The sequence below is a fragment of the Quercus robur genome, chromosome 6 (assembly GCF_932294415.1).
Source record: "Quercus robur chromosome 6, dhQueRobu3.1, whole genome shotgun sequence".
Taxonomy (NCBI): domain Eukaryota; kingdom Viridiplantae; phylum Streptophyta; class Magnoliopsida; order Fagales; family Fagaceae; genus Quercus; species Quercus robur.
The window spans coordinates 47,821,783-47,965,961 of NC_065539.1; the positions used below are offsets into that span (position 1 = coordinate 47,821,783).

General features: G+C 36.0%; 8 protein-coding genes, 3 long non-coding RNA genes, 3 other non-coding genes and 1 pseudogene across 21 annotated transcripts in view; 9 read left to right on the top strand and 6 right to left on the bottom strand.

Annotated features, from left to right (window-relative positions):
* Positions 1-443, top strand: part of LOC126689156 (CASP-like protein 1D1) — a 3,413-nt gene extending 2,970 nt beyond the window's left edge. The window contains exon 3 of the mRNA XM_050384209.1: positions 1-443. This exon is cut by the window's left edge and continues 36 nt beyond it. Coding sequence (XP_050240166.1) covers positions 1-189 — 189 coding nt within the window. The 3' untranslated portion in view covers positions 190-443.
* Positions 444-3,597: 3,154 nt separating this feature from the next.
* Positions 3,598-6,077, bottom strand: LOC126689155 (divinyl chlorophyllide a 8-vinyl-reductase, chloroplastic). The gene has a single exon (XM_050384207.1). It carries the CDS (start codon positions 5,979-5,981, stop codon positions 4,719-4,721), a length of 1,263 nt encoding a protein of 420 aa, XP_050240164.1. The 5' UTR covers positions 5,982-6,077; the 3' UTR covers positions 3,598-4,718.
* LOC126690667 (U2 spliceosomal RNA) lies at positions 3,603-3,827 on the bottom strand (annotated as a pseudogene).
* A 24,259-nt stretch (positions 6,078-30,336) lies between the features above and the next one.
* On the bottom strand, positions 30,337-32,306 carry LOC126689158 (uncharacterized). Of its 2 annotated transcripts, XR_007644435.1 has the most exons (3): positions 31,334-32,306; positions 31,121-31,241; positions 30,337-30,649 (listed from the first exon to the last, which is right to left on the bottom strand). It is a non-coding gene; the product is annotated as an uncharacterized LOC126689158 (long non-coding RNA). The 2 variants fall into 2 exon arrangements; XR_007644434.1 differs by having other exon boundaries at positions 31,121-32,306.
* Positions 32,307-37,506: 5,200 nt separating this feature from the next.
* On the top strand, positions 37,507-41,135 carry LOC126689159 (uncharacterized). 2 transcript variants are annotated; one of them, XM_050384212.1, is made up of 4 exons: positions 37,507-37,695; positions 37,805-37,959; positions 39,122-39,370; positions 40,636-41,135. In XM_050384212.1, the coding sequence occupies exons 1-4, from the start codon at positions 37,632-37,634 to the stop codon at positions 40,912-40,914; spliced, it is 747 nt and encodes a 248-aa protein (XP_050240169.1). In that variant the 5' UTR covers positions 37,507-37,631; the 3' UTR covers positions 40,915-41,135. The 2 variants fall into 2 exon arrangements, with proteins under 2 accessions (XP_050240169.1, XP_050240168.1); XM_050384211.1 differs by having other exon boundaries at positions 37,509-37,695; positions 37,798-37,959.
* Positions 41,136-42,548: 1,413 nt separating this feature from the next.
* LOC126690637 (U2 spliceosomal RNA) lies at positions 42,549-42,744 on the top strand. The gene has a single exon (XR_007644684.1). It is a non-coding gene; the product is annotated as a U2 spliceosomal RNA (small nuclear RNA).
* A 12,355-nt stretch (positions 42,745-55,099) lies between these two features.
* Positions 55,100-55,295, top strand: LOC126690653 (U2 spliceosomal RNA). The gene has a single exon (XR_007644698.1). It is a non-coding gene; the product is annotated as a U2 spliceosomal RNA (small nuclear RNA).
* A 1,995-nt stretch (positions 55,296-57,290) lies between these two features.
* Positions 57,291-58,902, bottom strand: LOC126689160 (uncharacterized). Its single transcript, XR_007644436.1, has 2 exons — positions 58,563-58,902; positions 57,291-57,676 (listed from the first exon to the last, which is right to left on the bottom strand). It is a non-coding gene; the product is annotated as an uncharacterized LOC126689160 (long non-coding RNA).
* A 347-nt stretch (positions 58,903-59,249) lies between these two features.
* LOC126690668 (U2 spliceosomal RNA) lies at positions 59,250-59,444 on the top strand. The gene has a single exon (XR_007644710.1). It is a non-coding gene; the product is annotated as a U2 spliceosomal RNA (small nuclear RNA).
* Positions 59,445-62,255: 2,811 nt separating this feature from the next.
* Positions 62,256-96,180, top strand: LOC126689161 (DNA-directed RNA polymerase III subunit 1). 5 transcript variants are annotated; one of them, XM_050384213.1, is made up of 27 exons: positions 62,267-63,286; positions 63,401-63,530; positions 64,001-64,147; positions 65,193-65,370; positions 65,641-65,831; positions 65,994-66,103; positions 66,245-66,344; positions 68,815-69,027; positions 69,117-69,265; positions 69,346-69,487; positions 69,576-69,716; positions 70,790-70,978; positions 72,015-72,231; positions 72,889-72,982; positions 77,951-78,185; positions 78,429-78,620; positions 81,233-81,331; positions 83,628-83,831; positions 83,910-84,185; positions 85,117-85,264; positions 85,383-85,534; positions 86,533-86,685; positions 86,772-86,888; positions 87,016-87,101; positions 91,807-92,011; positions 92,116-92,318; positions 93,209-93,464. In XM_050384213.1, exons 1-27 carry the CDS (start codon positions 63,204-63,206, stop codon positions 93,297-93,299), a joined length of 4,245 nt encoding a protein of 1,414 aa, XP_050240170.1. In that variant the 5' UTR covers positions 62,267-63,203; the 3' UTR covers positions 93,300-93,464. The 5 variants fall into 5 exon arrangements, 3 of the variants coding, with proteins under 3 accessions (XP_050240173.1, XP_050240170.1, XP_050240171.1); XM_050384214.1 differs by lacking the exon at positions 93,209-93,464 and adding an exon at positions 95,401-96,180 and having other exon boundaries at positions 62,272-63,286; XR_007644438.1 differs by lacking the exons at positions 92,116-92,318; positions 93,209-93,464 and having other exon boundaries at positions 62,258-63,286; positions 86,782-86,888; positions 91,807-91,883.
* Positions 87,110-91,228, top strand: LOC126689162 (uncharacterized). The gene is made up of 2 exons (XR_007644439.1): positions 87,110-90,783; positions 90,882-91,228. It is a non-coding gene; the product is annotated as an uncharacterized LOC126689162 (long non-coding RNA).
* A 14,295-nt stretch (positions 96,181-110,475) lies between the features above and the next one.
* On the bottom strand, positions 110,476-115,337 carry LOC126689163 (uncharacterized). Of its 2 annotated transcripts, none has more exons than XM_050384217.1 (9): positions 115,064-115,337; positions 114,806-114,924; positions 113,951-114,123; positions 113,200-113,296; positions 112,798-112,909; positions 112,610-112,698; positions 111,190-111,275; positions 110,924-110,988; positions 110,476-110,790 (listed from the first exon to the last, which is right to left on the bottom strand). In XM_050384217.1, exons 1-9 carry the CDS (start codon positions 115,278-115,280, stop codon positions 110,681-110,683), a joined length of 1,068 nt encoding a protein of 355 aa, XP_050240174.1. In that variant the 5' UTR covers positions 115,281-115,337; the 3' UTR covers positions 110,476-110,680. The 2 variants fall into 2 exon arrangements, with proteins under 2 accessions (XP_050240174.1, XP_050240175.1); XM_050384218.1 differs by having other exon boundaries at positions 113,200-113,293; positions 115,064-115,335.
* A 7,885-nt stretch (positions 115,338-123,222) lies between these two features.
* Positions 123,223-130,389, top strand: LOC126689164 (probable serine/threonine-protein kinase At1g54610). The gene is made up of 7 exons (XM_050384219.1): positions 123,223-124,021; positions 124,351-124,635; positions 124,753-125,070; positions 125,239-125,466; positions 127,303-127,403; positions 127,968-128,085; positions 129,732-130,389. The coding sequence occupies exons 1-7, from the start codon at positions 123,677-123,679 to the stop codon at positions 130,026-130,028; spliced, it is 1,692 nt and encodes a 563-aa protein (XP_050240176.1). The 5' UTR covers positions 123,223-123,676; the 3' UTR covers positions 130,029-130,389.
* A 1,961-nt stretch (positions 130,390-132,350) lies between these two features.
* LOC126689165 (uncharacterized) lies at positions 132,351-133,858 on the top strand. Its single transcript, XM_050384220.1, has 2 exons — positions 132,351-132,725; positions 133,384-133,858. The coding sequence occupies exons 1-2, from the start codon at positions 132,550-132,552 to the stop codon at positions 133,646-133,648; spliced, it is 441 nt and encodes a 146-aa protein (XP_050240177.1). The 5' UTR covers positions 132,351-132,549; the 3' UTR covers positions 133,649-133,858.
* Positions 133,859-143,612: 9,754 nt separating this feature from the next.
* The window catches only part of LOC126690297 (uncharacterized), a 1,203-nt gene continuing 636 nt past the window's right edge, over positions 143,613-144,179 (bottom strand). The window contains exon 1 of the mRNA XM_050385410.1: positions 143,613-144,179. This exon is cut by the window's right edge and continues 636 nt beyond it. Coding sequence (XP_050241367.1) covers positions 143,613-144,179 — 567 coding nt within the window.

Genomic DNA, 144,179 nt, shown 5'->3' on the forward strand with positions numbered 1-144,179 from the left:
GCAGGCGGTGTTGCATATGTTGGATTAAAGGGCAACAAGCATGTTGGGTGGGTTAAGATATGCAACAATTATGATAAGTTTTGTCATCATCTAGCAGGATCTCTTGCAGTCTCTTTGTTCGCTTCCTTTGTGCTTGTTCTTCTAGTTTGGCTCTCAGTTTACAGCCTTCATCGTCGGATCCCCAAGTAAGAGCTAGCCTCCACAAGTCCAAAAATTCCATAAATATATATTATGCGAATTATGGCCACAACCATTAAGCAAATTGTGTGTTTGTACAAAATTTGAAATTTCTACGTATGCATTTGTGTAAATTTAGGGGGGGGAGCTTTTGTGTAGTTTCTTCTATATCTTATATTTGATTTGTCATGTTTGTAGTTTTTTTTCATGTTATCAATTATGTTACATGTAATTGAATTTGAATTATAAGAATATTGTCTGCTTCACTTGTGATTGTTAAAAAATAAGCCTTAAGAGTGCTAAGAATATTCGCATCAACTTGTATAAAAATTCTGTCTATTTTAATATAAAGACATATTTTTTATATTTTACATACTCACATTTCAAAACATCTTATATTAAATCTTACATTAAATTAAGTTACGTCTAAGTCCATATCGAAAACAAATTTATTTATCTAATGTCAGTTTGATTTGAAAAGGATTACAAACATCTATATTTTTAGATTACGAACGCTCAAAGATTATCAAGACCTAATTTTATTTTATTTATTTATTACATTTTTAAATAATAATAAAACAAAAGAGAATAAAGTCGTGGGGTACTAAATTATGAACACCTAGCCAGATTGGCCGAGGATACGAACTTATGATGCTTGGCTGAGGCCCATATGAAACGAAACAATGGCTTGAAAACAAGCGTCCAACCAAGCTTAAGACTAGATTTGGTTGGGGTTCGCCCAGCCCGTGCAGTAGTGCAAGGCACGGCCGACGCTCAAAGGTCCCAGTAGCAAGCTACACTAGCGGACCTTCCCCCATAAAAAAAAAAAAATTTTGTTAATATCATGTGGGACATTAAGACACTGATAGAACATAGCTGAGATCTTTTGGTTCCTCTGCTCGTCAAACTCAGGCGTCCTCATTGGCTTGAAATACAATATATGGAAACAACTACAGATATCTACTATGATACTTTGACATAGCTATGGTGATAGCAGATTAAAATTTCTACAATATCTTAAAAGTGAGGCTTCACTACTCATTTGCTTGGTCCCCATATATAGACAGTATGTAAACAAACAAAGAAAACAGGTGCGGAATTTTATTCATATGTAACTCACTTTTAACATGTTCTAGGTGTAAACCCAATCTATGTACCAGTAGACAAGCAAATAAACTCAGTTACAAAACCAAAAAAGATCAGTGAGTGATCAAAATATAGGCAAATATCAACAAGGACAATGCTATATTACAAAGCAGTTCACAGCGGATAATAATAACAAACTTGAACCAACGAATCAAAAATAGACAACAAATGGTCACAAGGCTTTCCAAGCAGGAAACATTGGAGCTGACTTAGCACACGAAGAAACAACATCATTTTGAATAGATAAAGCTGTCTACTATGACCACTCAATCATGGTAATAACAGATTTCTACAAAGTATACTCTGATCACTTGACATAATCATATGGCGCAGAATTTGATGTAAATTAGAAAGAACATTTACCATTCTGATTCAGTACAACCAGTCTGCTTTGACATCTTATATGAACTTAATTACAAACTTACGCAATCCAACATGAAATATATATACACACACTCAAATCAAGCCTCATACTCACAAGTTTGTTCAAGAATATATGTTTTAAGTATCATCACCACATGTAAGGTTACTATGAAATCCAAGTGAAAAATATATATAGCAAAAACTTCTTTAGAAATAACATGAGAGATGCGGGTTATTCTACACTTTAAGTTTGCGCTTGGAATTAGAGTTTAAAGTAAACTTATTTTACTAGTTAGTTTATTTTCACTATTATTCAACTTATTTTTGCAACTATTCATGGATCCCATTGCACTTTTTTGATATTATTCATGAATCCTACTGTACTATTTTAACTAACTTTTACATTTATCTACAATACTTTCAACAAAAAGTTTTCAATTTCAACTAAATAAGTTGTTCCCAAATAAATTCTAAATTCCAATGCCAACATGGCATAGGAGAGATGTGGCGTAGTAGCATTGTAGGGCCACGTGACTTTTTGGTACCAAGTGGGCTTAAAAAAAAACTGTCTTGAAATTTGGTCCAATTGACAAAAATAGCAGATTTTTCCACTAGACTTGGATAGGGTACGCCAGGCCCATGCTGTAGTGTATCACATTGGCAACACGCAGAGGCCCCAGTAGCAAAGCTACTGTGCTGGGCCTTCACACTTTATTATCTTGTGGCCCAATGGGTGACATATGAGATATTAAATTGAGAGCAGTAGTGGGCCTTCCAGAGTCGTAAACATATTATTTAAAATGTTACATGACTCGTTAGATAAGTTTTGTGACTAAAATTATATATGAATGATTTTATTAATTTCTATGTAAATTTTTCTTTAAACTGATTAGGAGGTAAAACTTTGTCATACTAAGAGAATGAAAAATTACTCGGTTCAATTAGTGTATTTCACCTTTCTCTCACGTAATTGTGATACCATTTGCAAACGCAGTTATGAACTTTTATATGAGATGTAATAATTTCACCAAAAGCAAAAGGACCTCTGTGATCTTGCATTCAGATTTGTGACAGTTACACTTGCTTGATGCTGGTGCAGTTTAGGCCATTCAATTGGCTATATTTTACTAATTGTTATACAATCTGGCACTCTTCATGTCCAAATCAAACTTCATTTTCAATGTGGATAAATCCATGGATTTGAAGTAACTATAGAAAAGAACACGGCCAGAAATCTTCTTTCCGCTTGGACGCTAACAAGGCATCTCCAAGTTGCAAAAAAATATAGATATATAAAGTAACCAATTTGCCAATACCTAATTCATTTGATGGTCTAGTCACTAGTCAATAGCTGACCAAGCAGCGCAGGACCCATCTTGGTGGCAATAACAGTTAGTGATTTAAGAGCACTCATAAGTGATTGTATAAAAGAAAATAGAACAAATTTTTAGCCTATCATGCGTAAAATTCACTTGCACCAGGTCATGCAAAGTTTTGTAAAAATACATAGTTGTTACACTTTTTATGAAAATTTACACTAATACTATTCATTTTACATTCACTAGAACGAAGAGAGTGGATGGTAATTGTTGTATGAAGAAAAAGAAACAATTAAAAAAATCAATAAATTTTGATATCTTAATAAAATGTAGTATAAATAGATACTCATCCACTTAAAAATAATAATAATTAACCTCACCCAAAACCCATTTTATTTTCTTAACCAAAATAAATAAATACCAGTAATGCTTTTTAGTGAAGAATTATGAGCCAATGTCTAATAATGCAAAGCATCTTAAAGGACCAGCATGATAACCGTACCAAAAATAAAACCCAAATACAACTTAACAGTTCCTTCAAAGAAGAGAACTATAATAGGCCGACTTTCTAGAAAACGATATTTAAAATAGATTTGGGTGGGGTGCGCCAGGCCCGTGCAGTAGTGCAAAGCATGGGCGACGCTCAAAGGCCCCAGTAGCAAGCTACCATTACGGGCCTTCCCCCATAAAAAATTTATTTAATATCATGTGACCCAATGGGTTGGGTCACATGATACATGACCCATTGGGCCATGCATCAGATATTAAACTGAGAAGAACAGATACTACACTTGATCTTAGCCAAAAGGCCGAGAAAGGTATGCTTTTTACTGTAGCTTGCTTCTGTTTTTATAGCTCATCTGTGCTTTTGCTCTTCTCTCACTTATTCCATGTGGGACATAGACACGCCAAAATAGAACATGTGCCCAGGCCGAGATCTTTTGGATACTCTGGTCATCAGACTCGTTGTATCAGGTGCCTCATTGGCTTGCTGCCTTTCATAGCCTTAGACCTGGGACATGATGCTTCTAAGACTTGGTATAATCTTCAGGCACAAACCAGGGCATTTTTTGTGTTGAATGCTATACATTAAAACTTAAACAAATGAATCAAAATCGACAATAAATGCCTACAATCTACAAGGTTTTCCGCCCAGGAAGCGCATCTGGAGGTGCGTTGGCACACAGAAGCACATCATTATGAACGTCTCCTGTTTTCTAGTTTCTAGAATGATGATTTGACATAGCCATGGTGATAGAAGATTTCTAAAAAGATCTCAAAGTGAGGTTTCACTACTCAAATGTACTCATTGGCTTGGTCCCTTTATATAGACAGTATGTAAACAAACAAAGAAGAGAAGTGCAACATTTTACTCATCTCTATGTATCTAACTCGCTTTAACATGTTCTAGGTGTTATCCCAATCAAACTATGTACCAGTAGAGAAGCAAATAAACTCAGTTACAGTTACAAGACAAAAATATCAGTGAGTGATCACAATACAGGTATATATTAGCAATGACAATGCTATATTCAAAAGCAGTTCACAGCAGATAATAATAATGCAAATATTTAACATTTGGGAAAGAGATTGTTGTAAACTCATAAAAATACAGTCAATAAGAAACCAAATACCTTGAAGTGGACTGTATTACAAAACTGGTTGATCCAATTTAGCTATTGAAATTACTAACTCTAAATGACTTCGTGAACTTCAAAAAATTGTTTGCTCCCCTAATTCCTGACCTGCCATTCCCTCCCTCAGTACCGTCTTAAAGAATTCTTCCAATGTGTCTCTACCATAGCTAGGCGTTTTCTCAGCACTGTACTCTCCAGTTTCAGGATCCAAAACCAACATACTCTCAGCTGCATAATACCTTCCGATTTTCCCAAACTCTGCAGCATCTTCCATAGAAGGAAAAATTTTAACCAGGAAATCAAGAACCCCAATAGCAAAATCCATTATCCCTATTGGCACTTTCAAGAACTTGGGTTCCTTCCCCAAGAGCCTAAACAGCAACTCCCCTTGCTCTAGTGGTGTCAATGCCTTCCCCGGTCCACCAATTGGCAGTACCTGGTTAATCTTATCTTCACTCAACACGCAATCTGCAATAAACGACGCCAAATCCGACTCGCTTATCGGTTTACAAGCACACAACTTCCCATCTCCAAACATGACATAAGGCTTCCCATCTTTCACCAACTCAACCTGACCCCCCAAACTTTTAAAGAATGCAGTTGGCCTCACTATGCTATAACCGAACCCCTTATCCTCTTCAGCTTCTTTCATCAATTCAGCCTCAAACTTCAGCTTGGCACGCTGAAATTCGAGAAGAGGCTTCTGCACACATATTGCAGAAAGCAACACAAAATGGGAAGCCCCACGGTTCCTACCAGCAACAAGACTATTCTTTGTTGCCTCATAATCAATCTTCCATGAATCCTTAACACCACCACTACGGCTAGCAAGGCATGAGACTACAACATCAACAGAAACCCCTAAGTTTTCCAAAGATTTCTCCAAAGAATCCAAATTGGTCACATCTGAAAAGCACACATTGGCTCTTTTCAACTGATTCAAAGTCTCTTCCTTGCTATTTTTACCTTTAATCCCACTCCTCTCTCTAGCAATGGCTATAACATTGAACCCTCTACTAATTAACTCATTAACCACAAACTTTCCAATATACCCAGTTGAACCCACCACCAAGATGTTAATATCTTTTGGGTTTTTGTTTCTGAAGGAAGATAAGGTGGTTTCAACAGACCCAGCTGTTGACGCTGTAACGGGTTTGAGTCTTTGAATGCTACACTTAAAGGGTTGGGATAAATTTAAAGATGAATACTTTAGAGCATAAGGGAAAGAGCTTACCTGAATTTGGTTGATGAATTGAGAAGAGAACCTTGCTGAGAAGCTTTGATTCTTTGGTGGAGAATGAAGATTGAATAGTGAACTGGAGGAGAAACAAAGGGACATTTTTTGAGTTCAACAGAATTGTGAGACAGGAATTTTGCGAAGTGGTGTCCATGGTTTTTTGTGTGCCTACTCTTTACTCTATCAGAGTAGAATCCAAATGATAGGTGGATGTGAATGAGATTACGAGAGTGATGAGATGACGTGTAATTGATAAAGTTACTCTTCTTTTCTTTCTTTTTTTCTCTTTTCTTTTTTCTTTTTTATCTTGAATACTTTTTTATCGCATAAAAGTATTAAAAAAAAAGAATTATCTATTTTTGTTTTTAATCTACCACTTTACAATACACTTAATATCAAATCATATTATATCATATTATATCATATCATATTATATATAATAAAAGTTTGGCTTAAACGCCGTAGTTGCGCCACGTGGTTTCACCAAATTGTAGAAATTTTATTAAATTTTTAGATTTTTAAAAAACTAAAAATGAATAGTATACTACCAAAACTCTAATTCATTCTTATCATTAAATAAAATTAGATTAACATTATTTTTTTATTTGTTAGGATATATTTCTTAAATTAAGGGATAATATTTAACATAAAAAAATTTAATTTAGATAATCTTTATCATCTAATAAACATTATTATTTTTATTTGTTAGGACATATTTCTTAAATTAGGGGATAATATTTAACATACAAATAAAATTAGATTAACATTATTTTTTTATTTGTTAGGATATATTTCTTAAATTAAGGGATAATATTTGTGGGGGTAAAATTCATCAGTCAACAGTGGGTCTTGGTACCCATGCGGAGCCCAGCCATAACAGGAAGTGAAGACATGCCCAGAGGACTTCCAGCCCAACCCTGTTGGGCCGAACCGGGCTTGTTTAAGAGGCGTCCGAGGAGGAGTGTCTCCTCGGACGCACCAAATGGGAGTCTAACGCACACCCTTCACATGGTGGGAAATCGTCCCAAATCGAGAGGAAATGCTAGACGCTCAGGGGGCAACCACAACTGCCGCATTAAATGCAAGGAAGCTACTTTTCCAGCCGCATTAATGTAGAAAATACAGGAGAATAGTATTATCTTGGCCAGTGCAACTCACAGAAAAGGGGGGTGTCCTATGAGACAGGCACTCAAGTAGAGGCCCAGATGGTTAACAAGTGTAGGGCCATTACCAATTTAAGGACGATATATAAGAGAAGAAAGTCCCCATGACTAAAAAAAAGAGGGAGAAAAAGAGAGAGAAAGAGAGAGAAGTTTTGTAAACAAAGCATAAGATATTGTCCCATGAACTGTTATCCCAGGAAACTTAATAAAGCGTCCCCACGTTCAAATGATTGCATGACTTACTAACAATTACGTTTACTCTGTCTAGACCTAGTTCTACGACCCACTCTCTACAAATTCATTGTTAAGGGTCTTTTGGGCCAGAATCGCTTGCTTGCTGGGCCTGGGCCCCAAATTCCGCCCTTACAATGGGCGCCGTCTGTGGGAAGAATTTGTGTCTCGACAAGTGAAACAGTAAGAAATGGAAGGATCAGGCCCGCGCTAAACTGGACGTGCAGATTCTCAACAGCAGGACAATTTTTTAAATATCGAACGAGGGAAAGACCAAGATAATCAGCGAGAGGGCAGCGTGAACACCTCTCACACGAGTAAAAGCCACTCAAAAGGGAAGGATCATGCATCCCATAAGCAAAACGATCGAAAGGCTTTACAACAAGAGATTGATGATTTGAAGAAAAAGCTGCGCCGAGCATAGCAGAAACGTACTTCACCCGGCTTGGGCACTAGCAGTGACGAGGATAACGAATACCGGCGAAGATCAAGAACCCCTCCGAGCGAGACCTTTTCCTACGAGGAAGAGAGGCCTCGTAAACGCAGCCACAAAAGCCCATCTTACCAAGGCCTGGCCAACGATGCCATGAGTAAGGCCTTGGATCACATTTCCCAGTCGTCGTTTACACGTAGAATAGAGAGTGCAGTGCTTCCTCGGCGGTTCCATCAACCAACGTTTGCTATATACAATGGTCGGACTGACCCAGTGGAGCATGTAAGCCAATTCAATCAGAGGATGGTCGTCCATACCAGGGATGAGGCGTTAATGTGTAAGATATTCCCATCTAGCTTAGGACCCATGGCGATGAGATGGTTCGATGCCCTCCAGCCGAATTCCATAGATTCCTTTAAAGAGCTGACGCAGGCTTTTGGTTCCCGTTTCATCACCAGCACTAGAGTCCCTCGGCCCCTCGATTCCCTCTTATCCTTGTCCATGCGGGAAGGAGAGACGCTAAAGGCCTACTCGGATAGATACTGGGAAATGTATAACGAGATAGAGGGGAATTATGATGACGTCGCCATCAGTACGTTCAAAAGGGGCTTGCCGACAGAACATGGCTTAAGAAAGTCGCTCACTGGAAAGCCAGTCACCAGCGTGCGCCAACTCATGGACAAAATTGACAAGTACAAAAGGGTCGAGGAGGACCAGCAGATGGGGAAAGGTAAAGCGAAGGTCGTCCCTCAGGAGAGGAGGGACTTCAGGTCGGAACGATTTAACAACAGTAACAGGCCGAGAAGGGACTATGTAGAGCAGTCCGGATCTACTGGGGCTTAGGCAATCCATGCTGTGTTCCGAGAACCTCTTCACAAAATCCTAGAGAAGGTGAAGTATGAGCCTTTCTTTCAGTGGCCGAACAAGATGGCTGGCGACCCTTTGAAGCGTAATCGAAACCTATATTGCGCGTACCATCAGGAGCCAGGTCACACTACTGATGATTGCAGGAACCTGAAGAACTATTTAGACCGGCTCGTCCGAGAAGGAAAGCTGAGACATCTGCTGCATCGCCCTGAAGCATGGCAAGAACCATCAAACAATGAAACCAGACAAAGTACATTGAGGCCACCCATTGGCACAATTAATGTCATTCTCGCCGCACCTGGAAGGATAGGCTCTGTCCCCTTCAGGGTAATGTCAGTGAGCAGTTTCCCGACTGAGCTAGACGACAGGGAATCCAAAAAAGCTAGAATGAGCGCCACGCCATTAATCGGGTTCACGGAGGAAGACAAACAAGGAACTATCCAACCCCACGACGATGCCTTAGTCGTTACGCTCAGAATATGAGGTTATGACGTGAAAAGGGTGTTAGTTGATCAGGGCAGCGCCGTGGAGGTAATGTACCCTAATTTGTATAAGGGACTGAACTTGAAGCAGGAAGACCTGTCGCCATACGATTCCCCCCTGATTAGCTTTGAAGGAAAGGTCGTCATCCCAAGAGGCATGATTAGGTTGCCTGTGCAAACAGACTCAGAAGTGGTAGAAGTGAACTTCATTGTCGTAGATGCATACTCCCCTTACACAGCTATCGTGGCCCGGCCATGGCTTCATGCACTAGGGGCTGTGTCGTCAACCTTGCACCAAAAGGTGAAATATCCGTCAGGAGGTCAGATCAAAGAGATAATAGGGAACCAGGGAGTGGCTAGGCAATGCATGGTGTCGGCAATCTCGTGACGGCCGGATTGCATAACTTCTACCTCGACAGAGAACGGCTTATAGCAATTAATGACTACGGTCCCAACTGCGGGCAGTGGAGGACCAGCCATGGAGGTGAACTGTGAGGAGTTAGAGAAAGTACTTGTCGGATTTGACCCTGAGAGGTTTTTTCAAATTGGTTCGGAATTGCCGCCCCAAGAGAAGTCAGCACTGACTGCTTTCCTCCGACAGAATATAGACGTGTTTGCTTGGGACCCCTATGAGGCCCCCGGGGTCGACCCAGATTTCATCTGCCACCACCTTTTAATGTGAATCCGGATATAACACCTAAGAGGCAGGCTCATCGACGACCGTCGAAAGAACATACCGACGCCATGAGAGAAGAGGTCGCAAGATTGAAGAAAGTAGGGGCTATCAAAGAGGTCTTCTATCCCGAGTGGTTAGCCAACACGGTAGTGGTAAGGAAGAAGAGCGGGAAATGGCGGGTCTGCGTAGACTTCACAGACCTAAACAAGGCGTGCCCAAAGGATCCCTTCCCTATGCCCCGGATAGACCGGTTGGTAGATTTAACTGTCGGACATCCTAGAATGAGTTTTCTAGACACTTTTCAGGGCTACCACCAGATACCCTTGGCTGCCGAAGACCAGGAGAAGACTGCTTTTGTCACCCCAGTTGGGAATTATCATTATAAAGTGATGCCCTTTGGCCTAAAGAATGCCGGGTCAACCTATCAAAGGATGATGATCAGGATGTTTGAACAGCAGATGGGTAAAAGCGTTGAAGTGTACATAGACGACATGGTGGTTAAAAGTAAGTTGGCTCCCAACCATATTGAAGACCTCGGCAACGTTTTTCAAATACTAAGAAAGTATAAACTACGATGAACGCAACCAAATGTTCATTTGGAGTGGGATCTGGAAAATTCTTGGGCTATATGGTGACTCACAGTGGCATTGAGGCTAACCCTGACCAAATAAGAGCCATCCATATCTTGCAGCCTCCTCGGAACCCTAAAGAAGTCCAAAAGCTTACTGGTATGATAGCTGCTTTAAATCGTTTCATCTCGCGCTTAGCAGATAAATGCAGGCCATTTTTTCTCCTGTTACATAAGTGGAAAAGATTTGAGTGGGATGAGGAGTGCACTATAGCTTTCCAACAGCTAAAGGAATACCTCGCCCAACCGCCGATTATGTCCAGTCCCGAGGCCGACGAGGTTTTGTTTGCCTACATAGCAGTGGCCCCGCATGCAGTAAGCCTAGTGCTAATCCGAGAAGACAACGACACACAGCGACCAGTCTATTACGTTAGCAAATCCCTGCAGGAGGCAGAAACCCGTTACCTTCCCCTCGAAAAGGCTATCTTGGCCATCGTACAGGCCATAAGAAAGCTGCCCCACTACTTTCAAGCACACACTGTCGTGATGTTAACTCAACTCCCCTTAAAGTCCATCCTGGGCAGCACCGATTACACAAGTAGAATTGCAAAATGGGGAACGATTTTGGGTGCCTTTAACATTAGATACATGCCTCGCACCGCTGTAAAAGGCCAGGTCCTCGCCGACCTAGTGGCAGAATTTGCGGAGCCTGCAACAGAAGGAAAAGAAGTGTCGGTCTTACTAGGGGCTGGTGAACAGGTGAGCAGCATAGTTTCCCCGGTGGACTCACTTGGTGGAAAGCATACATTGATGGCGCATCGAACCAAATGGGCTCAGGGTTAGGACTTGTCCTGCTCTCACCTGAAGGGATAACAATAGAGAAGTCATTGAGACTCGGTTTTTCAGCCACGAATAACGAAGCCGAATATGAGGCGCTATTGGAGGGAATGGGAATGATCCGGAAAATGGGGGGGAAATCCGTAGACATGTTCTCGGATTCAAGACTTATTGTGGGGCAGGTAAATGGAGACATGGAGGCGAAGGACGAAAGAATGCAAGAGTATCTAGTTCGGGTTAAGCACCTGCAGACCCATTTTCATCACTTCCGCTTGACGCACGTACCCATAAGTGGGAACACTCATGCTGATTCTCTCGCGACGTTGGCTACTTCCTCGGCTCAACCCCTACCTCGAGTCATTTTGGTAGAAGAGATCCTCCGTCCACTAACAGAGAAGGCCAATGGGATTGGAATACATAACATCAGGGCAGGACCGAGCTGGATGGACCCTATCGTTCTGTACTTAAAGCACGACACCTTGCCAGATGATAAGGTTGAGGCTGGCAAAATCAGGAGAAAAGCTACTCGATTCTGGTTGTCGGAGGACTCCAAGCTTTATAGACGCTCGTTCTCGGGGCCGTATTTGCTGTGTGTGCACCTAGAGGCTGCTGAACTCATCCTGGAAGAGTTACACGAAGGAATTTGCGGAAGTCACACGGGGGGTAGGTCTTTGTCTCACAGAGCCTTAACGCTGGGTTATTAGTGGCCGAGCATGCATAAAGAAGCCCTGGATTATGTGAAGAAGTGCGACCAATGCCAGAGATTCACTCCGAGCATACACTAGCCTGGTGGAGAGCTAAACCCATTGTCTAGTCCTTGGCTATTTGCGCAGTGGGGCCTAGATATACTTGGTCCATTCCCCAAGGCGACAGGGAACAAAAAATTTCTTCTCTTCGGCACCGACTACTTCACCAAATGGGTGGAGGCTGAGGTGCTGGCAAACATTAGGGACGTCGATGTCAAGAAGTTTCTCTGGAAAAATATAGTCACCAGGTTCGGCACCCCGCACACCCTGGTGTCGGACAACGGGCTCCAGTTTGACAGCAAAGCCTTCAGAAGGTACTGCAGTGAGCTAGGAATTGTTAACCGGTACTCCACACCAGCTTACCCCTAGAGTAATGGACAAGCGGAAGCCGTCAATAAAACCATAATGAACGGACTGAAAAAGAGACTAGATGACGCGAAAGGAAGATGGGTAGAGGAGTTAGCCCATGTCTTGTGGACATACCGTACCACGCCTCGTAGGTCCACAGGGGAAACCCCTTTTTCAATGACCTATGGGGCCGAGGCTGTCATTCCACTGGAGGTGAACTTCCCAACCCAAAGGACCACCACCTTCTGCCCCGCTACCAATAACAAACTTCTAGAAAAGAGCTTGGACCTCATCGACGAAAGAAGGGAAGGCGCGATGGTCCACCTAGCTAACTATCAGCAGAAGCTCAAGCAAGATTACGATGCCAAGGTGAAGTCCAGACCATTAGCGCCTGGGGATCTAGTATTGAGGAAGGTCTTAGGCACTGCGAGGAACCCCGCATGGGGAAAGCTCGGACCAAATTGGGAGGGACCGTACCGCATCACTTCTGTAGCCAGTATAGGAGCCTACTTTTTGGAAGACTTGGACGAACGTGTAGTGCCACGCCCTTGGAATGTAAACAACCTGAAAATGTACTATTATTAATGAAAGATATAATCTTTGATGCCGTATTGCTGTGCAGTTACTTATGTAAGTGTTAAACAGAACCTAAGTCCTGCATGGCTCCTCGGCCACAGACTTGGGGGAAATTAACCGCGAAACGATTCTCTCTAAGTGTTAAACAGAACCCAAGTCCTGCATGGCTTCTCGGCCACAGACTTGGGGGAAATTAACCGCGAAGCGATTCTCTCTAAGTGTTAAACAGAACCCAAGTCCTGCATGGCTTCTCGGCCACAGACTTGGGGAAAATTAACCACGAAGCGATTCTCTCTAAGTGTTAAACAGAACCCAAGTCCTGCATGGCTTCTCGGCCACAGACTTGGGGGAAATTAACCGCGAAACGATTCTCTCTAAGTGTTAAACAGAACCCAAGTCCTGCATGGCTTCTCGGCCACAAACTTGGAGGAAATTAACCGCAAAACGATTCTCTCTAAGTGTTAAACAGAACCCAAGTCCTGCATGGCTTCCCGGCCACAGACTTGGGAGAAATTAACCGCGAAACGATTCTCTCTAAGTGTTAAACAGAACCCAAGTCCTGCATGGCTTCCCGGCCACAGACTTGGGGGAAATTAACCGCGAAGCGATTCTCTCTAAGTGTTAAGCAGAACCCAAGTCCTGCATGGCTTCTCAGCTACAGACTTGGGGGAAATTAACCGCGAAACGATTCTCTCTAAGTGTTAAACAGAACCCAAGTCCTGCATGGCTTCTCAGCCACAGACTTGGGGGAAATTAACCGCGAAGCGATTCTCACCAAGTGTTAAACAGAACCCAAGTCCTGCATGGCTTCTCGGCCACAGACTTTGGGGAAATTAACCGCGAAACGATTCTCACTAAGTGTTAAACAGAACCCAAGTCCTGCATGGCTTCTCGGCCACAGACTTGGGGGAAATTAACCGCGATACTATTCTCACTAAGTGTTCAATAGAACCCAAGTCTTGCATGGCTCCTCGGCCACAGACTTGGGAAAAATTAACTTCACAGCCATTTTTGTCTAATTATGAACTATCATTATTTTCACGAATTCATTCAGTTATACTTAACTTTCAACAGTAAATGACAGAACAGACATCCATTCATGATGAAAACAGAAGAGAATAAAACAACGATATCTGAAAGGAAATAACCTTTATCATTCAAACCCAAAAGCGGTTCTGTTCACAAACATTAACAACGCAAAACAGAACAAAACACGAAAAGTAAAAAAAATAAAATCCTACACTACTTTCCTAAGAGCCCTGAGTCGGAGCGGGCTGATCATCTGTTGCTTGGGTCTCCGGGGCAATCTCTTTGGCCTGTGCAAGAATCTCGCTAATGCGAAGGCTGTCCTTGGGTGACTTGCCTTGCGCGGCCTGCTCCGTGCCCCCAGCCTCGGGAATAGAGGAGTCTGTTGGAAGAGGCTCTTTGGAGGCAACCTCGTCAGGAATCTCGCGTATGTCCTCCGGGAAAAAAATGTTCTCAGCCTTCCTGAGATCAGAATCTGCTGGGACAGCTGCCCGATCCAGGGCTACACCCCAGGACGTGGTGATGTATTCCCTGCAGACGATGGCAACTTCCTCGGCCAGTTTAACCTCAGTATCATGGACTCCACGTTCATATGAGACCGTCACAGCCTTCTTGGCAGCTTCCCTGGTCAAGCGGGCCTCCTCCTTGGTCCTTGCAAGCTCAGCCTTGAGCGTTGAAACCGCTTGCTGCTCCGTCGTAAGTTTCTCCTCAGATTGGCGGAGCTATATGCGCAGATTGTCAACTTGCTTTTCGGTATTCTTAAGGCCGGCTTCCGCACTCGCATGAGCCTTCTTCACCTCCTTTATTTCATTATTCTGGCGATCAAAATCCTGTTTGAGATCGCCAGCGGCCTTCTCGGCGGCAGAGCGGGACTGAGCCTCCCTATGCAAGTCCTCACGAGCCTTCTTGGCCCATTCCTCAGCAACAAAAATTTGTTGAGTGACCTGCGCTCGGAAGGAAATAAAAACCCTATTAAAACATGACGATAAGAGGGTACACAATATAGAGACGAGATAGAAGATTCCACTTACCATGGCCATGTCCCTCTTCAATGACATGAAAAGGTCTAGCTGGCGAGTCTTTCTAAGACCCTCCATATCACGAGGCAAGAGAAGAGGCTGCTGCAGGGCCTCGACCAAGAATGATGCCTGCCCTCGTTGGGATTCCCATAGGGTCGCATCCCAAAGGATCGGGGCGCCGTCTAATTCGATCCGCGGCAACCATGTTCGTTGTTCCCTATGAATGGCCGCCTCGTCTCGGCTGTCAGTGGACCTAGTCCTCTTCTCTCGGGGCTCTTTCGTCTCCTTGCCCTTCTTCTGAGGCCTGGCCTTTTCACGGCCAATCTCTTCCTCCTCCGTTTCTTCTACAGACCTTTTTTGCCTTAAGTTAGGCATAGGCTGCAGCCCCGCGTCCGACGTGGGAGGGAGAGGAGGAGCAGGAGCCTTAGGAGCAGTTTGTTCCTTCGAGACGTTCTTAGAGGACTGCCCCTTGCTCCTGTTAGATAGAAGGCCCCTGAGGCCAGTCCTTGGCTTCAAATCCATTCCTTTTTCTTCAATCTCTTCGCCGGTATCAACTTGTGCGATGACTAAACCAGTGTCAAGAGGCGCTGAAGCAGAGTCTAAATCGTCGTCGGAGTCCGAGAGCTCTACTACCCTGGCCGACACCTTTCCCTCCTTGGTAAATTGGAACTGGTCTATTTGTTCCTCTAAGGATGAATGCGAAGAACCAGCCTCCTCCTCCGGGATAACCACTGCGGGAAAGGTGGGTTGGGTAAGCAGCTGAACAGGAGGTAAGTCTGTTGAAGCAAGGAACCCTGGTATGGATACGTCAATACGTGCCAATCTTGGACTGCCAGCCCTTATAGCTTGGCCGGCGTCTACCAAGGATCGAGTGAGGGGAACGTAGTCCAAAATCAAAGGAGCCGACCGCAATTGTCCGTCCTCGCTTACGAAAATCTCAGATCTCAAGAGGTAATTTAGAGCCGGGACGTTGACCAAGCTCAGCCGAGGGGATGTCCGCTCCTTGTCTGCAAATGCCGTTAAAGGGTTTACGTTAGTCCGAGGAGGCATGCAACCAAACCAACAACTTTAAAATAAAAAAATAAAAAAATAAAAAAATAAAAAAATAAAAAAGAGAAAAAGAAAGAAAGAAAAGGGGGGGGGGGGAAGAGCTCAAAACTAGGGTCCTCCCCATGGAATCTAGTTCTATGACACCCCACCTGGCGTTCCCGCCCTAGTCGGACAGTGAATGCCGTCATGCCATGGTTTGGAGACGATCAGATGGTCGTCCTTCAAGCCTTTGCTGGACTTGGGAAGGCAAGATATCAACCTCACTTCGTCAGTCCTGGAATTTAAGTAGTATGAGTCGCCGAGTTTATGGCATTCATAGAGATGAACCACGTCGTGCCATGAAAGGCCGAGGTTCTTCTGGTCGTTTAAGGCGTCGGCGCACCCCAGGATAGGGAACAGGTTCGCGGTGCACTGATGGGGGGCCAATCTATGACCACGTAGGTAGTCCCTAGTTATTCTCTCCATTGGAATCGTCATTCCTCCTTCCACGAAGGCTATCATTGGAATTGCGACCTCCCCTGTTCTCCTCTTGAACAAAATTTCCTCTTGGTGGCAATACTCTAGGCCTACCTCCGGAGGAATACGATACTTCACCCTGAAGCCCGCCATACCGGACGGAGAGTCTACCATTTTTTCAAGCCTACCCATTCCCCCTAATCCTAGACAACACGAAGGGAGTTTGCCTAAAGAAGAGTAACAAAGAAGGAGAAGGTAAATTGTGCGCACTTACGGGTAAGAAACTCAACGGAATCTTCAAGGGAATGACAGCGAAGGTAAGAGTGTGCTGAAGGAGAAGGCGCTGAGACATTCTGAATACTGGAGCATTCGTCAAAAGTAAGGAACGGACGCCTTTAAAACCTTATATACTCAGAGGGAGTTGGACAGACATGCTCCCGCCTAGAGCAAATGAAATAGTGTCCACCGTTGATCTGATCTCCAGCCGTTGGATTGAAAGAGCGTAAGGCTCCAAAAGCTGCAATTAATCCCCCCTCGGGTCATTAAATGCCTGCTGCATTAATGAGGCACGTGAGGGCACACCCCCGCACGGGTGAAGCGGGGATCCACAGTGAACTATCCAGTAGGTATCAAAATCCCGCCTTTCCTCCTCGGATCAAGAAGAAAGAGTCGAAATTTTGAGGGACTATTGTGGGGGTAAAATTCATCAGTTAACAGTGGGTCTTGGTACCCATGCGGAGCCCAGCCATAACAGGAAGTGAAGACATGGCCAGAGGACTTCCAGCCCAACCCTGTTGGGCCAGACCGGGCTTGTTTAAGAGGCGTTCGAGGAGGAGTGTCTCCTCGGACGCACCAAATGGGAGTCTAACGCACACCCTTCACATGGTGGGAAATCGTCCCAAATCGAAGGGAAATGCTAGACGCTCAGGGGGCAACCACAACTGCCGCATTAAATGCAAGGAAGCTACTTTTCCAACCGCATTAATGTAGAAAAGACAGGAGAATAGTATTATCTTAGCCAGTGCAACTCACAGAAAAGGGGGGGTGTCCTATGAGACAGGCACTCAAGTAGAGGCCCAGATGGTTAACAAGTGTAGGGTCATTACCAATTTAAGGACGATATATAAGAGAAGAAAGTCCCCATGACCAAAAAAAAGATGGAGAAAAAGAGAGAGAAAGAGAGAGAAGTTCTGTAAACAAAGCATAAGATATTGTCCCATGAACTGTTATCCCAGGAAACTTAATAAAACATCCCCACGTTCAAATGGTTGTATGGCTTACTAACAATTACGTTTACTCTGTCTAGACCTAGTTCTACGACCCACTCTCTACAAATTCATTGTTGAGGGTCTTTTGGGCCAGAATCGTCTGCTTGCTGGGCCTGGGCCCCAAATTCCGCCCTTACAATATTTAACATAAAAAAATTTAATTTAGATAATCTTTATCATCTAATGAACATTATTATTTTTATTTGTTATGACATATTTCTTAAATCAGGAGATAATATTTAACATACAAAAATTTAATTTAGATAATATTTATCATCTAAATTTTCAAAATTTTAATATTATTCTATCAAAATATCAAGCTACAAAACTTGATTATTAAGGGATAAGCACAATCCAAATACTTCAAGATCGATGTGGTTAATATAAATCTATTCCAAAAAACAATATATCTCTCAAATAATTCGATAATCTCTATCTATTCCAAAAAATAGTATATATTTACATTAATTTAATAATTTCTACGTGTATATATATCGAAATCCCTTATAGCTATCAACCACGTTCTCTTTCTCTCTCTTTTTTTAATTTTTAATTTTTTATATGTTACGTTATGTTGAATCAACTCTTTTTTTTTTTTCATATGACCTTTTTTTAATTCCAATTTTTATGGGATAAAAACAAATACATTGATTAGATATCTTTAATTTCAATAAGATTTAAATGAATTATATTTCAAATGGAACTCTACCAATATATATAACCCTATATATCCTTTTTAGAGTGAAGTTTATTTCAATACGTGAATGCCTAAATTCCATAACAACGCAGGTATACATTCTTTCTTCTTTTATTATTATTATTTTCATTTTGTTTATTTTCTTTAGTGTTATTATTGGTTTTTTGTCTTCATGTGATTTTAGTTTATGAATTCAAAACATTCAAAAACATTGTCAAGTTTCTAAAGGCTTCTTCTTTGTTTTTGTATTTTGTTTTTATTAAATTGATTAGGTTTTGTGTATTGGTTGCCTTTTGTTTAAACTAATTTTCTTAGCTTTTATCTAATTTACATGCTTAGGGTTAGGGTCTTAGAATTAATGATTAAATATGATTAGAATTAATTGATTAATTTTAACAATTTTCATATTTGATTTTTATGTTACATCAAATTATCAAGATGTTCTACGCATGTATTCTTGAATTATCAACTTTAATTTTAATTTATAAAATTATCAAGATTATATTAATTTTAGATTTATCAATTGTTTAGTACGTTTTTTTAAAATAATTATCAATTTAATATTCAATTTGGAATTATCAATTTAATTTAGTTTTAGGAAGAAATCTTACCCCTTATTTTAGTGAGATAATTATTTACACTTGATAATTTTTTCTTTTATCTTTATTGAATCTATTAAAATATATAATTATTTATACATTTATTTTATAAGCTTTTTTATAAAACCGTGCAACGCACGAGCCTATAATTAGTATTCTAATATTTTTACAACTATATTTTTTCTTTATTCTTGCAGGAGCAACCAACACCGGTAAATCTCTCTCTTCAACCCATTGTCAGTCACTTTCATCCCATCGCCAACCACCATCACTTGTAAAAAAGAAATAAATAAATAAAAGGTGTAAATTTACTTTTAGTCCTTATATTTTAGCTTTTTTCCATTTTGGTCCCTACATTTTAATTTGACCACTTTTAGTCCCTAAACCAATTAACGCGTGTTATTTTCGTCATTTCCGTCAGTCAACCGACGGAAATAGTTAAGTTGGCTGTCGGAGGAATTAAAATATTATAAAAAATGCCACATCAGCATCTAATTAAAAAATAATAATCAATTTTAACTAAATAAAAAAAGAAAAAACAGAATTAAAAACAATAAGAACACAAAAACAAACCCAGAACCAAACACAAACTCAAATTTAAAAACACAAAGAATGCAAAAACAAACAAAAAAGAAGGAATTCAAACCCAGCTCAAACACAAATCCTATCCTCCAATAAGAACCTACTCCACCTCCCTATATAAACTCTCCCAAACCCACCAACCTCTTCGTCACTTTTTTTTCATTGCAAGCTTTTTCACATTTCAAATCTCTCTCTAGAATTTTCACTCTCTCTCAAAAATCAATGGCACCCACAAAGGCAGAGAAGAAGCCAACGGAGAAGAAGCCAGTGGCGACAGAGAAAGCTCCGGCAAAGGCTGAGAAGAAGATCTCGAAGGAAGGTGGTAGCGATTTGAAGAAGAAGAAGAAAGTTGTAAGGGTACTTTTTTTAACACCTAATTTTATTTAAGTACCACCTATTTACTTTCAAATACACACATCATATTCTATTTAAAGCCCATGATTCAAGTCCATGGCAAAACAATTTTATCAATAGAATTCAAATCCATAATCAAAGCTCATGATTTAAACCCATGGCAATTTATCTATCCAAAAGCCCAATTCTCATTGACGCTATTTTGTCAAAAAAGAGCCCAAGATTATCAATACTTGGCAAATAAAAAATATCATGGTAAAATATTACCATGGCAATCGTCTTATAAAAAAAACTCATTGGGAGTTATCTTGAAAATTATTTTCTCATATTATAAACCCATGAAATACATGGATATCATTTGCATCGCGACATCCATAATATATGTCTTTGACACTCATGGTAAACATTCAAACCCACAAGATCATCATTTAAGTTATAATGCGATTATTAGAAACCATGAACATTATTGCAACATGGAATTCATCAAAGTAAATATTATTTACAAAAGTATTTTGAAACTTGTCCTATTGTTTCAAACATTACAACTAATTGCCCAAAGGCCCATTGCATGTATTTATGAAAAACCCAAAAATATTTACTAATAAAAGTCCATGAGGAATGAAAACCCATGGCAACATGTGCACACAACCCAACCCATGTGAGCAAGTCCAAGCAAAAAGCACCAGCAGGAGGCAAAGGAGAGTGGGCAAATAGCCCTTGTTCGTTCCTAACAAAAAAAAAAAAAAAAAAACTAGGGACTCGTACAAGGGAACCAAGCCTTTTAAAGAATGGACTAAGAGTTGTTCCATCAGTTTTCTGCCACCCTCTACCTGACGTGAACAGTGCCCAAGGGCTGTCATATTAGCTGAAGTCAAAAGAATGAAGGGACTCCATCATCTTCCTCAAGACTGCACCTCCAGCAAAAGGAGAGCTGAAACCAAATTATACAAACTTCAACAAATTAATGTTATAAATGTTAAAAAAACGTTCAAGACGTGATTCATGTGCCAAGCCCATGAATCCTAAAGGGGAAAAAATTGGGAACATGTGGTTTGTAAGGCATAAAAGGATCTCCAGCGGAACCCTCTAAAATGAGCTTAAACTTTGACATCTGGCTTGGGGTGTTGAATCCTACTTTCTAGGGATCCAAATCTCAATTGCAACATTAGAATTCGCTCTTGATACACGCCTCAATCACATTCATTAAGCTCAGCCAAAAAAAACATGGCATTTAATGCAAAGAACTCTAAAATCCCATCATTACCCAAAGAAGCAAGGCAGCCCCAAAAGCAAATCTCCCATTTTTAGGCCAAATCCAGGTTATTAATTCAGCTGTCTAGCTCCCCTGAATCAGAGCTACATTTTTTGGATTCTTGTTAATTAATGTTTCTCTAAAAACTCCATTATAAAAGCATAAGCATCTCAGCCCACAAACCAGCAGCTACTCCCTCTGAAACCCCTGGTCTATTTGCCATTTTGCTAATAGTTTAGCTCTCTTTAAACTCACTACTCATCCCCTTCAGCCCACATTCATCTAACCTCAGACATTCTTTCCCCCCCTTTACACAATCATAGCTCAAAAATGTCCTCCAACTACTCATAAACAGCCTATTACTCACAAAAAGCTTCAATCTCAATATTAATCCTATCCCACTCACTCAAAACAGCCCACATTCACCTCATTCATGCCTTATGCATACATACTCACCAAAATCTTGGTTTAATACTTGCTGCATTGAGCTAGGGATCTTTCTCTCCCTTCATTCCATCATATTTTTCCTCTTTTATTTGTAACTATAGAGCCTTTAATCCTTGTTTATTATTATGATGAAGGCCATAATGTTTTGAAAACTATGGAAGTTCTCCCTCATGTTGACTTAATAATAATAAGGAAAAAAATATATAATTTTTACCATGTAAACACACTTATTAATTTGAAATTACCCTACTATTGGAGATAATACCATACCACTAGAGGATTGATTTGAACTATCGGACTAGGACCATTAATGTACTAATTAAGTATTGTAACGTGTTTTTCATTGGGCTTTTGTTGCTGTTTTGTCATGTGCAGCCTTTGTTTCTTGCTTGGATAGGCGTTATCATCACACCGAAAGCCTTTAGATACCATTTTAAGAGTCCATAGTCGAGATTCGACTTGGCTTCCCAACATCTTAGATAGAAGCATCAATTTCCCCCTCGACAAAAGTCAAGAAAAGCATCGAGACTTACAAGATCTACCTCTTCAAGGTTCTCAAACAGGTTCACCCCGATATTGGGATTTCGAGCAAGGCTATGGGGATCATGAACAGCTTCATCAACGATATCTTTAAGAAGCTCGCCCAGGAGTCACTGTGATTGGCTCGATACATCTCCATTATCACGAGGAAGAGATGGGGTTTCTGAAGTCTCTGATTTACAAGCTAAGAGCATCTTGAACGGCGCTTGATCCATAAAAATGAGATGTGGAGGTTAAAGGGTAAAACAAAGGGATGGAGCTGGGTTTGTGTTGGCATGGTTGAGCTGGGTTTGTGGTTGAGCAATTGATTATAATATTACAATATTCTGGGTTTGTGTTTGGTTCTGGATTGGTTCTGGGTTTGTGGTTGGTTATGGGTTTATGTTTGAGCTGGGTTTGTGTTGAGTAATCAAGTTTTATTACAATATTCTTTTATGATTTTTATGTGTTTGATTTATGGGCTTGTATGATTTTTTTGGGTTTGTGCTCTTGTGTGTTCTACCATTTTGGGATTTTGAATTCCTTCTTTTTTGTTTGTTTTTGTGTTTTTAAATTTGAGTTTGTGTTGGGTTCTGGGTTTGTTTTTGTGTTCTTATTGTTTTTAATTATGTTTTTTTTTTATTTAGTTAAAATTGATAATTTTATTTTTTTAAATTAGATGCTAATGTGGCATTTTTTATAATATTTTAATTCCTCTAGCAGCTACCTTAGCTATTTCCGTCAATTGACTGATGGAAATGACGAAAATAACACTCGTTAATTGGTTGAAGGACTAAAAGTGGTAAAATTAAAATGTAGGGACCAAATGGAAAAAAGTCAAAATGTAGGGATTAAAAGTGCATTTACGCCAAAATAAAATAAGAAGATAATAATGTGCCACCGTCCACAACTCAACCCCACCACCCCTACAACTTGTATCAACACTGTTGTTGACACCCTATTTTGCTACCCGTATTTAACCTCATATGGTGGGTAAAGGGGTAATTTCACCTTGGAAATATGCATCTTGATTCTGGTCATTAGATCCTTAATCTCATTTCACCAAAATGATTTTGATATTGTAACGATCTTGATATTGTAACGATCAAATCGACTGGTCATGAGCCCTAATCGAACCATCAGATTGAAAGTTATCATCAAATCAAGTTTTAATGGTTAAGATGCACTATCACAAATTGAGTCCAACTATATGTGATTATGAACAATTGATTTCAATTGGTTATAACTATAATCAATTTGAGATTGATGATGTGTCATAATTTGATTGGTTAGGACAATATTTTATAGTAAGGTTGCATACACCTAATTAACTAAATAGTTAAATATTAATTATTCAATGAGTAATTTGTACAATTATCTTTTAATTAGAGTAAATTTGAAACCAATTAAATCTTAAATGGGAGTGATTGGAGCCATTTAATGTTAATTGGGAGCTAATTTTGGATCTATTAATGTTAATTAGGCTGAAACCATTTTCTAACAAATGACCTTTGCTCACCATTTCATCGATATCTCTCATGATATTTGGAATCTGTAAATGAGGTTAATTTTCCCATAAATTAGACATTCGGGGCTTCAATTTGGGCATAAAAATGAGACAATTTCGATTAGAATTGAGTCAGATATGATTTTTCGAAATTGGCTCTACAGGCTGTTATAGCAGCTATGAGAAAACCGAACTTTTCTTGCTCCTCACTCTCATCAATCTCCACATTTAAAGCATCAGATTTCCTCAAAGGCTAAAATGAGGTCTAGGTTCATGATTCTTTGTCAACTCTCATTAAATGGTCTTCCATTCATATTTCTTCTATCGCTACTATATAAACTCCACCTCTCTTTCATTCCAAGACACACAAAAACCCCATCTTTTCTCTTTTCTTGAGTTCTAGTGAAGTTGAGTAGTTTTGTCATATCTTGGTCTTCCTGAGACTTAAGGTATTGAGTGAGACTCACTCTCCCTCTCCTAACTCTTATTTTCCTCCACCCTTAAGACCTCCATCAAGAGTCTCTTCCTCCACCATATGGATCTTGCATGAAGATATAATCTTTTTTCCTAATTGGTTTTTTATGTTGCCATGATGGAATTTAGGATTAAAGCATGATAGTAATTATTTAAATTCCCTTGAATATGTTTGAATGTTCTTAATTGTTCCTATTTGTCCTTCACATGTTCTTAGTTGTTTATCACATGTTCATGCATATCACTAGATTTAATCTTAAATTCACACCAAAAATATGAAAAACATGTTTGTTTAATAATTCTTTCAAATCCTTGAATCTAAATTATCACCTTCCACACATATTCACTAGAATTTATTTTTTAATCCAAATGTAATACTTGATAAATTGAATTAGGGTTTATCACATGCACACACATTAAATTCAACATGTAAATTGATTGACATATTGGATGATATGATATGAATGTTGACCACCATAGTCTAGAAGATCGTTTTCACCGGGTAAGGTGGGTGCCTAACACCTTCCCACCTTGTAACATAGCCTCTAAACTTAAATCAAGGGTTAGTAAATCAAATGCTAATCCATGTAATTTTCAATTTCTAGATTGTAACTATTAAACAAAGTCATGTACTTTATCTTAGATTGTATCTAGAACCAAAACCATGTAATTTTCCTAGAATCAATGTAAATTCAATTTCAAATTAATAAAATGAGGAATTTTTCAATTATGATTTTCTTATTTTTCCAATAATTAAATAAGTGGCGACTCCATTGTAAAACCCTTAATTTAAAGGGGAAAATATAACTAGTTGAACCTCCATTTTGAGAGACAACAACACGACTCCACCCATTCACGTGGGTTTGGCCCGGCATTATATATAACACGGGCCAAGGGAGCGATCTCTCACAATTGCAAGTCTGCAACCCACAACCCACCGCCACAATCGCAACCCAAATTCAACTCAAAATCAAATTTCAACTCACAACCCGATCTTAAACTAAACCCACTAACCAATAAATCCACCCCAACGATCCACCACCACCAACAGCAAAAAATGACCCATCAGCAACAAAACGACCCATAAAAGCCACGAAACCCAACAACCTTAAATGCCAACACCGTTGCCGATCTTAACCTCCACAACATGTCCACATCATCGCCAATCTTAGCCATCCTAATCTCAATGCATTTTGCTGAGAGTGTTTGAGTCAAAGGAGGTAGGCAAGAGAGGAGAAGAAGAGAAAAATAAGAAAAAAGAGAGAGAAACGGAGGCTGAAGAGCGAAAGAAGAAAGAGAAAATAGTATTTTAAGGAGAAGAAGAGAGAGAAATGGATTAAAATATTGTTTTTTTTATCACTTTGGAGCTATAGTAAGAGTATTCACATCAAGAATGCGAAAAATGTTAAAAAACCAAATTTAACAACCAACACACAAAAATACTCCTACATCAGAGCTCTTAAATGCTAAAAAATTTGACACCTAGCTATAGTGAACTGCCATCTCAAGCAGCTCACTGTAGCCAAATTTATACTATATGTAACAGGATTCTCTTATTTCAACTGGATTTTTATATGGTTTAAAAATACCATCATTAATGAAGGGTAACTTCATTTAGAAATAAAGTCATAAATGTCAAATAACAAATTTCATTTTGAATTCAAAAAGAAAATTCATAAAATTTATGATTTTTTTCCTTGAAACATTCAAAAAAAAAAATTACAGTTACTTCTTATCTCTAAAGTTTATCATTTTTATTTGTTTGAAAAATAAAAAATATATATTTCTAAATTATAATAGATGCAAATTATTAACCATTACCCAAAAAAATAGAAGAGCCTCTGAGCACGCACATAAGCACCTATTCAGAGGATAGGTTATAATAAAATAATGACAATTTATTAAAGCCCACACGTACCTTTTTCTTTTCACTCAGCCTTAGGTTTGCTTCTCTCTCTCTGTTGTTCTCATCTTCTCCCTTTCTCCCTCTCATCTTCTCTCTCTCTTCTTTGTATCGTTCCTTCCCTTTCATCTTCTTTTTTTTATTTTTTTTATTTTTTTTATTGTTCTTTTACTATGGAAAGGTTTGAAAGGTTGGATTTTGGATTTTGAGTTGGGGTTTGAAAGGTTGGATTTTGTGGTGGTTATTGGTTGATTTTGGTTATAGGCTATGGTGGTTCGGCGAGTATGGCTGGTTTGCGGTGGTTCCGGCTGTGATTATGGGTCTTAGTGGTTTCAATTGTGGCTAATGGGTCTTCGGTTGTAATGTGGGTTTGATTTGGGTTTAGGTTTGAAAGGTGGGTTTTGATTTATGCCGTGTGGTGATTGTGGCTAGTTGTGGTGGGTGGTGACTATGTAATGGGTGGGTTTGGTTTTTTCTTGGATGTGCTGTGGGCGATGGTTGTGTAGTAAATGGTGGGTGGTGGGTGGTGGCTGTGCAGTTGATAGGTGGTTATGGCTTATGGGTGGCACAATGTAGTTAAAGGGGCTCCAGGTGCTTGCCTAGGCACTCAGGCGAGGTGAGGCACCAGAAAAGTGCCTTAAAGGCACTAAGGCGAGGTGCCTTTAGTGAGGTGCTCGCCTTTGGAGCCTAGGCGCTCACCCATGCATAATTTCTTAGGCAAGAGGCGAGTGCCTCAGTAAACTTGGGCATTTCAAAGCCACTAATGGCATGTTTTTTTAAATTTAAAGAGGTGCAAGGTTGGTTTTAAACTTGTTATCCTTAGTGGGGAAGAGCTGTCACCCACTAGTTCAAATAAATTAATAAAAAAATAAGCATAAAACAAAAGATCCAAAAAGAAATATCGGGAAACACTCTTCTTCAACAACTTTCAGAGCAAAGCATTGGTCATTCTTCTTCTTCTTCTTCTTCTTCTTCTTCTTCTAGGGTTTGGAAGAGAGGGTCCATTGAGAGTGGGCCAGTGGCTGCCAACAGATAACCAACATCAGGTAATTTTTTTTCTATTCTTTTAGTATTTTTTTTTTTACACTCTCTCACTACCTCAATGCCTCTAGCAACTCTTTCCTCTCTATTTCTTCTCTGTTTTTTTTTTTTCCTTTACTCTTCTCTCTTGGACTCTCTGTCTCCAACAACTCTCTCCTCTCTGTTTTTTCTCTACTTTTTTTTCCCCTTTACCCTTCTCTTTTAGACTTTAATTGTCTCTAGCAATTATTTTCTCTTTGTTTTTTCTCTACTTTTTTTCCCTTACCCTTCTCTCTTAAACTCTGACCATCTCCAGCAACTCTTCCTTCTCTGTTTTTTCTCTACTTTTTTTTTTCCTTTACCCTTCTCTCTCAGACTCTGACTGTCTCACAGCAACTCTCCCTTATCTTTTTCTCTATTTTCTTTTCTTGTATTTTTCCCTTTTCTCGAACTCATTACTTCACTCAATTTTTAGAGCTTAAACCATAGTAAATGATACATAGCTAGCTTAATATAGAATCATATTAAATGTATTGTATTTGGTTTTATTTTTATATATGTAGAATGACTTTAGATAATGGGAAGAGAAAAGATCCGGGATGGAAATATAATTATTTAGCTCATGTTGAAGACAAAAATTCAGTGACTTGCCTCTTTTGTAATATAGTAAAAAAGGGAGGGATACATAGAGTAAAGAAACATCGAGTGGGGAATTTTAAAAACACTAAAAAGTGTTTAAAATGTCATGATCATGTTAGAGAAGAGCTTGCACATTATATGAGTGAGAAGGAGAATTATGACAAGATGCCTGATTTTGATGATATAGATAATATGATTAAAATTGAGGATGTAGACGATGATGAGGTAGAGGAAGAAGAAGTTATCCAAAAAGGGAAAAAATCATGCTCTAGTAGGAAAGGGGTTGGCCGTAGCACCCAAGTGAAAACTGTGAAATTAATGTCAAATTCTAAAAAATTGAAAGGTCTCATGGATTCTTTTGTGACATTAAAGCCAGAAAAAGTGGTTGAGCTTAGGAAACATAGTAAGACGAAGCAAACTAACATCAAGGATAAATTTGACAAAGAGAAAAGAGCACAAGCTTGTCAGTATATTGGCCGGCTATTTTATCTAGCCGGTATACTATTCAATGTTGCTTGCTTAGATAAATTTAAATGGGCAGTTGAAGCTATTAGGCAGTATGGTCCAAATATAAACCCTCTTAGTTACCATGAGTTAAGAGTTCCAATTCTCAAAAAGAAGGTGGCTTACACATATGAGTTATTGAGTGATCACAAGGAATCTTAGAGGAAACATGGTTGTTCTATTATGTCTAATGGGTAGACTAGTAGAACCAATAGGACCTTGATGAACTTTTTGGTGAATTGCCCATCTGGAACCATGTTTGTGAAGTCAATTAATGCATCATCTTTTATGAAAATTGGGGAAAAAACTTTCAAATTACTTGATGCATTTTAGATCAAATTGGGGAGGCTAATGTAGTCTAAGTAGTATCAGATAATGGATCTAATTATGTGTTGGCTAGGAAGTTGTTGGAAGAAAAAAGGCCAAATTTGTATTGGACTCTATATGTTGCACATTGCATTGACCTTATATTGGAGGACATTGGAAAAATTCCTAGAATTACAAAAACTTTGAAAAGAGCCATTCAATTAACTAGATATATCTACAACCATAGGAGTGTGTTAAATATGATGAGAGAATACATAAACCAAAGAGAGCTGGTTAGGGTTGGGAAAACTAGGTTTTGCGCTTCATATCTTACAATATAATCCATTTATAAGCAAAAGCGTAACCTAAGGCCATGTTTACTTCTAAGGAGTGGGTTCGTAGTAGATGGGCAAAGGAAGCAAATGTTAAACGAGCAATAGAAACGATTATGATGCATTATTTTTGGAATATTATAGTTTACACTCTTAAAGTTATGGGCCCTCTTGTTCGAGTTCTTCGCCTTGTTGATAATGAGAAAAAACCAGCTATAGGTTACACATATGAGGCAATGGATAGGGCCAGAAAAGCTATTATAAAAGCTTTTAATGAGAATGAAGAAAGGTATTCAATATTTTTAAAATCATTAATGAGAGATAGGAATGTCAACTACATCAGCCTTTGTATGCAGTGGGTCATTTCTTGAATCCAAAGTATTTTTATTTAGATTCTAAGATAAAGAAAAATGAAGAAATTACAACAGAATTATATGCTTGTATAGAAAGACTAGTTCCTAGAATCGAAATTCAGGACAAGATCATGCTTGAGCTATCCATGTATAAGAAAGCTGAAGGACTCTTTGGCATTCCATTGGCGAAAATATCATAAAAGACAAGGGTTCCAGGTAAGAAAGCATTTATGTCTATCTTAAAATTACTAGAACAATGACACTTTTTACAAATAAAAAATTTGACTTCTATGATATATCATATATTATTACTCATACTTATTTTTTTAACATAGCTGAATGGTGGAGTTTGTATGGGAGCTTAACTCCGAATTTGCAACAGTTAGCTATAATAATCTTGAGCTTGACTTGTAGTGCATGTGGTTGTGAGTGTAATTGGCGTGTGTTTGAGCAGGTGAGTTTTTAAGTATAACTAGTCGCTAACCCGTGCGATGCACGGGAAAGCTATTAATAACTTAATATGAAAAAAATATATATAAATATATATATATATATATTTATATCATGGTATAAATTATATACCAAACCAATAAAATCTATCATTTACAAAGTAATAAAATCTATCACATACAATGAGATATCATGAGATCATATTTAGAAAATATATAACTGATATAAGTACACTCCAATACAATTAATTACACGAATATAGTTAATTCCATACTCATTCAATCAAATATCTTTCATAAATTACATTAATCGTTCTTGATGTCCAAGATGTATCTAAATTCTAACATTGCCAGTAAACAAAGATGCTAGACCTCAATGGGATTAAAAAGGCAACATAATGCCAATTTACACAATTTCTGAAATCATTTTTTCCACTATTGAGAGAGAGAGAGAGAAAGGTGATTGTTGTGTTGCATCTCTTAAGAAGAATCTACCCTGTACATTTTTTTTTTTATATGTAATCGACAAATAACAAAATAGATGTACCACATTTAGAGTATGCACATTTCTGAGATTAAAAGTAAAGGAAAATAAGAAAATGAACCCACCTAAAGTTTTTTGCTCTCCCTCTTGATATTGACTTTTCCAACATCTTCCAAAATCAAATTTATGTACTCCTCCCTGTAAGGCATAAAAATTAAAATTTGACCAAATTTACATGTATTTTAAAAACAGGTACATGGAAGCAAAACACAATTAGTGAAAACAGAAAATGCTCTAAACCACAAACTATATTTTTGAAACCGGTTTGAATTTCAAATAAGTAATTACAAAAGCATCAGTATGTAGCTTTTCAATTTTACCTTCATGACTCTTTTACAATTTTTTGCTATATATATAACCAAACTTAGTCATTTATAACATATCATTGATATACGGTTTACTAAATACTCTTCTTAATAGGAATTGTTAGTCATGTCATCTAGCTAAAACTTCCATTTAAATTATCATCTCCAATCACCCTTTGAAATCTCATGGTTGCCTTTGCTTCTTGCCTAGTAGGACAGCACAAATTTATTATCCCACCTGCATCCATATTAAAACACACAGTAAACAAAAGCAAACATACAAAACACATAATCTTTCATGTAGTTGTTTAATTTCTCTAAACAAATGCCAAGTTAATGTTAATGTCTCAAATTCAATTAGTAAACACTATGATACACACCTATTCCAAACTTAAACACGCAACCAATTCTACCAATACATGTAACCTTGCATAACTTAAGTTTGTGTCCATAACTCTCAACTTTCTTGGCCCTAAAACCCATCCCAACAATTTGCATTAAACAATCACCGCCCAGAAAAATTATCTATTATTATTAGCAAAATTTTCCCATAATTTCTATCTAAAAAATGCTTCCACCATTACCATGTATTTCCAAATAAGTTCTCACGCAACTTGTAGGCTTATTAATCAGTAATTAGCTATCTGCATATATCATAGAATACTTTCAACCTAGCAACAATGATAACACAAATCGTAAGAAATCCTACCTAATTATGCTGCTATTTGAGGGAGTACAAATAAACATAGATCTTGTGTGACTTCCATGGGGAACTTCTCTGCTAGAGTGCTAGCATTCTTCAAAATGGGCTTCCAAATTCTTAGATGTGTCTGTAACATGAACATTACTCTAAATAGGTGAGTAAACAAAGCATCATAAACAATAAACTATACGCAAAGTACATACGATATAGAAAACTAACCATGGCATCGAGATTGACCTCAATCCTAAATTCGAATCTGCCACAAACATCACTACCAGTTATTTTTCACAACAAAAGTTTCAAATTGAAAGCTTTAAAGGTCCAATGGAAGAACAAATTTTTTCAATTTTTTTATTTATTATAAAAAAGAAGAATGCAGTGCCAATTTAACAGGATATATCACTACTTGTAATTTGGAAAGCAAAAAATAACAAATTATAGTCTAACTCATTTATCCTAAAATTTTCAAACACATGCTAACAAATAGATATTGATATAAAATATTCACCTTGTAACAAAACTTAATAAGTCTCAAACACACATCTTTAATAGCTTTAAATGAATTTGTCATAATTGTATGTAAGCTATGGCTCAAGCAATAAGAGGTAGCAAATATGATTCCATAAAAAACTATTCTCTTCTTGTCTAATAATGTTTAGGAGGGTTGTCGCCTTGAATTCAACTAAATTCTCTCAAATCATATTTAACAACCAAGAACGAAACCCTAAATCATATTTAACAACCAAAAACGAAACCCTAAATCATATTTAACATCCCAAATTATAGAACAAAATAAAAACTTACCGGTAATGTTTGCAGAGAGAATCTGGTCAGATGGTAAAGTCTCAAAATCAAAAACTTTCTATCACTAAAGGAGTGGGTGGCTGGCGCCTGTGGACTATAGTTTAGGGGTTTGAAGGTAGAGAAGGGACAAAGATTGGAGGAAGGGGAACGTGTATGTAGAGAGAGGCATGGAGGAAATTGTGCGTTTGAAGATGGAGATGGGACTGTGTGAAGAAGAAGAGAGGGAGTTTGATGAGTTTGCGTTACTGTGTTTGCGTTTAAGGGGGAGAGAGTTTTTTTTTTTTTTTCATCGGGTTTTGGTTTTGGGGAGAACGAAATTTTTGGTTTTAGCCTCTTTTTACGCTTTGAGCTTTGTTTTTTAAGGGCTGAAATTTTTGGGTTTTTTTTTTCCTTTTTGATAATGCCGGTTTTTTTTTTTTTTCTCTTAAATTTTTTTTTTTTTTTTTTTTTTTAAATATTGTGCTGACGAAATTTTTGGTTTTAGCCTTTTTTTAGGCTTTGAGCTTTGTTTTTTAAGGGCTGAAATTTTTGGGTGTTTTTTTTTTTCCTTTTTGATAATGCCGGTTTGAAATTTTTGGGTGTTTTTTTTTTTCCCTTTTTGATAATGCCAGTTTTTTTTTTAGTCTTAAAAAGTTTTTTTTTTTTTTTAATACTGTGCTGACGTGGAAAATTGTGGGAACTTCAAAAGCTTCGGTTTTATATATATATATAGATAAGTAGATTTTATCCCTTGATAAGCTACTTTATTTCATAGAAAATTCCAATGGTTTAATTATTCACTAATAGTCTAATACTTAGTTTTTATAAATGCTTGTAGATTCACACGAAAAGAAGGAATAGACTTGCGCAAAAATAACTAAATGATCCGGTCTTTGTGAAGTATATCAAAAGATGAATGCACGATATGAAAAGCATATTGTGCATAATGTGTAATTATCCAAACCTAAGGTTTGGGATGGAGTGTCATTTCCCCAAACCTCAAAGTAGGGGGATGTAATTATCCCTTTGAAAAATATTTATGTTCAATATACAAAATTTTGTACATTTTTAAATAATGTGTACATTGAATATATAGAATTATGTACATTGTTTGAAAAATTGTATACATTGTTGAATGTGAAAAATTGTGTTCATTTGAAAAGTGTATATTAAATGTACAGAATTGTGTACATTCTTTTAAATATTGTATGCATTGTAGATAATTGTGTACACTGTGCATTATTGTTTACATTTTTTGAAAAATATGTACATTTAATATATATAATTATTTACATATTTTCAAAATTTTGTGTACGTTGAATATATAGATTTGTGTACATTCTTGAAAAATTACACGTGTTGAATGTATACAAGTATGCAGTTTCTTTGAAAAATGTGTACATTGAACATACAGAATTATATGTATATATTATTTGATAATAAGATAGAAAATTAATACAATAATGATGATATAAAGGGCAAAATAAGGAGAGGATTTTCTTCTAAGAGTGTTGAGGACTCTTTTTTTGCCCCCACATGGCATTACTTCATTGGCAGCCCATGCCACATCAACATATTATTGATTTTTTGGGTAAAACTCTTTAAAGCCCAAAATAAGCTTATAACTCATGGATTGAGCCCACATGGCCCACAAGATCCTTACTTCAAGAGGTGGATTCATGGTCCACATTTTCTCTTCATTAATTGGGATCATAACTTCACGACATCATCAACATCAACATATGGATTGGGCTCAAGTAATGAATCAAAACTCACGGCCCATATTACCTCTCTTACACTCATGCAAGCGGCTTCTTCAACAAAAGCCCATATTCACACAAAACCTAAGGTACATCATCTCATCTTCGGCTTATGATCCAAGCTTATGAGTCTCTTTGGGGAAACTTTGGAAGTTGTGGTTTGGAGGGTTAAGAGGTATGTTTAGTAAAACTCTAGCGGTTTAAAGTTGATAAAGAAAGGTTTAAAGTTGATAAAGAAACATGTTGCTTGGTGTGTTTTCTCCAACTCCCTGAACTCTGATGAGTCTGTGTGTAATGGGTAACATATGGTAAGCATCTCCTATCACATAGCACTTAAGATGATAAAACTCTCCATTGCTCTTTTTCTAAAACTTAATATTCATCATATGACAAACACTCAATATCTTCAACCATCTAAATGCTAAACAAATAACTATTTATTCAACCTCCAGCTATTCCTATACAAATTTAGAAATTTCATTATATTATTTTACATAAATCTTATTACTATTTTCAACTAAAATCCACCTCAAGCATATGGTCTAATTTGATTGGCTATCTTTAATCTCCAAATATATAGATTATTTATGATATCTCTAAATGCCTAACTGCTGTTTGCCACAATCAAACCATATATTTCTCTACCAGCTGCCATAGCAGAGCATTAAATGCTCTTGTTGCTCACCAAGATTAAGTCACAACACAATAAGACCTTGACTAGATCTCCAACGCTTCTTTAGCTATCAATCAATCCTTCTATTACTTACTAAAAATGTGTTGTAATAGAACCTTAGACCAGAAACACAAACACCTAAAAAAGGAAATATTTCCAGCAGAACTCCAGCAGTGTGTTCAACACTTGACACCTGACTGGAAGTGATATCATCAGTCTTTTAATGCTCAAATCTCATCAGCCTGACATCTAACCTCATCTGCTTCTGGCCCAAACAATAGCTGCCTTATGACAGTTGTGATAGCTGTCTCATAATAGTTGTCACAGCGTTTCCTGACAGCTAGGACAACTTTTTCAAAACAGATGTAACAGCTAACCCAGTAGCCTTGAAATTACAAATTCTTCCTCATTTGGCTAAAAATCAAAACCAACTAAAGAAACTATCTTTTTCTTGTTAAAATACTTTTATTTTCTACTGCTCTTTCCCCAGCAGTTATTACCCAAAATAGCAAGAATACCTTAAAGCTAGACATACAATTTTTTTGTCAAATCTTAAGATGGATTTTCTAAAGATTAATTGCTAGTTGGGACAAATTTTGGCTGAAATTATTTGCTAAAAACCCCCCTTAAACTTAGCTATAAACTGAACCTTTCATCAACACCTCAAGGGGACACACCAATGGAGAAGAACTCTCTCATAAACTTTCCTGTTCTTTCTCCCTTTAATTATCTTCTTAAGCTCTTAATGAAGTTCTGAGCTTCTGAGGTTTTAGTTTCTAAATTAGAAATTAAACTCTTCAACCCTTAGCTCATAAATGCCTTCATAAGCCCTCATCCATCCTCTAGCAGAAAATTCTAACAACATTATTAAACACACTACAACACCATTACTCTTCTCATACTCATTCTCTCACTTTCCATGTTTAGAAAATACATCTATCTTACTGCTCCTATCTCCAAATATCTAAACACATCTCCATACTTTTCTCTTACAAAATCTTTCCTCTTGGAAAGCAACCTCTACAACTTTTCCAACAGTTATAATCTCATATTTTACTATCTTTAACCTCCATACCTCTCATACTTTCATATATCATACATATTACAAATACTACATCCCACAAAACATCTATATCTTTTACTATCTCCATACTGCTCAAGAGATATCAAACACTCAGGCATAAACTTCTTACTAAAACCCTTCTCCTAGAAAGCACCAAGATCTCATATCAAAGCCTTTCTCATGGAAGGCATAGATCTATCTTACATAAAGCCCTGCTCTTAGAAGTCACAAATCCATCTTACATAAAACCCTTCTCTTAGAAGGCACAAATACTCCATACAAAAGCTCTTCTCATGGAAGACAACACTATTCATAACCTCACAACAACTAAAAGAGCATTATCAAAGGGAAAACTCATTTAAGTGCATGATAAGAGGGGCAAACTTAACCAACCCCTACACATAGCTGGACATACTCTCTCTCCCTTTAGTTGCACCCATTTTTCCCCTTCAATCTTGTAGTAATCATGGCAAATTGCCTTTCTATCGTTGGAGTCATTCTACTAGAATACTATCAGCCCACTAATGCTACATAGTTGGAGCTACAAACCATACAAAGATAAATTATTTTACTTCCATATCTTTAAATTTACATCATTGAGTACATGATTACTTCACATTTATATACATATTACTTTATTTCAATCATTATTACAACTATTAATCAAAGCTATTATATCAAACATATATTATATATTTATTCAACCGTTATTGTGATTTTTAGACTTTGGGTTTTATGGTTTTGTAGGCTTAAAAGTACGTTGGTAGCCATTGGACCACATGGCCCAATGTTGAGTTCTGGACGCTACTCCCCAAACACAACTTGGGCCTAGCAAGGTCACCTTTCTAGCGGACAACACGTGGCCGAGTAACCGAAAAAGGCCCCCAAACAAAGACTATTCACATTAGCCTCTCTAATTTAATATTTCAACAAAATTTTTTCTAAACTAAACCAAAACAAGCATGCATCCAGTTTTACTAAATTAACTAAAGTTTTAACGAGTATAGTTTCATTGTTACGTGTAGTAAGGCTCTATCATTGCTACATTAAAAGATATATATATATATATATATATTTTATTCAATTTCAGACTTTCTTTCCTCGTATCTCTCTTCTCTCTTCCTCTCTCTCTCTCTCTGCCTGACTCTTTCTCATCTCCCTCTCTTTCCTCGACAGATCGTCTCTCCTTTCTCTTCGACTGACTGAGGCAGTACACCAATGGTGGTGCGGTGGTGTTTTTGGTGGGTGTAGAGGAAAATTGGTGGGTGTTATCGATAAAGTATTAAGGTTGATGTATGTGTATAAAAATAATAGATAACTAAACTAGAAAAAGTAAGGGTATGTTTGGTAACTATTTTTCCCCTTATTTTCTGTTTCCAAAAACAAATATTCTATTTTTGAGACTAAAAAGCTTGTTTGGTAACCCAAAATGAACGAAAAACAAAAACTGTTCTCAAAACTCAATTTATGGAAGAAACTGAAAATATGTAAAATACTGTTTTCAGTTTCTTATTTTCAAAAGTCAATGAAAACACGCATTTAATTTAATGAATTTATCTCATTTAATGAGTTAGTATTAAAGATTAAATCCTAGTAACAATATATTATAGTATTTTCTATTTTTTTCTTCAAATAACTTTTTTTTAAAAAAAATTTCAACTAACCAAACATGTTTTTACTTTAAAAAAATATAAGAAAATTGTTTTTTCTTTATATTTCCAAAAACAAGTTTTTGAAAATAGAAAATAAAAATAGTTACCAAATATAACCTAAAGTATTTTTAGTTTAGTTTAATTAAAAATTTGAGTAGATTTTTTTTTTTTTTTGAGTAGATTGATGTGAATGCTCTAAACAAGTTATTTTGCCTAGTCGGTGTATAAATCCATAAGATCATACATATATATATATATATATATATTAAAGCACATTATTCATTAATATAAATTTTTTTTGTTGAGAAATAATATTTTGATAAGAATTAAATAATTTAGTTATTATTATTTTTTCCCTTTATTGGTAAACACTGTCAGTGTCACGCTAACAGAAACTAGGATGTCGCGTGTACGATCCTTAACTATATAGTCGGCTCCTTTGCCCACTTCTTAACGCAAGCCTTCCGTTCCGAACATCCCGTTTGCCCTTCTGGCTCCCTTCACGTGTCACAATTCCATTGGATGATTCTCATTCCATTTATTCTCAATTTTCCAATTTCCCACCGCAGAAGAAAGCCATGAAGCAATGGGAGCGTGTCCAAACCTCGATCCCAGACGATATTGCCTTCAAAATTGCTTCACTACTTCAGGTTCATTTTTCAAGTCTCAAATTATTTTTCTTTTCAATTTTTTGAAAATATAATCATTTCATTTTTTAAATATTTTATTTTTATTTTATAAATTAATTGAAGGTATCAGATGTTTGTGCCTTGGGTAGTTGCTGTCGGTTATGGAGGGAGTTGTGGGGGTCTGATTCCATATGGGAGTCTCTAGCAAAGGAAAGATGGCCTTCTCTCACACTATTTCAGGCCTCTTCTTCTTCTTCCACTGTCATCAATGCCCCTATCTCCAAGGTTTCTCTACCTCAATTGTCCATGTTCCAATTTTATTTCTGGGTTTTTATTATTAGTATTATTCGATAATGAAAACATTCCTGTCCCAGTTTAATAATTTCATCATAATTGAGTTTTTTTTTTTTTTTTTTTTTCCTCTTATTGATTTTCCTCTTAGGAAATGATCTAATTTAATCATTTAACCATAATTTTAACACATGGGACAAGTTTGGTTCGTTAAGTGTGGAGTTTTTAAAATCATAACCATTTTATGATAAACTAGCCTCTTCGCAATAACTTAGAGGCTCTTCTAATTTTTTTTTTCCTTTCTAAGGAACAAAACTTTTCATTCATAATTTAATCATAACCATAATTCTAACACATGGGACAACTTTGGTTTATTAAGTGTGGAGTTGTTAAAATCATAACCATGTTATGATAAATAAGTCTGGACTCTAGACAGAACTTTTTTCACAAAATTGTTTAGGCAAGCTGTGGGTTAATTGACAATTTGCTAAGAATTTGTCACTTGGAATTCAAGTGATAGCCTGGTTGTAATGGCATCATTTGGGATGCGCATGTCTTCCTCTCCCACTATCTACCTAAAAATAAAAAATAAAAAAGAACTTGCCACGTTAGTTGTGAAAAAGATTATATATGTAGAACTACTCCATATTTAAACAAGCATTAATTGGTATTATTTTTGTTTCCAGATGTTGATGACATGACAAATTCTGAACCATTTAGACTTTTAAGAACTTAATGGTGGGCTTAACCTAGGATCTTTAGAAAATCCTAATTTGTTTATTAACTTGTGGTTTAAAATGTCATACTTTACCAAAGGTATATTTACTTTTTAGTGTTTGTGATTTCATTCTAAATGATACCTCATCCTTGGTTTGTTTGTTTGTTTTTTTTTTTTTTTGGGGGGGGGGGGGGGGGGGGGGTTGAAACAAAATCATATGATTTAATCATTAATGCCTTCTGATCATGATCAAGCTTTCTCATGCTTTTATGTTGGTTCTTGGGTAGTTTGAATAATGTCATATTAAATTGCAATCTCTTTGTTTTTTTTCTTTTGATTCTTGCTGCATCTCTTTCATACTTCCTATACATGGGTTGCACCCCTTTGGGCTCTTAATAAATATGTTTACTTATCCAAAAAGATGTAAAATTCCTGAAGGGATGGAAGGATTTTTACATAAAGAGGCACAAAGAGGTGGCAGGGAATGCTAATGCTGTTGCCAAGTTTGTGGAACTATGCTCACAGACTGAATCACTTGAGGTTGGAGACCATCTGAAAGCAATTGAAGACTTGTCGACCACACAGCTTGGTTTTAAGGATGTCCAAATGTTCCTGTTCAAACCTAAGTGCAATGTGCTGCTTAATTTGGTTGGCTTGCATTACTGCATACATTGGCTTGGAGTGCCGGTATTTACTCCTTGGCCTTTCCATTGTTCTGGATTGTTTAATTTCTATGTAATACTAATATGTTTATTTTCACATATGCGAACACCTGGTAATGTAAAGAGAACTGAGGGTATTTAACTTTATAAAGATATTTGGGTTCAAAATTGAATCCAAGTAGCCACCACTGTTGACCAATGCTATGTCTGGTAGGAACTAGAGTGAGAAAATACGGACTTGTCTTAACAACTTATGAGAACTTAAATATTTTCATGCTAGGTGGTTGGGTGTTTCAATGAAATACTGGGATAATATGTTGGGTATTACAAGTTGTGTGTTAGGATTATTTCACATTTCATGAGAAACCCTCCTCATATGGTTTTGATTGCATTGGCAACATAAAATGTATACCAGATAATCAGGTAATTTGGCTAAAAGAAAAAGGCATTCAAGGTTTTTTACCTCTAGTTTCAATATAAGTTTCAAAATTTTTAACTGATTTTGATTACTAGGCTTGTAATGTGCTTAAGATAAACTTGATGCGGGAGATGCAAGAAAATTATTATTTAATATTATTTATGTTTGCAAGTCAATTGTATTTTTATGTTTTAGGTCCTATTAGTTTATTGGTCTTTTAGTATTTTAATTTAGAAGTAAGGTTATTTTTGTAATAAGGCAATTAGGGTTTCTTAGCCAATTAGAACTATGGTTTAACAATCCTTTATAAGCAATCTATTGTACTTCTTGAGAGATAGTTGATATTTTGATAAATGAAAAAAAATGGCCATTTGGTCTTTCTTTGGTCTGGTGCTGATTCCAAGTCTACCCTAGGTGCTTACTCCTAGTGGTTTTTCCGCTTGGTGTTGACTCCAAGTAAGGCCTAGGTGCTGACTCCTAGGTCATATTTCTTTATTTTATTATTATTTCAGTTTTGTTCTGGTTGTCCTGCGTCAAAACTGCAAAAACCAAATCTTGAAGATTTAATGTTGAATACAGACCAAGCTTAACTCCATCTGGAGATTTGGATGTGGCAGAAAATCCATTTTAGTTATGGGCTCAAGCCCCTTTTAGTATATATAATGCTAAGAATTAATGAACCAAAAGATGCCAAGTTGGTCAGTTGCTTATCAAACTTAATGTACATGCTTGTGGTACATGCATTTCTATTTATATTCTTGCTTCAATCCTTGAGTACTATTCTGGTTATGTGATTCACACTTGCTAGCTTTAACTTTGGTTGGCCCAGATCCTGATTTTGATTTTGGTATGTTAAAACTCATAATTGATAGGGTGAGTATGTCAGTGAAGCACTTCAAAGTTGCAAGATTTCAGAGCGCCAGGTGTGTGTCAAATGGTGGAAGCTTGGCCGATGGTTTTATGGCTTTCGTATGCGGGATGAGTCTTATTCTCGTTGGGTCTCTCTGGCAGATCTTGCAATGGCCAAAGAACCAGAGGTTCTTGTAGTGCTTCAGCGAGGAGCTATTCATGAGGTTTTAAGGGTTCAGATATCTGTTGCTAATCCCACATGCACTCCCTGGTCTTGCCAAAGTACACAAACACAGAATTAGACAATGCAGCAATAAGCAGTTTCTTGTAAAGATTATTTCAAAGCAATCCTTGTGGTAATGGCATTAATGTATTTTGACTTCAAAAAAAAATGTTGTACCTGTGTATAAAGCACCCACTTCTGGGTAGGGGGGTAGGGATTTATGGAATTTGCTGTTTATGTATATCATCGTACTCGTAAGTGTATATATGATGTTCCCAATGTATGATTTGTTTGGACTAATGTGATTCTTAGTCTTTGTATATCAGTGGGGCTAGCTTTGATTCTAATGTTGGATAATCTCCTGTCATTGGTGAAGGTTTTTTTTTCTTGTTTCACCGACAAACCATAGCTTGAAGGTAGCAACAAGACTTAAGCTGATTTTTGGGGATTGGACGCTCATCTTATAAAATCTATGGAAAATAAAGTAGGAAAAAAAATTAGTTAAAATTTGCCATCTTTCTTGAGATCTTTGGGTTTGGATCTTTGGGTGAGCCTTGAGCCCAAGACGGCCTATGACTCAGATATTTGTTTCAGTCACACCATTCTAATCTGCAGATTGCTCTCTTAGCTTAACAACAATTAGTTATTTTGTAAGCCACAAGAAGAATTTTAGCAGAGTCCAATGCATCGAACAAATTTGTAAACCACAAGGGTCAGACTCACAAGCAATAATGAATTCAGTGCGTCGGTAAAGAAAGTAGACTAATGCTCTTAAAGGCAAGCCCATGTGTCAATGCAGAGAAGCTAAACCACTTAAATGATTATAAAAAACTGAAAAATGCTACCAGCAGGACTGTGTTATGTTACATGAAACACCTTATGACACTGTCCATTGTCGTTCACATATGATGCAGAGCTTGATGTAAATAAGAAAGAACCTTTCACATTTCCGGTTCAAAACAACTGTGGTAAAATAAGGTTATTACCGAACAAGGTTCAAGGCTGTGAAAGGCAGCAAGCAAAGAGGGCAACTGATGTAACGAGTTTGATGAAGAGCCCAAAGGAACCAAATGATTTCTGGCTATGTTACCATTCTTTGTTACAGCCACGGATATCAGTGTACAGTGTACCCGCACTGATTCGGCCTTGCTTTAGACATGAACGTTGCCAGCTACTTTTCAACAAATCAATAAATCCTAAAAGCCGATTGAATAAATGACTCATATTTTTGCTAGTGTAAAGTTGCGTTTGGATTGGGCTGATCCGTCTGTGTCTGCGTTTAGTTTGCTTCTTTTATTTATTTATTTTTTTCTTTTTTTCAGATTGTGGCTACTGTTCATGCACTGTTTAATGAACAGTAACCGCAAACTTTGACTTTTCAAACTTTTTTGGACCAATCAGTGCACATCGGTACTGTTTATGGACCCACAAATTTCATTTTTCAGCAACTTTTTTATTACAAATGGGTCCCACGGTACTATTTACACATTTAAAAATTATTTCGCTACAGTGTTTTTCAGTTTTCAGTTTCAATTTTCAGTTTTCAGCTGTATCCAAACGGACCCTAACTGTGTTCGGAACCTGCGACTCTGGGAGAGGAGATTCATATGTTTTCAACTATTCTTTTGAGTCATTATATCCCACATGGAATAAGTGAGAGAAGAGCAAAGCATAGAAATGTTATAAAATGAGAAGCAAGTAAACGTACAAAGCATACCTTTCTCGGCCTTTTGGCTAAGATCAAGTGTAGTATCTGTTCTTATCAGTTTAATATCTGATATGTGGCCCATCGGGTCACACGATATTAAATTTATTTCTTGAGGGGGAGAGCCCACCACAGTAGCTTGCTACTGGGGCTCTTAAGCGTCGCCCAAGCGTTGCACTAAAGCTCGGGCCTGGCGCACCCCACCAATTCTAGTCGAAGAATTTCATTGCGTGGAATTATTAGTTGGGCACTTCCGGAGTCCGTTGCGTTGGGCCTTAGTCCTTTGCTCTTTTGTTTATAAATGGGCCTTAATTTAAGTTAAAAAGCGCAATATAACTATCCCGTAAAAATGCAAGACAGATTCCATTCTGTTTGGGCCTTAATGCTTGGTTGGAGGTATGGATGAAAAAAATAGTAGAGAAAATGGTTGGGTGTTTGCCCCACCAAAACACAATCTTCCCAAATCGGAGAGAGAAAATTGCGCAAACAGTCTTCCCATATTGGAGAGAGAAAATTGTGCAAATAGTTTTGGACATCTTGTCCGTGTACTTGTGTTCATGGGACTGTTAAGTATTTTTTTAGCAAATTTTTTTTATTAAAATTGGGAGTCATGGTAATATTTATATATTTAAAAATTATTTTGTTACAGTATTTTTAATTTTCAATAATAAGTAATATCCAAATAAATCTATTTAAATTTTTTTTTTCTAACAGTGCTACTACCCTTTGTTTTCTACTCTTTTTATTTTTATTTTTTTTTAATTTTCTAACTGGATGTGACTGAGCCTTTGTTTCTAATTGCTTTTTTTTAATCTCCAATTTGTTTTTTCTTCAAAGAAAAATTGAATGGAAAATCAAACGAAAAATCAACTGAAAACCGAACCCAAAATCAACAAGAAATCAAACTAACTGCTAAAAAGTAAATTGAAAATAAAGTAAAAAATAAACAAAAAATCGAACCCAAAATCAACAAAAAAATCAAACTAAAAATCAATGAAAATCAAGCTAAACTTATAAACAGAAAAACCGAAATAAACCTTAATGAAAAACCATAAACCCAAACCCAACTCGTCAAGAGTCTCACGTACGCCATCATCGACGAATATAGAGTAGCCTTGTCACCATTGCTGTGTATAAAGGTCGGTGACAAAGTGAGAGCAAGCTCAGAGGAAATCTCTGTGTGTGGGTTTTGGATGAGAGGAGAGAGAGATAAGAGATCTGAAAGGCTGATGAGAGAGAGATGAGGGATCTGAGATGCGAGAGAGATGCAAAGAGTTGAGTTTGTGGGTTAGGGATGAGGGAGAGGTGGAGAGTTTGAGGGAGGAGAGGAGACGTGTTAGATGAGAGATATTTTAATAAAATAATAATAAAAAGAAGAATAAAAAATACTATTTATATAAAATAGAGTGTATAATAGATAATCTGATGTGGATATTTTTAAAAAGTAACCATGTAAAAAAAAAATATTATGTTAAAATAGATGGAAAATTTTAAATAAGTTGATGCAAATGCTCTAACCTCTAAAAATGCATAACTAATATAAATAAAAAATAAATTACACCATTCCCTAAAAATGCACAAAATCAGTGATATCCGGTGTGATGAAATGTTAAAAATATTTACTGCTTATGCAAATATGCACTATTAAAAATATTTTATTTTTTGGTGAGATAAAATACTTTTTTTCCCCTTTGTAAGAGGATGGGAATGCATGCATTATAAATTACTAACTGTTATTGGTTTATTGCCACCAAGATGGATCATGTATTGATAAATTACTAACTTTTATTGCCACCAAGATGGGTCCTGATCTGCTTGCTCAGCTTTTAGAAGAGCAATTCGAATTGCATCATGACACTAGACCATCAAATGAGTTACCTATTTCGGAAATAGGTAACTCGGAGATGCCTTAAAATCTGTCTAGACTGTTTTGCAACTTGGAGAATAGGTTACTTTAAATCTGTCTAAACTGTTTTGCAACTTGGAGATGCCTTAAAAGCAAAACAGTTTTGATGCCCAAAGGGAAAAATGATTTCAGGCCATGGTCTATTCTATAGCCACTTCAAATCCATGGATTTTAACCACATTGAAAAAGGCATTTGATTTGGATGTAACAAGTGTCAGATTGTGGTTGTGTTTGGCATTAGCTTATAAGCTAGCTTTTAGCTTTTAGTTTTTATGTACAGCTTTTTAAAATCTCACAGTTTTTCGCTTTTTCTCAAACTTTCAAAAAATTTCAAAGTACAAGTATACTTTAGCATACTTTCAGCAAAAAGTTTTAGTAAAAAAGTTGAATAAGCTATTTTCAAACAAACTCTGTATAACAATTAGTAAAATACTAAAATGTAACCAATTAGAATGGCCTAAAATTCCATTAGCATCAAGCAAGTGTAACGGTCACACATCTAAATGGTGATGCAAAACCATCAAAGTTTCTTCTGCTTTTGCTTAAAGTAGTCAGTACCTTAGGTATATTACATCTCATATAAAAGTTAAGAGTATTAGCATCTAGGCTTTTAAAACATTTTTCAATTTACACTTTAAAATTTTACTTTATCTATACCATACTATTTCACAACTTACCCAACATTCCATTTTTTATTTTAACATATAACTCACTAAAATAAAATAAAGAAATCTTTTTTCTTTCCTCTCACATCTCTGTCTTCCCTCTCTTCCTCTCTATCTTTCTCTCTAACAAACCCACCACCACCAGCAATCATCTACCACAAAACTCAACTCAACCACCAAACTCAGAACATCACCACTACCATTAAAACACTAAAAACCGAACCAACCAACACTAATCACTGAACCGCAACCAACCACCACCATCGAAACTAAAAACCCAAAACCAACCACAAACCACCACCAAGGAAAACTAGATTAAGGCAATTTCCATTGAAACTCAATTACCACCATGGAAATCACAACCCACACACCCAAATGCCAATCCATAGCCTAACCGCTGATCTATAACACCCAAAATTGAGCGAGAGAAAGAGAGAGATAGAGAAGAGAGAGTCAGATAGTGAGAGAGCTGAGAGAGTCGGAGAGTGAGAGGGACTGAGGGAGAGAGGTGAGAGAGAGGATAGAGTCAAAGAAGAGAGAAGAGAGACAGTAAATAAATATATTAATTTTTAAGTTTAACACCTAACTATAGTAAGTTGTAAAAGTAAGAACTTAGTGTAGCAAGGTTTTAATTTCTTTTAGCTATAAGAACCCGATGTAGTGGTAATTTGGTGTTTTGGGGTTTAAAACTAACTTTTTGGAGTTTTAACACTCCCAGTGCTCTAATAATGTGAGTCTGCATATATGATCTACTTTTATGTGAAAGAAAGGTACATCGAGTGAATTGAGTAATTTCCTATGCTCTTAGTATGAAAAATCTTGACCTCCAAATTAGTTTGGTGGAAAATTCTTCCAACTACTTGGTGATTGATAAAATCATCCACATGTATTTTAGTTTCAACTTATTTAGGGGGTCATGTGATTTGTTTAAATAATACATGTAAATTGTTTTATGAATGAAATTTTTGAATAGTTGTATGCATAGTTGTTAGTATCTATATTGCATAACTATGGTGATAAAGTTGAATAGGCAGGATGTTGAATATAATGAAAAATAATTATTATATTATTGTACTCATAAGCATTCACAATGGAAAATGTTATCTTATTCTATTTTACTATCCCAAAAAGCTACTTTATCAATTATACCATACCATTTTATAATATACCCAACATTCCAAAACTCTATTATTTTACCATTTTATTAAAATATTATTTTTTTCCAACAGACATTTTTTTACAGCACCATCAGTCATTCACAACAATCATTTCCAACGGTCATTCTTAATTAAAATATTATTATTTTGTTTTGGCATAGTGCTAAGTACCATCATACATTTATAATGATACTGTACTACTATGCCAAAAAAATTTACATTTTTTCATGTTTAGCCTTCCGGTTGTTGAGACAAATTGGGCTTGAATACTAAATTTTGGTTACATTTGACATATCCCTAACCCATTGCGAATGCTCTTAAGTGTATATATGATTTTCCTAATGTATTGATTTGTTTGGATTAGTTATTCTTAGTATTTGTACATCAGTGGGGCTAGCTTTTGTTCTAATGTTAATTAATCTCCCCTCTGTTTGGTGATGGCTTTTTCTTGTTTCACCGACAGACCGTAGCTTGAAGGCAGCAACAAGACTTTCTGAATTTTAGTGATTGGACACATTCATCTTATAAAATCTATGGAAAATAAAGTCGAAAAAAAAATTGTAGTTGAAAGGTCTCTGGGTGAACCTTGCTACTCAAATGAGGAGCTGGTGCTCATATACCCAGTCATGGTTCAACCCATTCTATTGTTTCCTGTCCCACACTGCTTAGATTATAGATTCTACATAAGTTTATAGTAGGCATCATGGGTGATTCTGCTTGCTGAGTTGAGTAGCGTCAAGTTGTGACCTGAGTAGGGGCATTAGATTGGTGGGATAATGACTTGGCTTTCCTGGCAGGGCCCTGTTTGTGCAATTACCTGGCCCGCCCGTTCCATGTTGTGAGATGGGCCTTGTAATTTGAGCGAAGGCTTGGGTTACTTGGTTCCTAAAGTGGAGGGTACTGCGTGAGGCTGGTTTCACAGAGCAGCGAAGACCTCACACTCTCAACAGTGGAAGGATAACGGGCCGGTGCACTACTGGTTCACATTGCTTGGGTGAGTTGGGCGCCTTACACCACCCCTTCTTTTTTTTTTTTTCCTTTTTTTTCCTTACACTTTTCCATCTTTATCTTTATTTTTTCACATTAGAAACTAAAGAAATTCTTGCATTTGAAATAATATCTAAAATTGATAATGGATTTGTAATCAAAGCATTACAAACCTATTGATTAAAATCTAAATCCAAATACTAAAAACTATTATTTAAACTCTCCTACTAAATGGGCTTTCATTGGTCTGATTCCTATAGGGAAAGAAGGTTGATTTTATCAAGCAAGTATAAACCTTTTAGAAAGCATAACTGTTAAATAAAACAATAGAAAAATTAAAGCTTTTGCTAACCACTAAATACAACTTATGGTAACCCACTATTAATCTTTTGTTTTGGTGAACCCCCTCAAATTTTCACCATCTATTGGAGAAAACTAAGCGCCATATGATAAAGACCACAAAAACTATTTCACTACATCACATAGGATAGATGTGGAAAATGGTGTGTAATGTAATCCAAGAATTGCTTTGGTTTCTAATGTGAAAAAATAAAGATAAAGATGGTAAAGTGTGGGCTTAGATAAAAAATATCAAGGGAAAAATGAAAAAAAGAAGGGGTGGTCTAATGAGCCCAACTCACTCAGGCAATGTGAACTAGTAATGTACTGGCCCGTAAAACTAAGTGCCATATGATAAAGACCACAAAAACTATTTCACTACACCACATAGGATGGATGTGGAAAATGGTGTGTAATGTAATCCCATAATTGCTTTAGTTTCTAATGTGAAAAAATAAAGATAAAGATGGAAAAGTGTGGGCTTAGATAAAAAAATATCTAGGAAAAAAAAAAAAAGGGCGGTGTAAGGAGTCAGGGGCGGCTTAATGTATTTGGGTGCCTAAGGTAAAAATTGAAATTGAGGCCTTTTATATATTTGTTTTAACTATCTTATTTCAGATGCAAAATTACTACTATTTAACATGAACCACGTAGATTTTTTTTTGAAAGTCTATAGACAATAAATTTGATAAAACTTTTCACACCTATTAATGTGACAGATTGATAATTCGATAGTGATAAGTAAAAAAGTAATGTTAGTGGTGGACTTAAATAAAAACTAGTAAAAATTTGTCAACTCAATTTGTGAAAAATGTTGTATTTTTTTTTTTTTTTTTGTATTGCTTTTTTTTTAGAAGTGTATATTCATAATATTTTCATAACAAATCTTAGGTGTTAATTTGTTCTTGATTCTAATTTGAACTCATCACTGAAATTAATTTTTTATCATTAATAATACCCTGTAACAACCTGTCTCTTAGGATTTATTTTGAAAGTGTTGTGAAAAATGACGTCGACGTAACATTTTTTTTCTTTTTTTTCATTTGATAAAAAAATATTATTTTATTCATTGGTTAATACTTGGACTTAATTAATACTATTATAATATTTTTTTTAAACCCTATTAATTAAAATTTTGGGGCCTTTTTTCTACTTGGGGCCTTAGGTGACTGCATTAGTTGCTTTATATATAGAGCCGGCACTGTAAGGAGCCCAACTCACCCAGGCAATGTGAACTAGTAATCCAAACAAGGTGTTTGGATTTATTCACATGTCCAAATCCAGATATCCAAATGCACCCTTGTATGTTATTCAGTTATTATTATATTAACAAGCGATACATTCAACTTTAGGCTCATTTTCTGCCTTTCCAAAGATAAATTATAGTGTCCTTTCCCCTTGAGATTATTCTCTTCTTTTATATTTTCAATTAAGCAAAAAAAAAAAAAAAAAAAAATCTTGCCAGAGGGAAATTCACTTCAAAGTTCAAATCCTTTAAAGCCTAGTTCTTTGCAGTTCCAACTTGCCAATAGTATCCAAGTTCACTTCATCTGGACCATTTGCAATTCGTAATGTTCTTGCTGTGGCCCAAAGATGTGCCAGAACGGTATTAGAAGATAAACCAGCTCCACCATGCACTTGTTATTGGAGTATGTGTGTTTCAAATACTTAACCTTTGCTTTATGTCCCACATTGGTTAGGAATAAACCTTATTATAAGTTTATAAGCCTTTGCATATCTTCGGAGTCTCCGCCTCTCTCAACTGCTTTAGGACTTTGAGTTTTCTGATACGATGTAGTGCGGTGCATATCGGGTATAATATTTGGGCGCTTGGCTTTCAGTTCAGCCTTTCTCTTCATTTTATTTGTCCAATGGGCCTGCCTCCTGCCTGGACGTTTCACTTTGTTTGGGCCTTCAATTTTTTTTTTTAATAAAGCCTGCGTTTTTTTTTTTTTGGGGGGGGGGGTGTATAGATAATAGATACAATTTGTTTTGGTGTTTATTTTTTTGTGGGTTTTGTCAATAAGTCTCGTGTTATGGCTGTGCTTAAATTTTTGTTATGCTTGTGCTTAACTTTTTTTTTTTTTAATTTTAATCTTGTGTTTATATATATATATTAATTAGTGGTAATATATTGAATAATTCTTTATTTATGCAAGTTGAGATTGCTAAAAGCTTGTTATTGTTCGGTGAAACTACAACAATACTTTTTATATAAATCAGGTTCTATTTCTCATTTGCTCTACACTTAAAAGTTATTTTTTATTTTAGTCTTTATAAATATATTGTTTTATTAGAAATGTCTACTAAAAAATATGCATATGGATATGAAAAACTAAAAAAAAAAAAAAAATTAATTGAGTCTCAAAAAGGATCAATGGATAAATTTGTTTTAAGTAATAAAAAAAATATAACACAAAATTTAGATGAAAATATCACAAATGAGCAAGAAATTCACCAAAAAGAGTTAGAAAATAATAAAATGATACAATTGCAAGATAACAATGATACAATTGCAAGATAATGAAATGATATGATTGAAAAAGAGATGTTAGAAGAACTTGAATACAAAAATTTAATTAGTCAATTTGCATTTCAAAATGCAAGAAAAATAGATTTTAAATGAAATATATTATAATATAAAAATATTAAATAAAAATTAATTTAATTAATATATAAGTATAAAAAAAAAGCCACATTTTTAGTTTTCGCCTAAGACCCCAAAATGTCTAGGGTCGGCTCTGGTTAGATGATTGCTTGGACTTGGGCTTGGGTTTGTTATATCTTTCTCACTGCTTCCTAGCCTCTTACTTCCGCCACTCTCCCTCTATTTAGCTCTAAATTTTCTGCTCATCTCCACAAAATTTTAGCTTTTAATATTTAGTTTTAAGGAAAGGCTATTAAAGTTGTTCTTAGTTCTTCTTGCTTGAGTGTGTGATCAACTTGAAGAAACCATTATAGTCTAATCCTAGGGGGTTGTCCGGCCAAGAGAGCCATTCGCACCAAATTCTACTCCAGGTAGCACGAATCAACCTTTAAGGACAATGCATTTTGCGTGATTCTATAGTTTGTGAGATCTTTTTAACTCTATCTATTTATTTTTGCCATTGCTAATTTTTTAGGGTTTGTATTGTTGAATCAAAACTTGTTTATTTTCCAACACTTGCATCACCATCTCAAGCACCTTCAATGCCATGTTTGGGGCTGCTACCTGCTCCACATACAACCAGACCATTTTAAAAGAGAATTCAGCAACAAAATAACCGTAAGCCAAGATTGGATTCCGGCCCTTCATATTACAAACAACAATAATTATCAAAAAAAAAAAAAATTACAACCAACAATTTACCTTGGCCATTGCAATAATCCCACGGGCCTTTTTGTTTCCAAGCTTATCAAGTTGGTCAGCTGCTTGCAAAACCAGCAATCTGGCTTTCTCTAGCTCTATCCGACATTGAATCAAAGAGCAAATATAAGAAGACTGCTATAATACTGCAGCTATGAGGTGAATCTAAAATATAAGGATTCAAGGTGGACCACTAGTTCAGCAAAAGTACTTCTAGTTCTTGTATTATTGATTTAGCTTACATTATTATTTCAGATTTTGTGATGCGTAGCAACATAAAAATTTTCAATTTTCTGTAATAGATTTTACCTTTGCAATATCTGAAATAAATGAACCTTGTTCTGCAATCAACTTTCCAAACACTCTTTTACTAGGAGCCCTCTGAGCCATCATCTGCATGCCACGCTCAGCAGCACCAATCAGTCTCATGCAGTGGTGCAGCCTTCCCGGTCCTAGCCTACCCTGCAAGTAACTCAGTACCAAATATAAGATATCCATGTTGGTACACCAAGAAGCAGGTCAATAAATGTCACGTAAACTCCTCAAAAAACACAACCATCAATCAAATTATCACATCTGCGCCAGGGGATGAGTTGGGTTCCTACCTGGTTTTAATCCTACATATGACCAGTAACAATCATTTCTACTTTCAGCATATGAATGTCAGAAACAAAACTTTTTTCTTCTTCTTGGTTTAAGACCAAGAAGCTTGCTGCACTTACACTGATATGCAGTATAAAAACAGAGAAAACTGTTGATGTTTATGGAAATTTTTAGAAGTTTCAACATTCCCTGGGAAATGCAATTTGTTGTGAAATATATGGAAGACAAATAAATTTGAAAAACCACTGTTTCATGTTGCCAAGACCTTAAATGTGGAGGCCTTGGGTTTGACCATGAGAGGGGAAACCCCCCCTCAACCAAAAAACACACACAAATTCATAATGCACTAGGGAAGGCGTTGAACAACTTTACTTGGGCAATCTCAAATCCACGTCCTTCTCCATAATAGAATGTTCTTTGCTGGCACATGTACATTGACAAATGATACTTCTGCATGCCCATGAGGTGCATCATCAAAGCCAAATACCATTAGGGGTCTCTTTATGTGTACACCAGGAGTATGGGTATCCACTATGATCATAGACTGCTGTTTATGCTTAGCGGCAGTGAAGTCAGTTTTTCCCTGTATATTGTTCAGATAACATTCCTTTACTACATGAATGGAAGGACTTTTCATGCTATGCCAAACAAGAACTAACCATGAGTCCATGACTATGAGAATTTTGCACCTTGGATCCATGGCCCCACTTGTCCACCACTTCGTCCCATTAATGACATATGTATCTCCTTCTCTGCACATGGATTTAACAAGCAGTCATACATAAATTGCAAGCAGAAGCTCTGACAAAAATTGGCGTGTGCCACATATAGTTCTATCCCATATGTCCACAGAAGAAGTTTGGATGACTATTGGGAGACGCAGTCCCTGTACTTCACTTGAAAAAAATGATTTTGATAAACAGAATACTCCCTTTACAAAGGTGCTGCACACTACCTTTTAATAGAACACTCAATATTGGTAGCATCAGAAGATGCAACTTGTGGTTCTGTCACTGCAAATCCAGACCGGATCTTACTGTTGAGTAAAGGTATAAGCCATTTATGTAGCTGTTCTTTATTTCCATAACGCAACAATACCTAAAATGAAAAGGAATTTTTAAAAAAAAAGTTAAATACTCTTATTCAAAAGAAAAAATAGATCGAATACACACTATATGCATTGGCCTATTCCTAAAGACAGACACTCCCAAACTCAGAAAGTCTAGGAAGTCGAAAGGAAAAAGAATTGTTGCAACCAGATCAAGCAAAACATGCATTGTAGGTAGCATTCATATTTTGCAAGAAAATTTAAAACCATATCAATAATTTTTTTTTCTTGATAAGTAAGAAAAATTTATTGAAAAAAAGACTACTTTATGCAGAAGGTCACAAAGCAGCCAAATAATACAAAAAGGTAACAAAAACTATGTACAAGAAAGAAGAGAGTCTATAGACATTAAGAGGGAATCACTAGTTGTAAGTCTCCAAGTCCAAGACCAGTCAGTTGAAGAGCCGACAAAAGAGGCAAGAAGTTGATTTGCCGAGCTCTCCACATCTTCAAACATGCAGTTATTGTGTTCCCTCCAAATGCACCATATCAAACATAACGGTGTCAAATTCCAATATGAAATGAGAGTTTCCCCAACCAATTCTACCATCCAAAAAGAAGATCTAGCATACTTCTTGGTAAAACCCAAGTAAGCCAATCCTCTAATAATGCGTGTCTGCATATGGATCTACATTTATGTGAAAGAAAGGTACACCGAGTAAATTGAATAATTACCCATGCTCTTGGTATGAAAAATCTTTACCTCCAAATTAGTTCAGTGGAAAATTCTTCCAACTACTTGGGAATTGATAAAACTATCCACGTATATTTTAGTTATGACTTATTTAATAAGTCATGTGATTTGTTTAAATAATACATGTAAATTGTTTTATGAATGAAATTTCTGAATACTTGAATACATAGTTGTTAGTATCTATGTTGCATAGCTATGGTGATAAAGTTGAATAGGCAAGATAATGAATATAATGAAAAAGAAATTATTATATTATCGTACTCATAAGTGTATAAATGATTTTCCTAATGTATTGATTTGTTTGGACTAGTGATTCTTAGTATTTGTACATCAGTGGGGCTACCTTTTGTTCTAATGTTAATTAATCTCCTCTGTTTGGTGATGGTTTTTTCTTGTTTCACCGACAGACCGTTGCCTGAAGGCAGCACCAAGACTTTCTGAATTTTGGTGATTGGACACACTCATCTTATAAAATCGATGGAAAATAAAGTAGAAAAAAAATAATTGTAGTTGGAATTTGCAATTATTCTTGAGATCTCTGGGTGAACCTTTAGCCCAAGACGGGCTATGACTCCAATTTTGGTTTCAGCCACACCATTCTATTCTGCTGACTGCTCTCTTAGCTTACAACAATTAGTCATTTAGTAAAGCCACAAGAAGAATTATAACACTGTCCAATGCATCAAACATATTTGTAGACCACAACCGGTCACGGACTCACACAAGGCAAGTTAGGCAACATGGGTAATGCATTCAGCGCGTTAGTAAAGAAAGTAGACCAATGTTCTTGAAGGCAAGCTCATGTGTGAATGCAGAGAAACTAAACCACTTCAATGATTATAAGACTAAAAATGCCACAACTTCAATGATTATAAGACTGAAAAATGCCACACGCAGGACAATGTGTTCTGTTACATGAAACACCTTATGACATGGTCCATTGTCATTCACATATGATGCAGAGCTTGATGTAAATAAGAAAAAACCTTTCACCATTCCAGTTCAAAGCAGCTGTGGTAAAATTGGAAGAGGAGATTCCTGTGTTTTTTACTCTTCTTGCAAAAATTAGAATAAATTTTTTTAAACAAGATAAAAAAAAGAAAAAAAAAGGAAAGAAAAAGAAAGTAGAAGTATGCCCTGGCCCCTTGTCTCTGAAAATTCAACCTGAACTCCAATTTTGTTTCCATGGGATACTGATAGTATTAGAAAAATTATGGCCGTTTGGTAATACTATTTTAATAATGTTGTTTGTATTTTTTGAAAATATGTGTGGGTGAAAAAGTGTGTAGAAATACATGTAATGTTATTTAAAAACTGAAAAATGTTGTTTAAATACATATATCAAACACTTTTTATTTTATTTTTATTTATAGCATTTTTGTACTTCATATTACTTTCAGCTAAAAAAAAAAAGTCTTTTATTAGGCTCAGTTAAAACAGTTTCTGGGCAAGCAAAGAGTGTAGACGACTGTGATGAGATCTAAATCTAAGAACTAAATTAGAAGATAAGTAATGAAAGAAATTGAAAGACAAGCAAGAAGACGTGGCATCAAGATTCAAGCAGCGAATAACGTAAATGTGGAAAGCGGAATGCGAGATCAAAATACAACGGCGTTGGGAGTGTGTGTGTGAGATTAGAAGAGGGTCGTATGTTCTTTAGTTTTCTTTTGAGTCTATATGTCCCACATCGTTAAGTGAGAAAAGAGAGAGGCATAGACGAGTTATAAAAGCAGAAGGACGGCAAAATACAACTCATACCTTTCTCGGCCTTTTGGCTAAGATCAAGTGTAGTATCTGTTCTTATCAGTTTAATATCTGATATGTGGGTCATCGGCCCACACGATATTAAATTTATTTCTTGAGGGGGAGAGTCCGCCACAGTAGCTTGCTACTGGGGCTCTCAAACGTCGCCCAAGCGTTGCACTAAAGCTCGGGCCTGGCGCACCCCACCAATTCTAGTAAAAGATTTATTTTGAAAAATTAAATGGGTTCCTGTTCGGTTATACCTTGGGCTTTGGTCTATTGGATGTTCTTATTTTGGGCGAGGATGGTCGGTGAATACTGTTTCTCATATTATTGGGGATTTCAGCCGTTAGCGTGCGTGCACGGACTACGGAAGTAAAAAACAAATGAAATAATTCTCTGTTGTCTTTAACTTAATGCGTAAAAAATAGAGTACTTATTCACGAACTTATAAAATAAATTATAGAGCGATAAATTATAGATCACTTTGAATTTTGATATATAGGAAAAAAATAGATTGTGCTTGTTCACTAACTTAGTGGTTTTTTCTTTCTCAAAAAAAAAAAAAAAAAAACTTAGTGGTTAAATTGCATCATACATCTAAATGGTGATGCAAGACCACAAAAGTTCCTACTGCTTTTGCTGAAATTATTCAGTACCTCAGCTATATTAATCTCACAATAATGTGAGTTTGCACATTAATGTGAGTTTGCACATGGGATTACATTTATGTGAAAGAAAGGTATATCAATGAATTCAATAATTTCTCATGCTCTTGGTATGAAAAATCTTATCTTCAAATTAATTTGGAAGAAAATTCTTTTGATTGGAAATTGATAAAACCATTCTCATGTATTTTTTTAGTTACATGTTATATTGATTTTAGCTCCATTACTATGTTCATAATTGTACTTCTATATGAAAGATAACAAGCTTGAAGCTTTAACAATGGCGGATTGAGAGAAAAAAAATGATGAATCAAGAAAAGATTTCTATTCAAGCTTGTTAAATGAACACTACATACACATCATCTATTTATATCTTACAAAGAATGGTAACCGCCCTGGAAGCTTCTTGAATGTTCTAATCTAACCACTTGTAACAGACTCCTACTAAAACTGACTGAAGATTACAGCTGTACATCTTAGATAAATATCTACAAATATCTACTCTATTCATAATTGAACCCAGGAGAGGAGAAACAGAGCATGTCTTGAATATGTGAAGAGGGAAAGGCCTTTGATCAAAACGGCACCGTCTGGTTTAAAGGTTTAATGTGACACGCGTGTATAAATGTAAAACGACATCGTGTCTCATTAAAGTAAAACACTGTTTTAACTCTTCACAAGTAGCCGTTGCAAAACTAACCGTTATGCTTTTGAGTCTTCAACCTCTGTTTCTTCAGCTTCTGTAATACTACTTTCATCCTACTTGTTTTACTATTTGTTCTGGTGGTACCGTCTATTCTAAATATTGCCCAACGACTATGTTTAGATTAAGATAGTCATTCGCTATATATTCATAATTGTACTTCTATATTCCAAATTCTTCCTAACTTTCATCCTACTTGTTTTACTGTTTGTTCTATCGTTTTAATATATATTGTCATACATCACTCATTGGGCCACATTTTTTTCAATTGGACCAAATTTCAAGGCTGTTTGTTCTTTGCTTAAAAAAAAAAAAAAAAAAAAAGCTATTTGTTCTTTAAGCTCCATTTGGTACCAAAAGGTCATTTTGGTTAAGGCTAAATTGAATGACAAAAAAAACAAAAATACAGAATTTCATTCCATTAGGTACTACTGGCCACTGGGATGTCTCGCACAAGAAGAATATTATCACATTTCCAATACATCCAACAATTTGTAAACCACACCTGGTCTAGTAGCTAACTTGGGTAATGCATTCAGTGCGTTATAACTTATAACAGAAAGTAGACCAAGGTTCTTAAAAAGGCAAGCCCATATGTCTTCAGAGGACCAAAAGCACTTTTATAAGAACAGAATAATGCTACAGCAAAACAATGGACGGTCATGAGTCTTTCGGGTACAACTATAAATTAACTGAGTAGTTTATAAACATCTCGTTTTTGGTTTGAGAAAATGTTTATTTATATTCATTTTATTTAATAAACAAATTAAGCTTAATCACAGATATAGGATCAACTATTAAATGAGCTGCAAAAACATATATTCTTGAACAAACTTGAGAATATGAGACTTGATTTGAGTATATATATAATAGTAATATCATAAACGTTTATCAAATAAAGTCATCATTTTTGGTGCTGAAATTGTGTTTAATTTGCTCAGCTTTGTAATACGAAGTTATGTTTTTGCCTTATTGAGTTGGACTGTGTACTAAGCAGGCTGGCTGCATTGAACCGTGATGGCGAAGGTTCTTTCTCAAGTGATCAGATTATATCATGTGAAAACCTGTTATTACCATGACTAAGTGAGCGATCATAGTAGATAGTAGTAGCTATTCAAAACGATGTTCTTCAATGAGTTGGGACCATTTATTGTGTATTTTTGATTCGTTGGTGAAGTTTTGATGTTCAGCTTTCATCACATTGCCTTTGTTTGTGCCTGCAAATCATAGCAGTCTTAGAAGCATCATGTTCCAGGTTTAAGGCTGTGAAAGGAAACAAAGCCAAGGGGGCAACACATTCGTATGTTTTTTTAGTTTTCTTGAGTCATTATGTCCCACATGGACAGGGACGAACGCAGGATTTTAAGCTAGGGGGGCCGGAAAAAAAAAATTTTCAAATACGCATCTATATAGTATTAATAAACTATCAACCAAGACAAAAACCCAAAAATCATTGTTTCTTAATATATTAAGATACAATCTACTAACAAAAACAAAAGACACGAAACACTATTGTTTCTTTATACAATCATCTATGAAAAGGGAATTCGACACTCTTTCAAATTTTCAAAATCATCTACTATTGAATCCAAACTAAATGTCGAAACTTTATCCTTTTCAATGTATAACATCAAAGAGTCTGTCAAAAAATCATTTGAATCCCACTTTCTAATTCTGACCCACTAACCCAAATACCCAATGAATCCCACTACAGACACAGACACTACTAACAAAAACTTTTTTTAACTTTACCTTCTTATTTTTTCTGTCACTTGTCCGTTGCCCAACTCCACTTTTCCCTATTATTATGCCCAACTACCAGTCAACAAAGAAAAAACTATCTGACTATCTCTACAAACTCTACTCTCTCTATCTATCTCTTTTATCTATATAATGCAAGAGTCACAAAGCCAAAAAACCCAAAAAAAAAACACCACAAGCAGCAGCCGCAGCACAAATTCAATTCACAATCACCAAATCAGTTCAATTCATCACTTATCAGTAAAAACACAAACATGAAACACCACAAGTCCACAAGGCACAAACACAGTTTCTTTGATTCTCAGATCACAAGGTTTTGAAGGAAAAGATAAGAGTAAATACCTGTGAACTGTGAAGGCTCGAAGCTGGGCTAGCTAGGTAGATCGAGCAACGGCAACCGGCGGCGGCAAGTGGGTCTTGTCTCGCATGGCGGCGTGGGTCTCGCTCTCGTTGGCGTGGGTACTGCCGTACTAGACTGGGTTTTGCACTCTCTTGCTCTCTGTCTCTCTCCATCACAGCGACACAACTTTTTGTCTCTCTCCGTCACAGCGACACGGGCCTCTAAATTTGATCAAGATGGCTTAGATGGGTCTCTGTACTCTCTATCTCTATCTCTATCTCTGTCTTGTAGCTCTCGCCTCTCACTTTCCTTTCTTTCTTTTTTTTCTTTTTTTTTCTTTTTTTTTTTCCTTTGTTTTTTGCTTTCTCCATTTGGTTTTGGATTGCTGAGAGCTGAGTTTTTTAATTATTTTTAGATTGACATGGGTCGTGGGCTCTACTCTAAGCTGGCTGGATGATGGGCTAGGGGAAGGGGTTCATGATTTTTGGGAGGGGGGCTGGAGCTAAAATCTCAAGGGGGCCCAAGCCCCCTTTTTTTTTTTTGGGAAAATTTTACTTGCTAAAAAATTTTTTTTTTGGGCCTAGGCCCCCTTAGCCCTCTACCTAGGTCCGTCCTTACACATGGAGTAAGTGAGAGAAGAGCAAAGCATAGACGATTGATAAAAAAAGAAACAAGTAGCGTTACAATTCATACCTTTCTCGGCCTTTTGGCTAAGATCAAGTGTAGTACCTGTTTTTATCAGGTTAATATCTGATATGTGGCCCATCGGGTCACACGATATTAAATTTATTTCTTGAGGGGGAGAGTCCACCACAGTACTTGCTACTGGGGCTCTTGAGCGTCGCCTAAGTGTTGCACTATTGCTTGGGCCTGGCGCACCCCACCAATTCTAGTCAAAAAATTAATTTTCATAAGATGTTGTCTGAAGTTATTTTCTCTAGGGGCCAGCGTATGGATCGATATCTTTGGTCTATTTACTGCACTAATTACTCATTTTTGTGTAACATATTTTATGCAATATATTTTTTTTTTTTATTCTTTCAAATTTAATTGATATGGGTGATCGTTGGGGTAAATATATACTAACTTAGTGCTGAGACTCTAATCTACAGTTGACAATGTTTGAATTGATAATAAACTAAATTTGGTTATTTATTTATTTATAAAGAAAGTTTTAACTTATGGTGTCCGTTCTTGATGATAGTTTTTTATCATCAAACCAATCAGTTTTTGGTGTAGACATCAATTAGTTTTTGGTGTAAATGAAAATTGAATCTCAAATCTCTTATACAGCTATCAGAAACTTTATCAGTACTAAATTTGGTATTAACTGAACTGTGGATTGATCTAAGCACTATTTACTTTACCATAGATAATATTCATTGATGATGCAATAATAACACTTAAACCATATATAACATTCATGGATATTGCATGTAACTTATAAAAGCAAGATAGAAATTAGATAATACTATTCACTAAAAAAAAATGCACCAAAAAAAAATGCACAAAAAACAATGATATCTGGCACTACGTATGCAAATATGCACCGTAGAAAGTAGCAACATTTAGGCCATGTTTAGTTTGTTATGTTTTCATTACTCATCACCCGAAAATTGTGGGGCCACTAGTGCAATTTTCGTTTAGTTTGAGAACAAGTTTTTTGTGTTTTCAGATTTTAAAGTTATGAGTTAAGACATTTTAGTAAATACACAAGTTATGAGACCCATCATAAGGCCTTGTCACACTCACATGACAAACCAACTCTCTTTTTCTTGTCTTTTTTATTTTCTTTCTTCTTCAATTCACTCCTCTCTCTCTTTTTTTTTCTACACTTCGCATTTGCCTTTCTTCTTTTCTCTTTTTTCTTTCTTCTCATTACTCTCATATTTTAATGGTATTGGTCTCTTTTTTGTTTATTGAATTAACCCAAATATTACATATTAGAGAAAATTGGAAACACAAACACATGTACTGATCAAACCTAGAAATACAAACCCATAACCATGTTCAATCACACATAAATCCACAAACTTCTTCCCCAAAAAATAAGAAACCCACCAAACTCTTAAACGAGAGAGGCTGTGAGAGAGAAGGGGAAGAGAGAACCCACTTGAGGAAATCCACACTATAGGGAGAGAGAAGGTTGCCGGCCTGGTATAGAGAAAGGATGCCGATCTTTAGGTTTTGGGGCGTAATACTCGACGAGCTTTTATGGGTTTCAACGGCTTCCTTTTCTTTAGTTCATATGGATTGTTGTGGGTTTGTTTGCTATTCGTGGTTTGTGGGTTTGGTTGTTGTGGTGAGAAGAAATACTAATTGAGCTTCTTCCCTTATTTCTTCTTAGGAGTGTGGGAGAGAGAAGAGTTTGCAGCTTCTTAAGGTAAGAGTATTGTAGTCGTTCTGAACCAATTAGACTAGTGGGATCCCATCATTTTGAATTAAAGACGTTGAAAACTAAAGCCACATTTTGAGCCAAACACAATGAGAGTGAGTTAAAAGAAAATTTGGAAATTAAGATATGAGTTATAAATTAGAGTTTGAGATATAAAAATTGAGACATGAGAATTGAGATACGACTAAGTAGTGAACCAAACATGCCCTTATTTTTTTTATTCTCTATTCACTATTAGTGTAGGTGATAATTGAACCTCAAATATCTTATTCAACCATTAGAGTGTTCGTTTGGATAACACTTAAAGTGCTGCGTCTGCATTTTCTCTCTTTTTTTTTTTTTTTTTTTTTCTTTTCAGCCACAACTGTTGACCCGGTCTTCTGTGAACAGTGCACTTGCGTACTATTCACAGGTCTCACAAACTCCACTTTTTATCAACTTTTTCATTAAAAATGGGTTCCACAGTACTATTCACACATTTAAAAATTATTTTGCTACAGTGTTTTCAGTTTTCAGTTTCAGCAAAATAAGTTCTATCCAAACAGACTTAGAGATTTTAACAATTGAACTGACTGAATTCCACATTCTTTAAAAATACATAGGATGATATCAAGTCCCACCGCCCACATTTGTTCTCAATTTAATATTATCTCATTTCACCCATTAGGCCACATGATAATAATTTCACCCATTAGGCTACAGTGTTTTCAGTTTTCAGTTTCAGCAAAATAAGTTCTATCCAAACAGACTTAGAGATTTTAACAATTGAACTGACTGAATTCCACATTCTTTAAAAATACATAGGATGATATCAAGTCCCACCGCCCACATTTGTTCTCAATTTAATATTATCTCATTTCACCCATTAGGCCACATGATAATAATTTATTTATTTATTATTATTATTTTTTTATAAAATAAAAATTTTACTCTAGTCTAATTTAAGTGTAAATATATGTAAAACTTTTTCTTGAAAATTTGAATTTTGACCCTTACCCTCACACCCCCATAAATATACTGGGGACTTTGCGTATCCCCCATACGATGCACTACAGAATGGGCCTGGCGCACCCTATCTAATTCTAGCACAAAATCTGCTATTTTTGTCATTTTGATCAAATTTAAAGGGTGTTTGTTTTTAAGCCCATTTCGTAACAAAAAGTTACATGGCCCGAGCAAGACTGAGGTTTCAACTTTCAACCCCACAGGTCCACAGGCTCGTAAGCAAATTATTTTGGTATTAGAATTTGAAAAAGAAAGGGGAAATTTCACCAACTACCCCTAAGGTTTGGGGTAATGCCAAGCAGGTCCACAACTTCTCAAAACTAACCAATTTGGTCCCAAGTACAGACGTTATTTTTTAACTCTCAATTCTGGCGTTCTCTCTCTTCTCCTCTCTGACCCAAACTTCTCTTCTCTCTTCTCACTTTATCTCAGACGTTTCTTCTCTGTTCTCCTCTCTGACTCAAAGCTCTCTTCTCTCTCAAATCACCACCATAACCACCGAGACATAATTGGCGAGACCTACAGCAGAAGGTTGCGGAATGGGCTTTTTCTTCTAGGTATTTTCTGGTGGGTTGGATTTTTTTTTTTGAATTGGTGGTGGTGGTTTTTTGTTTGTGGGTCTCATTCATAGGTTTGGGTTTGAGAAGTGGTGGGTTTTGTTGAATTTTCTAGTGTTTCTGGGGTGGGGTTTGTGAACCTTGAGTTTGGGTTTGTGGGTATTTTCTGTGTATGTGAACCGGGGTGCGTGGGTTTAGTGGTTTGGGTGGCTGAAATTGGTTTGGTTTGGCCGTGGGTTTTTGAATTGGTTTGATTTGGGTGGCTGTGACTATAAATCTGTGGTGGTTGGGCTCCTATTTATGGTTTTGGTTTGTGGTGGTTTTTTTTTTTTTTTTTTTTCTTTTGGATGTGATTTGAGTTCGGACTTGTCGTGAATCGGCGGCGCATGTGGGTTGTGGACCTGTGGTGTCGTGAGAATGCCAGAATGGAGAGTTAAAAAATTAAGTTGTATTTGGGACCAAATTGGTTAATTCTGAGAAGTTGTGGACCTGGTTGGCATTACCCCCAAACCTCAGGGGTAGTAAGTGAAATTTACCCAAAAAGAAAAAAAGAAAAGAAGAAAAAACAATTGAACTATCTCGCAATCAAGAAAGAGAGCACTCTGATGGTTTCGCACTTTCGCGCCTAAAACCTAAAACCCCAAACCCCACACGCCGTTTCCCTTCTCAACGGTTTTGAATCAAACATGAATGTGCAAGCGCAAGCGCAAGCACAAGACATGGTCTTCACTAAGCAGCCCTACATCGAAGATGTTGGCCCCCGCAAGATGTGAGAATCTCTCACTGTTGCTTCAATTTCATTCCTTTTCATCAATTTTTTTTTTTTTTTTTTTTGGTTTTAACTTTTAATTTATTGATATGTATGTTGCTGTGAATTTTGTAGACAAAGCATGAACTTCAGCACGTTATCCGAATCGGAGATCAGTAGAATCGCTGAGGTTCAAGTATATAAAGGCCAGTATTATGATGCAGCAAGAATTCCTATCGAAGGCGGCTTATTGGATCCACGAATGGTACTCTCTCTAATCTCTACGATTCATTTTTCTAACTCCCTCCTTCATTTCTAATCTCTCCAGTATTTTGTCTTCTCCTATACTATGATCCAACTTCGATCTTGTTCTTCCTTTGATTTATTTTGATGAAATTTACATTATAGGGTGACGTAGTTGATATGATACTAATTAAAGAGTAATTAGGGTAAAGTGTGATATTAGGGGTTCTAGAAATCTTACTATGTAAACCTTACAAAGACATTAATCAATAAAATTGTGTATTATGTTGTTGATGTGACTTTTATCACATAAGTTGCTGTCTCAGTAAGTATATATATTTTTGTTTGTGGGGATAGTAAAATTGATAGTCAACACATAGATATTATGATAATCATTTTCAATGTGTTTTGATGGTAGCTTTACTTATATTCTTTTCCCTATATTTTTCTTATATCAAGAGGTTTAAAAAGTTTTCCTTTTATGTATTTCAGGGCCCAAATAAGGAAGGCATATGTGCAACATGCCATGGGAAATTTGATAGTTGTCCGGGGCACTTTGGATACATAAAACTTGCCCTCCCAGTTTACAATGTTGCATATAGGGATAACATTATGAACATTTTAAAGTGCATTTGTAAGGTCAGAAAGAGTTCTCTACCTTTTTCTCCACTTGTTTAATCTATTGTACTTTTGCCTGTCATAGATATGGTTGCAGAAAAATTCCATTTCTTAGTTATGTTGAGGTTGTAACTAGTTTCTTAAAATGTGACTGGTGGGGCATGATTTCTAGATAGTTAGTCATAGGAATCAAGTTTAACATAAATTCTTTGAGTGGTCATAAATTTGGAGTTTTTCGCAATGTATCTCCATTTTTGATTTCCTACAATCTGTTAGGTTTTCTTCTTGATATATCTATAATTTTCTCAAGTACAGAGTGTTCATCATCGTGAACACGATGTATTTTTTTATTCAATAAAATCTCTATTACCTATCCAAAAAAAAAAAAGGGAGAAAAAGAAGAGTTAGTGACTCAAATAAAAAACTGTCTTAGCCCTAGACTTGTTATTTTTTTTTTGATAGGTAAGAAAGTAATATTATTACTAGAAGAGAAAAAAAGATACAAAGAGTTCACGGTAGTGAACAAAAACCACAATGACAAAAAGAAATAAAGGAATCAACATCCCATTCTAAGAGACAAAAGAAAACCAGTAATAGTAGAACAATCCGAAAGACCCCAACACCGAGACCAATCGAAGAGAGTCCGTTGGCACAAATCTAACAATTGAGCCATTAATTTCTCAATATCCTCAAAAGAACACCGGTTATGTTCAATCCAAATAGCCCTAGACTTGTGATGCAACCTTATTGAACATGTAAGCTGCAAATGGTCTCAGACCATAAATGTCAAATTTCAAAGTCTCACATAGAACAGAAGTTACCTTTCCATGGCTGATTGACAAACATTTTACTTTTGCTTAGAACAATGGGTAGAAGGTTTCCATACAGTGCCTTCTTTCTTTCAGCTCTCTGTCTCAAGCCCTGTTGTTCAAGAGAGTTTTTTTGTGAGGGAAAGAGGGGGGAGGGGGGGTAATTATTGAATTTGTTTTAAAAGAAATATTCTTTTGATTTATATTGCTTATTATGTTGGTCTAGTCAGTTCTTAATCCCAAAGGTTTATCTACAGTCATGTGCTCGCATACTTTTGGTGGAGGACATACGTAAAGAGTTTTTGAAGAAGATGAGGAATCCTAGATTAGAGGCTCTGAAGAAGGCCGAATTACTGAAAGAGATTGTAAAAAAGTGCAATAGCTTGACAGGTTCCAAGAAAGCATTTAAGTGCTCAAGATGCGGATATATAAATGGTTTGGATTTTACCTTTCTGATGTTTTTATAATCATCAAGATGAAAAAGAAGTGTGTCGTTTGCTATGCTAATTGTTATCTATCGTTTTTTTCCCCATTAATTCTGACTTTGTTATTTGAATGCTTGCTTTGCCACTTTTTGTCAAATGCCTTATAAAGCTGTAGAACTAAGGATTGATGCTGTGGTTTCTGTTTTGATTTCTGTAACTGTTTTAAATCTTTTAATAATGCTGTCTTGTGGTTATTTCCATGTTATGTATTATATAAAAGCTTTGGTGAAGAAAGCTGGTCCTCCTATCCTGGGCTTTAATCATGAGCGTCCAAACTCTAATGATGGAACTATGGAGGAATTTAGATCAGCAATCTCTCACACAAAAGATTCTAAGACGGTCTTCAGTGCACCTACTTTTAATCTTAACACTGTCGATGTTCTTGCACTTTTTAAAAAGATGGTGGATGAGGTATGCTTCTATTCCCATTTGCATTTTATTAATTTCTGCACGATTTTCTTATTTTTATTACAGGAATGTGTGGTGCTTAGAATTATAAAGTGAAATTTGTTACACTTTCTTTGCATCATTTTTCTTTTTATCATAAAATTTCACAATTTCCTTTTATTGCAGGATTGTGAGTTGCTTTATCTTTCTGATAGACCAGAGAAACTCATCATGGAAAACATCGCAGTACCTCCTGTACCTATTCGTCCTTCTGTTATCATGAGTGGATCTCAAAGGTCAGAAAGAATAGATTGAAGTGTACTTATTTCTAACCAGTTTTCAGTTCTCAATTTTTTGACTAGATTGTCCTTTGTGACTGTTCTGTTGATGTTATAGTTTGTAAATTATGCTATGGGTTTCTTTTTTGCCTGTTGCAGCAATGAAAACGACATTACGGAGAGGTTAAAGCGAATTATTCAGGCAAATGCTAGCCTTCGTCAGGAGTTATTAGAAGCAAGCACTGCATCCAATCGTCTGGTAGGATAAAGGAATTTGAGCCCTTTCACGCACACCTTTGTCTGCCATTGAATACTCTAATGTTACTGTAGGGTTGCTTGTTATAAGTGATGTAGATCATGTTTTATTTAATTTTTATTTTCTTACATAGTGTTTGTTTCTCCATTGCTGTTGTGTTTGTCAATTAACTTCCATACGTACTGACTTATAAAAAACAAAACTTCTATACATATTGGCTCCTCAGGAATGAGTGTGATGTTATAGCTATTGTTGTAGTTGTTATTATTTTCTTGGAATATCACAATTATTATTATTATGGTCGATTGTTGGAGTCTGAATCCATGGGTTCTTACGTGTAAGGTGGCAATTAATATCTATGACTTTAAAATAGATTGATATATATGATTTAGGGTATGCCTTGATCGCTAGGAAGAATCTATGATTCATGGATGGAGATCAAGGCATTGACTAGCCTTTGCCTACAGAGAGACAACGACTCACACATGAGGGGGAGATTGTTGGGTATACATGTGTGAGTGAAGTCCCACATTAAATAATAATCAAAAGAGTGAGTGGTTAATATAACACAGTTTGCCCCAAACCCATCTGCTTGAGCTTTTGGGTTGAGTGGTGTCCCCCATATGTTATTACGAACCCCTCAATTGGAGTCTCCCCAACAGTTTTCCTCTCTTACTTACTTCTCTGTAGTCTTGGCAATAGAGTTTCAATTGCTTACCTAATGTCTTAGCCATAGACAGATGTATGATGAGGCTTTGAGCTGGATAGGTCATTCTCAATTTCGGTAGTTAGAACCCGAACAAAATTGCATATAAGAAATGGTTCATAGGAGCCTTTGTCATGGAGATGGTGTTTTATGTGTGAAGTTTATGTCAAGTTTTCAAGATTACAGCCCCTATTGGTGCTTAAACCTGCAAAAAAATTGAATAAATGTGATCCAAATGGAGGATCATAGTAGCCGGTATTTGGTTGGTCTTCATGAGCATGACAGTTAATATGTAATTTGTAGATGTGTGGTGTTTTTTGGATGAGCAAGTAAGAATTTTTATTAAATGGAATCAGGTAATACAACTAAGAAACAGAATACTAAACACTCTGCAGAGCATCAAGGTGCTTGGAACCTCAAAGAACACTTCCTAACTAACAGTAAAACCCTTTGCCACTGCAAAACTACTTGGGTTTCCTGTCAAGTATGGAGAGAGGAATCCCCAAGAGCAACAAAAAGTGCCTTATACAAATCAGAATTTCAAAACTTCCCTCTTCAAGAAATCCAAGTTCTGACTTCCCATTTTTTGATCTGCATAATACTCTCCTCAGCTTTAGTCTGCCCTCCATTGATACTCAGGTTTCTTTGAGACATTAAGTGGTATACTGTAGCCTCCAAGAAATTTTGCAAAGAGCAGCCCCCAAATTCTTTCCTTCCAGTCTTTTTTAACCTCATTCAACAAGCTTCCCAACTTGTTTCTGGTTTGCAGAGCAAACAGAGCTGCATGACCTCTTCCAATAGACAACCTGTGAAGGAACACTTAAAAATAGATGATTATGACTTTACAGACATCTCCTACAGAAGAGACAAGCTGTATCTTCGAGTCTCCTCATTGAATCAGCTATCTCTTGTAGTTAACCTATTCTTGAGTGCTAACAACATTATGAATGTGTGTCTAGGGATTTCCATTGAAAACCATATGAGTCTAAACCATTCAACTTCAGGAAGCTTAAACCTGAGAACATTCTATGGCTCTGCTCTAGAATATTTACTAGATTTTGAGGGAAGCCAAATAGGCTTGTCATGGTCACCAAGTTCAATCAATAGCAGCTTACTTTAGATAGCCACCAGTGCTTCAAATCTTGCCAGCCTCCAGCACCAATTTTTTCCTCTTAACACTAGAAACCTTTGCTTCCAAGTTGCTAGCTGCGTCATACACTACCCAGAAGCCGTACCTTGTATGGAGAACTCCATCTGGATGCCAGCAGTAGTCCAACCACAATGAAATAAAGCTTCCATCCCCAATCTCAAATTTTAGAAAAGCCCTGACCTCATTTCTGAGTCTGATCATTTCACTCAATCCCCATGAGGACTCCTGATCAGCTTTAACCAACTGGAAGCTTCTTCCTTTTATGTCTGAACTGTTGTTTGTTTCATTTCTTGGATTTCTTCTTTTCCATGTGTTGTAAGGATGTTGCTCTCCCTGTCCTTTGTTTTGATTTCAGTCTGTATTAAAACCCATTGCCATTATTATTGTTTATTTTTTTGATGTTTCTGTAAACTTTCAATGAAACCTTGTTATGTATGAATCTTGATTCTAAAGTGTGAGTAAAGGAGAAGGCTGGTTTTGCATATTTTTAATAGTTAGGATTCCTGCATTAATTTTTTTCCATTATGGCATCCTCAGAAATTTTAATGGATAATAAATATTACTTAAAGATCCTGTAATGTCTTTATTCTATGCTTATTCTTAGAATTTTGGCTCAGGCTGGTTGGGATGTTCTTCAACTTGAGGTTGCACAGTATATAAATAGTGACGTTCATGTTCCATTATCAATGCAAGCTTCCAGGCCATTAGGTGGCTTTTTTCAGCGCCTAAAGGGGAAGCAGGGGCGATTTCGTGGGAATTTGTCAGGGAAGCGTGTCGAATATACTGGCAGGACTGTTATATCACCTGACCCGAATCTGAAAATTACTGAGGTAAGGCATTGTACCGGAACTTGAACAACTTTTCTGCAGTTTTTGTGCCTGCTGTTGGTTTGTTTCTTTAATGTGTGTGTTGGGTTTAGGTTGCAATCCCCATCCAAATGGCTCGAATCTTATCTTATCCTGAACGTGTTTCTCACCACAATATAGAGAAGTTGAGGCAACGTGTCAGTAATGGCCGCGATAAATACCCTGGCGCACAAGTGGTCATAAATGCTGATGGGAGTAAGAGGCAAGGCTTATAATTGTTCTTGTTTTCTTATAAGTAAATACTTGAGGTAATGATGTGGGATTTACTATTTGGTGCTGCAGGATCCCAGTTTATGGTGCTAAAAAGCAAATTGCTGATGCACTGAGATATGGTGATATAGTTCACCGTCATTTAGAGGATGGGGACATTGTCCTTTTCAACAGACAGCCAAGCTTGCATCGGATGTCCATCATGTGTCATAGGGTGATTAAATTAAATATAGGGTTTGTGACATTGAACAACAAATACTTTTATATTACTATCTGATTACATTTTATCATTTTGCATGCAGGCAAGAGTTATGCCTTGGAGAACATTGAGATTCAATGAATCTGTGTGCAATCCATATAATGCTGATTTTGATGGTGATGAGATGAATATGCATGTCCCACAAACAGAGGAGGCTCGAACAGAAGCTGTTATGTTGATGGGGGTAAAATTCTTATCATTTAGATTTGTGGCACTGTGTACCCATCATGTTTTGGATCCAAATTCTGTGATGTGTTTGATGCCATCCAATGATTTTAGAATTGATCTCTCATATATTGGATAGTAAAGTGAAAGATTATGCATGCCAAATCAGAATTCATCTTAAAATGATCCATTGTCACTGCTGAAAGGGACAATGATAGATAAATATGACATGTCTTGAAGCCATGAGTTTTACCGAAGTAATGAAGAAGATGATGGTGGTAGTTTTATTTACATGCGTAATACAACACTGAGTGACTGAACAGTTCAATTTGAATTAGGGATTTTGTATAGTATATGTGGTCTTTAACTACTTCTGTATCTGATCATGTATTACCATTACATATATACACGACAACAATCAAGCTTTAGTCTCAAAACTCTGAAGTTGACTATGGATCCTCAATGGACTAATCATGGTCAGCCACGTATTCTTATTCACCATTCTATCCTATCCAATGTCATATTCACTGTCACCTCCTTAATTGACATGTCTTTTTATTTTTGCTACTTATGGTATTTTTATTTTAGGTCTTCCTCCTTTTTTTGTTCCTTCAACTTGAGTCAACTTACTTGCTCACTCACTCTATTGGTAATTACATTGGCTCTTTGTGAGTCTTTAATGCAAGACCTCACCCATCATCTTGCGCCTACAAGTTACAAGGATAGGAGATGCTATTTGAGTTGGAGCTCATTGGCATTATATATTAATTTAGGGTTTAGAAACTCAAAGCCACTATCTACTGTTCTTTTTTAACAAGTGCGTACTTCATTAAGGGCAAAGGGGTGTAACCCATGTACACAAGATGTATACAAATGGTACACCGATGTTAAGCTCTAAAAGTCAATTGCCAGGTATCTTAATAAAATTGGCAAAAGAGAATAGACCCGAAGCATTATACAATTAGATAAAGATTTGAGGAATAAACATTTTAGGTTGGGAATTAGCATTTATGAAAGGGGCTGTTTTCTCATGTTGAAATTGTTTTTCTAGTTTGTGCATCTTGTTCTTTTGTAATAGTTTGTGTTTGTCAGGTGCAAAACAATTTATGTACACCAAAAAATGGAGAGATTTTGGTTGCTTCCACTCAAGATTTTCTAACGTCTTCTTTTCTCATAACAAGGAAGGACACGTTTTATGACCGTGCAGCTTTTTCTCTTATGTGTTCTTATATGGTGGATGGCATGGATCCTGTTGATTTGCCAACTCCTGCAATACTTAAGGTTTGTGCGTATTATATTTCTGCTGTATTGAAGTGATACATATACAAATATATACACATGTTACAATCCCAAAGTCTCTTCCCCCCCCCCCCCCCCCCCCCCCCCCCCCCGCGTCCCGGCCCAATCTACTTTACTCTGTGTTTCAATCTCATATCCAGTCTAAAAGGCAGGTTTTGTTATTTAAATTTTTGTGTTTTTATTTTTATTATTGTATATTCTTATATGCTTTGTTCTTCTTCTTTCTACTTGTATCCTTAATTGATTGAAATTATAACTATATGTAGGAACAATATTCCATAGGAAACATTTTTGATGTATACACATTGCACTTACTCGTGTGGAAATTATATTCCATAGCAGTTTGCAAAATATTATAAATCTTCACGCCCCTCTGCAGCTATTGAAGAGATACTATTCTTATTCTATTGCAGATTGCTGGTCCTGCACCTATTTGATATTACCTTTCAGACAATATTTAGTATTTTTCTTGTTGAAAACCTTCCTGAACTGAAAGCAATGTCTTCATTGTGTTCTATGATGGTGTTGTTCTGTTTGATCTCTGAGATTCTTTAGTTTGATGTTGAGGGAGCATGTCTATAGTGGCATGGTTAGTCTTCTTCTGGTGGTGGAATAACAGTCATGTATAATGTTGGGACTTTGGAAAAGAAGTTGTAAGAATAATGGTTAAATGATTAATTTCATCATTTCCTAACAACTTATGCTTTTGGGATAAGTGGTAGTTTATCATGGTATAAGAGTAGTTGGTTTTGAGTGCAAACATAGTCCCCACTCTACCTCCCATTTAAAACTTAAAAATTCCACATGTTGGGCCCCTCTTATTGGGGAGAGTTAGGGCCCACATGTGAGTGGGAGCCTAGAATAATGATTAAGTGAATAAATTCTTCAATTCCAAAAAATTTAAGCTTTTATGACTGGTGATAGTTTATCAAAGGTTATTTGAGAAAGGAAATGGATATCTTATAGGAATAGCAGGTTTCTTTTTTCCATCATTGATTCAAGTGTAATTGTTCTGCAGCCAATAGAGCTTTGGACTGGCAAGCAATTATTTAGTGTTTTAGTGAGGCCACATGCAAATGTGAGAGTCTATGTAAATCTTACTGTAAAGGAGAAAAGCTACACCAAGCCTAATAAAGAAGGAGAAAGAGAAAAAGAAGCCATGTGCCCTAATGATGGGTTTGTCTACTTCCGTAATAGTGAGCTATTATCTGGACAGCTTGGGAAAGCCACTTTAGGTCAGTTATTATCATGACTTGTGGATTCCGGATTTTATTCTTCCTCTCAACTTGTATCACTATTTTTTTTGTTGAAATTCATTTTCCAATTTTTTTCAGTCTTCGAACAGTATCTTTGGTTTTTGTCAAAACCTGATTTCTTGTTTAAGTGGAATATTTAAGGTTTTTAAAATGTATTCAGAAATCAGTTGATATTTACGTTGTCTTAACTAGTGCGCTGAAACTGGCTGCAGTTGCAAAATGGAAATTGTTTTTTAATAATCAGGAAATTTGCTTTTTGTGGAGTACACTAGGCAAGGGTATTCTGATTTTTTTCCATTTTCTAAACAAAAAAGCATCTGTTGAAACTGGCTGCAGTTACAACTTTTTTCCAAGTTGTATCGTCGTACGTTTGTTTTTTCTGCAAATGTAAGTTGAGTTGGATACTATTTTCTTTGTCCATTAGTGCTTTTTATAAACTTATTTTGAGATTGTTGGTTTTTTTTGTGGGGCCAAGTTTCTTGAGCTTTGCCCTCTTTTTTGGGTATCTGAATGAGACTTTTTGGCCTCTGTGGTTTATGAGCAATATCATAAAGGTTAATTTTTGAATTTCTTTTAGCTTGGATTTGTTTTTGTTTAGTCAATGTGTATGCTCTTATATACATAACTTCATTCCAGGAAACGGAAATAAGGATGGACTTTTCTCTGTTCTTCTTAGAGACTACAAAGCACATGCTGCTGCTACTTGCATGAATCGTCTAGCTAAATTGAGGTACTTATCTAGCACGAGTTTTTTATTTTTATTTTTTATAATTAAGTTCCTGTTAGTCCTTCTTGGTTGGTGTTTAATATAATTTGATCCATATTTATTAAATATGCTATGGTTTAAGCTTTTTAAGTGCAAATCTGGATCCTTACTTTTCCATGTTCTTTGGAACATAATACATGCACATTTGTGAATATTGTGTGCACTAAAGAAAAATTGCAATCCGTCCATCTTGGCTGGTGTTTAATATAATTTGATCCATATTTATTAAATATGCTATGGTTTAAGCTTTTTAAGTGCGTATCTATATGCTTACTTTTCTATGTTTGTTGTAATGTAATAAACACACCTTTGAGAATATTGTGTGCACTCAAGAGGAATTGCAATCCATGCTTGTTCGTTCTTTGTTTGATTGGCCCAGAGAGTGTGGGGTTTTACACATTGTAATTCTTAGCTAGAGTTCCATAACTCTATCCTTTCTGCATGATTTTTGAAATTTTTTACACACTGTCTTTATCATCATGAGCATGAGGTGAATTTTCACATTAACAAAACTTCATTACTTAACAATAAATAAAGTTAATGATATTTTACATTATTGTTTGGTGACATGGATTCTGTTTGACTTAATTTGAATTTTTTACTAGTGATTTATTCCGACAGGGATTTTACTTGTATGCTAAATTATATGTATCTTTATTTAAGCCTCTTATCATCTACAATTTTTTTTTTTTTTTTTGGATTAGTAATAGAATTTATTAATATAAAAAAAATGAATTGCCCAAAGTATACAGGATGTATATGAATGGGGACAATACAATCAACTCCTCAAGTTACAAATATCAATCAAATCATAAATTGAAGATGAAGAAATACAACCCATAGTAGACATCCAAATCCAATGCTACTGAGTTCTTAAAAAGAACAATATCCGGCATGCTTCTTTTGATGTCCTCAAAGCTTCGAGCATTCCTCTCTCTCCAAATACATGACATCACACAATGAGGAGAGGCTTTCCGAATAATACCATCTCTACGATTTCCAAATCACCCTTGCCTTGGGTGTGGGGAGTCAGTGGATCATCTTCTACTTCATTGTTCTGGCTGATACCATATTGTTCTGGAAAGACCAATTTCAATCTTTCATGCTGATGCATTATGTTTCTCTGTCTCTGTCTGTTCACCTCTCTCTAATTTTCCATTCTTTTTAGGTGCTATCTTTATTTAGTTCGAAGAATGGCTTGTCTCCTAATGTTCTCTGCTTGTTTTATGATAATTTTCTGCTTGCGGCTTCTACATGGCAAACCTAGCATTTGATTTTGTTGGCGAATAATGCTAATACCACAATAAAACCCACAACTTTGCCACAACTTGCCCACGTGGCGAGCTGTGAGTGGTGGAGTAAAAGTGATGTGCCGATAACTCCATCCCTCACAGCTTGCCATGCGGGCAAGTTGTGGGTTTTGTTATGATACTATTCTTTGTTGGCTAGTTGTGTTTGAGATCATTTGAAATCTTGTATCTCATTATAGCATGGAAGTAAAGTTTGCCATCTCTCTCTCTCTCTCGATACATTTTTTGATGTGCTTTATGGAATAATTTAGTTTGCTAATAAGGTCAATGCTGATTATATCTAGTAAACAGACATATTGTTTGTTTATTTTTATTTTTTGATAAATAATGTAAGAATATTATTAATAATAAAAAAGATTGCCAAACCGAGTACATTGGGGATGTACTATGGGGGCACAAATCAGGAAACAAAAGAACAACGGTCAAGAAACAAAGAAAAGGAAGAACAAGAAAAATGAGAAAAAACCACACTCCATTCAAAGAGAGTGTGTAAGAAGAAAGACTTAATCTCCAGCAAAAAGCGTTCACAACCCTCAAAACTTCTAGCATTCCTTTCACACCAAATGCACCAAATCAAGCAATGAGGCACTAGTCTCCAAACATCAATATGACGATGTCGCACAAACTTTCCTTGCCAAGCCTCAAACAACTCAAGAATAGTATGAGGTATAACCCATTGAATACCAAACAAGTAGAAGACCATGGACCACAACTCCCAAGCTATGGAGCAATGAAGCAGAAGATGATCCATTGACTCCCCACACCTCTTACACATATAGCACCAGTCAAGCACCATCACTCGTCTTTTACGAAGGTTGTCTGTTGTTAAGATCTTACCTAAGGAAGCAGACGAAGAAAAGAAAGCTACCCTTGGAGGAACCTTCGATTGCCATATCATTCTCCATGGAAAGGAAACAAAAGTAGGAGGGTGGAAGGAGCTATAATAACCTCTAACCTCAAAACCTCTATTCCTTGTAGGTTTCCAACAAACCTTATTAGGACCAAACCCCTGCACTGTCGAAGAATAGACCAATTCCATAAACCGGTCAAAGGCTTCTTCTTCCCAATCTTGTGGTGGACGATGAAATTGTACATTCCAGTGAAACCTCCCAGCAGACCAATCCATAACTTCAGCCACCGAGGAATCCTTTGACCTACTAAGACGATAAAGCTCTGGAAAGGCCTCTTGTAGAGTATAATCCCCACACCACACATGCTTCCAAAATTTCACTCTAGTACCATCCCCCACATCATAAACAAGGAATTTAGAGAAGTTCAACCAGCCACTTCTAATGTATCTCCACAGGCTGACCCCATAAGGACTTGTCACCTTTTCCGTACACCAACCACCCCAAATATTCCCATATTTTGCCTCTATAACCCTCCTCCATAAAGCATCAGTCTCCATGCCATACTTCCACAACCATTTACCTAGCAAGGCAGAATTAAAGTTCCCCAACCGTCTTATATCCAACCCCCCCACCTGCAAAGGCCTACAAACCTTGGCCCAATTAACTAAATGTATTTTAGGTTTACCATCAATCCCATTCCACAGAAAGTCTCTCTGTAATTTCTCCATATGCTTTGCCACCTTCCCTGGTAAAGGAAGAAGGGAAAGAAAGTATGTAGTGTATAAGAAAGGCTTCTCAAATGGTGTATAGATAGATGGTAAAGGAAGAAGGGAAAGAAAGTATGTAGTGGATAAGAAAGGCTTCTCAAATGGTGTATAGTGACTATCTATGAATAATGTTCATATAGTGCTGTAAAAATTTGTTTTTTTTTGGGGGGGGGGGGGGGGGGCACCAACATCATTCCAAAAGCTTTAGGTTGAACATATTGGATCAACAAGTGACGCTTAGTTAAATTTTCTCCTCTGTCAATGATCCAAGCAATGGAGTTGTGAATTTTTTATATAACTAGTCTTACTCTTGTGCTTCCATCCTGCAATTGCATATGTTCCAATGAAGTTAGTGGGAAAGTCCACCTATGTGGGACAATCTTGAGACCTTTGAGCTTATGAGATGTCTTGCAAAAGAAAGTGGGTGGAAACTGATTATGAGATTTTATGGAAGAGAAGTTGATAGTTGTGGGGAATTTTCTGGCTGACTGAAATTGATGTGTCACATTGCAATTTTGGTTTTCAGTTTGTTAGAGTAAGACAGTTTTCATGTTAAGGCTACGTTTGGATAGGGTGTTTGCGTCTGCGTTTTCCCTTTTTTTTTTTTTCATGCGTTTTTGAGCTTTTTGAGTGCTGCAGTTACTGTTCATTGAACAGTACATGAACAGTAACCACAAATTTTGACTTTTCCAATTTGTTTCAGCCAATCACAGCACATCGTGTACTGTTCACGGACCTACAAATTTCACTTTTCAGCAACTTTTTCATTAAAAATGGGTCCCACGATACTATTCACACATTTAAAAATTATTTTGCTACAGTGTTTTTCAGTTTTTAGTTGTATCCAAACGGACCCTAAGTAAAGGGAAATCTTGGAAGCTGTGAACAGTGATGTGAATGGTAATAAGTTGAAATTTTTGGTTCTTATGATTGAATTGTGTGATTGAGGAAAGGGTTGGGCTTGTTACTTATCAAAAAAAAGGAAAGGGTTGGGCTTGGTAAAGTATGATTTTTATAATTTTAAAAGGTATCTAGGTATGGTAATGGTTTCAATTTGTTCTCTTCTTTTTAATTAAAAAATTTGTTCCAGAAAATTCAAAAATGTTAAATAAGGAAAAGAAACACTCTTATTAAATGAGCTAAAGTGAATCTTCAAACCATAACTATCAAATCTGTGGGATTTACTCAATAAGGGGGGCTACAACCCATTATGAACTAGAGGAGTCTAATAAAAGCTTTTTTTGTAATTCATAAAGATGAGGAGATTGAGGAGAATGTTTCCCGTTAAATTAGACTATTGGAGTAGTGTGGATGAAGTTTGATTTTAAAATTCCCATAAGGTTGAAGGTTGATTTTAATAAAACTGCTAAGGCAAACTACATAAAATGAGAATGCCAAGATGGAAAGGATGGCATTATATGTTTAAAGTGGGGTTGGCACTCATTAATGAAAAAGTTGGGGAAGAATTTCCTAAAATGATTTTGCCTTTTGCACTGGGAGTCAGATGATGAAAAGTTATAATTTAAGTTATTTATTACTTTTTTTGGGGGCAAGGGGGGGTGGGGTGGGGATATTTGTTATATATAATATAAGCTGAAAGAGTGAAAGGCATGGAGGGAACTCTAGAATAGTGAGGGTTGAACTAGTGAAGGATATGATAAACAAGGATGTGTTGTAGTTATGACCTCTAAAATGCACTTTGAAGAGAATAAAACAAAATGCGACTACAGGATGTGAACAACCACCTTGGGCACTCAATCCATTCCAAAAAGTTTGCTGATATTTTTATCCCCGAATCCTATTTCCTGGGGAACTTTGTATAATAACTGCAGTTGAATATGTGTAACTTACTGTTTGTATTTGTAGAATGTCTGTAATTGCAATTCACTTAAAATGGTCTATGGGGATATGTGATGCTCATTTTCAATGATATAACATCTGGATCTGATGAAATGTAGATTCAACAGTTTCATGTGAATAATTGTGTAAGTACCTTGGGTGCAGTGCGCGGTGGATAGGTAACCATGGGTTCTCAATTGGGATTGATGATGTCCAACCAAGTAAATATTTGAATGAAAGGAGACTGGAAACAATCTCTAGAGGTTATCAAGGTTGCCATGAGAAAATAAAGTTTTACAATGAAGGAAAGCTACCGCCTGAAACCGGATGTGATGCTGCTCAAACACTAGAGGCTGAGATAACTAGAATTTTAAATAATATTCGAGACGAAACTGGCAAGGTAAAGTTCTAAAATTATTTATTTTTTTTTATTTTGATGAATTTCCTACTTGTATTTTGTTTAAGGATTCCTCTAAGGAATGCTAATTATAAATATTCAAGTATTGCAATTGTATGTTTCTGATAACAAGTGTTGGAGAAGTTTGTTGTTTGAAAGGCTTCCCTTGCCATCAGCATTTGAAGTTCATTAAAATAATTTACAGGAGCAACTATATATATATTGTTTTTTTTTTTTTTTTGTTAGGTCTGCATGAAAGAATTACATTGGAGAAATAGTCCTTTGATTATGTCCCAGTGCGGTTCCAAAGGATCTCCTATCAACATCAGCCAAATGATTGCTTGTGTTGGCCAGCAATCAGTTGGGGGTCGTCGTGCTCCTAATGGGTTCATAGATCGGAGCCTTCCTCATTTCCCTAGAAAAGCAAAAACACCTGCAGTAAGTTTTGCAGCTCTTTATCATGAATGTCTTAATTATGCAAGAGCTTGCTATGTTCTTATCCTAGTTTTTCTTTGGGATCTTATACCCCAATCAGTAAGTTTTGCAGCTCGTTATCACGAACGGTTTTTGAAGGTTTTCTCTATGATTATGGATGGGCAGTGAATGATTAGTAACAAAGGCAGTTTATGACAAAAAATAAAAATAAATTAATAGGATTTGCAGATCTATAATACACTGGCAATGACATAGTATTTTGCATTGAATTTTTTTTTATCATCACCTATACTGTGTAGGTGGCTGTATTTTTTATGTTATAAGGTCGTTTATTCTAAAATGACATGTCTATAGAATGGCTTATTTATGTTTAGATTTGTGAGGGGCTGGCTGGCGTTTATTCATTGGTTTCAATGGGAATGAGAAAAAAAATTAAGAATGAAAAAAAAAAAAAAGGACTGATAACTTTTAAGAGAACAAAAATATCACCACTATTATACCCCACATTTAGCAAATTGTTTTTTTTTTCCGTGATATCCTTGACTCCTAGCATTAAGGAAAGCTCAAAGATATTAAATTCCTTGTATTAAGGAAGGTACGTCTGAAAGAAGATATGCTCCGCCACTTTAAATGTCTACCCTTGCCATCATGGCTGCCAAATCATTGCTATTTATGCCATAGATGCTCTTAGAGAAATAGAAAGATGTTATTATGAGTTGTTCTTTTGTGTTGTATGGGTTTTACTCTTTTGGAAGGGTTGGGAAATTTTTAAGAAGTTTCTAGTGATGATGTGTCCCTGACCAGCTGTCCCATACAAGAATATTTGTTGTCCTATTGTAACCACCCTTTCCTATCTAAGAAATGAATGGTAAAAGGGCTTATCATCAATAGTTTCCAGCTCCTCCTTACTGTAAATATCATTTTTATTGTTTTCTTACCTTTTTCAAAAAGTTATCAGGGCAAAATATTTGAATTCCTAACATTCTTGTCTTTGGTTCTTGTCCATTTCAGTTTTTTTCTTTGAGCCTCCATGATTACTTTGATTAGCTTTAGTGGTTTTGGGTTAAAGATTTAATATCTTGACGATGTTGGAAGGTGATTGAACATGTTGGAACACTATCTTCTTCATTACCGTTATCAAAGTTGATGTTTTTCACTGTTTGACTGGAGTGTCTGGATGTTGGCTTGGTGGTTTGTTTGGCATTGTTTGGTGGATTTCCAACGCTATTAGGTGTTTTCGGCTATTGCCTTGACAATTCTGACATTGTCATGATGGTTTACTGGTGGTTCTTGAAGGAAACTATTGCAAGTTTGAGTGGCTCTAACTTGGTGATAAGTTATGCCGATCTAGGGGTTTTCAGAAGATTCTGAGTACCACCAGTGAAGTTGTCAGCTGGAGAAGACAGGGAAGACCTGTGTTTGGTTCACAGTGCGGGTTGTTCCTTATTTTGGATAAGGATAGCTTAATCCTGGTGGGGTACCTAGTGTTTGGCAGAGTTGGCCATTTGGTATTTTTGGATCTCAACAATTGGGTGTCACTTATCCTGGCAAGGAAAGTTTGGGCGGCCTTGGAATAGTGCCATTTGGATGGTTGTCCCTCATTGTTTGATGTGGTGCATTTGGTGGGAGAGGAATAACCGGCATGTTGAGGATTCAGAAAAAACAGTTTCAGACCTTAAACTCTTCTTTTTTAAGATTCTTTTGGACTTGGTTGCAGTGTTTGTTCAAAGTTTCAGTTTACTTCCATGTACAAGAATAGTGCTTTAATGAATTTTCATTATTTATATATTTAAAAAAAATCTTATTCACCTTTGATCTTTTTCATGACACAAATTACACTTTTTCCCTTCATATAATGAGATGGAGAGTGAGGTCACGAGTTCAAGACTCACTAGGTGTGTAACCTTACCTATAAAACAAAATTAGAAGAAAAAGACTCATTTGATGCACCTCTATTTTCAATTTTCTTTTGGTTAGTGCACCTCTATCTTTCATGGGTTTTTTTAATTAAAACATGGGCTGACCCCTTTGTTTGATGTGGTGTATTTGGAGGGAAGGAAATAACAGGAGCTTTGAAGACACAGAGTGAACTATGCCTGATCTCAAGTTATATTCTTCTTTAGAACTTTATTGGATTGGTTGTCAGTTTTGTGGTGTCATTCTTTATATTCAGTTGTTGATTTGATAGATTTATGTAATTTATGTGATTGACTGTATGGTCCCCATATACTCCCTCTATATTGGGGTGACTTTTATTTATTTATTTATTTATTTTTATATCAATAAAGCTTTATTACTTTAAAAAAAAAAAAGGATTTAATTTTTGTTGTTGTTATGGCTCCAAGGAGCATTAGCATATAGTTGTACAAATCTTGTAGTTAATTGGGTAATGCATTTTGAGAAGACGTATGATGATTTGTTTACTGATTGAAACCTACTCCAAAAATTATCTAAATCCCCATTTTTTGTCGAGTTAGTTAATTAAAGTATATATTTAAATTATTGAATATTAGGATAACACGGATATAGATTCATTATATTGTTTTACTTGTTCATCTAATTTGCAAATCATGTGTATTGAAGCATTTAGAAACCTTCTGTTATTTTTGATGCAGGCCAAAGGCTTTGTTGCTAATTCTTTCTATAGTGGTTTGACAGCCACTGAATTTTTTTTCCATACAATGGGAGGTCGAGAAGGCCTTGTGGATACCGCGGTATAACTATTCTACCTAGCTTTCCAATTATGATTAATTGTGGAAATTTAAATATATATGTTGTGTTTTTACCAATTTTCCTAACTGCATGATATGGCTTTATCAGAAACTTTGTGGAACTTTTTACTCTGAAGATAATCAAAACAATAAGCTTTTGTTATTCTTTTGCTATTAAGAAGTACCATGAGTTGCATCACTCTCATAAGTGTGAAAGGAGTTCTCAACTTGTGGCTAGGTTGTTCTCTCACGATATTACCTTGAGAAAGCATATAAGCATCATGTGTGAAAAATTACTGATTATTAGTATTATGCATGTGCGATGCATGGTTTAATCTAAAATCATATGTAAATGAAAAAATATATTTTAAATATTTTATATTTTATATATTATATATATATTTTTCCTTTTACAAAATCATATGTAAAAGGGAAAACTTATTTTATGTTAATTTATCCTGTTTTTATCCTCAAAATACAGATTAAAACTATCCAAAATTTATCCTTAAAAGCTGATAACGATAATTCAATTAAAAAAATGATAAGAAGAAAAGAGACGTGTTAAAAAACTGTAAAAAAACAGTTAGTAGTAAAAGTTTTTAAGTTAATATTGTAAAAAAAAAAAAGTTATTAAGTTAATAGCAAAAGTTGCAGTACACATGGAAATTAGTTATGATATTCATTTGGCACAACCACAACTTTTAAGCCCAAACTTCTATTATATTAGTATGTTATATCATATGATTAAGGACAAAAAGTTGGTGATTTTCCCAAAAAAAAAAAGAAAAGAAGGTGATCCCTTAATATTTTCTATTAGAATTCTACTTATATAAAAGTTATGTAATTCATAATAGACTTGGATAGTCATTAATTGAATATATTGCAAAATATTTATAAAAAAAAAAAAACAATAATAACAAAAAACAAATTTATGATGGTAAATTTTACCAATGAAAGGAAGATAAATGTGATTAGAACAAAGAGATAACGTACCTTAAGGATATGTGTTATAGGTAATTAAGTTGTATCCATTATCCATTGACCTTTTTTTTAATTGAGAATTATTTCCTTTTTAAAAGTCTTTTAGTTGTAGGACTACAATAATGGTAAAAAATTGTAGTTCACATGGAAATTAGTTAGGATATCCATTTGACGAATTAAAACTAATATTAAATTTTATTTTAATTTTTTGTTGTTGAAATTTTTGGTAATAGAATTTAAAATTTTTTGAAACTTAGATAATGGACTTTACCTATATTAAACTATCCTTGAAAAAAAATTCAAGGAAATATATCCTAACAATTAATTTAAAAAAACTATTGTAATAATTAATGAGAGTGTACACTTGTCACGGTGAGGAAATAGCCACGTGGTGCAACCATTGCTTCTAGGACCCAAATTTTATTATATAGTATATGATATGATTTTGTATATGATATGATTTTCCAATGGCTGATCAGCCACAAGCAGATGAACTCGTATACCTCTTAAAGACATAATTAACCTCTTCCAGAAAAGAGAGGGAGAAAACCCAAAGTGGAAAAAGCTATCCTCTACCTACCCTATCCCCATTAATAATTTATTCGATTACTACCCTTTTTTTTTCCTGTCTTTTATCTTTTAAAATTTTCTGCTAATTGCTTTGGAATTTTTTACTACAAACAATGAGAACAAGACAGATCTATGCATTCCTTGCAAGACTCTTGCTCCTTACTGCGACCCATTAGAAAAGTCCATAGACATGCAGAGTTGCCATCCATGTACAATCAATTCTTTGTGCATAAAAATTACCACTAAGGAAAAAATTGGAGTCTCCAAAGGCAAAAATTTGAGCCGAACTGGACCAAATCAACAAATTACCACTGCCATGTTTTTGATGGGAAACTTCTTTCTTGGTGTGGGGGTAGGGATGGTGAGGGGGTAGGTTAAAATATGGAGAGGGCTATCTTCCATAGTTAGCCATAGCAATGAGTGGCCTCTAGGGTTGAGGAGAGGAGGAAAAAAGGGGGGTGGGGGGAGTTCCCTAAGGTTGACACCTAGGAAGCCCGGACACTAATACGGGTACAGGTACGACACGGTGACATGAACAATTTTTGTAATTATAACATGACACGGCGGATACAATACCGGTATTACACCGGTACAACATGGGTACGGCACCCCAAATGAAGTGTTCGTGCTTCCTAGGTTAACACTATTGCTGCTACCTTATGCTTTGGGGTGGGTTTCTGGGTCGAATCAACCAGAAGACAAGTCAGCTTTGGGCTTTAAAACCATTATATTGCTTTGATTATTGCAGGTAAAAACGGCTGACACTGGATACATGTCACGAAGATTGATAAAAGCGCTTGAGGACCTATCTATCCATTATGATGATACAGTACGGAGTGCAAGTGGATGTGTAGTTCAATTTCGTTATGGAGATGATGGCATGGATCCTGCATATATGGAAGGAAAAAATGGAGCTCCTTTGAATTTTGACCGATTGTTTTTGAAAGCCAAGGTTTGACACCCTGCCTTTGTCATGATTTTGAAATTTGTGTGATCTTCTTGGAGATGAGTTGATAGCGTCCATTTACAGGCTACATGTCCTGCTGGAGGGAATGCATGTCTTTCTCCTTCTAAAGTGTCTGAAAGAGTGGAAAGCAGGCTTTCAGAGGATGATATGACTCCTGAGGGTGGTTGTTCTGTGGCATTTAAAAATTCTTTCAAGTGTTTCTTGGATGAATATGTAAAATCCCTAACAAAAACAAGGGAGACATTGGAATCAGTTGAAAGTCTTGCTGGAGAGGAAAATTCAGAAATTCGGGAAAGAGTTATCAAAAATATATCTGGAGTTACCCCTAAACAGCTAGAGGTACTAAATGTTGTTTTCTCAATAGTTTGCTTGCAGATGTCCTTTTTTTAAGCCTTTTTAAGGGAAAAAATTGAAAATCTTATTTAATGCCAATGCTTCACTCATTAAATTTGAAGATCAAATGTGATAGGCCTGCTTCTGATCATGCTTGTCATTTTCACATATTGATGTATGTAACACTGTTTGGTTGTAGCTAGGTGAAAAGAAGAGAAAGGAAAGAGTAAGGAATTGGAAAGAAAATAATTTTCTTTAGGTGTTTTTGGATGTAGGGAGGAAAGGAGAGAAGAAAAGAGTAGTATATATATTTCCTTCGTTTGCTTCCAAAGGGAAGGGAAAGGGACCGTAAATGTTTTTATCTTTATGCCCTTATATTTAATTTTGACATATTTCTCCACTTTTATTGTGTAGTTTGCATGAATTATAAAAATAAAAATTATGTGCTTTTTTTGTATTCATTGGACCATTGTAGTCAAAGGCGGGCCAGGTGCCCGCCTAGGCAAACCTTAAAGGGCTCTAAAGTGAGGTGCTCGCTTTAGAGCCTAGGCAAGCAAGACGATTGCCTTAAGCCATGAAAAGGCGCTAAGGTGAGACCTTGATATACTAGTTGTTTACATAGTTTTTGGTATTGTAAAGTCCACAAAGCTTCACTTCCCTCCCGTTCCCTCGTCATGGGCATGTAAGTAATTTTAGACTTATATGCGTTAAAAAGCTTTTTTAAACTTGAAAACTAATGGTTTTCTCCTCCTTTGTGGCTATTCTGTACTTTGTATGCAGTAGAGTTGCACTCCTCTTTGTTTCTCTGGTATAGATCTTTTACAGTGCCGCCCCCCAAACAACACCCCCCCCCCCCCCCCCCCCCACCCCCCCAAAAAAAAAAAAAGATGCAAGATAGGTGCATCTAATACAATTTTCTCTCTTACCCATGGTTTAGGTTTTCTTGAATACCTGCATCTCTCGTTATCATTTAAAAAAAATAGAAGCTGGAACTGCAATTGGAGCAATTGGAGCTCAAAGTATTGGAGAGCCAGGGACGCAGATGACACTTAAAACTTTTCACTTTGCTGGAGTTGCAAGCATGAGTATCCTTGATTGATTAATATTTTGTTGGAATGTTTACATATACTCTAGTTAAAATTTCCAAAGGCATTTGGCCATTTACTTGTTGGATTTCAATGTTATCCTTTGACTCTTATTTAGACATTACACTCGGAGTTCCTCGTATCAAAGAAATAATAAATGGAGCCAAAAAGATCAGTACACCCATCATCACTGCAGCACTCAAATCTGATAATAATGTGAATACTGCCCGGATGGTAAGAGGTCGAATTCAGAAAACAAATTTAGGCCAGGTATGGGATGAATTCATTAGAGGAATTTTTTGTGTATTTCATATTGGCTTTCAACATGATATTTGTTATTAATTGAAGTTTACAACATGTAAGAGTGCTAGCATCAGCCATTCTAAAATTATGCTATTTTGACACACTAAAAAGTTACTTTGTCTATTTTAACACACTACTTTACAATACACCATATATCACATGTTCTTTTTTAAGATTACAACACATTAGAATAACCTTAAAATTCCTCTGTATAAATTAAAAAAAAAATAAAAATCCCTAGCCACCCCAACAGCCCACCACCACCCCATCAGATCAGAACCCACCCCTACAACTACCACTGCTGCAAATCCACTTCCAACAACCACCACCAAAAATCAACTACAAATTGCAAACCCATATAAAAAACCCATGAACACCAAAACCCAAATGCCACAATTCTCGGAGAACCACCACCCAAACCCAAATGCCAACAAAGAACCCAAACCACCAACAATTGGACCACGCCATAACCCATTCCAAAAACCAAAGAAAATCTACCCAGTATTCACGGGTTGCGGTGCCGATCTCCATGGCGCCTGATCTCTGCTAGCGAGGTATGAGAGAGATAGGTGTGGTCTGCGAGGAGATAGAGTGAGAGAGTAGAGATATAAGAAAGAGAGGCAAATGGTAGGGAGAGAGAATTAGAATAAAATAAAGGAAATATTTTTTTACAATTTCTACTGTACCATTCTATTATCAGAACGGTAGTGTAGATCAATGCCAGAATTTATAGCATTTGGAACATGTGATATGGGTGGATTTTTTGTGTGCTAAATGCTAAAAATTTAGCATTTAGCACATATAATGCTAGTGCTCTAACACTCTAGATTCATGCAAATTAATTAATTTTATTTACATTAGAAGTCTTCCTTTGTGTACAAATTTTGTCTTGCATCCCCTTCTGCTCTCTGTCAAGTGTCGAGTATGATTTTAGTGACCTATTTGACCTTCCCCTCACGATGCAGGTTGCTAAGAGTATAAAACTTGTAATGACTTCAAGATTAGCATCAATAATTGTCACACTTGATATGGAGAGAATTCGAGATGCACAATTGTGTATTGATGCTAATAATGTGAAAGAATCAATTATACAAGCAAAAATCAAAGTGAAGAACGAGGTGAGCATTTGTTTTGGTAGTTTTTAACTTTTAACTCTCCTTACTCTTTTATGCTCTTAATATTTGAAGATCATATAATTCTGCAGCATATTACAGTTTTGGATGGTGGGAAGTTGGAAATTCGTCCTTCAGAAACCGATAGAAGTAAAATGCATTTTCATCTCCACTCTCTTAAAAACGTGCTTCCAACAGTTATAGTAAAGGTAAAAATTCTAGAGTTACCGTAATTTATCATCTGATGAAAGTCTTTGATGCACTTCTTTTCCTTTCCTGTTTTATTTTCAAAACCATCCTGGATCACAAGCGTATTCACTACTTTATGGTTGACAGGGTTTAAAAAGTGTTGAGCGTGCCATTATTAAGAAAGAAGAAAATAAAAAGATGAAGACAATCAAGTATGGTCTTCTGGTAGAAGGGTTAGTTCATTATAACACTTACTACAATGGAGCTCCTAATGAAAAAAAAAAGTGTTCTTGAGTAAAGTTTCCGAGTCTTTGTGGGCTTGGGGGTCTTGTTTTTTTTTTTTTGTTCTATGAAACTATATACTGCTGTTTTCACTATATTTTCATATTTATTTCTTATAATGGTATGACATACCAACATCAAAACATTATATGAAGCACGGACACACCAAAAAGGGTAATGTGTCAGTGTCTGATATGGGTACACACAAGGGGCTGCATGTGTGTCCCCTGAGTGTACACTGAAATTCTAATGTTGACATGGCCTGGACACAGTCACAACTCAGTAAGGATACTGCTGATAAAAACAAAAAAAAGAAGGAAAAAACGTAGATCTTTTCTAGCTGCCACGATCTCCACTGTCCATAGATCTGTCCTTAGTCTTCAAATTTCGTTCTCTCCCCATTGCAGTGCCTGCCTTAGATTTGATGTTCAATCAGCCACCGGGACCCATCAACAGACCATTGCAACTCTCTTGCCCTCACTCTTCTCTTTTCTCATACCTCTCTCACCCTCTTTGGTGATGGCAGCCCATCGCACCTCTCTTGCCAGCACCCTTCTCTGTTCTCTGATACTTTTTATTTAATTTTTTTTTAATTCTAGAACTAATGAATAGTGACTACTATTCTAAAGTGTAGGAACTAATGAATATTAACTACTATTCTAAAGTGTCATGATCCCTACTCACTTTTACTGTTTTGCATTTGTTTTAATTGTTGTATAGTCATTGGAGCTCTGTTTGTTTATTTATTTTTATTAATTGATGTAATGAATAAAAATAATGTTACTATGTAGATCATTTACTTGCATTTAGGGGCGGAACTAGAATTTTGAAGATTTTAACTAAATTTAAGGGTAATTTTTTAATTATTGAAAAGTTTGGGGGGGCCATGGCCCCCACAACTCAATGAGTAGTTCCGCCCTTGCTTGCATTATTCTATTTTATTTATTAAATTGAATTATTTGACTGCTACTAGTAAAATTAGATATGCTTTTAAACATTTTGATGGTTGTTCATTATTTTTAAAACCTAAAATAAACATAATTTATTCCTTAAAATATGCCTAAATATAAATTTTAATTAATTAATTAACTACCGTATCCCCAGCGCATTGTACCCTAGTTTTTTTAAGAAATGGCATATCTGTGTCAGGTCGTATCGGTGTCCATGCTTCCTATGCCTCCGTCCCTTTCTAAAGATCTAAATGTGTTCCTTGTTGGTTTTCTTTTGATCACAAAGCTAGTGGTGGAAATGGCACTTTGAAGTGTCATGCCTCAACTGATGAAGCATTAAAAGTCAATCAATTTTTTTGTGAATTTGACGTGTTACAATTTGAATGGTTGAAATTGCTTTGAAATAGCTACCTTCTATGTATGCCTTGAAATGAAAAATGTCAAGAGCACGTTAAATCTAATAGCCATTTCAAGTGACACCATACTGTTATTTTAGTGCAGATCTTGGCATCAACTAAATCACTTTTAATCCAGAGAAAATCAAAGCCATGAAAATAAAATCTCAGTCACCAACTGCTGTTGATGTGGAGGAATGATCTTTTCCTTTTGAACTACATCTCGTCAAACAGAGCCCAATAACTCTTAATGCTATCTCCTGCCACTGATCTTGCCTCGGCTACACTTCTCAAACAGTAGAGAAAACAAAATGATGTAGTTCTCTAGCAGCTGAATAGTGTAAATGATTTTTAGTATTGCTCCATCCCTGAAGTGTATTCTCTACTAGTTAGTTTTGATATGTCCTCTCTTGATTAGATTTTCTACCTGATTAAATCTCCTTAACTCCACTTTCCACTCAAATGAATTTCACTTTGGTAAGCATTCCAATCCTGCCAGATACTATGAAATTGCATAGTTTTCTGTTGATGACCCTTTAGAATCTTATAATTACTTGATCTCGGGGGGGATGGACCTCCAAGCTAGATAGAGGGGTACATGGGTTTGGTTTGTGGAGAAGTATCCGAATGGGTTGGGAGGTTTTTAGCAAAAATATTCAGTTTGAGATAGGGGTGGGGGATAGAGTGAAGCTTTGGACAGATCAATGGTGTGGGGAGTATCCACTTCACATAATCTTTCCGGGTGTGTATAGGATTGCTTCCAATAAAGAGGCATCAGTGGCTTCCTCTCTTGAACGGTTAGGGATTGAGGAACGGAGAAGTTGGGATGTTCATTTCATTCAGAGACCAAATGATTGGGAAATGGGTGGTGTTCTGTACTTTGGGTTCTAATTTACCTCATACTGAGAATGGAGATTGTATGCGATGGAAGTTGATGAAGAATGGGGATTTTGACATCCAATCGTTTTATAATAAGTTAAGAAACCCTTTGCCCATAATCTTTCCTTGGAAAGGTGTTTGGAAGGTTCAGGCTCCTCGGCGAGTTTCTTTCTTTGTGTGGACTGTTGTATGGAATAAGATCCTTACATGTGACAATTTGAGGGGTAGAGGGATGGATTTTGTTGACTGGTGCATTATGTGTCGTTGTAATGGAGAGATGGTAGATCATTTGCTACTTCATTGTGGTAAGGCTTACTGGTTGTGGAGTTTGGTTTTTAGATCTTTTGGGATTTCTTGGGTCTTGCCAAAATCCGTTGCGGATGCTCTCTTTGGTTGGTGGAATTGGCCTAGAAAGCATTCGTCTAGCATTTGGAATTTAGCTCCGTTGTACTTAATGTGGTCTCTATGAAGGAAACGAAATTGGAGGACGTTTGAGGACATGAAAAGTTTTGATGACCAGCTATTGGCTTCTTTTAGTGGCTCACTTTTTGACTGGTCTAGGGCTTGGGGAATCACCACTAGTGATTCTCTCCCTATGTTCCTTAGCTCTGTCCTTTGTAATTAGTAGCTTTTCTTTTTTCTTTGTTCTTTTTCCCGTTCTTTCTCTGCCTTATGTTTTTCTGCATAAGGTAGTGTTCCTAAATATACATCCTTATTACTTATCAAAAAAAAAAAATTACTTGATCTCAGAATCCTCTCCTTTAGTTGGTCTTAGTCACTTGTTTGCTGTCCATATGCCCGATCTCTTAGCTTTATGTAGGCATTCCCACCCCCTTCGCATTCATGAGTTACCATTAATGAGGCTTCTTAATAAACTTCAAAAGTTTATGCCTTGAATACTTGGAGTTCTTCAAAACCTCTTCCCAAAACTTACTCCATTAACTACAAAGGCCCCCAGAATTCCTTCATCTCAAATTCCAATAAGCAAAGTTTCTTTGTTTTCAGCACATGCATTGGAAAGATCATCAATTGGGAGATCAAGTTGCAAAATATATTAGAAGGATACACAGGATTGAATTTTTTTTCTTAGTAAAAAAAAATATTTATGTTCAACTGCTTCAATTGAAATTGGTTTTTCTGTATTAATTTCCATAATTCTTCTTATTAGATGTGAAATGATTGTTAGAATCACTTAGAAAAGAAGACATAAATGATTGTCTAGTCCTCTTATTGATGTTTTTCCTTGGAAGAGTATTTGGTGTGTAAAGATGCCTAAAGGGTGTCTTTCTTTTTATGGATAGCAACTCAGAGTGGGATACTTACCGTTGATAATCTTGTTAAGAGAGTTTAGTCCCTAGTTAATTGGTGTTGTTGCAATGGGGAAACCATGGACCATCTTTTGCTCCACTGTAAGTTTGCTCATGCTTTATCGAGTGAAGTTTTTTTGGTGTTTGGGATTTGGTGGGTGATACCAAAGACGGTTGCTTCTCTTCTTTTTTGCATGTAGGAATTGGTTTGGGGAACACTTGTCCAATATTTGGAATATGGTTCCAGCATGTATAATGCAGTTGGTTTGGCAGGAACGCAGTACCCGTACCTTTGAAGATATTGAGAGACCTTTAGATCTTTTCAAAGGTGTGGGGAGTCTGTGGACCACCTTCTTCTTCATTGCCCAATAGCTTACAGGTTCTGGACAATGGTGTTTTATCTTTTTGGGCTCCAATGGGTTATACCAAAGAGGGTTATCGATTTATTCTCTACATGGCAGGGACCCTTTGGAAAGCATAGAAATATAGCCTTCTGGAAGGCTATGCCACATTGCATTGTGTAGTGTTTGTGGTGTGAATGGAATGCTAGAAGTTTTGAGGGATGTGAATGGTCTATCCTAGATGTTAAAGCCTTCTTCTTTCGTACCTTGTTAGACTAGAGTTTCTTTTAGAAATGATCGAGCATTGTAGTTTGAAAGTTTAATTGTACTACACCCGGAGTACTTGGTTTTTTTTTTGGTAAATAAAATTTTTTTGTTACTCATCAAAGAAAAAAAATTTTCTATTTGGTTCTTTGTTTCAGTGGACTCATATGTGGGGTTTTATGTAATGTATTTCCATTTCTAATTTTCTACAATCTGTTAGCTTTAGTTCTTGAGTTATTTGTATTTGTTTCATGTTCTGAGTGTTCATCATTGTGAACACGATGTTATTTTATTTCAATAAATTTCTTATTACCTATCAAAAAATAAAGGATAATTTATAATTTATCACTGCTGCAATAGCAAGCAAGAAAACAGAAAACCAGTTGGCTTATGTCATATGACATCTTGCACAACATCAAAAATTAATAGACAGTATTCAAATTGTAGTCATTTTTCGTTTTGCTATATGTTGAAAGCTGTTCTTTCATTTATTCTTAATATATGTCATGCTTCTTTTTAGCTCGGGTCTTCAAGATGTTATGGGCATTGAAGGAGTAGATGGTCGTAAAACCACAAGTAATCATGTCATTGAAGTGCAGCAGACACTTGGCATTGAAGCTGCAAGGAAGTGTATTATTGAGGAGATAAAATATACAATGGAAAGTCATGGAATGAACATAGACATTCGCCATATGATGCTCTTAGCAGATGTGATGACATTTAGGGTGAGTCTTTCACCCCTTTCTGTATCATTGTGCTCACTCTTTCCCATAATGTGTTTCTCTGTCACGAAGACTATATTGAAGAAGAATATTATTCCCAAAAACAGGGTGAAGTGCTTGGAATCACAAGATTTGGAATCCAAAAAATGGGCAAGAGTGTGTTGATGCTGGCTTCATTTGAGAGGACAACAGATCACCTTGTCAATGCTTCTGTAAATGGTAGGGTTGACAGGATTGAAGGAGTAAGTGAATGCATAATCATGGGTATACCAATGCAGATAGGCACTGGAATGCTCAAAGTTAGACAAAGGTAAGAATGCAGTATTTACTATTCAGCATCTTAGTGTGGTCAATAGCAACTGGTTTATACATAGTACATTGATTCATACACATCACTTTATTTGATGAACCATGTTATCAAGAACCCTAAAAAAGCATTTAACGCTGTAGAAATTCCATAGAAATGCTTTCAATGTTTCAGCAGAAAAAAAAATCTTTACTTCTATTTCATCCTTTTGCCCAAGATACCCTTACTTTATTTATAAATTTTGTCTAGATTTTTACCATTAACTAACATACAATTATGGATTCCATAAGAGGGGCGCTTAGCACATCAAAAGCATGGGCTAAGGCCTGGTGCAACATTCATGAAATAATTAGCGGAAAAATACATAAAGACCTCTGAACTTTGTGTCATAATCAAACTAGCCCCTATTGTTCTAATTTGAATGGTCCCTAAAGTTGGAGAAATGACAAAATTGCTCCTTTTACATTTCCTTTGGTTGAGCAAATGGAAAATTCTATCACGTGCATTGCACATGATATAATTTTAATAAAAATTTATTTTCAAATTAAAATGTAATAAATTTTTTTTTTTTAGATTAAGTTTTTTTTTTCTCCTTCTCAATAACTTCTCCCTTAATGTTGGGAAGATAACGCTTAGGGAGCCTCCAATTAAGTAGTTAATATAATATATAGGGACACCACTTAAAAGATTAATATTATGAGTTTGGGTCCAACTATGTTATATTAACCACCAACTCTTGTTATTATTATTCAATTTGGGACTTCACTCACATGTTTGTACCCAATGCCTAAGCAAAATCTTCTCTAATTCTCCTCTTATCTTCAAACTTAACTGATTTTCTCTCTTTTCAAATTCAACTGATTTTCTCTCAAACAAACTTCAACTCTCTTCAGCCTATGGATGTGGCAATTTGGTCACTGGTGTAACCTAAAGGTGGTGGCTGGGTATTCATGTGGAGGCAGTTGGGGTTTTTTGGAGCGGTAAATGTTGGAGACATTTGGGTTCTTTGGTTTGTGGTCGAGATTGGTGGCTTGGGGTGGCCACCTTAGCCAACTATGAATGGGCTTGGAAGTGCCCTGCCACGAGCTGATTTGGAGTTAGATGGACTGAATTGGGTGACAACAGCAGCGTCAATTTGGGTTCTGATTAGTGTGTGGGTGTGATTTTCTTTTCAATTGAACTTGAAATTTTTTTTTTTGTTATTGTTTCTTGATTTGGGTTCCGATTGGTGTGTTTTTTTTTTTTTTTTGGATTTAGTGTGCAAACAAGTGGAGGAAGTACAAGTGAATTTCTTATCATTATAAATTTGCATCAAGGATCAACATAAAGCCTCACTTTGCACTAGTGATGGATGAGCTCACTAAATTGATTCAAGAGGGAAGTCCCTTGGTATATGCTTTATGTAGATGATATAGTCTTAGTGGATGAAACTAGAATTCGAGTTAATATCAAGTTAAAAATTTGACAAGACACTCTAGAATCTAAAAGCTTTCGATTAAGTTGGACTAAAATAGAGTACATGGAATGTAAGTTTAGTAAAGGTAGAAACACAAATAAAGAGCTGGTAATACTTAATGGTCAAGAGATATTAAAGAGCGAGAGCTTTCTATATCTTGGATCAATAATCCATAGAGATGGAGAGATTAAAGAGGATGTGAATCATAGGATAAAAGTAGAGTGTGGATGAAGTGGAGAAGCACATAAATCAGAGAATATCTATTGAGTTAAAAAGAAAATTCTATAAGACTGCTATACGACCAGCTATGCTCTATGGTACCGAATGTTGGGTTGTTAAGAAGTAACATATTCATAAAAATGAGTGTAGCTGAAATGAGAATATTAAGATTTATAAATGAAAATACATGGAAAGGTAGGATCCGAAATGAGGAAATCCGCTTAAAGATAGGGATAGCTCCTATTGATGAAAAGATAAAGGAAAGTCATTTGAAATGGTTTGATCATGTTTAGAGGAGAGCAGTAAGAACGAGTGAGTCGGTTTAAGTTGAGAGAACAAAAAAAGGTAAAGAGAAAACCCAAAATAATATTAGTAGAAGTAATAAAAAAGACTTATCAATTAAGGAAGCAACCAAGAGTATGACTTTAGATAAAATAGAATGGAAGAAAGGAATACATGTGACTGACCCTAACTAATCTATCGATGATTCATAGATCCAAAATTTTTGTATTAAGGCTTGTTGTTGGATTCAGACCAAGGGGTGGTGGTGAGCTTAAGGGAGCTGGGTGTGATTTTTTGTTTGGGTTTCTATTGATGTGTGTAGGTGTGAGTTTCTGTTTCAGGCTGGTATTTTTGTTTAGGGGAGGATCGATTGGGTGATTCTGGCTGCAGCATGGATTGCATGTTTGTTGGTGATTCTTGGTTGCCAGAGAGTGAGAGGAAAGGAAGACAAGATACGGGAAAAACTTTTATATATATATATATATTTTTTTTTTAAATTTAATCAAAATGCTATCACATGCAATGGTGCTCACATGATAACAATTTCCATCCACCTAACTAACGTAAATGTAACGATTTAATCCTCTTCCATGCTTTAAGGACTAAACATTTCAAGTTAAAATAAGGGTTAATTTGGTCTTTTTGCATTTTTCCCAAGAATTAATTTTATGTTTTGGAATTAAAATGCTTATTATAAATTATAAAATCAGTCATAAGGTTCATCTTGGAATTCAAAGCATGAATGAAATGATCAACTCTTGAGTAAAGTTAAATTTCAGAAACCTGTGGGTATAAGTAACACTTTCGTACATCAATGCACATTAATTTCACCTTAGCGAGTGCCAGACCTGTGATCAAAAGCCATATTACTATATCTCTATTTAATTCACCTTTCATGTGGTTGTTAAACTAATTAGCTGTTGGAAGCATGCAGAATTTCTGTCATGTTAAAATATTTGATATTGAAGCAGTTGTTTTTACCTACATATAGTCAGGGAGAGTTCTCAACATCATGTGCTTCTTTGTTTTTATGTGCATTCATCTACAATTTGACTGTCATACTTCTTAGTTTTGTTTGAGTACATTCCATAAGCTTTAGCTTACTATATTTTCTTTTCTTGTGAGCAGAGTTAATCTACCTTCGGAGCTGCATTATGGGTCAGATCCAATTCTATGTTGAGTTCAAGTCCAAGTTGTGTACTGAGGAGTTTCAGTTGCGGGCAAAGGTCGTAATTTTTTTGCTGAATACCAAAAACCTTGGAAAAAGAAACTTTGCTTGGTATTGTAAGAGCCATCTCCAATAGGCTCTTTAAAGCCAATTTTGGAGAGCAAACACAAAAAATTACATCCAACAGCCTCTCTAAACTCTAAAAATTTTTTAGAGTTGCTACAGTAGCTCTCTCGAAGAGGAGCACTGTAGCAATTACTATAGCAACTCCAAACATTTTTCTCTCTTTAAATAATCCACCGATTGAATAAAAAATGATTTTTTTCTCTTTCCTCCCTTTCTCTTTCTTCCCCACCCTCCCTCTCTCTCTCTCTCTCTCTCTCTCATCAGGAAAAAAAAAAAAAAAAAACTCTTTGCTTCTCATTAGAAAGCAATGGGGAAGCAACTCTCTCTCACAAAATCTACATAGCTTTCTCTCACAAAACAATTTGCCTACATCTTTCAACCCCCAAACAGTGACTCAACCACATTTGAGGAAGAACAAAGATCTGAGAACATCGGCTCAACAACGGAAATCGATAACCAAAATTTGATTTCATGGGTTTTGCCTCATGTTTGAATTTATTGGTTTATGCTAGATTTGGTGGTTTTACATGATTTGCTATTGCGATTGTCTGGGTTTAGATTTTGGACTTTTGGGTTCTTTTATCTCTGTCTCTCTCATTTATGTTTCTCTCTCACTCAATTTCTTGATCTCATCTCTATTTTGCTATTTAATTAATCTTATTAGAGTTAGTAAACTAATTTGACTTTTATCCGTGTCTCTCTCACTTTATTTTCTAATAAAAGTTTTGGCCTAATCTCTATTTTTGCATGCCAACTATTCGACTGAAGGCCTTCCCTCGTAAATATACAGAATCAATGATGTTGTTAGCACATTTTTAAAAAAAGTAACCTGCTTTTGGGTGTAATTTGGTTGTACTCATATATCCTTATTGAAAATATATACTTAATTAAAAAAAAAATAACAAACAAGCAAAAAAAAAAAAAAAAAGCAATGAGCTAAATTTATTAAAAAATAAATATCATGTTGAAAAATAAAAAAATTAAAAAAAAAAAGAGAAGAAAAGGAAAAAGAAAGCAAATCCCTGTAATGCCCACAACTAGGAAAAAAAAAGAAGGCCAACGTTGGAAAGCAAAAGCTTAAAATAAAAAAAAAACAAAAAAAAAAAAACAATTGGGGGTATTTTTGTCAATTAAATAAATCACACACTCTCTCAAATTTCTTTTCATTTTAGAGAGAATATTTTGGTGGGCTCAGGGAAAAAACACCTGTGTCCCACCACATTTTTTTTTTTCTCTTCTCCCAATTAAACACATTCCAAAAAGTTCTCTCATTTTTTTTTTTTTTTTTTTTCCATTTTCCCAGAAATCCACTCTGCCAAACTCACCCTTAGTATGCTATGCAACACAGAAAAACAAAGTGCCATGTCAAGGGAGATGTACTAATAAAGAAATCAAAATACATGACATTTAATGTGCATTTTGATAGAAATATCAAATGATATTTCTTTTGATGTAAGCATAGAAAATTTTATTAAGGAAAATAGTTAAGAGCCCTAATTAGAGGAAGTGCACAAGAAAAGCCCCCAACTACAAAGAGACAAGATGAACTCTAACGTGCTTGAAGTCAATTTAAGTCAATACAATAGAACATAGCCAAACTAGGGATATTCGCTCTCTAGCGTTATATATAGTAATTATTTCATTAGTAAGCAAAGTTTTGAAACAATTTAAGAAAGTAACATCTCGAGCCCTAGAGGCTCAAGTTCAATGACAAGACTTGAGCCTCAAGGACTCGAGTTCTCATTGCTGACATGGAGATTTTTGCCATCTGGAATTCGAGTCTCTAAGACTTGAGTTCCATAGAAGAATTTGAAGAACCCACAGGAAGAGAAGAACAAAGGAAGAAAAAAGAACTCACCCAGGCACCCACAAAGGAAGAAGACGAACGGATCTAGAGGAAGAAGAAGTGCATGTGGTGAACGTAGGAACTCGAGTTTCATGTAGATTTTTCTTCCACATCAGATTGCTACCACATGGAACTTGAGTTTTAAGGAAATCTAGTTCTAAGATGGAACTCGAGTTTTTAAAACTCGAGATGTTAGTTTACTAAATGGTTTTGCAAACATGGCAACTAACTAAAATGTTTTTTTTTTTTTTAACAACCATTGTGTTCTAGAGTTAACAAGGAAGGATGTAGAGTGTGCATTTAGAATGCTTCAAGCACGATTTGCAATTGTTTGTGGACCTACACGACTTTGGAGAACAAACGCTCTTGATTACATTATGAAGGCATGCATAATATTGAATAACATGATAATTGAAGATGAACATGATGCCAATGGAGCAAAAGACTTTGATTATGAAATAAATACTTGAAAGCATCCCAACAACAATGTCACACGAGCCTATAGAAGAATTTAGTCAATTTACATCATTCATTGTAGCCCATCAAAAAAATTAGAAATAGAGAAACTCATTCTAAATTTCAATTGGATCTCATGGAGCACTTGTGGCAACGATATAGAGAGTCATAGGATCATCTAATTTTAAGTTTCATGCTTGCATTAATTTTTATGTCTTTAGTCTTTATTGTAATTTTAAATTTCTATGTAATTTGAAATTTATCAAATTTTTATTACTTAAAAATTCTATGTAATTTGAATTTTATCAAATCTATGTTAATTTAGAAATTTATCTTGTCCATTTGAAACATATGACTGTTGAGAAATATTACCATATGAAAAGTATGACCAAATAAATTTTTTTTTTAAAGAAAAAAAAAAAGGCTATTGGAAAATTTGAAAATTTTATTGTTAGGAGATTTAAAAATATAGTCATTAGGAATTCGAAAAATATAGTTGTTGGGAATGAATTAGTGATGGCAATTTTGCCCCATTTTGCCTTGGCCCACCCCTCCTCAGTTTGTCCTATGCTGATTTTTCCCGCCTCACATAGGTGGCAGAGCAGGGATGGGGCGGAATTTTAGCACCCGCCATGGGATGGGGCGGGGATGGGTTTAGACATTTTAGCCTAGCCCATCCCCACCTCGCGTTGATAAGGGTTATAATTGTAAATTTTTCATACACTAAATTCCTACTGTGGTGGCCAAACCTAATAAAATTAAGCTTTTTGGGCTTAGGCCCCTCAATTTAGTTGTATGTTGGGTTGGGATTATTCCACAATGGGAGGCCCAAAAGATGGCCTTGTTCACTGTAGATGAAATTTTGGATGTTGCTCAAGGCCCAAACTATCTTATCCCTAGCTTCACCGAGGAAGTACAAAATTTGTCAAGCCCATTCTCCTTTGAAATCTCAACAGGATTCCTAAGTCCTCAAGATCTATTTTTCCTTACTACTCTCATGTATCACTCTCCCCCATTTTTTCCAACCCCTTATCCTTATTCCTCCCTCTCTATTTATAGCCTCATCTTAGTGGGGTTATTATGATGAGGGGGTTTTTTCCCACATTAGTGGGCCCCTTTGCACTATATTCTTGACTTAATGGGACCCACTACTTGTCGTTGACATGACCTCCTTAGAACTTGCACCAGACGTGGTTTAATGCTAGCAGACGAATTCCCCCAAGGCATTATTCCATGTTCACACAAACCAAGGGGGGCCACACCATCTAAATGTTTAGCTGAGCTTAATTGGGCTCGGTTTAGTGTCGAAATAGACCGATACTATTTGGTGAATGGGCCACCAGCTCGATAACGAGTCGGTATTCTCAGTCCATACACCTACTATTTAAACAAACAAATCAATACTGGCTTATTTAAATGTTTAAGTATTAAGATTTTTGTTACAAGATTATTTAAATGCATGGATATTAAGATTTTTGTTTTTGTTGTGATATTATCTTATTAAACATTTGGATAAAATTATTAAATTCTTGCTAAAAATTAGTTTAATTTGATGAGATAAATTTAATTAGTTGTGATTTCAGATATATTTATATCAATGAAATAGGTTTTATTTTAAAAAAATTGGAAAAAAATTATGGGACAAATTAACAAGAAATAGAATTTTACGAGGTAGGGCGATGCCCCAAGGGATGCGAATGTGGCAAGGAAGTTTTTCTCGTCATACGAGGCGGGGGGGGGGGGGATAGGGCAAAATAAAACCATGTGGGATGAGTATGAAAAATGTATTTGAAAGAGTAGGTAAGTAAAGTATAAATACAATTTTTCACTCTCCAAACAATATAAAAATTTGGAGAAGTTATGATGCTTTAACACATGGATTTCATCTATCTAGTATAGAGATAAGAAAGCAACTTGAAAAGCAAAAAAGAAATCCATTTTCATCTATACATAATCTAAACCTTTTTTATTTTACCCTCAAAGCTTCCCTGTGGAGATATCTGCCATCTAGCATAATTTTTAGAGACTAATTTGTTAGTAAGTACGGGTTTGAAATTGTTTAAAAAACTAACATCTTGAGTCTATAAAACTCGAGTCTCAAAGACTCGAGTTCTAGTGCTGAGGTGGAATAATTTATCCACATGGAACTCGAGTTTCTCAGACTCGAGTTCTATAGAAGTATCTTAAGAACGAAGATGAAGATGAAGAAAAAGAATAGAGAACACGATCTGGAAAATGTAGATCTGAAGAAGAAGAATAGAGATTTGGAGAACGCAAATCTGAAGAAGCAGAAAAGGAAGATGAAGAACAAAGGAAGAATCTGCAGAAGTAAATGAGAAAGAAGAAGAACAAATGAGAAAGAAGTACATAAGAAGAAGGAGAACGATCAAGAATAATGGAACTCAAGTTCTACGAGGGTTCCACGTGGATAATTTTGTTTGCTAGCTCAGGAACTCGCATTTATAACTCGAGTTCTATCATGAAACTTGAGTCTTAGAAACTCGAGATGCTATTTTCCCAAATTTTTTTGCAAATGTGACCACTAACGAAATTGTTACAAATTTAAGGCTAAATAAAAACTAATAAAATATTCACTTTCCTGTACCTCAAAAGCTTTAGAAATTAATTAAATACAACCTCCTTTCTCAATATCCATGATCTTTGTAGTAAATCTGCTAAGCTGTTAATCCATAGTTGGTGTTTCATATGTCATAACCTTATATTATTTATCAGCATTTTTTTTTCTTTCACAATTTCTTATATTTTCATTTACATTATCAGGGAAAAACTATATAATAATAAAAAACTCAAAAAAATATTAGGGAAGAAAATTGAGAGGAATATTTTATTTATTGTAATTAAAGAACAAGACAATGATTAGAAAGTAGAAAGTATTCTCCTTTAGCAAACCATATCCCTAACCATAAAGTATATCCTAGGAAGATATCTTACGGTTTTTTACAGGTAGATGTTGTTGATGATGATGGCAATGATAATTATTATTATTATTACGGTGATGGGAGATTATTTTGTTAAAAGGTTTGTTGAATATGTTATATTGGATATTTGGATATACTTTATGGTTTGCCATAAGGAGAATACTATACCTTATATATAAGGTTGTAATATCACACCATAACAATCCTTTTTTCTTTTTCTTTTTTTTAAGGAACATAACAATCCAATCTTGTATCACACAACTTTTAGGTAATTCTTGTTTTACATAAGTTTTATTTAAACCTTATAATTTTGAATAATTTTATTTAAACCTTAAGTACCCTTTGTTTTTATTTAAAAGGTCAATAAAGAAAGCTCCTAACGTACCTTTTATTTTATTTAAAATATTAATACATCTCTTTTACTAAAATTTAAATTGCTAAAATATTAATTAAGGAGGATAGTTTTGAACTTGTACCTTTATATATATAAAAGATAATATTTTACTAAATGGTACACCCTGAAAAAGTTATATTTTCTAAAAAAAATCTAACAATATGAGATGGAGAAATATTTAAGAAACTAAACTAGTTGCCATGTTATTGAATTTTAGGATTCACCTTCGAGTAAAATGGATCAAGTTTTGGTTTTCATTTGTGGGTCAATAGAGTTGTCCACCATATGTACGTAATACTTTAAGCATTATTAGACTATGGATTTCATCGGCCAATTATTTCAATGGATCAATATCGTTGGTGTTGTACGGAATTACCGAATTGATATATTTTCTTTCCAAGCTAAGTGTTTGCAAACTAGATAAACTTAACGACTTACCCATAGATAATATTCATGGATAACAATATCCCCACTAAAAATGTACCAAAAAAAATTTTAAGCCTTTTTTGAATTTTTTTTCCCTCTAAAATTTTGTAATTTTACTATTTTAGTCTGACTTTTAAAATAATGACTGCAAGTCTTTGTTCTCAATTTAATTATCTCATACCTCACCCATTGGGCTATCCCAAAATGAAGTCCTCATCCACTGGGCTACAGGATAATAAATTACTCTTTAGCTCTAGCGCTTCAATCAATTGAACTTGCAAATCCAGAAGCTCATATGCCATTTTGGCATTGGAATTTAAAGTGCCTACTTTGCTAGTATTTGGTAGGATTTAAATAAAGTTACTGTCAACTGTGCTGGCATTAGGTAGAAATTAAATAAAATTTAAAGCATCCTTTAAAGTAATTTTTATTTTTTCCCCTACCCTTATAGGCGGCAGCATCACCTTTTGGTAAGTGTAATGTATGTGTACTCTCTATGTCACTTTATTTCCTATGTAGTTTTTTCTTATATATTTGTCGCTTGGATTTCATAGTAGACCTTACATGTGGAGCTTGGAAGCCTTTCAAAAATTATAAAAGATTGTGATTAACATAGTTTTATTTAAAATACACTTATTTTCTGAAGATTTTCCTTTTACAGAAAATTAATTTGGTTAAAAGACCACACCTTGATAATTATGAACATTTTGTAAGTTATGTTGATGGATAATTTGATGACGTGGGAGGGTTGAGCTCAATCATGCTTCTTATTAGCTCAGCTTCAGCAAAGACCAAGTGATCATTTTGGAAGGCAATAACGGGAATTGTGGAATTAGCCCTTTGAGCTGCCTAATTTTAAGAATCTCTCCCTGATTTGAAATATGATGATTGGCAAAATATTGGAACCTAATTTTTCACTAAACTCTATATTTAAAAACCATATTGACGTTAATTAAATGTATGAAAAAAAACACACACACACACACAAACTCTAGCCACCTCTTAGTTGAATGTTGATCTAAGCGATATCCCTCTTGACTTGAGTACTAGAGAGTTTCTCACTTGCAGACCCTGGTGAAATTTGTAGTACTATTTCTTTTATTGTGTAATCTTTTATCATTTCTCACATCTAAAACTCTTTATCAATTTGATTACCAAATGGGACTACCAACTTCAAAGCACTTTATCACTATAATTTGCCAAACACTCAAAAAGGTTGAAACTCTTAATTATAAAAGTTTCACAGTTAAAGCTCTAATTTTAACAACAATAATTAAGCACCACTATTTTTCCACTTGGATAAATACTGGAAACAAGTAATAGTGGTGCTTAATTATAACTTGAAAAATAATGGGGGAAGCCCGGGAAGGTATGATGTATTATGCCAGAGTTGAAGGAGAGAGAGAAAGCATGCTTGAGCCTGAGGAAGAGGCAGGAACAAGCATGAAAGATGAGAAAAAAAAAAGAAAGAAGAATGATGAATAAAACATATGAATGGCTAATTAATAATTATAGCACCTCATTGCATAAAAAAGAAAGTGTGCTGGAACTAAAATATGGTTGGAACTATATACAAGCTAAATAGAAGAACTCACAAAAGTGTTAACTATCACTCTATAATTAATTAATTTTTACTTATTTATTTTGATAAGTAGATAGCAGGGGAGAGAGACATAGGGTTTAAATCACAAATATAAGACCCTACAAAAAAATTTCATTACCACTAGATTATTACTTAAATTCTAAGAGCAGGCTTTATTTGGGATAAATAGGTAATGAGTTTTTTGTTTTTTGTTTTTGGTAAGTAGGCAGGGAGTTGGTCATGTTTTATTGTATTATAAATCACTTCCATCTACTTTCTTGTCTTTTTTCTTCTTTCTTTTTTAATTTCCCAATTTTAATCCTTGCAAATTGGTTCATATAGGACAGGAAATTAATATTTCTGTATTTCGAAGTCAAATCACATATTGTTCTTACTACTTATAATAAGCTTTTCCAATACTTGGGGCTTTGCAATATAATTTTACATAAGAGGCTAAAATTGGAGTTGAAAATTTTACATGCAAAAGGTCATCTATCTTTCTTGATAAATTGTCATCCATGACCATAATTGCCAATCATACTAATGAAAACTGACCGTTGACTGCCACAACTGGATCTAAAGTCTGACATTTTGTCTCTTGAGATCCTCTGGCCTAGTTCTTATGTTCTTTTTCTTAACCACGAAAAAAAAAAAAAAAAAAAAAGGATTTCAAAGTTCTAGGCTTCTTGCTCAATAAATTAAGATGATCTTAAACGAAAAAAAAAAATTACAATATTTTGTCTCTTATTACATATGGAAGAAACAACACTGTTCCCTAGACATTGTTGAGAAACAAATCATAGTATTTTTTTTACTCTACTCAAAATGTTCTATTACTGTAATCATAAAAATGACCATTGACTTCCACAATTTGTGGATCTAAAGCATGAGATTTTGTCTTTTGGGATCCCTTGGCCTAATCACATATTCTTATCAATGAAAGCAAGAAAGAAAGAAAAAAAAGCTGTGTAGCACAATAAATCAAGTCGATAAAATTGCCTACAAAATAATAAAAATGATTACAATATCTTGTCTCTTATTACAGTTGTATGATGAAACAACATGGTACCCGAAGACAGTGTTGAGACACAAATCATATCCTCTCAAAACAATGGCACACCCATCATTTTTTCGAGTCTTAGAAATGCAAAAACTGAAAGAAAGAAAAAAATAGAGTAAAACAAACTAAAAATATTTTCCACAAATTGCTTACCAGTTGTTATTTGTTGCTTGCTATGGAGGATCTATCAATAGCAACGATATACAGCAACAACTCGTCGTTGTGGAGGAGGGGTACATAGAGCCATGAGAAGAAGAACTAGAACTAGCACTATGAGAATGCCTGTGAAATCGAAACCCCCATCGTCTGATTCAGAGCAACACATGGTTCCCATAATTATCACAAAAAGCAGTGTCTTTTGCTTTGTTTTGTGTTGTTTTTGATATCTTAGTTTCTTTGCATGAAAGAAAGAGAGATTGGAGATTGGAAAGATAAGGGGAAGTGTAGCTGTTTTGTACTGTAGTCAAGCTGACTTCTCACTTCAGACACTTTTTTAATATTTAGTTTGCGTTAGGTGTAGGGAGCTTCAGTCGATGCAACCCATCGTCTCTCTAAATATTTAATTCTTATGGATTTTATTTTATTTTTTAAAGAAAAAAAGAAGAATAAAAAAAAAAAGAATAAGTAGTAACAAAACAAAAGATACAAGTAACTTAATTTTAATATATTTCAATTTGATCATTTATTTATGATATTACTCAAATTTCATTGATTAATTATGTATTAAATTTGCAATAATTTCCCCTTTTGATGTACATAATCAAATAGTTTAGTAGAAGATCATCTTTCATTATGTTACAAAACCTAACTTTGATAATATTCATGATTAAAAATGATCATTCCTTAGTTGCAATAAATTTTTTAAAAAAAAATGTACAAACACAATCACTCTATCCTAACGGATTGGTAGGCTATTGATCTTCTAATACTCACTAGTTATTAGCATAATTATAAATTATTTAACATTTTTTTAAGCCTAGATGTTGAACCATATTATGTTAATAATGGTGAAGTTCCGTTTTGAACCATGTATTTTTCTTGATTTGTGCATTATTGCAGATAAACCTTGTTTCCTAACAAACGTTTATCATCTATTCTAAAAAAAATCACGTCTCTTAAAAACTTAGAATGGAGTTTTTATTTATTTATTTAGAATCATTTAGAATGGAGTAAAGAATAAACAACTCCATTATTTTTTTGAAGTGAAAAACTTTATTCATAAAACCAAAATAATCCAGTACATTAGTTTGCAGTTGGTGAAGAGTGGGTTATTCACCAAACAACTCAATTATATGTTAGTTCAACTGGTAAAGTCTGTGATGGTTATATAAGAGATTTGAGATTCAATCCATGTTTACAGTAAAAACTGATTGATGTCTTGGTCTAATAATAAGAGCTATCATCGGAAGCAAACGCCATAAGTTGAAACTCTCTCTCTCTCTCAAAAAAAAAAACTCCATTATATGTTCACTAAACCGATAATTTGATTATTATAATTGATATTTATTGCAATATAAAAAATATCTAATCAATAATGATGCTAAATTTGTAAAGTCATCTTACTAATGACGAAATAAAACACCCAAATAATCTTCTATATAGAGCCAGACATGTATTGTCCAAATTTTGAAATCAAACACTTTAAATTTTTGGTCCCAAATGAAGATAAAGCCAAAAATTTGTGTTGGGAGGGGCAAAAAAATTGAACACCCTGACCTTAAATCTTTTTTAATTCCAATTGAAATAAGATCGAATATGATTCTCTTAACAATCTATTCTTGCAAATAAAGTTACATTTAATTTATACATTTAACCAAATCTGTGAGTATAGTGGCTGAATTTGAATGCATTTTTAATTTGATATTTGTTAAGTTAGCAAATTTTAACACTAAACGACAATTAAACAATGATTCTTAAAAAAAAAATAAAAAATTAGAACGTGGTACAAGGGAGTGATTGAGTAAAGACAAAAACAAATGTGAAAATAACAAAAAATTTCTTAATACAATTACAAAGACTAATATATATAGTTGTCAAAGTTGAGTTGAATTGTTAAATAAAAGAATTGTCCGGATTAAAGACATAAACTAATTGATAAAAATATTCTAAGAAATAATAATTAAAGTTCACTAAACAACAATAATTAATATCTTTATTTATTTTTTATTTTTTTAAGTGAGATGGAAGTCCTACTTTAACTTAATCTAAGTGTATGTGTATGAAGCTCCATCTTAAAAACTTGACTTGAACTCCAACCCTTATCTCTCTACCTCACAAAAACTTGTACTTATGAAGTGACCATCATGCCAAGAGTGCATGGTGGTATTGTATTTAGAAACAATAGATTATTTCTAAGATTTAATCTTAGCAACCATAATTAGTATGTTTATTATATTAAGAAATAATATACCAAATGAACTTATAATTTATCTTTTATTTTCTTCCTAGTACTATGGACAAATTTGTAATAAGAAAATCTTGTAGACTGCAAGATTCATCTACTGCTCAAGATTTATCATTGTATTGGTCCCCTAAAAGATTCATCCACTGCTCAAGATTTATCATTTTATTTTTGTTTCATTAGGGCGTTATTGGCCACATATATGAACTAGATGACCTCCTTAACTTTTGGGTTTTTTTGGAGATTGATTTTCAATTTTAGGAGGGACCAAGTATGAAATTATAAACCAAACTTTTATATAATATATAATGTCATATATTAGTATAAAAAATCAAAATCAGAAGGGCGAAGGCCATGGTCCCACTAGTCTCTATAGACTCTGCACATGGTTCTGTCCTTTCGATTTTGACACAAAACACTTCATGGTTTTTGTTTTTGTTTTTGTTTTCCCTCTAGTTAAACGCTCTGTTTTGTCCCTAGATTTTCTCATTGCATTTGGATTAAGCAACACGGTTCCGATTCATTGTTGATAAAAAAATCATAGTGTTTTTTTGTACACTACTCAAAATGTTTTGTCACTATTAATCATAAAAATGACCATTGACTTCCACAGTTCTGGATCCAAAGCATGACATTTATGTCATTTGAGACCCTTTGGCCTAGTTCACATATTCTTATCAGCAATGAAAGGAAGGAAAAATAAATAAAAATCAAGTTCTATAGCACTATAAATCGAGTTGATCTTAATACAAAATTGCCTAAATAAAAATAACAATGATTTCAATATCTTGTCTCTTATTACAGGTTTGATGAAACAACATGGTACTCGCAGACAATGTTGAAACACAAATCATATCCTTTCAAAACAATAGTACACCCATCAATTTCTTTTTCTTTTGCTTTAAAAAGCAAAAAAAAAAAAAAAAAAAAAAAAAAAAAAAAAGGAAAAAAACAATGAAACAAACTAGAAAAATTTTCAGTTACCAGTTGTTATTTGTTGCTTGCTATACCAAACTGAGGAGGATCTATCAATAGCGACGATATACAACAACTCTTCGTTGTGAAGGAGTACACAAAGCCATTAAAAGAAGAGCTATCACTATCACTATGATAATCCCTGTGAAATCGAAACCAGCCTCTGCTTCTGAGCAACACATCTTTCCCATGATCACTAACACAGACAGGACTGTTTTTTTTTTTTGAGTTTGGTTTGTGATATCTCTGTTTCTTTGCATGTAAATAAGAAGAGAGATTGGAGATTGGAAAATAAAGGGCAAGTGTTGCCGTGTTTATACCTGTAGTCAAGTTTACTTGGACTTTTTCCTTTTAAAATTATTAAGTTAAGTTAGGTATCGGAAGCTTCAGTTGATTCAACCAGTAGTTTCTCTGAAATTTTCATGGTCTATGATACTATTAAAAATATTGTGGTTTTTGTTGCTTTTTGTTTCTCTTTTTCCTCCTTCATTAAACTAAACACGCGTTGACTCTGAAATTTTCATGGACTATGATACTATTAAAATATTGTGGTTTTTGTTGCTTTTTGTTTCTCTTTTTCCTCCTTCATTAAACTAAACACGCGTTGACGTGGACGGGGACGTAGAAGACGTTGGTGTATATATATATGGGTTAGGTTCAAGTTACACCAAGATTTTTATTTTTATATTTGTCATCTATATATATATATATATATATATATTTTTAGGACTCTTTAAACCTACCTTTGAAAGCACAATTTTTTAAGTTTCTACATGATAAGAAAACAATTTTCTCTTACCAAAAAAAATTATAAATTTCTCAAAATGTAAAAAAAAAAAAAAAAATCTCTCTATAATCTTGTTCCTCATTTCATTAGTCAATGAAACCAATAAATATCTTATCTGCCAAATCTATGAAGCGGGTCTCATAGAAACCTTTGTTCCCCATAGGTATGGGACTCATAGCTCTATGAGGCCTCTACTAAACCACTCCAGTGGGCATAGTATGGTCCTATTTGCTCAATATTTTCAATATAGAGATAAAAGCACAAAGTGGAATTAATATTTTCATGCTCCCCGAATAGAAAGAGTTGATTTTCATTATATGAAATTAGGAGGTCAATTTTGATGTTCAAAATAATTTTTCAAAGCCACCATGATATTTTAAAGAACTCATTTTACATTCAAAAAAAAAAAAAAAAAAAAAAAAGATTTAAAAATTTTATTAGGGGAAGGGACAACGGTATTAACTAGTTGACTAGTCGTGCACCTAGAAGAAAAATGGGAAAGGGGGAGAGGAAATGACTAAGAAAGATGATGATTGAAGAATAGAATAGGAGAACGAAATAGGTTCTATTGGCATAGGCTTAGCCATCAAAAATTGACAATGTCAGCAAAGTATGTATGATGTATTATTGTTAATGTTGCCCACCAAACACAGATATTGACATTGCCAACTACTTTGTATGACGTATCACTGTTGATGTCACCAAAGATGTATTATTTGTTGGTTGATGTTAACACTATGGAGTAAAGATAACGACCAAGGACGATGATAGCTTCCATGGACATAGGCATGACTCATGAGCATGAGCATGAACATATAATAGTAACAATATACATCATTGTAGCTAGACCTGTGCAAATGTAAATCACATGGCCATGTTTTGCATAGGATACTACATGTCCCTCTAGTACTAAGGTTGTTTAGTAAACAGTAGAGAAGTTGGACAAGAAAACGTGTGGAGATTAGGTGGCTTCGTTGCCAACTAAACTTGAAAACTAAACTTTAATAAACTAATCTAATAGACTAATACCATAATCAATCCATTTGAATGTTCAAAGATCATATTGTATTGGATAGTACATTTTGGTTGGTTCCCAATCTTCACTTTATATGCACATATGCCACTTTATGCAAAGTTAAAGGGTGAGTCTGGTTTAGCTTTTTAATACTGTGTTTTTTAAAAAAATTACAGTTTCAAAAAATGTGATATGAAACTGGGTTTTTATTTTTAAAACTGAACATTTGGTAAAAATTGTTAAAAAGTACTTTTTGAAAAAATTGAATATTTAACTAACACTTATAAAAGTGATAGATTGGATTGTAAATTACCAAAAAAGAAAGTTTATTTCATACTTAAATCAACTACTTAATAATAATGATAATAATAAATATATACTATTGGTATTATTTTAATTATGTTTATGTTTGTTTTTTTAGTGCCATAATTATTTGTTGTTACTATTAATGACGTCTTATCAATATTAATTAAATCTAAAAAAATTTCATCATGGAGCACCACACCAATTGGTTGAAGCATCGTATCTATATGCATATATTTTAAGAAGGAAGTCCTGAGTCCTGAATAAGATCCAAGATTGACAACTAGGAAGATAATCTGTTTAGACACCACGCCATCAACCAATTTAGAATTAGATTTTTTATTTTATTTTTGGTTTTTGGTGTGTCAAAAATCCCAATTACATCATTTAGGGTAGGGTGAATTTTCATTTTTGACCTTAAAATTTATTTATTTATTTTATCACTTTCATCCTTAATTTTAACATTCTTGTCAAGTTAATCCATCCATCCATTATCGTCTACGTAAGGACTAAAATGAGAAAAAACAAACTTCAAAGACGGGAATGACGATAAAATAAATTCTGCGAGGTAAAATTTAGCTCAATAAAACCGTTTTTGTAGCAACGTACACAGCCAAAGACATCATCACTTATTAATTGCTAAAACAACCACTGAAGCTAATGTCTTGTGCAAAAGATGTCCTATTTGCCTCCAATTAATCAAATAGTTCAAATCAAACTGAATATGCACTAAAGAATAATTTTTTATAGGTAATTCTTTTATCAATCTTCTGTACATGTTGGGACACTGGTAACCAACTACTATTGAAATTTGAGATGCCAGCAGCTTCATGGTCAAGCTCTTTGTGAAGCCCATAAAGCTAGGTTTTTTTTTTTTTTTTTTTTCACCTTGATTAAATTTAAAACCAACAATGAAGATAGACACCGCAATTACTCAGATAATCCAAGAAAATTAGCAAAACTTGGGTATCTTGGCTCCCATCCCAATTCCTTGCGAGTTTTTGAGTTGTTCAATCTCTTACCCAAGGGATCACTAGTGCCTGGAAAAACATGACATGTGACAGAGTGTAAGTTTCAGGGTATCAAAGAGCAAAGAATGGGTTGCTATGAAAATCATAGTAATGAAAAGTAGGATTAGTGTGAAAAATATCAGTGAGGGCCTGAGAAGCCAACCTGTAAAGGCCTCAAACTTTTTGCTGAATTTCCCACTTTTAGTAACCAAGTCCATTACTTCCTGCCTGCAAAGAAAAATGGATGTGGCAGAGAGAGTCCCACAGCAGCAAGTAAGAACACTTGAATAGGCATTATGTCACTAGTTACAGGGAAAAGATAGAGTGGGAATCTTTAAAGGCTGAAATAATAGAGTTGTGTTGAAAATTTGGATAAAGGTTGTCAAAGAGCCACAAAGATGAATGATAATGGCAAAGACTAAAAGAGACCTGGATAAAGGATGATTATCACAACCCAAAAAAATCTGGCCACGAAGTTTCTTCTTTAAGATTGTAATTGCAAGGGAAGCTGCATCCTGTTAAAGAAGTACACAGTTCAAAACAACAGGAAATGTCACTGCAAGAATAATAGGAAGGCAAAAATCCAAAACTGTTCTTCTAACTTTCAGCTTTTGTCATTTCAGTCCTCTAACTTTCAGTTTTGCCATTTCAGTCATTTAAGTTTCAATTTTTGTCAATGTAGTCTTCTGTTAGAATTCAGTTACCTTTTTCCGTTAAGTGGCTCTTTCCTTTTTCTTTTCTTTTTTTTTAATAATTTTCACAATTAAAAGAAAATTTTAAAAAGCTGTTAAATAAATATATATAAAAAAATAAAAAAAAATCAAAACCAAAATATACGAATGATGATGGAAATTAGAAATTGGTCTCTGCAAATCAGAAATCGGTCTGAATCACATCTTTGGCTTTTGACCCCATCTCAGACAGTAGAAAAATTGTAGCTTTCAACATCTAGGGATCAACTGAATTGAAAAGGATCTCCATAAACCCATTGATAATTGTATTTCCTAAAAGCATAGTTTTGATATCACATCCATATATGCTTCATGCCAGAACCGCTCAATTTGGATGAAAACCATTTCAGACTCCTTCAAGACTTCTGACATACAAAGTTTGCTAATTACATGTCTTAACTCACTAATTGCCCCGTCGATGGTGGCTTTGCTTATGACACTATTAGGAGAAGTGGAAGGCCTTATTGACTTCATGATTGGCAACCCCTCCGGTGACGATTATCATATTGGTTTGGAACTGAAATGGGATTCTGTTCTTGCGAGCTTGCAATTAGCATTTTAACCGATTTCTGATTTCCATCGTCATTCGTCGGTTTGGTTTTGATTTCTTAAATTTTTTTTTTTTACAGATTTTTTTAATTATGAAAATTATTAAAAAAGAAAAAGAAAAAGCCACTTAACAGTAAAAGGTAATTGAATTCTAACGGAAGACTACATTGACAAAAATTGAAACTTAAAGGACTGAAATGATAAAACTGAAAGTTAGAGGACTGAAATGACAAAATCTGAAAGTTAGAGGGACAGTTTTGGATTTTTGCCTAATAGGAAATTCTATTTGTAGCACCAAGATACATTATAAAATGCAAGAACAATAAGAAATGTCACTGAAAATGCAAAGATAGACCCAAGGCATATGAAACTCAAGAAAAACTTTTTTTATTGTCATTTTAAGATATTCAAAGTGACTGTACTCATCAGGGGAAAAAAAAAAAAAAATTCAAGCCTTCAAGGAATTGAAGAACAGATTACAAGAAAAAACAAGGGAATCTGCATAAACAAATTATGTTGACCATAATTCACGAAGAAGAATAATAAATATAGAAGAAAGACATCGTCACCTCATAGTGTATAAGATTCAGGATATGATCAGGACGAGTTTCAACAGTCCCTTTCTCTAACCAATAAACGTGTGCACCTCTATCTGCTTTGTGTTCATAGTTAAGTTTAATCCCATCCACAACAAATCATTGGAATTTCTCCTACAAATGTAAATGACATCCTCACAATTCAAGTATCAAAAAGGATATGTAAAGTCCTGCCAACCTAATAACACAACCACCAGATTCCAGCACTATGTTCTCCGCTTTTAGAAGGACATCTGTCCTAGGGCTCCTTCCGATTGGTACTACTGGGGTGTCCTGCATAAGAAGAATATTAACACAATCCAACATGTCTAAACCCTCTACATCCAATAAGTTTGTATCCACACAAGGTCATAGAAGGCAACATTGGTAACACATTCAGTATGTCATGAAAGTAACTTGACCATAGGTTCTTAGAGGGTGAGTGTAAAATGTCAATACAGAACCAAAACCACTTTAATGATTATAAGAACAAACAAATGCTACCACTTATCTAAAAAAAGAAAAAAAACAAACAAACAAACAAATGCTACCAGCAGAACAACATGTAATGTTAGATGCAACACCTCATCACATGGTCCATTGTCGTTGCAATCATATGGTGCAGAGCTTGATGTAAATAAGAAAGAACCTTCACCATTCCAATTCAACGCAGCAAGCCTGCTTATTACACAGTCCAAAGCCAAGATTAGTAGAATTCAGTTTTAATATCATCCAGCAAATTATGGATTATTCCATAGATCATTAGTGTCGGCTTAGTCCAGTAATTCCACTTCAATCCATGAAGATGGAAGCAACTGATCCAGAAAATCAATGAATCAACTCACAGATATGAAGGATATATGTCCTGAACAAATAGAATTTCTCAAATTTCATGCATGATTTAAGGAAGTATGAAGATTCTAGAAACAGAAATAATGTAAAAGTCAACTCTTTGGCTAGAGTACAGTTTCATGGAGACAAGTAACTGTTAATACAGGCCTTTCTATTGTAGTACTTAATATTTCCCCTTAAACGGTGTTTAAGACATTATTCTACCCAATTATATATATCGTAGCCTCGTTACCTAATATATCCATGTATCAAGATGCATCTAACATCAGACATACCATTGTCATTCATATTACATACCTCCGCACAAGATATTACCACTAACACAGTGGACTTATATACCATATGGCATACACAGCCCTAACAAGCACCAATACAATCAATTTGTATACAAGAAAATTTAATAAAACATCCATGTCTCTATCAGGAAGCTGGTTTAATTTAAGCACTTGATACTTGATAAGTAATAAAATTCTCAATGCTTACCGCACATCACCGGGATAGTCTGAAGTTCGGGAAGGAGGAGCACAGAAAATAACATAGGGAAACCGATTCGTCACTTCATTCCCCTTCAAAGATGGATTAATCCCCATCTTAATCAATTCGTCATGGTGATCAGTGGTAACCGTTTGTCCAAATATTTGGCAACCTGGATGTTCCTGCTTGACAAAGTAATCCCACAATTTGACCATTATATATCCCCTTTCTTTTCATTGTTAAGTTAGTAAGGCATTCAACTGGTTTTTGAACCCACGGCCTTACCCTCCACCTGAGGAGGAAGTGCCATTTGAGATAGCGCTCATTGGCAATTTGCCATTATATCCTAAAACACATGCACTTAACATTTAACAACCAATGCCAATAGGTATCTTCTGAGCACTACAACTCCTTTAGAAAATCAAAGAATTCCCGAATACCATCACAATAATACCAAACCAAAAAGGTTCATTTTTCTCATAATTCTAACACACGCCAACCGAGTATCATTCCAATTTCCAAACCCACAACAAAAACAAAGATAATTTCACATGCTGAAGCTGATCAAACACTATGGGAGGATGAAGGGCCATTTGAGCCAGCTCATCAGCCATTTGACCATTATATTCTAAAACACATACACACTTGACAACCAATGCCAATAGGCATCTTCTAAGCACTACAACAACTCCCATATCAAAAAATTCCCAAAAACCAGTGCAACTGTGCAATACCAAACCAATAAATAAAAAAGTTCAATTTTCATAATTCTAACACATACCCGCCAAATATTATTCCAAACCCACATCGAAAACAAAGAAAATTTCACATTTTTAAGCTGATCAAACAGTACAAGTAAACTACCTCCCGCCATTTTTCAGCGACTATGCGACCAAGAACACCTGGTCCCACAATGAGCAAATCATTCTCTCCCACCAATCCAGACGAACCAGCCTTCATTTCTTCGTTTGCCGCTCCTTCAGCTACACAACCACAAAAATATCAACATCTAAATTTCGCTCTAACCCGCTGTTTGGTTACCAAGAAAAAATAAATAAAAAATTTTTCTCTTAAAACAATGACTTATTCAAAACCATGAAAATTGGAGAGAGAGTGAGAGACAAATGGTAGAGGAAGCGTTGACTTGGATAGACGAGGCCATCGAAGAGCGTTTCGTGAAGAAGAGTGAGCGTTTCAAGGCGAAACGTATCGATGGAAGAGGAAAATAAAAACTTGGAGTAGGCTTTGAGAAATGTGTGGGTCTGTGTCTCTGAGATGTTGCTGTTGTGATGGTGGGTGTTGTTGTGGCACACGCAATGGTAATGGCTCCCATTGACATTGATTGAAAACAAAAATATTTTTAGTACCACACTCCAAGTTTTAATAAGATGGGCAAGGTTGTATTACAATTTTAGAATTGTTTTCTTAGAGACAAAGAGATATTGAGATTGTGATTTTTGAACTGCCAATGGATGAACTACACGTGGTTTTGGATGAGTTGACCTTTGTTAAAAAAGATGATCGTGACCGTTAGATTTGCCACCATTGCTTCGTCCGTCTGTCATCATGCTTGTTGTGAAAGGCAAACCTTGGAGACTTGTGATTGAGTTGTTAGATTATGATCCTTTTTAGGGTTATTTAACTAGAGAGTTTTTAAAATTGCATCCATTGATTTTGAAAAAAGTATATTTGATTTTAGCGAGTTATCAATAATTTAATTACGGATAGGTGAGTTTCAGTTAACTCAACTGATAAAATCTCTTATGGTTGAATAAGAGATCTGAGGTTCAATTCTCACCTACACCAAAAATACCTACACCAAAAACCAATCGGTGTCTTGGTCTAATGATAAAGAGTTATCATCAGGAGTGAACGCCATAGGTTGAAACCCTCTCAAAAAAAATTATGGATAGTAAATAATTTTTTTAAGATAATATTGATGCACTCTATGTGGGGAGTAGATTCAATTTTGGGCCAAGGCTCAAAGGGCTTGAAAGCTCACACTAAAAAGTACAAGCTAAGCCTATCTCTATGAATCATAAAGGGAAGTGTCCCCCTAGATCATTCCCGAGGAGTTCTAGATATGCCACCAACATTAAAACTCTCATCCAATAAAATAAACATAGGTGACCTCAGAGAATACAAGGGAGTGACCCTAGAGAACCAATTTCATTTTCTTAAGCCGAGGTATCACTCTCACAAGTATACCTCGAGAAACTCCCTGAGATGATAGGGATCACAGAGACTGCCACCTCCGCATTAATGAGAGGTTCTCCACCTAATCTCTGCCACATTAAATATGTATAGGACAACCTGAGCAATACAAACACCCCCTAAAAGCCCTATTACAGGATAATAATGAAGGGGAGGGGTAACAAATAGAAGGAGGGAAAATATCTCAAAAAGATCCAACTAAAGGTAAGCCAACTAGAGGGATAAAGGAAGGAAAAGGCCCATAAGAAAGGGGGGGATGGCAAAAAGAGAGGGCATGAGAAAAAACGAGACTAAGCAAGAGAGAACAAAAAATAGGAGTTAAGAGGTTCTTTATCTTTAAATACCAATGCCATAAGAAAAGAGTGTAACTGTTGTTGCTAGTAATATTAATACAATCTTGCTTTCATAAATTAGTTATTTGAGCTTCCCATTTTGGAGATTTCACCTAGTCCATTAGATAAATAAATTGTGCTATTCGATTATCTAAGAAGGGATTTTTCTTAAAGATATTACCAGAGTCTTTTTGATAAATTCTTACCCCCACACATTTCGTTTAAAATGAATCAATATAATTTGAAGAACTCTAAAATAGAGTTATATTAATAACTTCGGATGATCTTAATTGAACTTGTGGTGGCTTTACCATGGTTGGTTAATGAGATTATAAGGGGCTGTTTGGTTTTTTGAAAACAATCACTCATCACTCCTCACTCAATTTTCGTCACTCCTCACTCAATTTTCGTCACTCATCACTCATCATTTAAAATACCTCAATTTCCTATACCCATGCGTTTGGCACATTTTTTCAATTCACATCACTCAAATATTTCAACCTTTTTGTGGGACCATACTTGACTCCTCACTCAGATATTTCCAATACCTAGACACAACTCTCTCTTCCTCTCCGCCCATCCATTCTCTTCCTCTCTTACTAGCTCCAAAAAAATATCAAAGCTCAAAAAATTAAAGCAGAAAGCAAAGCTCCGACGTGTGGATATGCGAGGTCTGCGAGCAAGCTCCAGCTTCTGTCACATGCAAGGCCAACGTGGCAGCGCTCTGCATCACATGCGACTCCAATATCCACTCAGCCAACCCGCTCACCCGCCGCCACGTGCGCGTTTTGGTGGAGCCTTTCTTTGACTCCACCGAGTCGGTCATCAAATCCGACGCTCTGCTCACCGATTTCCTCGTGGTCCTGACCGATCACAATGAGTTGCTAGAGGCCGGTTGGATGAAGCTGGGTTATGGGGAAGAGAGGAAGTAGGTTTTGGTGGGGTTTTGGAGAAGCGGCGGCGATGAGGGAGAGGGTGGTAGCCATGGAGGATGAGGGACTCGACTATGGAGTCAGACCCATGGTGAAACCCATTTCTCTTTTTCCTCACATCTACACTGTTGTTTTGTATCTGTACTTAGATTTTGGTTTTCTTTTAAGCTTCACTATTTGTTGACTTAATTTAGCAGAAAGTGAGTTTTTGTTTTGTGGCCGTTGGATCGGAATGATTGGTGGCAATGGAATTTTTGTGGCCGTGTGGATGAACATGTTTGTGGGTTTGTGTTAGTGTGTATGATCTAACTCATGTGTTTATGGGTTTGATTTTCTGGGTTTGAGAAATCAGTACCCATATGTTTTTTTTTTTTTTTTTGATAAAGTATATTTGGTGTTTCTGTGAAGAAGAAAAGAAAGAAAAAGAACAAAGAAGAAGAAAAAAAAATGGCCATTGGAGTGAGTCTGTGAAGAAGAAAGAAAGAAAAAAAAAAAGAAAGAAGAAGAAAAATGTGCACTTGGTGTGACTTTGCACTGACAGTGGGTCCCATGTATGTGGGTTTAATTACAAAAATGTCATCATAACTCTGTTTCCATAACTTGAAAACACTTAAAACGTGTTTTCAGTTTCCATAACTTATCACTAAAAAATCAGAGAATTAAATGATGGAAACAAAAACTGGAAACAATGCCAAACACACTTCTCAGCCGTGGGACCCACATATTTTGAGTTATGGGTGATGGAAACAGAGTTATGAGTGATTGTTTTCAAAAGACCAAACAGCCCCTAAGGCATCTTGTTTTTAGGGACATTTTGCTTAAAATTTTGTACTTTAAAATTTAATTTAGTCAATTTTTATTTCAATTGTCAAATTAGTTATATAGATTTAATTTTTGGCAATTTAGTTGTTCATTTTGTAAAAACGTGTTAATTTGCCCATTTCGTCTAAATCTGTATGCAAACAATGTCGTTTAAAACCTTTAAAAAAAAAAAAAAAAAAAAAACCGAAACATTGATGAGGTGTGCTATTTAATAAAAATTGTTGTTTGATGAGTATTTTTCACCAAAAAAAAAAAGTTTAAACAACTTCATTATTTCCTAATAAAAAATGCTCACATCTCCCGATTTTCTTGAGCACCTTCTTAATATAATATGATTAAGATAAGAAAAGTCCATCGTATGTTCTAATAGATAATATGATTACATTTGCAACACATATCCTTCATGTCGAATTTATTAGTCAACATTCTTTGGGTAGCTTTAATTATGACATTATTGCTTCCTGCAATGACATTGTTGCATTGTCAAATTTCTCATGCTATTCCTTTGAAGTTTGCTTTAATCCGTACATAGATTTGACAACCTTACAAACTTTATTTTCTTGCCCATAAACAATAAACCCCTCAAAATTATTCCATACATATTTCCTCATTCAATTCACCATTCAAGAGTGCACTCTTGACATCTATTTGGTGTATCTTAGATTTATGTAACATTGTGATAACCATTAACATACAAATGGAGGTTATTCTTGTAATTGATGAACATGTATCAAAGTAATCAACACAATCTTTTGTTTATAACCCTTTACTTTGTACTTGTTTGGTGCATATTCTTGTAATTGGTGAATATGTATATAAGTAATGCACACAAGCTTTACATTGTACTTGTTAATAGATCCATTAGTTTTTAGATTCATCTTGAATATCTATTTATATTCTAGAGGATTACAACTAGGTAGAAAATGCACTAGTTTTCGCCGTATGATTTTATAAGCTAGATGGATTCAGTTTTACTATTGACAGTCTCTTTCCAAAATGGCGTTTCAGGTGTAGACATTACTTCCTTGAAGATTTGAGGTTTATCTTTTAATGCATGAGTTAGAAAAAATTGGACCAAACGATTTTGACACTTTTGTTATTTTACTCCATCTAGGTTCACCTTCTATCCTCTAGTCCATCACCTTATAATTTAATCATGAAATGTGCCAGTCATAGTCTAAAATTTTCTTTTAAAAGAGTTTCACTCTTGTGTGAACTTACAAGGAAATATATGCTTAAAGAATGATGCATTCTTATATTCAATAACTGTACTAACATGCATGCCAAGAATGTCAGATTTATAAATATATTCATGCACTATTGGTAAGAGCATAACTAATAAAAATAAAGCCAATTGTTTTTTTTTTTCTTATCTTTGTCATTTTACGATTAAGAATCGCCACTTTTGCCAGACTCCCCCACAGTTTCAAGAATTTATGGGAATTTATGAGCATAACTAATCTCCTTGCATGCTTCAAGTAGTTTTTGAATTCCTTCTAAGATGACAGCAATTTTTCTATGAATACAGTCACCTGGAAAGATTCACTCAAAAACATTCATTTCGGTAGACACATTACAAAATGTATTAAATAAAAAATTATCCAAATACCGATGTGCCCACAATGGTATATAAATCCACTAAAAGTATATTTCCTTTCCTACATTAGATTATGGGGTTTTCACTACCTACACCCATGTTTAAGTAAGCATTTTTGGAGTCAATTTATTATTCACTTTTTGATAATTTTGAATAGGTAACTACTCGATGTTATTCTCTTCACGGAGAAGAATATAACCTAACTTAGCCCCATCTCAAATGACATGTGTGCTTATTTTACTTTTATTTTGACTTAAAAGACTATTTTTCTCAAGCCTCTTCCCTAGGATTCTCAACAAGAAAGAGGAGCTAGCTCAGCAAGTACTGTTGGTTAAGATTAAGAACCTGCATGCCTTTTAGACCACAGTAACCACAAAAGCATTAAAATATATAGGTGACAATGCACTGTGCATGGTATCATCACCACAAACTCGTGTTGCAGATCTTCCATAAAAGGAAGGGGTAAAAGAGACCCAGACGTATGAGCAGTCGGGACCTCCCCCACCTTCTATTTGCCCAAGCTGTTAGAGCTAATTATTTTTGCTGACCTAATGACAACTAACTATTCTCCTGTTTTTCCTTTCATTCTGTTTAAGTCTAACCACTTCCACTTCCACATGGAATATGACATAATCGAAAACGGTGATCTATCTGTCTATGCTCAGGTCAACATGTGGTCACCTACCTTAACAACCTTGTTTCTAAGTCCTTCTCCACTATTTTCACTCAAGACTAATCAATCTTTTATTAGATTTGCTTTAAGATAATATATATTTGAGTACCGGTACAAGGTATTACAAATTTTATTACATTGAACTTATAAATTAACGTGTCATTAATCATAGAGAGATAATTTGAATATTCAGTTATGAGGTGATTGAAGCTCACCAATCATATTCATTGTCACATTAATTTGTAAGTTTTACGTAATAAAATTTGTAATACTTTTAGCATTTTTCTATAATATTTCCACTATGATGTGTCACTGATCATAGAAAGACAATTTAAATATTCAATGATGAGATGGTTGAAGCCCATCAACTACATCAATTAAGCTTTATGTAGTAAAACTTATAGTACCTTAAACATTTTTTATGGATCATGTTAATAAACCATATTAAGAAAGTTTTGACATCATTTTTATAAGAAATATAAAAAATTCTCAACAAAATTAATTACTTTATTATTTTTTCATAAAATATTTTTAAAAATAGTTCCTAAAAAATACTTTTAAAGCATTCTTTAACATTTCCCATTTTCTATATATCAGTGAGAAAAGTTAACGGACGCTAGCTATTATATCTCACCCTATTAGCTACTCCTTTAGTGAGACAAAGCAAGAGCAAATTAATCCTTTATATTTGCCACGTTAGCACACATTTGCTGGTCGATGGAGGAACCTTTTGATTGCGTTATATACATCCTCTTGCTCGTCTTTTTATTTACTTCCACACAAAAAAAAATTCTTCCTTTTCTTTTGGTGCGGTTTATATAGACTGCCTTTTGTTATTAATAACTATGTTTCGCCATTTTAGCAAGCTACATTCCTTGTTCATTAAGATAGAATACATGCATTCATTATTTGTATTATAACTTCTCCATTTATGATTTATCCTTTATTTGGTGCTTTCCAGCTTAATATATGGGTTCCAATATACTGATTGTGTTTTTTATTTCATCATATTATCACCATCATTACAGAGAGATCGAGGGCTTAAAACTAAGAACAAAGTTTGCAAGTGCTTCTGAAATTGAAGTGGGCAAACACATTGACACTTTACGTACCAGTGTTGAATGAAGTACTTTGTTTCTTGTTTAAGTATTCCATTCCTTTTTTGGTCGTTACAATCATATGTAATGCCCACCCTCAGTGTCGGGGAATTTAAAGTAATACGAAAATGGAGTTTTCCTGCTATAAATTTGATTATTAATAAGACTCTGGCAGCAGATCTCAACTGAAATTTTAATAATAATAACATAAAGTCGGTCCAAATCTCAAAAATGTTAGCAAACCAACAATCCCATTGTGGTCCTAAAATCAATGACCCATATAATAAATATATAAACCACATAGGAAAATACTCACCAATAAACAAATTAGCAACTAGGCATAGTTTGTTTTTCATTTATTAAAAGAACCAATTTCAAAGGTCCCCTCCCTCTCCCACGATTCTATCAAATTTTAAAAACAAAATAACACGAGTGTTTAGAACATCTGCATCAATTCATGCAAATTTTTTGTAGATTTCAGTTAACTTAATTGGTAAAGTATTTGATGGTTGTATAAGAGATCTAGGATTCAATCCCCGCCTACACCAAAAACTAATTGGTATCTTGGTTTGATGATAAAAAGCTATCATCAGAAGTGGACGCCATAAGTTGAAACTCTCTCTAAAGAAAGAAAAAAATCATGCAAATTTTTCTTTTATTTATTTTAGCATAAAAACTTACTTTTTAAAAAAAAAAAAAATTATACATATTAACTTTTTAAAACAACTCAAAATATTTATTTTACTTAACAACTATAGTCTACTCTCTTTTTTCATCATCAGGATATGTAAAAAAATAATAAAAACTAAATGCAAAATAAATAGTGTTAGTGTAAATTTACACCGATATTATAGGAACCATGTATTTTTATACAACTTTACACAGTTTAATGTAAGTGAATTTTGAACTTAATTGACTAAAATATAATATTTCTTCTTTTATACAAGTATTAATACAGTTGTTCTTAAACTCGAGTCAACATTAAATGTGTTTGTATTAACTTATTATTAATTTTTTGACTTAGTAAAAATAGAGAAAAACGTTCAAAATTTTGAAAAAATATATATATTTTTTAAAATGTAAATAAACTCCATTAAAAAAAATCCGAAATAAAGCCCCTTCATTTAAAAAGAAGTAGAAACCAAACCAAACCAAGCTAACAAACTCCATTAAAATAAACACTCAAGATCTCATATTCCTACACACTCTTCCAATGTGGAACCCACAGCACCTTCCCACCCACCACAACCAACCAAATTTTGCCACATCAAAACAAAAGAACTAAACATCAAGTTTCCTTTGCCAATCATTGACGTGGCGACAAGCTATTGGCTGTTTCAAGTACATACATGGAAGCTTCCCTTACAAAACCACACACCCCAACCAAATTAAGAAAAGACCATTTGACTTGCCTTGCTGTACCTCTACAGCTTAGTCAGGCTTTAGTCAAAAATACAAAGAAAAAAAAATAATAATAATAAATAAATAATAAAATAAAATAAAATAAAAAAACAGAGAGAGAGAGAAAGAGATCCACATTCTTTCTCTTTATAACATTCCTTTACTACAGAAATCTTTGAATCTGGTAAGTCCAAACTGAACTCAAAAAAAAAAGAAATACTCACTCTCACTGTACTAACTTTAATCCCTCAAATCAAAATTTTCAACCAAAAAAAGAAAAAAAAAAAAACAACAAAAACAAAAAACACATTAACACATAAAAAGCTAGTTTTGTTTTACTGTTCCTTGTTGCTTTTGCCTTTTTTTTTTTTTGTGTTGTGTTATAGCTCAAATTTTTTGACTGTGCCACAATCTGTGGCCAACTTCAAATCATTGCTGTTCTTCACTTTTGTCTCAAAAAAGCTACTCCCTCTCTTCAATTAGCGTATGCACATTCTTCAATCAAACTCTCTCTTTTTTTGCTATTAGGGTTTTTTTTGTTTTTCTCTGTCTAAGTGTGTGTGTATGTGTTGATTTTTTTTCTGTTTGGGTGGTGAGAAAGTGAGGGGGAAAATGTGGTTGGAAGAGAGTATGAGTAGTCAATGAGAGTTCATCATAAAAAAAAAACATGGGGTGTGTGTTTGGGAGAGAGGTGAAGCAGAGTTCAGTGGGGAGAGAGAGGAGGAAAGAGGAAGAGGTGGAAGAAGATAATGAGGTTAGGGTTGAGAGAGTTGTGGAGGTTGGAAGAGAGGCTCAGAATGGTGAGAATAGTAAGGAGAAAGATGAGGAGAGGAGTGTGAGGCCAAAGAAGAGGTCTTCTTCTAGGCCTAATCCACGGCTGAGTAATCCGGTGAAGCACGTGCACGGCGAGCAGGTGGCTGCCGGGTGGCCCTCCTGGCTCTCTGCTGTCGCCGGTGAGGCCATCAATGGCTGGACGCCGCGGCGGGCCGATACATTTGAGAAGCTTGACAAGGCAAGTTCAAGTTGTGTTTTGATTTATTGTCATTGCTAGTGACTTGAATTTCGGATTATTTTATGTTTGTGTTTAATTCTTTTTGAATTTGATGATACTGATGTTGTTGTTGAAGAAGTTATTATTTGCTTTCAATGTTGAAATTATGTGTGTTGTATGTTTTATTTATGTTTGTTTGATGTAACTTTGGTTTCTAATAGATAGCATACTGTTACGGTACTAGAATTAGGAATTTTGGTTAACTTGGATTTTTTTGGTGAAAAAAGAAAATGTTGTTGTTGTTGTTGATGTGTTAGTCATTAAATGTGTGTTTGGTATATGATGATTAGATTGGGCAAGGTACATACAGTAATGTGTACAAAGCTAGGGATAATTTGACGGGGAAGATTGTTGCATTGAAGAAGGTTCGGTTTGACAATTTGGAGCCTGAGAGTGTGAAGTTCATGGCCAGAGAGATTCTCATTCTACGCCGTTTAGATCATCCCAATGTTGTAAAATTGGAAGGTCTGGTGACTTCGAGGATGTCGTGTAGTTTGTACCTTGTTTTTGAATATATGGAGCATGATTTGGCTGGTCTTGCTGCGAGCCCCGGAATTAAGTTCACAGAACCTCAGGTATTGGCAGTCTTATTTTGCCTGATTTTTTGTTTTGTGTAGTTGAAGATATTTATGCCTTGCGTCAAATTTGGTCTTTTGGGTAGTTATATCTTGTGTATATTGTGGACGTGGCAGGTCAAATGCTATATGAACCAATTATTATCTGGGCTTGAACACTGTCACAATCGCCATGTACTGCATCGTGATATAAAGGGTTCAAATCTTTTGCTAGACAATGAAGGAGTTCTTAAGATTGCTGATTTTGGATTGGCTTCGTTCTTTGATCCTAATCACAAGCAGCCTATGACTAGTAGGGTGGTTACTTTATGGTACCGTCCTCCAGAACTTCTTCTTGGGGCCACTGATTATGGTGTAGGTGTGGACCTCTGGAGTGCTGGTTGCATTTTAGCTGAGTTGTTGGCGGGGAAGCCTATCATGCCTGGACGCACGGAGGTAAGTACTGATTTTTTTAATAAATTCTGTATATTCTTTTTCTGCTTCCTTCCATAACTTTATGATGCTTTGGCTGGCATTCTTAGTATTAATTGAAGTTTGTTGTGTACCCAGCAATGGCTTCTGTTACTAAATTTGCTACTGACATCTATCTTTTATGTTAATTAGGTTGAGCAGCTACACAAGATATTTAAGCTCTGCGGTTCTCCATCTGAAGAGTATTGGAAAAAGTCAAAACTGCCACATGCAACCATATTTAAACCCCAACAGTCATACAAGCGATGCATAGCAGAGACTTTCAAAGATTTTCCACCATCATCTATGCCACTAATTGAAACCCTCCTTGCAATTGACCCAACTGAACGTCAGACTGCCACCGCTGCATTGAGGAGTGAAGTGAGATTTTATATTTGACTACTATATTTAATATTCCTTAATTGCCCCTACTCCCCTTGTAGCTGTTATCTCTTTTCAATATGGACAGAGTTTTCCTCCAAATTGGGTTGGAGCTGTTATCTCTTTTCAATATGGACAGAGTTTTCCTCCAAATTGGGTTGGAGGAAAGTTTCTCCAACTCAGTACGTGGCGGTTTATAAGGCTATCAATGTGAATTTTAGTCACATGACTTACTTAAAAGTCACGTGACTTGTTTAAAGAGTTTAATAAATCATGTGATTTAATACACATGGATAATCTTATAAACTACCTCGTATTAGGTTGGAGGAATCTCCTCCAATTTAGTTTGGAGGAAAACTTTGTCCTTTCAATTTGGCTTTGGCCCTTTTATGGCCAGCTTGCTTAATAGTATCTATATATCAAGCTACACAACTGCCTGGATAATTTTTTAGGTGATGTACATATTGCATTTGGTAAAATATCCGTGGGAGTCCATGAACAGATCTTTTTATCCTTTTCTTTTGATTGTTATTTTGCCCTTCTTTAGAGGTGGTAATTGGAAATTGTGCATCTCTGGCGGAAGCATTCAAATTGTCTTCATAGTTTAGTTTCTTTATTCATCATTTTTTAGGTTAGCCACCTTCTTTTCCAGGTTAGTAGCAGTTGTTAATATATCATGACAGCTAAAAGCTTTAACACATAATGTTTCCTATTGAGAATATTAAAGCTGCTCTGTTCACCAATACAACAACAGCAACCACCAAGCCTCGATATATCCTCGATAGATTAGTTAAAGTAGGCCACATGTTTTCTTTTCTGCCATTTTGTGTAATTTCCAATTGAAAAAAAAAAAGTTAGGGTCTAAAATTTTTTTTTTTGGCTACTTGACTGCAGTCTAATTTCCTGACGTCAAGATTTTATTAGTACTGTATACCCTGAATTTAGGCCATCTGTTAAGTCTTTGACCATTGAACCTTTCTAACCTCTCTTTTGGTGCTATTAGTAGAGTATGGCTTTTTCCCCCTCGTTTTATAGTGAAAATGGTTACATTGAGCAGTGTCTAAAAGGCTGTTTCTCCAACTCACTCACACACACACACTGACACACGTGTGTATATATATAGCTGTTCGATCTTGATTTATGTCTGTCTCAAGCTTTGAACTTTGTAGTGCTCATGCTTGGTTCATGTCAGTCTCGTCGAGCTCTTTCGTGTTCAGGTGCCTATGCAGGCTTGTTCTTTAACTGAAGCTATAATTTGTGCTTTTGTAGAATATTATTTGATTTTTTACATGTGCAGATGCACTCGGATCCTCTATTTTAGGATTATAGGTACACATTCAAGGCTTACTTTCATTACACCTTTCTATTTGCATAGAGCTTTTATTTTTTTATTTTGTAAGTGTACCCTTGGATGTGTAACAAAGATAAAGTTTCATCATAAAACACATTGCTCAGTTGCCCATGCTGGCCAAGCTTGTCATTCCTCAAGCTTGACCTGTTGAGAAAGGAGTCCAAAAACTTTTGCTTAAGCTTGTTGTGCTAAGCTGATGAACTTGCTTAAAGGAACTTATTTATGACCTGAGCTAGAGTTGTTCACAGGAAGCTTGTTTATTTGTCAGACCTATACAATATTGGTTTTATCCCTAGACCAAAATAACTATTACTTCTTTGTTGGTGGTTGGCTTGAATCTATGTTGAATATCTCTATGTTGGCATTATTTTATAATTGGCAAATATGATATGTAGAAGAATTTGTTTGAAACTTTTTTTAATTTACCTTTTCTAATTATTAAATATGTGAGTTCTTTCTTGTTTTTTCTTTTCTTTTTTGGACAGTTCTTCACAACCAAACCTTATGCATGTGAGCCTTCTAGCCTTCCCAAATATCCTCCCAGCAAGGAGATGGATGCTAAGCTACGGGATGAAGAAGCTAGAAGGTGGTTGACTACAGTTAATTTAATTTCTGATTGTGCATATCATCAAGTTTGGCATCAGTTGAATCCTCAATGCCCATGTCTTTTAACCTTTATTAAGTTAGCTGGGTTCCTTGTGAAGTGCCAAAAGTTAATGAATAATGTGCACTAGAAATTTAATGAAATACACACATTGTAAAAGGTTTTAATAATTGTCACGTATAACTCAATATATGGCATCTCTATAAAATGTCCAGAGCACTATTTCTATGTCATATTATATTTGGAACACACTGAAATTTCCTCATCTGATATATATATATATATATATATATATATGATCTTTTTGGTTCTTTGACCCCACCAGTTAGGCATTTCTTCTTGCATTAATTAATTTCATGATCTTTTGAAAAATTATTTTTCTTTATATTCATCCTCCTCTTCTTTAGCAAAAACACTTGCCATGTGATTGACTAATATATGTTCTGTTCTGTTTTTCTTCACCAACCCCTTCCCCTTCCCCCCCTCCCCCTCCAACCAAAAAAAAAGCTCTCCAAGTCTAACCTTAAAGGAACTTCATGACTGTAGATTGAGAGCTACTAGCAAAGCTAATCCAGATGGTGTGAGGAGATCTCGTCAACGTGATCGAGCTATGAGGGGAATTCCTGCTCCAGAAGCAAATGCTGAGCTTCAAGCCAATCTTGATGTATGTTAGATAAGTTGCTTCTTTCAGAAAAATATATATATATATATCTATCTATTTCCATGGTTTTTCGCAAATTAAGTTGTTTGGAGGAGAAAATGTTACCTTAAAACTTAGGAAAGAACATTTTCAATTTTATACTCTATTGGCTGATTAGGTAGATGCATGAGTCCGACAACAAGAGAAGCATGTGTCTCCAGTGGTTGGCACTACCTATAATTAATCACCACTTAGGCCTGCCTTTTTCACTCTTTGCTTTTCCCTAGTGCTTCTCAGGAAAAACAATTTCACACTCATACGCACAATCCCCTTGAGAACAAAAGTGCCTCTTGTTAGTGTATAGTTCACCAACATCTGTACGGGAAGTGTACAATATAGTCATTTCTTTGACGCTATAAAAGTGAAAAAAGGAACAAAAATTGAATTTCACACCAAAGAGCAAATTGGTGTTCAGTGAACTGTGGTGTTGTTGAAGGAAAGATAGAAGAGGATATGTGTGGACTTGATGATAATTGACATATAGAACACTTGGAACCTTGGAGGACTAATGATATAAGCTTGCTAAATGTCTAAAGTAGCCTAGCTGCCTCATAGAGAGGAAGTAGCATAGACTTACCATGTTTTAGAGTGTTTGATTAAAGATTTTGGAATGTTGTGTGGGGGAAAAATGGTATTTATCAGCTATTTCTTATGAAATATATTCTTTGTTGTCATGCATGCAATAAGTATGGGATGCAAGTAATACTTCACTTTCCAATATTTGAATTGCTATGATGTAAATGTTGGCATTGCCAGATGTGCTTAGGGACTGCATTCACCCTAACCAGTGAGTTTTTTTTTTTTTTTTTTTGAGATGTTATAAAAAATAACCAGTGAGTTAGTTGTGCATATAGTACAAAATTTGGAGTTGTTATAAAATGGTCATTTTGAGATGTATAAGTCACTGTTAACAAACTGTCAGAAACAGTATGACATCTCTTTTCAACATCAGTCCATGATAGATTTTCAAACTATTAAGATATCTGTTATAGTGGCTCCATGAGAAGGTGAACACGATTTATTTTTCCCCCTTAAATGTCTACTTCCCTTGTTGATTTTCATAACTCATTAGGATCTTCTATCTAATTGTTTGTATTTTTAAATACTTAGTGATCATCATGAACACACAGTAATTTTCTTTTCCAATAAAACATTATACTTAATTATCAAAAAAATGTCACATAAAGTGGATAATTTGTACATGTCCCATTTGGGTTCAGCATGTTTGGACTCATGAGGCAGTTGACTAGGATTAATATATGACTTAATAATAATGGATATAAGGATATGCCCTTTTGCTTGGGTCAAAATTGGGAAATCTAGCATTAGCATCTGACCAACCATTTGATTTATGCCAAGTCCTAGAATGTAGAAGATTAGAACAACTTTGTTTTTAACCATTTTTGCTAATTTGATACGTTGCCTACCTTTTGCCCCTCTCTCCTCACAATGCAGGATAAGTGTGTTCTTAAAATAATGTAGTTGTTTCATTCATGCAGTTTTTAGTCTCTTGCATTACCTTACTGTATAATTTCACCACTATTGCCCGTGGAATTACTTTCAATTGAATATTTATGATGACTCTATCTTTATGTTACTGCTTACTACAGAGGAGGCGTCTAATCACACATGCAAATGCAAAGAGCAAGAGCGAGAAGTTTCCACCTCCACACCAAGATGGAACACTTGGCTATCCTTTGGGTTCTTCACATCATATTGATCCAGCATTTGATCCTCCTGATGTTCCATTCAGTTCTACAAACTTCTCATATTCAAAAACACATATCCAAACATGGTCTGGCCCATTAGTGGACCCTGCTGCTGTTGGTGCTCCAAGGAGAAAGAAACATGCAGCAGGTGATGGTCATGGACACTCAAAATCATCAAAAAAAGACTCAAGAAGATAAGAATTCTGCTCATCATGGACAGTCATTCAAGAAGATAAGAATTCTTCTCGGATCAAAGAGACAAGAGGCATGTAATATATTTTTTTTTATATGAATTTCTGAGAGCATTCATGAAGCTGCAAATGCTACTGATTCGGTGTCTTATATTCAAGCCGGATGTCATATATTAAAGCCGGAAAAGCCAATTAAATTCAATGGAGAGGTAATATATCTTGTAATCCAGTTTTCAATTTCTTGTTCTATTTTTGAATTGTGAGAGGCTTCTCAATATTGTATATTTTTTTATTATATTATTTCCCCCCTTGAGTTGAAATACTCTATCAGGTTAGTTGAAATTCTAATAAATTTGCATTGAGAACCCTGATCTGGTGTTTACTTTTGTATTTTTTTTTTTTTAATTTTGATTTTTTTGAGATTTAAATATATTTTCCTAAGCCAAATACTTTTGTATTGTTCTTATCTGAGAGCTTGCTTTCTGGTTTTTCACGTTAGAATATTTTAGTTAATCCATATTGCAAGTGTTCTCTCTCTTTAGGAGTGAAATTGGAGTTAAATGTTTGAATAAAATCACATGATTGCCCACCCATGGTTTAAGATAATTGCATTATTCTCTAAGCACTGATGTTTCCATTGCACACTCAACACTTGCTTCTATGCAAGAATAAAAGATTACAGCACTGATCATATCTTACCACTGAAGTAAAAGTGAAAATGCCTTCTATTGTAATCAAAGGATGTTTCTAGGTAGTACAAGATGTAAATATAGGGTGTATGAAAAAAAAAAAAAAAAAAAAAAGAAGAAGAAGAATTGTGGGGACACACATTGCTAAGTTTGTAAGGACATTGTGTGCTTACAAGTGACTCTAGTCTAAACTAATATCTTGGAATTATCTTTGAGGTAGATTTTCGACTAACGGTAATAAGTCTCATTCACTAGTCTCTTTCTTCACTTGGCAACAAAGGGTGCTGAAAAATCATTCCTCTCTTTCTTTGCTTGCAAAAAATGAGTACAGAAAAAAGTGTATCGTAATTTAGCTTCTCTTTGCTGAAATGACCACCCAAGTTATAGTTAGAAATATCTGGTATAATTTTTTGCTGAAATGACCACCCAAGTTATAGTTAGAAATATCTGGTATAATTTTTTTTGGAGTTAAATATTACTTAAGTGATTATGTAATGAGCAATGCTAGGGACACAAAAAAGTTTACAACTTTTGTCATGAACTTGTTACATGGTGAGTTGTGAGTGGTAGAGGTGTAATCCCACCATTTTACTTCCACCACTCATAGCTCGTCATGTGGGATGTGTGGACTTTTTTTGTGTCTCTAGCATTTTTTTTGGGTAATTCATCCTTATATTAATCCAACTACGATAGCATAACTGAAAAAATAATCATGTGGGTGAGTAGGTTGTAAATTCAAGTGCAGAAATTAGTTGAATTATGCTATCTTCACTTATTAGACGACCTAATCCATCCAAGGGTGCTAAAGCAGTGTGATTTTCAGTAAGATGGAAAAAAAATTTGGTGACAAGTGACAACTACCAATCTACCTAATAAATGATGATATCAAACCTGTTTTGCTTGGCAAAGTTTTATTTTTTGGGGTGTAGTAGAAGTTGTGAAACACTGAAACCCCTCTCAATGATGTCAAATCCAACAAATCACCATGACAGTCTTCATTACTGAGTAGTTAGTTCCCCATGACAAAATCAGTACTCATCACCATGACAATCTTCTTTACTGGGTAGTTAAGTCTAATAAATAACAAAACCGAATTCAAGCAATCTTATAGTTTAATGGAAAAGGGTAATAGGTGATTGAAGTAACATCATTTTTATATGAATTCACTACTGATATCATTTTTAATATGCACTAACGTGATATGTCAACAATTATTTTTAAAATTTTGTTAAAATATTTTGTATCCTTAAATTTATTGAATTTATCCTATCCTTAAGTATTTCTCAAATATTAGAATGTTGGATGGAAACACCTAACTACCCAACATGACTTGTGATCTAAAGCAATTTACAGCCTCAAAAACTTTTCTTACCCCTCATCTTTTTTCTCTTACTTTGTCAATAGTCACTTATTTCCTCCATAGAAAGCAGAGCCCAAATGGTCATATGGAAAAATATATAGCCCTCAAGACAGGTAGGTAGGTTGAAGAAAAGCAGTTGTTTGGTTTGACAGGAGGATTGGGAAGGCTTAGAACTTTGTAGAGACTAGTAACCGTATTAGGTGTACATGCTTTGTGCCATTCAACAAATCACTACAAATGTACCAAAAAATAAAGTGTATTCAAGACCCTCTCTATATATATTACACCAAGTGGCTTATCTCCAAACTCATAAACCCCGAACCCTATCTTTGTATTCTTTGTTTCCTGCTTTCCTCTATTGCTGCCTCCAAATTGTAGAGAATCCAAAAAAAGATAAGAAAAGAAAAGAAAAAATCAATTCTAGTATTCTAAGCTTAGCAGCAGCAGTGCTAGAGGGTTGGTTGGACTTCAAGGGCTAAATGAGACCACCGGGTCCTGGTGGGCCTCATCCTGGAGGACCTGGACCAGGACCTGGACCTGGACCTGGGCCTGGTTGGGGTCCACCTGGACCTCCCGGACCTCCAGTTCCGTGGCCTGGACCGCCAGACTTTCTTGGTGGCTTATTTGGTGGATTATGCAACACCATATCCTCTTGGTAAGTCACAATTTGTATCTCTCTCTTTTTTCTTTTCTTTTTTTTTTTTTTTTTTTTTTTTTTTTTTTTTTTTTTTTTTTTTTTTTTTTGTGATAGTTACAATATACTGCTAATTCCGCAGTTCAAATATTTTTCTCCTAAACCCCCAAACACTTTGTATATAGGTATGGGCCAATTGAACTAAAAAGCTCTTAGCCAATTTGTATCTCATACTATATACATTAAGTGGCACAACAATTTTCAGTTTTTTTTTTTTTTTAAACTGTCAATATACTATATGGTATATGTTGATGCAAATGTGATTTTAGCAGGGGAAAAAAAAAAAAGAAAGATAGTGTTTGTGATAGGTTCATGCAAATGTGACGTTGCTTATTCACAACTTTACAACCTTAACAAGTTGTGAAAAAAAGCTATGGAAACAGTTATACCATATGCCACCATGAAAAGTGAGAATAGGTTGATTGATTTATCAGCACATAAGGCAAAAAAAAAAAAAATTGTTTTGTTTTGTTGTGAGACCATTTCTACTTATTTGCCAAACTTTTTTCCAAATATATAATTACAACTTACTATTCTATCTTACTCTTACTATTTCAAAATTCATTTTTTACAAATTAAAAAAAAAAAAATCTAACAACATTTTAATTTTGTTTGGCAGTTTCTACTTCTTGTGCTGTTGTTGGTTAGTACAGGACTGCTTTGGTCCACCAGCTCCTCCTCCTCCTCCTGGTCCTCCACCACCACCCCCTGGACCTCCTCTTATATTTGCTCCACCTCCACCTCCTCCGCCACCACCACCTGGACCTCCTCTTGTTCTGTTTCCTCCACCTGGTCCTCCCGGCCCACCTGGCCCATTTGGACCCCCTGGCCCATTCGGACCCCCTGGTGGCCCACCTGACCCGTTTGGACCTCCACCTCCTTAAATCTTGTAATTTCACTTGTTGATGAGTATTTACATGTAACCAAATACATATGGTTACAGGACTATATGTTCTTCATAACCCCAAATTTTCACCTTTTTTGAGTGTGATAGACGTTCACTTATGATGGCACATAATGCTCAAAGTGATCATCTAACAAAGAAATGTAATGTACGTTATGGATTGATAAAACAAAATTTTATCCTTCAAAAATTCTACTTCTGTATTTTTTTCTTCATATATAATAGCTTCTAATCTACCACAATGACAATTTTGTTTCTGCTCAATAGCAAATCATATATTGAGTTTAAAAAATGTGATTACGCTAAATGGCTGTACTAAATTTCATAAAGGGCTAAGAAGTTGTAGTTGCGGTGACTACACCAAATAACAATAATTTTTAGATAAAAACAACAATTTATAATAGAATTATAGAACACATACAAATGTAATGGTTGTTGTAAACTTGACTTCATTTGTTAGGCATTGGCAAGTGAAGATGTGAAATAATATAGCATATATATGAATATACAACATTACCGATTGGAGGAGTTTGTTAAGAGTTAAGACTAGTCACAGTAACAAGAAAATTGCCTAGAAGAGAGGTTAAAACCAATTCTCACTACCCATTTTTACAATTGGTTTTTCTTGTTTGAGGGAATATTCCAACTAGAGTTGTTGAAGGGCTAGCCCAGGCCTGTCTCAAAACACCATGAAGAGGCCCATTTCGCCTAGCCCAATCTACTGCTCTATTTGGGCTATATAGATATTCCCTTAATCAAGTATTAGGCTAATGCAAAATGGTCATCAAGGGCATGCTGGATTAAACAGGGGGCAGGAAATGTGTAACACTAGCCATCTGAGACTTGTCTGGGCCGATTGGAAATTTTATAGCTCAGGTCCAACACAAAAATATCGTTGGCAGTCATATATATTATATGCATTAAGCCATTAAGCAATGAATGAGGACATCGTAAATTTTAAATTCTCTTTTTTTAAAGGACCAAAAAAAATTTTTTTGATAGAACCAAAAAAAAAAAAAAATGGAATGTGTAGCCAAACAACCAATTTAAAACTAATTTTTTATGGGAAGATATTTGGTACAATTTTCTGAACTCAAACAATTAAAACCAACTATCCGGTTATACCTTAAAACTTACATTTGCCAAACCCAAATGAGAATTGAAGGAGAAAGTTAGAGAGGACAAAAATATGATGGTAAAACGATTTTCCTTTCAAATCTTTTTTTCTATATGAAGATAGCATTTTTTTTCCATCATCAAATTCTAGAATAATGCTAGAGATATAAATTTTTTTACAAAAAATTTTACAAACTACTGATGTAGTGAGTGATTATTAGTAAATAAAAAAGTAATGTTAATGGTGTGCCTAGATAAAAACCAATAAGAAGTTGGCCACATCAACAGTTTGTAAAAATATTATAAAATAGTTTGTGACTGTAGCATTATTCCAAATTCTATTAGAATTAGCGGAAATATATCAAAAAGAAAACCACACACGGTAAATGTCGCGTAAAGCAAATCACAAGGGAAGTTTCATAAAATAATCCACAAGATAATTTCATGTTTTAAGAATATATCATAGGGGTGCTTTTTACTTTTTACCCTAATAATAATGAGAGCTTTTAGAAGGGCACTATGTTCACATGTTGTCACGATTATTGCATGAATAATTAGGCGAGATCCATTCAATTCTTGCCAACGATGATCATAATGGAGAGGTTTCTAGAAGAGAATTGATTGCATTCAATCATGTAGGGCAATCATGTAGGCTAGAAAAACCATTGTCAATTGAAATTTTAAAGGAAAATGAAATTAATGATGCGTTTGGATACTGCTTATTTTGCTAAAAGCTAAACACAATAAAGAAATAATAAAACAGTTACTGTTCACACGTGGGTTACTGTTCATTTGCCTTGATGCACTGTTCATGAGAGAGACGTTGAAAAAAAAAAAAAAAAGCAAAAACGCAAGACGCATCAGCCTAATCCAAATGTATACTAATTACCCGTTTGGATACAACTTTTCCCAAAAATGAGCCTATTGGGCCTGACCTCACTTGGGCTCACAACTTATTTATAAAGTGGGTTTAGGATTTCCTACTTTGGGTTGTTCTCTGCACAGAGACTCAGTGAAGCTGCCTCTCTCTCTCTCTCTCTGAATCACTCTTTTCTCTCTATTCTCTATTTCCTTGAGAACCTTTCAACAACCTTTTTCTTCCTCCAACTTCTCATATTTATAGCTCTAAGTTAGTGGGGAGATTATGATTACTACCATGGTTAGTGCAATGGGAGGTCCAATATCATTAGTCGTAAGTGGATGATTTGGTGGGAGTGGAATGTGGTGAGAGTGGCCTTGGAACTTGGTTCCCACTCCAGTAGACATACTCGGCAGCGGTGTTTCCTAAGGCACTGCCGGGTATGCGAAGGATGGTTTGTTTGAACGTTATTCTTTCTTTATTGTTTGGGAATGGTTTGCCGAGTAAGGACCAGGTGACAAAACTTGGGCCTGTAGTTTGTGTGGGTTCGGGTTGGGGTTTTGGGTAGAGAGAGACTGGGGCCATGGGCCACACTGCTAGGTCAGAATTCAAGGCCCAAATGGATCCGGGTACCACGGTGCCGTACATTAGCCCCCTCTTGATTCATGCTCGGCAATTGGGAAGAATCAAGGAATTCAAAATGCACTTACGTTTGAGAAGGTTAACAGGTGGAAACTTGGGCGGTTTCAGAAACCCATTAATGCGCTCTCAAAAGGTGCGCTATTCCGGGCCTTTGGTTCAACCGTCATCATTACCTGACGGTTCGTGAACCGAGGCGGTACGCATGTCAGTTGGCATTGGCATTCGTAAAGTTTTTTCGCTAACTGAGCCCCATTATTGTTGATTGGACATTGCTCACCCCTCTTTGGCCTCTATAAATAGCCCATAACAAATCATTTTTTCACTTTTTCATTCTCCACTCTCTGAGTTTTCTCTCTTTCGTGCATTCGTCTGTGCGCTTATTTATCAGTCCAGAATCCCTTTCTTCCCTAAAGCCCAAAGTAATTTTTCTACCTCTTCCTTTTACTTTAGCTTCTTTCTTCGAGTTTCTTCCTTCAGTTTTAGAGTTTAAGATGGGTTATGCTTTTCTTCTGAACACTAGGGCGTCTTTAGCCACATTTAGGCAAAAGTTTGATATTCCTAATGATGTGGACGTGGCGTATTGCCACGAGAGCAAAATTGCTCTCCATAGAGGAGAACATACTGCTTTCTTTCCCTTAATGGCAATTCTAGAGGGTGGGGTTAGGTTTCCCGTAGACCCTCTCTTACCCAATACACTTAGGTACTATGAGCTGTGCCCCGACCAACTTCCTCCCAATTTTTACCAGGTAGTTAGTTGTGTCAGTAGGTTAAACCAAACATTCGATTTGCAATTAAACCACCATGATATAAACCACATGTACAGTCTGTGTGAGAATAAGAGTACTAACTATTACTTAAAGGTTAGAGATACGAGGGTACAGCTAATATCATGCCTACCTGACTCCAATAGGAATTCAGCCGGGGAGTTTGTCCGGGTGCGCGGCAATTGGTTTGCCAGTGAAATCCCTTGCCCCCTCTCACAACATGAAGTGGGTTCGTATCGATCTCTAACTTAATTGTCTTTCCACTTATGGTTGTTTTACTTATTTGAATATCGACACTGTATTTTATCTTATCATATAAATATATATATATATATATATATATTTTGAAGACAGCAAAGTATTTATCCCGGATCTTAAGGAAGTCCACGTTAGGGATCTGAATTTTGTACTCAGGTCCGAGATATTTGTTCACTGGGATGGGCAGCTCCGAGCGTCCCATCTGATCCTCAGAGTCAAACCCGTGTACTCTACTTGGCAACATTTCAGGCAAGCGCTTTTGGTAGACAGTCCCCTCCTATCATACATCAAGGTTCGACACACAAATTTTCTTCCGCCAATACTCATAGTGGGAGAAACTCGGGAACTTGGTCGGCAATATACTTGTTCAGACGAACTTACGCCGTTGTGGGATGAATCGACAGAACACATGTCCTAACGTCTCCGAGAACTTGCTCACGCGCCTGTTGAGAACGAGGCTCCCGCACAGGAAACCGAGCAAGTAGCTGTCAATTTTACTAACTTCTCTGACACCGAATCTGACCGTAGTGGAGGCATAGTGACCTAAAAGACCATGAACATTGATCGTTTTATGCTCGGGGTAAGGTAGACCACGCAACAGCAACCACCTCAAGGCCGAGGTCAGATGCCTTCCCCCCCACCTCCCCAAACCGGACGAACCTAAAAGAAGCAATGTGTTGCCAAGCAAACCTCTATCGGTCCGGGTGATGTTGTAACCAAGACTCCCCCCTAGCCATCTAGGGGTATTGTCATTCAGGAGCCACAAACCCAAGTCAGGGCAAGCGTGGCGTCCTCTTCCTAAGCAACGCAGGCATGGCAGCCCACATTTCAATTGGACGACAAGCTGCTCCCCGTGAATGCTAGTGTATGGGTATGAGAGAAAGGTGAAGGGGGTCGTGTTGCCCAAAGCTTGGTGCACGGCCTTCTTCTGCCCGAGGACGTGCACGCTTTTGAGGAGAGGACGCATGAGTCTATAAGAAGAAGACTGCAGTGGCATACTATTGTGGTAATCTTTCATTTACTGATTTCTTACTAACCCTTATATATATATTCTTTTATTGCCGTACTAATTCCAACTGCTTCATTAGGCTGCTCAACTAGCCCATATCCTCAATGGGCGATCAAAGGAACTTTCCGAGGATGCTGATCGAGAGAAGGCTGCTGGGGAGGCGGTTGTTAAGACAACAAAGGACAAGTCAAAGGCTGCTGATACTGCCGAGAAGAAAGCTACTGTCGCGAAAAAGGCTAGGGCGTTGGCGGAGAAAAGGTCAGCAAAACTCATGGCGAAGCAAAATTAAGCTAATCTAAAATTAGTCGAGGTAGTAAGTCTGAATACTACTCAAGCCGAGGAACTCGCCAACCTGAGAGCGGCTTTGGAGGCTTGTGAAGACAAGTGGTATAATGAAGGATTTGCAAATGCCAAGAATTTCGCGGAGCCAGTTGTGAATCCGGCTCGGAGGCTGGGTTTCGAGGCCAGTTGGTTTGCTGTCTTGCAAGCCTTGGGGGTCCCTGAAGACTCTCCTCTTAGGGATCCTAACCAGATACCATTCCCGAGCTCTACTTCAGCCGCGCAGAACCCCCCGACGCCCATTGACGAAGAAGAGACAGCAAGCATGAGGGAGTTGGTGGAGCAAATAGACGCTCATGTGGAGTTAAATGATATGGAAGATACCAATATCCCCGGTGCTGGTGATCAGCCCAATGGGGACATTCTTCATCCCACAGCAAACCAGCAGCAAATCGAGACCGCCGCCCAGACACAACCTGCAGATCCAACGACTTAACTACTGGACCGGACCCTTACCGCTTACATTTATTTTTCTTGTCTTTGCATATTTTATCCCTTTCAGTTAATTCACCTACGTCACCGGGTTGTGGTGACTAAACAATTACTTTCTTTGTCGGGTTTAACTCATATACGGTCACTGGGTTTTGATGACAAGACATTGGTTTCATTTTTGTGTTGACTTTGTTGGAATAATGGTTTATTTGTCGAACATTTGCTTTAATCATACTCATGAATGCTTAATTACCGCATTATTTTCTTTGTCATGTTCTTCTATTTTCTGTGCATGTATGTCTTTCTAATGATTGGGTTTTGAAGATCGCTTCTGGGAAGGCTTGATGGCCAGGGTCGATTTGTAAGGTAGAATAGGTTAAGCCTTCAGCCATTGGAAATCCTGCTCAGCATATATTTGCCCTTTCAAGAAGATGTACGGTAGGCTTCCACCTGCCTGGGAAGCAGGTTTCTGTCTTTAGGATATTTTTCAGTAGGCGATAATAATCGAACCGAAAAGCAGGTTCCTGTCCTTAGGATATTTTTCAGTATAAGGTTTCCACCTGCTCAGAGATAATAATTGAACTGGGAATTAGGTTTCTGTCCTTAGGATATTTTTTAGTATAAGGTTTCCACCTGCTCGGTGATAATAATCGAACCGGGAATCAGGTTTCTGTCCTTAGGATATTTTTCAGTATAAGGTTTCCACCTACTCGGTGATAATAATCGAACTGGGAATCAGGTTTCTGTCCTTAAGATATTTTTCAGTATAAGGTTTCCACCTGCTCGATGATATAATTGAACTGGGAATTAGGTTTCTATCCTTAAGATATTTTTCAGTATAAGGTTTCCACCTGTTCGGTGATAATAATCGAACCGGGAATTAGGTTTCTGTCCTTAGAACAAATTGCCCTAGTCTTTTTAGCTTCCTCTACACTTATTAGTTGGCAATACTAAATAAGTAATAATAAAATCGAATACAACTGCAACGAGAAGCATTGTCATCATATTAGCTAATGAAATGTACATATTCGGATTTACACTTCCACGCACTAATAGTCAGTGATAAAACTTCTTAAGATTATGGACATTCCATGGCCAGGGAAGTGGCCTCTCGTTAAGGTCTTCTAAATAGTACGCACCCGCGCCTGCAATGGCAGTAACTCTGTACGGTCCTTCCCAAGCTTGGGCTAACTTCCCGGCATTTGTATCTTGCATATTCCCTACGGCTTTCCTCAGCACCAAGTCTCCAGCACTAAATTCCCTAGCCTTTACATCTCGGCTATAACGTTGGGCAAGTTTCTGCTGGTACTCTGCCAATCGTATAATTGCCGCTTCTCGGCACTCTTCCAACCAATCCAAACGTTCTACCATTAGCTCACTACTTTAGGCGGGGTCAAATCCTGCAACTCGGGCACTGCATAAGTTCACCTCGGCCGGTATCGCGACTTCTGCTCCATACGTTAAGGAGAACGGAGTCTCCCCTGTGGACCTCCTGGGGGTTGTTCAGTAAGCCCACAAAACGTAAGGTAACTCTTTTGCCCACCTTCCCTTTACATCGTCCAATTTTTTCTTCAACCCGTTCACGATTGCCTTGTTGGTAGCTTCAGCTTGGCCATTACTCTACGGATACGCTGGAGTGGAATACCTGTTTTTGATGCCCAGATCACTACAAAAAGCGTGAAAAGCTTTACTGTCAATCTGTAATCCATTATCTGATATCAACGAGTCCGGCACCCCAAATCTCGTAACTTTGTTTTTCCACACGAACTTCTTGACATCTACGTCCCGGATATTAGCTAAGGCCTCGGCTTCTGACCATTTCGTAAAGTAATCAACTGCCACTAACACGAACCTGCGATTGCCTGTTGCCTGGGGAAATGAGCCAAGAATATCTAGCCCCCATTGTGCGAATGGCCATGGGCTGCTGACAAGATTCAGATGACCTGCTAGCTAGTGGATCAGGGGAGCATGCTTTTGGCATCGTTCACATTTACGCACATATTCGGCGGCATCTTTCTGCATCTGTGGCTACCAAAATCCCTGAGTTATCTCTCGGTGTGCTAATGAGCGCCCCCTACATGATTGCCACACACTCCGTCATGTAACTCAGACAGAAGCTCATTTGCTTTCTCGGGATGCAAGCATAAGAGGTACGGTCCCCCAAAAGACCTCTAGTATAACTTGCAATCTGCTGACAACCAATACCGAGAAGCCACTCGACGGATCTTGTTAGCCTCTTTTTCATCATCCGGAACTCGATCTTCGGCCAAGAAGTCAATGATCAGGTCCATCCAACATGGCCTAGTTGCTGAAATCATGGCAACATCGACCCCGGCTGTACTAGCATTATCTGCCACACTAATACTTGGCTCCCTTATAAGCTACACTTTGATTAGCCGAGGCACCTCCTCGGTCATTGACGACGCTAACGTAGCTAGGGAGTTAACGTGTCTATTCTGTGCCCGGCCCTCTTGGGCCACCTTCGCCGTACAAAACTTGTTCACGATTTGCTTTACTGCTTACAAGTATACTTTCATCCGAGAATCTCGGGCCTCAAAGCTGCCCTGAACTTGATTAACAACCAGCCAAGAATCTAAGTAAATTTCTACGTCCCGAGCGCCCATTTCTAAAATGGTCCTCAATCTAGCAAGAACGGCCTCGTTATTAGAGGCTTTTAACCCCAATCTAAAAGAATGCTCCAACCGTATTCCTTCCGGAGTAATTATGACAATTCCGGCACCATCCCCATGGCACTCGAAGCACCGTCCACAAACACTCTCCATGGGCGATTCTCTACATGACAGACCATCTTCCCGTTGTTTTTTGGAGAAAACTCTGCAACGAAATCAGCAAGGACCTGGCCCTTCACCGAGCTTCGCGGCTTGTACCGTATGTCAAAAGAACCTAGCCGGTTCCCCCATTTAGCTATTCGGTCCATGAAGTCTGATCTCTTCAACAATGATTGCAAAGGATACTCAGTCAGGATAAATATAGTATGAGCCTGAAAATAATGCGGCAACTTCCTCGTAGCGTGTAATAGGGCTAACACCAGCTTCCCTAAGGGTAGGTATCTTGTCTCAGCATCAACCAGGGTTTTGCTGATGTAATACACTGGTTGCTGTATTCCTCAGTCCCTTAGCAGTACGACGCTCACGACATGATCGGACACTGAGAGGTACATGAATAAATCCTCCCTAGACTCCGGGGCCGTTAATATAGGCGCTTGCATCATATAATCCTTCAAATCTCGAAAGGCTCTGTCACACTCCTCATTCCACTGAAATCCTTTCTACTTTTTCAGAAGCTGATAGAATGGTCGACAACGATCAGCAAATTTGGAGATGAACCGGTTAAGTGCATCTAACATCCCGGTCAATACCTGCACTTATTTCAGATTGCTTGGCGGCTTAAGGTGATTCATGGCTTCGATCTGATCGGGGTTGGCCTCTATTCCCCGATTAGTGATCAGATACCCTAGGAACTTACCAGCCCCTACACCAAAAGTGCACTTCTCAGCATTCAGACGCAACTTATGTTGCCGAAGTACCTCAAACACTCCTTGAAGATCTTCTACATGCCATGCTTCTAGTTTACTTTTCACTACCATGTTGTCCATGTATACTTCAACCGTACGCCCCATTTTATCTCGAAACATCCTCGTCATCATCCGTTGATACGTGGCCCCGACATTTTTCAATCTAAATGGCATCATATTATAATGATAGTTGGCATCCGAGGAGATGAATGTTGTCTTTTCTCGGTCCTCAGGTGCTAGGGCAATCTGATGATACCCCTGAAAGGCATCCAAGAAGCTCATCCTTGGGTGTCCGTATGTGGTATCTACCAACTGGTCGATCTTTGGCATAAGGAACGAGTCTTTTGGGCATGCCTGGTTTAAATTCGTGAAATCTACACAAACCCTCCACTTGCCATTCTTCTTCTTCACTACCACGGTATTTGCTAGCCACTCTGGGAAGAAGATCTCCCTTATCACCCCAGCTTCCTTCAGCCTTTGGACTTTCGATTTTATCGCATCAACATGCTCCTTAGCCGCTCTCTATAGCTTCTGCTTCTTAGGGGGGAATGATGGGTCCACATTAAGCTTATGGACAATGAACTCAGGGTCCACCTCGGGCACCTTATGCGGACTCCATGCAAACACATCCACGTTCTGCATAAGGAATAACAAAATTTCTACCTTATCCTGGCTCTTCATGCTCGTTCCTATTTGAAAATACCTATCAGTATCCGGTAAAATTTTAACCTTCATCAGCTTCTTGGCACAACTAGCCCCCACTTCTTCTCGAGGCTCCAATAATTGCTATAATGATGTCTCCTTGGTGGTTTCCTTCTGTTCAACCTACTTGCCCTTCCAACTAATTGCGGCAACTAGGCATTGCCTAGCCATTTGCTGGCTTTCTCATACTATGACAACGCCCTGTTCGATAGGAAATTTAACCTTCACATGCAAGGTGGACGGAACAGCCCCCATTGCGTGAATCCACGGCCTTCCCAGGATCGCCGTTTATGGGGAGAACGAACTGACTATTATGAAGGTCACCGTCACCTCCTTACCTTCCATATTTACAGGAAGCGAAATTTGACCTTCGAGAATCACCACCCTTCCATTAAAAGAGACCAACGGCGTATCATACTTCATCAAGTCCTGATTCTTTAATTTGAACCCTTCGAATAGATCCGAGTACATTACGTTGACCCCGCTTCCCTGCTCTACCATCACCCTTTTCACTAAGAAGCCGTTTATTTGCGCGGTCACTACCAACGCATCACCGTGCAATTGAATCATTCCCTCCAGATCCTCCTTGTCAAAAGTGATGGGCCCCCAACCAACTTTTATTTTCTTTATGGGGGGTTGTTCTCCCGAGAAATTTTCTTTGGGTGCCACTGTCAACACCCCTTTTCTGGTTATAGTCGCACCCCTCGGGGCAGCATGGATGACCTCAATCACCCCTAATGGCGATGGGAGAGCGTTCCCTTTTTGCTGAGCACCATGACTAGCATCCCGATTTCCGAAATCCACTACGAACTCTTTCAAATATTCGGCCTTCACCAGTTGCCCTAGATGATCTTT

Coding starts and splice junctions, on each gene's coding strand:
- LOC126689165 (XM_050384220.1), top strand. CDS start 132,550: ATGAGACCACCGGGTCCTGGTGGGCCTCATCCTGGAGGACCTGGACCA. Junction 132,726..133,383: donor TGCAACACCATATCCTCTTG/GTAAGTCACAAT, acceptor TTTGTTTGGCAG/TTTCTACTTCTTGTGCTGTT.
- LOC126689161 (XM_050384213.1), top strand. CDS start 63,204: ATGAATGTGCAAGCGCAAGCGCAAGCACAAGACATGGTCTTCACTAAG. Junction 63,287..63,400: donor GATGTTGGCCCCCGCAAGAT/GTGAGAATCTCT, acceptor TGAATTTTGTAG/ACAAAGCATGAACTTCAGCA. Junction 65,371..65,640: donor AAGATGCGGATATATAAATG/GTTTGGATTTTA, acceptor ATTATATAAAAG/CTTTGGTGAAGAAAGCTGGT.
- LOC126689155 (XM_050384207.1), bottom strand. CDS start 5,981: ATGTCCCTTTGTTTCTCCTCCAGTTCACTATTCAATCTTCATTCTCCA.
- LOC126689159 (XM_050384211.1), top strand. CDS start 37,624: ATGAAGCAATGGGAGCGTGTCCAAACCTCGATCCCAGACGATATTGCC. Junction 37,696..37,797: donor AAATTGCTTCACTACTTCAG/GTTCATTTTTCA, acceptor AATTAATTGAAG/GTATCAGATGTTTGTGCCTT. Junction 37,960..39,121: donor TCAATGCCCCTATCTCCAAG/GTTTCTCTACCT, acceptor AAATTCCTGAAG/GGATGGAAGGATTTTTACAT.
- LOC126689164 (XM_050384219.1), top strand. CDS start 123,677: ATGGGGTGTGTGTTTGGGAGAGAGGTGAAGCAGAGTTCAGTGGGGAGA. Junction 124,636..124,752: donor TTAAGTTCACAGAACCTCAG/GTATTGGCAGTC, acceptor TGGACGTGGCAG/GTCAAATGCTATATGAACCA. Junction 125,467..127,302: donor CCGCTGCATTGAGGAGTGAA/GTGAGATTTTAT, acceptor TTTTTTGGACAG/TTCTTCACAACCAAACCTTA.
- LOC126689163 (XM_050384217.1), bottom strand. CDS start 115,280: ATGTCAATGGGAGCCATTACCATTGCGTGTGCCACAACAACACCCACC. Junction 114,124..114,805: donor TCGCTGAAAAATGGCGGGAG/GTAGTTTACTTG, acceptor TTTGTCAAGCAG/GAACATCCAGGTTGCCAAAT. Junction 110,791..110,923: donor AAAGTTTGAGGCCTTTACAG/GTTGGCTTCTCA, acceptor ATGTTTTTCCAG/GCACTAGTGATCCCTTGGGT.